We start from the raw sequence: 144,179 nt of genomic DNA, 5'->3' as shown, positions 1-144,179 counted from the left end.
TCTCCTCCTTGGCCTATGATCAAACCACTCCCAACCCAGTCTTGTGATTAGCCATCATTTGTATCCAATAGGAAATAAAAAAAATACATCTCAAGACTTAATTTATTGTGGCTCTGATGTTTGTCCTCTAGTTTGCATGAATTGGCATGTGTATTTTTACATTTTTTTTTTAAATACGAGATCAGGTGACCAGAGACTTGAAGTTCCTTCTCTCCCTAATTGTGCTAAACTACTAACAGTTGTTGCGTTAGTACAATTTGACCTGATCCATAATGCTTGTTGCTTTTGTAGTTGATGAACAGAATGCTGGTTTTCAATGAGGCTTTGCTGAGATCGTTTTGTCCCTTGCATAAGAATATTGCTATAATGTTACATACCAATTGTTTATTACTTGTTTGGTTTTATGATATGGGTGATAAACCCCTCTATATCCTGTTCTTGAATGATGCCCAACTATATATGAGACCATTACTTATCCATGGTTAAGAACATCTAGGCTCTTCTATTTTGTTCGTAAATTACCTGGTCTCTTATATCAGCACAAATCTTTGCTTTTTTAACCATCTGGTTTTAGCTCCAATTCACTTATTTTTACCAAATGTCACTTTAACTTCACAAGAAAAAACCTAGAGCGCTGTGGATATTTATTACTGCTCACTTATCTGTCATCTCTGGATCAAAATCTACAAGCTCAATAATGCGTTAAAAGATGGTTTTTGCTTTACAAAAAAGAGCATCACATGTATGTAAGAATTTAGTCATCTACACTTTTAAAGGCATCAATCTACTATTGTCTTTATGTCAAGGTATGAAGTCTAACAAACATGGCACATGGCACACAAGAACCTATTGTGAGTTTTTACCATACTGCTGCAGAATTCTAAATCAAACTGGTTAACCAGGGATGGACATAAACTGGCTCATAACTTCCAGTTTCTTAATATAGATGGATCCTACTCGAGTTTTCTAATATATTGCCTTTGGGTTGTTATGAAAAGTTCAAAGTGATGGGATGTGCTATCCATCTGAATTCATATGTTCAGTACTCCGAATGTGCCTTCTTTCTTTTCTATTGGGTTACTCTTTTTTCCATCTTCATAGCAAACGACAGATTAACAAGCCAAAACCGGTTCCACTTCATTAGATGGAAGCAATCTTTCAACAAGCTAAAGAAGAACAAAAGAAATCTGACCAAGCACTTGAAGAAGAAGAATGCATACAGAATCTCAACTCATACCTAGATTCTGGAAACAGTCTGAAATCTATAGCAAATGATAGAAAGTGCTTAATGTTGCCTAGAGGCAGCAACCCCGGGGGGGGGGGGGGTGGGGGCGGTTGGCGGGCGTGAATTGGATTGTTTAAAAATTTTAACCAAATTTATGTCTAAACAAATATGTGCTTTGATTTAAGATAATTATGTGATTGTGATGTGATCAGTATATACAGCAGCTGAAGTACATAATCAATTAAACCATGTAACTTATAATCTAATGAAAGGCAAGAATTAGAATCAAGTAAAGCAAGAAAATATAAGCAACAACACAAATACACAAAATTTATAGTGGTTCAGAGCAATCTGCTTCTACATCCATTCTCCCAGCTTTTCTTAAAAATTTCACTATAATTCTTCCTCGATTATAGTGTATTTATTTTTTCAGACTCACAAACAAAATCCAGTTAATTTTTTGGGATCACCAACCAAAACCTTACACCATTAGTTTTTCAGACTCACTAACAATCCAGTTCATTTTTTGAGCCAACCAACCAAAATCTTATACTCATCCAATTACGGGTTTGGACTGGCCTAATTCTTAAGTTTCTTTCCCCAAAGAAACTTGTAAGGAAATCAAAGTACAAGTATAAAAATTTCAGTACAAAACAAAAACAAGAAAAGAACTCTTTTGTGCCCAAAGAAGAGGTTGAATCATTGCTCTCTTAGAAGCTTAAACACTCTTCTTTAAATGCTGAGAGAAAGCTTGAGATGTTGTAGAATATTTCTCATGAATGCTCTCTAAATTTGAAGCTTGGTTCTTCTCTTTTTCTCTTTTTTTCTTGGATATTCAATGAAGCTAACAATTTTGAAAGATTCTCTCTTTTTGATCCACTTCTCTCCTTTTTCTTTTGATTCTCCACCTTTAAATAACCTTCACATTAGCTGGAGATGGAGATTGGACCATTGGAGGGCTTAAACTAGCCGTTGGAGTGGAAATCAGCCCGTTGGAGAAGTGTAGAAAATTAGCCGTTTGCAGCCTATCCCGAGCTTGGGGTCGACTTTTTTTTCCTTGGAGTCGACTCCAATTGCCTTCGAGTCGGCTCAAACTGATCTCGAGTCAGCACAACTACAAAGTCTGAAAAATTAGCTTTCTATTTCTTTGAGAGAGCCAGCTCGGATCTTCTTTGAGTCGACTTGGCTATATGCCAGTATTGTCCCAATATACCAGAGTCGATTTCAATCTTCCTGAGGTCAACTCCAATCCTCCTAAAACTTAAAATTGCTCATTTTGATGCCTATTTCAGTGAGGAGGTCGTCTCCTTTTACTCTGGGATCGACTCTACTAAGTCAGAAACTCAAAAATCCTTCTTAAACTTAGTGAATCATAAGGAGATCTTTTGCATAGATTATTTCTTCAATTTTAACATCTGAAAAGACCTACAAACATTCTTAAAATACATGACTAAATATATAATATACTCAACATTAGACAATCATCAAAATCAGTTGCGGGGTCAACAATCTCTCCCTTTTTTATAATGACAAAACTTTGAGTATATGTACAAAAAATAATAAAATTAATGTGTTTCAACTAATTGGCTAGTATAGATCAAGAGGTGAGAATGTACACAAATATAGATGCACATTTCATGAATGCTCCAACTAATCTTTTATTTCATTGCACATAATTCATATACTCATATCAAAATAATTTCTCAATTCAAATCAATGAGTATTTAGGTTTTAAGCATCAGATTGATAAGCATCTCAAGAATTAATTCATGAAGCATATACTTAACTTTCCTCTCCTCCTTTTTGACAACATCAAAAAGCTCATGGAAAGGAGCAAGAAAAATCATCAAAATCAATAAGAACATATCAAGATGAGAGATGTATCAATTTCAGAAAATCAATTCAAATAAATCATCAAGTTTCTGCACCGATACACTCTCTCTTGTTACCCGGTATGGGTACATAATCTAGCATATCAAATGAACAACCGTATATAAAAACTCCAAAACTTGTAAGTCCCTCTTTATAATAAATACACCTCGATTCCTATCTTGCTTACCTTCATGGAAAAGAAAAGTATTACGAAAGGATAGATGGCAGCCATCCATAAAATGCTTCCCGCATGTCATTCATTTTGCTTGTCAATTTCCCTTCATTAGTCATGCGTGGTTCCTTATCATGATGGAAATAAGATCAACTCGAACCACTTGCAGCTGTATACAATTGTGTATGATAAAACGAGAGAAATTGAGTTTCCTAGGAGAGTATTCATACCTGAAGCTCTAATTCCAAGAAACTAAGAATAACAGCTGGGATGATGCCTCTGATTCCTCCTCCATCGATGCTTAGAATAGTGATGAAATTACCAGAAGTCGAAGGTTTAATATGGTTATTTCTTGGTTTTGACTTATCCATGAGAGAAAAGTCTAGCAACAATTGGGTTCTTTTTAATTGTGAAGTTCCGATTCACATGCCTTTGCTTGAAGAGCGACGAGCCATTTATAGAGCCAAGAATCATGGAGGATAGGGTTATGGGCATCATCAATACTCGCTGCATCACATTGTTGATCCAAATGATCCTATACGGTAGGATATCCGCGAATCATACGAGGATGGTGATGCGATGAAGATATCGACGGTGCAAATCATACGAGGATGGTGATGCAATGTGTGTTTGTCATGACCTATATCCCACCATGTGGCCTATTTGGATGCTAGAATTTCTAAAAATTTAGGATAATACGATCTATATGCCTTTGCCTGAAGAGCGATGAGCCATTCATAGAGCCATGAATCACGAAGAATAGGGTTATAGGCATCATCAATACTCACTGTATCACATTGTTGATCCGAATGATCCTATATGGTAGGATATCCACGAATCATAGGAGGATGGTGATGGGATGAAGATATCGGCGGTGCGAATCATACGAGAATGGTGACACGATGAAAATACCGACGGCTATCGGATATGTGTTTGTCATGACCCATCTCCCATCATGTGGCCTGTTTGGATGCCAGAATTCCTAAAAATTTAAGATAATCCGATCTATATGCCTTTGCTTGAAGAGCGATGAGCCATTCATAGAGCCAAGAATCATGGAGAATAGGGTTATAGGCATCATCAATACTCGCTGCATCATATTATTGATCCGAATGATCCAATATGGTAGGATATCCATGAATCATACGAGGATGGTGATCCGATGAAGATAGCAGCTGACGACAGCCTTGCCCAGCTCGGCCCTCAGTGGCGGGTCCTTCGCATCTCCCAAGTCATCAGTCTTGGTCTGGAGATCGTCGAACACCATGTTCGCTCCCTTGCCATCAATTTTTTAGATCTTGATTTCTAGGTATCTTTATAATAAAAGAATAATTAGCTTAAGATGGGTAGCACCCTTTCTCCCTCTCTCTCTTCCTCTCTCAAAAAAGAGAGAAGAAATTCATCCAAACTCAATATAAGTATCACTAGTGGCTCATCTAAATTATTACGATAATTATTTTTTTTCTAAATTAAAAATGATGGAATGCAAAATGGTTCTGTGTCCAGCTATTGACAGAATTTTTAACACTTTATCAACAAACAAGGATCCACCATGGTCATCTGGGTCCTTTTAACTTTTGAAAAAAAAATATCATAAAGCTTTGAATTGTATTGCCATTGTATCCTTATATTCGATGGTGTCTTTGTAACCAATAATTATGTCTGCTGCACTTAGAACCTCATCATGCCTAAAAAAGTTTCCAAAACAACTACACTAAAAGCATTGACACCCGCTTCATTTGGATTGGTCTTGATGTTGTTATGCTTAGTTTGTTGGAAATTTGTAGTTGTGGTAATTTCCTCTAACTCAATTGATTAGCAACTTACTAACATGACCAAGAAATAGTACAAAAACTGCAAGTTCCACCCATTCTGTAACGTTCTAACGTGACCAAGAATTGCTGATCTTCATTTGGGCTCTCGTCCATGCAGGATACTGTTAACTAATTACTCAAGATGAATCTTTAGAAGTTTTGAAAAAGGGGTAATTATGCTTTTGGCCTTTCAATATTGGGTGGTTTTTTTAATAAACTCAACTTTAAAAAGCTCAAATTTGGTTCCTATTTTTGCAACTATTTTAATATCATCCTTCCTCCCCAATTTTAGTCATCTTCTCTCACCAAAAATTCCTATTGGCATAAACCAGTGATTACGTGGCTGATTACATAGTAGAAACTGCTTAGATAGATGATTATATGGCTGATTGATGATGACTTGGTATATGGGTGATGATACGGTAATGGATAATTATATGGCATCTAGATAATGATGTGGCATATGTTGTAGAATTTTCTATGCAAAAGTATCCAGTCGCTGAGTGCTACATGATCACTCATATATCATATCATCACCCATGTATCATAAATTATGTTTTTGGTCCTCTAAGTTTTACAAATATTTTTACATGATGCTGGTTTCAAAATATTATGCTTTGCAAGTATCGCTTGCAATTTTCAATGATGTAGACTTGTTGTAGGATGGTTAATACTTGTTTGTTGGTAACACAAGTGTAGTACATAATAGAGTGGTCTTAGATTCATCCCCATCATTCTGACATACATAGGGGGGAACATTATGCTCATGAAGGTATATTTTTGTCCAGGTTTATTATCCAACTGTGGAGGAGAAAAGGAAATTAAAGAATGGTTCTTACTCTGAAAAGTCAAAGCCCCTTTTTCCTGGTTGTCTTCCTGTATTGTATACTGAACAAGGAGATTCATCACTTTATTAGAGAATGTGATGGCATTGGAGGCTTTGTAGGATCCAAAGTTGGAAATACATGTGGCATCCATCCCTACCTAATATTTTTTTACCCAGTACAGTATTCATTTGACCATCAGCATACTCTATTTTATTTTATTTTTTTTTTAATTTGTAGGTTAAAGTAGGTTTTTTTCTAGTTTTTGGAATGGTGGTTGCATGTAGTAGCTATTGGCCAAGTGGCACTGTACCATAAGAAAGGCAGTATTATTCTAGAATACATTCATCAAATACAAGCCAAGAAGACTTATTTGCTTTCTTATACTTACAATATATTTAGATGTTGATCCTGCCCATCAATGACTGTTTGCATCATTTTTAAGTTGGCTTTTGCCACCTGTTATCTGAATTGTTTGCTTAACTATCTTTCAATCGAAGTGATAGATAAATAAGATTAGTTCTTTTTTCTTTTACTCCACAATGGTACTTCATTATCAAATACAATTCTTTCTGAGTTTTTTTATGCTTGCAGATGCATGTGCACGTGATTCGATAGATATTCAAAGTTTTCTAGTCACTATTAGTTATTAGGTTCATCTCCTGTAACCTACATTTTTTATTATTCACTTGCATTTTGCCTCCACAAAGAACATGGAACTGCCTTGATTTAATCATCTGTTGCAACATTCTCCTCCTTGGCCTATTATCAAACCACTCCCGACCCAGTCTTGTGATTAGCCATCATTTGTATCCAATAGGAAATAAAAAAATACATCTTAAGACTTAATTTATATGTGGCTTTGATGTTTGTCCTCTAGTTTGCATGAATTGGCATGTTTATTTTTACATTTTTTTTTTAAATACGAGATCAGGTGACAAGAGACTTGAAGTGCCTTCTCTCCCTAATTGTGCTAAACTACTAACAGTTGTTGTGTTAGTACAATTTGACCTGATCCATAATGCTTGTTGCTTTTGTAATTGATGAACAGAATGCTGGTTTCCAATGAGGCTTTGCTGAGATCGTTTTGTCCTTTGCATAAGAATATTGTTATAATGTTACGTACCGATTGTTTATTACTTGTTTGGTTTTATGATAGGGGTGATAAACCCCTCTATATCCTGTTCTTGAATGATGCCCAACTATGTATGAGACCACTACTTATCCATGGTTAAGAACATCTAGGCTCTTCTATTTTGTTCATAAATTACCTGGTCTCTTATATTAGCACAAATCTTTGCTTTTTTAACCATCTGGTCTCCAATTCACTTATTTTTACCAAATGTCACTTTAACTTCACAAGAAAAAACCTAGAGGGCTGTGAATATTTATTACTGCTCACTTATCTGTCATTCCTGGATCATAATCTACAAGCTCAATAATGCGTTAAAAGATGGTTTCTGCTTTACAAAAAAGAGCATCACAAGTATCTAAGAATTTAGTCATCTACACTTTTAAGGGCATCAATCTGCTATTGTCTTTATGTCAAGATATGAAGTCTGACAAACATGGCACATGGCACATAAGAACCTGTTGTGAGTTTTACCATACTACTGTAGAATTCTAAATCAAACTGGTTAACTAAGGATGGACATACATTGGCTCATAACTTCCAGTTTCTTAATATAGATGGATCCTACTCCAGTTTTCTAATATATTGCCTTTGGGTTGTTATGAAAAGTTCAAAGTGATGTGATGTGCTAGCCATCTGAATTCATATGTTCAGTACTCTGAATGTGCCATCTTTCTTTCGGGTTACTTTTTTTTTCCATCTTCACAGCAAACAACAGATTAACAAGCCAAAACCTGTTCCACTTCATGAGATGGAAGCAATCTTTCAACATGCTAAAGAAGAACAAAAGAAATCTGACCAAGCACTTGAAGAAGAAGAATGCATACAGAATCTCAACTCATACCTAGATTCTGGAAACAGTCTGAAATCTATAGCAAATAATAGAAAGTGCTTAATGTTGTCCAGAGGTAGCAACCCCCTCCTCTAAACAACTTTAATCAAATTTTAAAATTTTAATCAAATTTATTTCTAAACAAATATGTGCTTTGATTTAAGATAATTAAGTGATTGTGATGTGATCAACATATACAGCAGCTGAAGTATATAATCAATTAAACTATGCAACTTATAATCTAATGAAAGGCAAGAATTAGAATCAGGTAAAGCAAGAAAATGTAAGCAAGATAGCGTAACATAAATATACAAAATTTATAGTGGTTCGAAACAATTCGCTCCTATGTCCACTCCTCAAGCTTTTCTTGAAAATTTCACTATAATTCTTCATTGATTATAGTGTATTTATTTTTCTGAACTCACAAACAAAATTCAGTTGATTTTTCGGGATCACCAACCAAAATCTTACACCGTTAGTTTTTCGGACTCACTAACAATCTCGTTGGTTTTTCGGACCAAGCAATCAAAACCTTATACTCATCTAATTACGGGCTTGGACCGGCCTAATCTCTAAGTTTCTTTTCCTAAAGAAACTTGTAAAGAAATCAAAGTACAAGTATAAAAATTTCAGTATAAAACAAAAACAAGAGAAGCATTCTTTTGTGCCCGAAAAAGAGGTTGAATCGTTGCTTTCTTAGAAGCTTGAACACTCTTCTTTGAATGCTGAGAGGAAGCTTGAGATGTTGTGGAAGATTTCTCATAAATGCTCTCTAAATTTGAAGCTTGGTTTCTTTCTTTTTTCTCTTTTTTTTGGATATTCAATGAAGCTCACAATTTTGAAAGATTCTCTCTTTTTGATCCACTTCTCTCTTCTTTTTTTTTTGATTCTCTACCTTTAAATAACTTTCACACTGGCTGGAGATGGAGATTAGACTGTTGAAGGGCTTGAACTAGCCGTTGGAGTGAAAATCAACTTGTTGGAGAAATGCAGAAAACTAACCGTTTGCAGCCGGTCCCGAGCTTGGGGTCGACTCCTTTTTCCTTGAGATTGACTCCAATTGCCTTTGAGTCAGCTCAAACTGATCTTGAGTCAACTCGACCACAAGGTCTGAAAAATTAGCTTTCTATTTCTTTGAAAGAACCAGCTCGGATCTTCTTTGAGTTGGCTCGACTTCATGCCAGTATTGTTCCAACGTGCCAGAGTCAACTCTAATCTTCTTGGGGTCAACTCCAATCCTCCTAAAACTTAAAATTGCTCATTTTGATGCCTATTTCAGTGAAGGAGTTGGCTCTTTTTATCTGGGGTCGACTCCACTAAGTCAGAAACTCAAAAATCCTTCTTTAATTCCTTTGACTTAGTGAATCTTAAGGAGATCTTTTCCATAGATTATTTCTTCAATTTTAATATCTGAAAAGACCTACAAATATTCTTAAAATACATGATTAGATATATGATATACTCAAAGTTTGACGATCATCAAAATCAATTGCGGGGTCAACAATCTCTCCTTTTTTTATGATGGCAAAACTTTGAGTATATGCACAAAAAATAATAAAATTAATATGTTTCAACTAATTGATTAGTATAGATCATGAGGTGAGAATGTATACAAATATAAATGCACACTTCATGAATGCTCTAACTAATCTTTTGTTTCATTGTACATAATTCATATACTCATATCAAAATAATTTCTCAATTCAAATTAATGAGTATTTAAGTTTCAAGCATCAGATTGATAAGCAGCTTAAGAATTAATTGATGAAGTATATACTTAACATTCCTCTCCTCCTTTTTGACAACATCAAAAAACTTATGGGAAGGAACAAGAAAAATCATCAAAATCAATAAGAACGTATCAAGATGAGAGATGTATCAAATTCAGAAAATCAATTCAAATAAATCATCTCCTTTTTTGAAAGTTATCTTTTGATTCAAAATAAGTTTAAAATATTTCTTCTTTCTTAAAATTAGCTTGAATTTAGAATCCAAAATTACTCTCTCCCTTTTTGAATGAAGTTGATTCTATAATCAGATTTTCAATCAAATAAGTAATTGCTTTGAATTTATAAAGAAAATAGAGCTTTCCAAAATATTTGAGCAGTGAAATCAAGTATGGAATTTACCTCAAAATTCATTCTTTTCTTTTCTTAATAAAAATTTATTATTTAAATTCAAAAATGATATGTATCTGGAATGCATCGAACAAATTAGCAATGAAATCAAAGGTCCAGAATTAAGTTTCTAAATTCATTTCTTAAGCAAAAATCACCTTGATGAAGATTTTTCAAGGCACATCAAAAATTTTATGTTTTATTTAGGATTTCAAATATGTTTCAAAATTTGAAGCACGTATCAAAATCATTTCTTAGATTAAAAAGATGTTTCAAATTCAATTTAACTTCGATTGATTTTCAAGAATGATCATGCAAATCATGTTTCTAAGATTGGCACATAAAAAAATTCAGTATCATATTCAACTTTCTAAATAAATTTTAAAATTGAGAAGTATGTATCAAAATCAATTTGTTTGGAGTGAGAATATATTTCAAATTCACTTTAACTCCAATTAGTAGTCAAAAATGATTTGGCAATCAAATCAAATGGAATAAGCACATGAAAGCTCAAATGAAAATCAAGGCTCAACCAAGTACATGAAGGCTCAAATTATTTTAAATTTTCAATCAAAGCAAGATGAAGCATGAAAGGCATTTCTCCCCATTTCTCTTTCAAATTTTGCATACTTAAGCTTTACATTTATTACTCCCCCTTAGTTTTACAAATCATGGTATCTTCAGTTAAATATCCTTTTAAGATCACAGTTTTCATTTTCTCCCCCTTTATTTGATAAATAAAGCACATATATTTAATTTAAGAAAGATAATGAACTTCAAGGCTTACAAGCATATTTATGCCACTAGCATTGCATATTGATTTAGTTTAATTAAGCATTCATATCTCCTCCTTTATTTTGCAAACAAAGTAATTTTATTTTACCAATAGGGAAATTTAATATATTTTTAAATTTAGATCCTCATATACTTTTAGTTAACTAATCATTTCTTCTTTTAGTATTATTTTTTTTATTTTTTTATTTTTGCAAACAAGTCAAATTAAAAGTTAAACATAATACGAAAGTGTAACATTCAATTAAGTAAACTAAACATTAATCCAAGTATCAATCAAATTCATCCAAATAGGCACCAAATTTTCCAAAAGAAATTTTCTTTTCATTAACTTCCAAAGGATGTTTACATAAGATGTTTACCATGATAACAAAAACATCTAAAAGTCCAAAAAGTGTAGCTTGCACATGTAACAAAAATAGAATGCTAGGGGAAACTGGTTCTATAATGTAAGTCCTAGCATCTTAAAGATAGATAGGTCAGGTGGCTCTAAGAATTGGGTCCAGGCTGAGATGGGGATGGTGATCTAGTGGCTCCAAAAGGCTGGTCCCGGTTGTTAGCTCTCGCCACGGAGATCATTTGCACAATCCTGTCTCCCTCTTCTCTCAGATGAGTGATCAGTCGCTCAATCTTTGTACTGACAGCACTGATAACCCTAAAACTGATCCTCTCGACCAATGCATCCTCATTTCATCTGAAGGAAGGTCTGTCTAATACCTCTAGACGATCAACCTCAGTCAGCTTTGTCTGATCCACATGTGCTTCTGGTGCTGCTGGCTCCTCCAACTAAATGTCTACTGCAAGAACTGCCTTAGGAGCCTCATCCTCATCAGTATCATCTCCTCTCCAGATCCAACGTCGGCCAATCTTTTGAAATCTCATGTGATGCAGTGATTGAGCATTGTAGGTGTTAGTGTGCAACAACTCTTTCATGATCTCCCCCTCTAAATCTAACCCAAACTCCTGAAAGATGAGAGTGAAAACCGTGCCATCGAGTAGTGAAGCCTTCGATCTGCCTGCAACATCCTCTATGAATCTGATCATTAGGGTTGGCAGATTTAGGAGAGTCTCTCTAATCACATGGTACATGAAACAAATATCTTTACTAGAAACAAAATCATATCTGCCCATTTTTGGGAAGAACACTCGGTTTGTCATATGATGAAGGAGGCGCATCTCAGTACTCAGCTGGCTTGCTTTCACCTCCTCTATCTCATTTTCAGCTTCTCTTCCCAAAAGTAAGTGTAAGCCCAGTAGATTTTCTATCTAATTTGTCATCTTTAGATCCTTCAGTTCTCATTCTCAAAATTCTTGCCAGATACTTAGCATCGAAGCAAATTTGAACATTTTTCACTTTACTTCCAATTACTTCATGTGCAGATTTTAGATTGGAAAAAAATTTCCTAACTAGGTCGGGATATGTTAGAACCTTGAGAGAACATAGATATTCCCAATCCATTTTTTTAATTTTCAGCCCAAATCCAAATCCTTCTACCTCTAAAAATCTAAAATCAATATTTCTCCCTATGCACACAACTCGAGATGAAGAGGTGGAATGTGAAGGGGATACCGGTGAAGGAAAGGGAGCAGCCGAAGGTGGAGAAGGGGCAGAAGCTGACTAAGACAACTATCTAAGGTCGTTACGCTGCTTGCTCCAGCATTCATGGATGGGACAAGGGCTTGGAGAATAGCAAGGGCTCGGCGATTCCATGCGAGGATGCCTCAATCTTCGAGTGGTTCGCTTTATGGGAGCCATGGAGGTCCAAATCATAAGAAATCGATGGTGAATCAAGGGGAAAAGGCTTGGATTGCAAAGGAGAAGGGGTTTCGATTTGAAACAAAATGAACAGGATGGATAAATAGAGCCATGGGTCCCCCATTTAAAAATCTTATCCTAACACAGGGGTCGACTCCATTTAAAAATAAGTCGACTCCTATAGAGGGGTCAACTCCAATAAAGCTGGGGTCGACTCCTCGAAGCAGAGAACAGATCAAGGAGTTTCAAATCATGAAAATTTGATCAAATTTGAAGGATAAATCAACTGAAAATTGAATCAATGACTGAGAATGATATTTTGATCAATTTTGAAAAAATTAGAATCAATCAATTTGGGGTATAAAGCTCAATTCAAATAAAGTTAATTCAAGGGGGGAACTAGATAAAGACTCTACAAATTTTAGTTCATCTAGGGGATTTTGCAAGTCCTTAGGAGTTTAGCCTAGAATGCAATGCAAGATATTAAGCACATAATGTTTTATGAATAGATGACTTATTTTCAAAGTTCTTAGTTCATACAATTTTAGGAGATTTCAACAATTAGGCATTTTATGAGGAAATATCAAAACTTAGTTCAATTTATCATTTTAGCAAACAAATAGATTCATGGACAATCATGCTTATTTTAATTTAAATATTCAAGAAATAAAGTGATATAGAGAAGCTAAAAAATCATACTAAATTTGAAGATAATTTTAGCATACATCCACTAGACATGATCCATAGAAGAGAGCATGTAGAATTTGACTTTAGTATAAAATCAATAAGCTCAATCATTCGAATTACAAGCAATGAAGTATTCTTTTTTTTCAACAAATCTTTTTTTTTACTTAATAATTTGCTCTTTCTATCAGCCAAAAGAAGATTTGATTTCTTTAATTCTTTATTTTTTAGCCCTACCTTTCTGAATTCATCTATTAAGTCATTAAAGACTTTAAATAATTCATCAAATATAAATTGGAAAGAATTTTCAGAATTTACCTCATCCTCAATAGTCATGGAGCAAAGATTTATCGCTTCCACTTTCTCATCCAAACTTGATAAGTCACTATCTCTCCAAATTCCAGCCATTGCTCTTTTCTTGGTCTTTTTAGGGTGCTTCTTGAGCAAAGAACAATCCAGCTTATAGTGTCTCTTCTTGTTGCAATTGTAGTATGTGAAACTCTTTTTTTCTTTTTTTTGTTCATTTTCTTTCTTCTTCGTACTTCTCTCCATGAGAAATTTCTTGAATTTTCTTGTGAGTGATGCCATGTCCTTATCATCTTCACTCTCTTCTTCATCATCATGATCATCCGACACATTACTTCCTTCAAATTTGATGGTGGACTTGAAAGCAATGGTCTTTTTCTTCTTAGGCTCTTTTTTTTTCTTTTTGGTGCATGTTCAACTCATGTGTCATGAGTGAACTTATGAACTCTTCTATGGACAACTTTGAGAGATCTTTTTGCACGACTGTCACTTTTGCTTTCCAATCCTTTGGCAAACACCTCAAAACCTTACAAACAAGTTCATGATTAGTATAGATCTTGCTAAGACTATTTAAAGCATTTATTATATCCATAAATCTTGAGAATATATTAGAAATAGACTCATGTGATTCCATCTTGAACATTTCATATTTGTGAACAAGCAAATTAATTTTGGATTTCTTAACTTAGCTTGTTCTCTCATTAGTAATTTCTAAGTTATCCTAAATCTCTTTAACCGATGTGCAAGTTGATATTCTATTAAATTCATGCACATTTAATGAATAATAAAGTACACTGATGATTTTAGTATTTAATTAAGCCATCTTTTTATCATTTACATCTAAATCCCTTTTAGGCTTGGAAAGGAGCACTCCATTTATTTTAATTGTAGGTGTGTGTGTCCTTTAGTTATGATTCCCCACATATCATAATATAAAACTTGTATAAAGATTTTTATTCTAGCTTTTCAATATGTATAATTGGTGCCATTAAATAGCGGTGGTCTAGAGGTTGATTGTCCTTTGACAAATGAGGACCCAAATAGGGTTGCCATGATCTTTTACTCTAAGACCGTTAGGTCAACAACTAATAACAGAGCACCTACTCTAATACCACTTATTGTCCAGAGGTAGCAATCCAAAGGAGAGGTGAATTGGGTTCTTATAAAATTTTAACCAAATTAAGCTCTAAGATAATTATGTGCTTCTAGTTAAACCAATTTAAAAAGATGTGATGTGTATGATTCAAGTAGCAGTGGATTCAAAATATATATATGATGCTTTGCAAGGATTTAAAGTTAAGCTAAACAAGTAAAGCAAAAAGCAAAGCCACAACACAAATACATAAAAATTTATAGTGGTTCGGTGCAACCCGCACCTATATCCACTCTCCAAGCTTTCCTTGAAAATTCTACTATAATCTTCCTGATTACAGTATATTTATTTTTCTGAGCTTATAAATAAATTCAGTTGATTTTTCAAAATCACCAATCACAACCTTACATCGATAGTTTTCTAGTCTCACTATCAACCTAGTTGGTTTTTCAGGCACACCAACCAAAGCCAATATAATATCCAATTTCAAACTTGGATGAGCCTTAACCCCAATTTTCTTTCTCCCAAAAAAATTTATAAAAAAAATAAAAGAATAAGATAAGATTTTAGCATAAAATAAAAACTAAAATAGAACTCTTTAGAAATGTGGAGGAGCTGAATGATTGATCTTTTGAAGCTTTGTCTTCTCTTCTTTGAAGTTGGAGAGGATGTAGAAATGATGAAGATGAATGCTCTTAAAAGTCCACTGAAATCTGTGCTCAAATCCCTCTCTTTTCTTTTTCTTTTTGGATATTCAATATTTCTCACAAAAGTAAAAGATTCTCTCTTTAAATCCACTTAATCTTTTTTTTCAAATAATTTTCTAGCTTTTTATAACTTGAAAATGGCTGAAGAATGAGTTTTGACTGTTGGAGCTCTTGAAATAGCCGTTAGGAACAAAAATTAGCCATTAGAGAAGTGCAAAAAACTAGCCGTTATAGCTTGTCTCAAGCCATGAGTCAATTTATTTTTACTTTAAGTCGACTCATTTTTACTTCGAGTCAGCTCGTCTGTCCCACGAGTCAGCACATTCTTAAGCATGTAGGATTTAACTTTCTATTTTTTTGAGAGAGTCAACTCCTACTATTCACGAGTCGACTCGAGCTCTATGCCACTTGACACCAACATGCCGGAGTCAACTCAAAACCTCCCGAAGTCGAGTCAAAACCTTTTAACTTTATTCTTTTCATATTTTTGCCTCTTAAAATTAAATATCTCAACCCTTGTGCTTCCAAATGATATTTTCTTCTTTCAATTTTATTTTTTTCATAATGATCCATCCAAACTTATGAAAATTTGTTCTTTGAAGTGCTTTGACTTAGCATCTTAAGGAGATCTTTGCAATGGGATATTTCTTCAATTTGAACATCTGAAAAGACCTACATACAATTTTGAAATACATGATTAATATCATTTATACTCAATATTTTGAAATCATCAAAATCAATCTTGGGATCAACACAAATCTACTAAGGAAACATTAAATATGGATAGACTCCTCATAGAATAATTTTTCTTCAAGAAGCCATGAGTCGATCAAGGAGTTTCAAATCAAGAAAAGTTTGTTTAAATTAAAAAGAGACCAATAGGCAATAAAATCAAAGATCAAGGATGATATTTAAATCAATTAGGAGGATCCAAAATTAATCAATTGGGGGCTTTATAATCAATCAAATCAAATAAAATCAACTCAAGAAAAATCTAGATGAAAGCCCTAAGGATGAGGTTCATTAGGGGATTATCAAATCTTTAAGGATTAAACTAAGATGCAATCATGTAAAACATGCATATCAAGCACAAGACCTTTTATGCATAATTGTCTTATCTTGATGTTCTTAGGTCATGCAATTTTTTAGATATTTCAATTATTGAATAACTTATGAGAATGTCAAAGTTTACTTTGTAAGATACACATATGATTTCATATGGTTTGCATACTAATATTTTCTTATGTAGCTAAGTTTATTTTAATTTAGATTTCTTAAATGATAGCATGATATAAGGGTTTAAGGGAGCATGCTAAATTTAAAATGAAACTTATGCTTATAACAATTTAGATAGTACTTAGAATTAAGAGAGTACATTTATCAAAATATTCAAGCATTCAAGTCATAGAGTGAGATTACTGCAAGCATTGAAAAATTATCAAAATCAATCAATCAAGCAATGTAAATTCAGCTAGCAATGATGGTATGATGTGAGAAAGATCTAGCTCTTACTAAACATCATCATCTATCCACTTTAAGTCCTAAGCATCCATTTTCGAGTATTTGCTTCTTTTATTCCTTGGATGCTAGGTATACCTATAAAAAATTATTTCTTAATTTTTGATACCCAAGCCATCTTGGATCCATAGGAGTTAGTGCACATGGTTCTTTTTGGAATCCAAATTTATTTAATAAAAATATGACCATTTCTATTGACATTGCATTCAAAAATTTTATGACCTACTTTATTATATTTAAAACCAATAATAAGATGATTTTCATATAAAGATCTAGCAAATATATTTTTGATTAATTTTTATTTTCTCAAAGGATTAAAATCAATTTCAGTCTTGTTAAAAACAGCCTTTTGATTATTCAAGATCAATTAAAACTTTTGAGAACTAAATGTGAATTTTTTAACTATAGGCTTCAATATTTCAATCTCTTTTCTTAGTTTAGTATTTTCTTCCATAAGCTGTTTTTTAGATTTTGATAATTTTTCTTTTTTTTCAATCAAGGAGTTCTTGTATTTTAAAAGTTCATCTTTTTCTAATGAAACATTATTCTTTTCTTCAACTAAAAGAAGATTTGCTTTATTTAACTCTTTAATTTTCAGTCTTATCTTTTTAAATTCATCCATTAGACCATTAAAGACTTCAAATAATTCTTTAAAAGTAAATTCAGAAGAAGTTTCAATGTTTACCTCATCGTTGTGAGCCATGATGCAAGAATTTACTATACCTTCTTCCTCTTTCTTATTTTGCTTTTCTTTGCCTTGCTCCCCTTTAATCATTACTTTCTTCCTCTGTTTTTTCTTCTTTATCTTCTTTTCATCCTTATGAACCATGAGGCATATGTTTGGGATAACTTTCTTATCTTCTTAGGAGCTTGATTTTTCTTCTTGATTTGCTTTCTCATTAGTTGCTTCTAATTTATCCCATACATATTTAACTAAAATATATGAAGAAACTGTATTAAATTTATTTATACCTAATAAACAATAAAGTAAATTCATAGCCTTAGCATTCATTTGAATCACTTCTTTATCATGCATCAATGCATTAGGTGTGTAAGGGCCATTGATTATAATCTTTCATAAATTATAATCACGTACTTGTATAAATATTTTCATCCTAGCTTTCCAATAAGTATAATTTGATCCATTAAATAGTGAAGGATGATTTATAAAATATCCTTCATTAAACAAGAATTTCATTTGGATTGCCATGATCTTTGGTTCTAGACTGCTAGGTCAACAACTAATATTGGAGCACCTGCTCTGATACCATTTGTTGTCAGAAAGGTAGCAACCCAAGAGAGAAGATGAATTGGATTGCTTAAAAATTTTAACTAAGTCTGAAATCTAAAACAATTTATACTTCAAATTAACTTATCTAAAGTGCCTGTGAAGTATTCAATATATGTGGTAGTAGAATCAAGATATAAGAAAAGATATGCAAGTATTAAAATAATATAAAATAAAAATTAAAAGTAAGTAAATATAAAAGGACACAACACAAATACATGAAAATTTATAATGGTTCGGTGCAACCCTGCACCTACTTTCACTCCCCAAATTTTTCTTAAAAATTTTACTATAATCAATCCTGTTAGACAATATACCTCAAGATTCGGTTCACATTAAGCTTACAGCGAGGTCCAGGATGACGAATGGAGTCCAAACGATGAAGATACGTACGAAAGAGCTCGGAGCAGGTGGCATGGTGCACGAGACGACGGAGGCCGATGGTGGTGCGGTCGGGCCTGGTGAAGACACGTGCGTGCAGGCGTGCGTGGCCTAGCATGTGGGTGGGCCCAGTGCAGGCGCACGCGTGGGTCAGCCTAGTGCACGCGGGCACCTAAGCCTAGTGCCCTGCACGATCCACCGTGGACCGTGGGGTGCTGGGTGGTCCATGAAAGCTGTGTGGACTGAACACGCAGTCCACACACAGTCCAGGAGAGTTTTTACGCAATCCAACAGTTCAGATCACAGTCGATCATGATCAGATGGCTGAAGATGATTCTTGATTTGATCAGATGATTGGTGGCCCTGATATGCATGATCGGACGACTTTGGTGTTAGCCGATCATGATCAGACGGCCACGGATGATTCTAAGCTTGATTGAAACTCTGTATTCCTACTGAAATAGTATTTTTAAGATTTTAGAGCTTATATAGCTCCGATTGACGAGCCGTTTATTGCGTTGGAAAGCTGGTGACGTTTTAGAGGTGCAAAAATTCAAGAAAGATTTTAGAAAGCTTTTGTGAGGGTTTTGAAGCTTCTTATTGAGAGATTCTTATACAAGGATTGAGTGGTGAGTTCCTCTTGTATTGATTTTGTTTTATTCTCTCATAGTGAAGCTTGCTCACTCCGTGGAGGTGGACTTGAGGCCGATCCATGTACTTATATTGTGTTTCTTATTTTTGTTTCTTCTTTCTTCCTGCTGCACTATGTGGTACCGAATCCTGCGCAACAATCGATATCAGAGCAAGGTGGTACTAGAGCATAGATTGCGGCAGTGGTGATCGAGATAGAAGATAGAGAAGACAAGCACAATTAAGATAAAGATCAATAGGCTTAATGGAAAGAGTAATTTCTCCTTGTGGCAGGCAAGGATGAAGGACGTGCTCATCCAGTAAGGGTTGATCGATGCTCTCTTATGCGAGAAGAAGCCGACTATCGTGGAGGTGCAAGATTGGAGGTGACTCTAGATGCAGGTGGTGAGTACGATCTGCTTATACCTGGCAAATGAGGTGGTGATCCATATGCTGGTGAGACTTTCGGACGATGATATGGTCGAAGCTCGAGGAATTGTACATGATGAAGTCTCTCACCAACACCCTCTTCCTTGGGAGGCAGTTCTACCAGCTGCGGATGAGTGAGGGACAAAGCGTGCAGGAGCATCTCAGCCATTTTCAGAGGATCTTCACCGACCTCCTCAGCATTGGTGAGAAAGTTGAGGAGAAGACCAGGGTGCTAATCTTACTAGCACCGTTTCTCCCTCGTATGAGTCCTTGGTGACTGCTCTTCCAGTGGAAAAGAGCACCATCAAGATGGATGAGGTCACTTCAACAATTCTTCAGAATAAGGTTCTCAGGAGGGAGAACCCAGCTTCGACCTCGATGCCGGCAGCTCAGCTTTGATAGTTTCTAGAGGAGCAAGAGGTCGTAGACATAGTGACAGGAGATTGCAACGAGGGTGGTTCAAGTCCAGGATGAGAGACTTGAGCAAGATCAGATGTTACCGGTGTGACGAGTTGTAGCATCTAGTCAGAGATTGCCCTCAACTCAGAAATTGGACGAGGGCTACAGCAGCAACGGTCATAGTGACTCAGAGGGTGATGCCCTGGAGATATCTGACAAGATATTTACTTCTTCTCAGTAGTGGATTTTAGATTCTGCATGCACTTATATGTATGTTGCAAAGAGGAGCAGTTTGACTTCGTAGAGAGCAATGAGAGCATTATTTATCTGTCGGATGGATCGAGCTGTGCAATCAGAGGTATCGAGACGGTCAGTTGGATGACATATGATGGTGTAGTGAAAAAATTAGGGGAGATCCGATATATATCCGATTTCAAGAGAAATCTTATCTTACTAAGCAGACTGGATTCAAGAGGCTACAGGACGATAGCTGGTAGAGGAATCTTGAAAGTCTTACGTGGTGAGAGGATTATTCTAAAGGAGAAGAAGAGAATGAGAGGATATTACTACCTGATAGAAGCCCAATGCAAGGTGGAGCTTCAGAAGCCAGGAGGTGCCCAAAATGAGATGGAGCTCCAGGTGGAGATAGATTGGGCACTAGACAGGAGACTCGAAAGGACGAGAGGCAACATCATAGGGTGAGATTCCTATTGCCATAGGATGATACTTCGAGCAGATCTTTGGTTAAAGTGGATACAGCCTATGATAGAGATAGGATCGAGCGGCCTGGTTTGACTCCAACGTTTGCCCATCCATGAGACAGCAGGTATTCCCCAGGGCATGGGGGTGAGATGGATCACAGGTTCTCAAAGATAGATGGAGGCCGAATATCGAGTCGATGTAGAGATTGTTAGAAAATATGCCTCAAGATTCGATCCACATTGAGCTCACAGCGAGGTTCAGGACAACAAACGGAGTCCAACATGCCCAAGAACAGTCCAAATGGAGTCCAAATGGTGAAGATATGCACAAAAGAAGCTCGGAGCATGCGGCATGGCACATGAGGCGGCGGAGGCCACGATGGTGCGGTCGGGCCCGACGGAGATGCGTGCGCGCAAGCACGTGTGGCCCAGCAGACGGGCGGGCCCAATGCGGGCATGTGCGGGCCGACCCAGCATGCGTAGGTGCCCAGGCCCAGTGCCCTACGCAGTCCATCGTGGACCACAGGGTGTTGGGCGGTCCATGGAAGCCGCATGGATCAAACACGTAGTCCACGCACGGTCCAGGGGAGTTTTTGCAAGATCCGATGATTTAAATCACAATCGATCGTGATCGAACAGTTGAGGATGATTCTGAATTTGATCAGCTGATCGGTGGCCCTGATATGCACGATCGGATGGCTCTGGTGCAAGCCGATCACGATCGGATGGCCACAAATGATTTTAGGTTTGATTGAGACTTTGTATTCCTACTGAAACAGTATTTTTGAGATTCTGGAGCCTATATAGCTCTGATTGACGAGCCATTTATTACATTGAAAAGTTGGTGACATCCTGGAGGTGCAGAAAGGTTTTAAGAGAGATTTTAGAGAGCTTTTATGAGGATTTTGGGGCTTCTTGTTGAGAGACTCTTGTACAAGAGTTGAGTGGTGAGCTCCTCCTGTATTAGTTTTATTTTATTTTCTCATAATGAAGCTTGCATGCCCTGTGGAGGTAAGGTTGAGGCCGATCCACGTATTTATACTGTATTTTTTATTTTTGTTTCTTCTTTCTTTCTGCTGCACCGTGTGGTACTGGATCCTACGCAACAAATTCAATTATAGTGCATTTATTTTACCTAGAATCATAAACAAACTCAGTTAATTTTTCAGGATCACCAACTACAACCTATACATCGATTATTTTTTGGGCTCACAATCAATCCATTTTGTTTTATGGGTTCACTAATTAAAATCTAATAAGTCTAATTCTAGACTTGGATGGGTCTAATCCTCAAATTTTTTTCTCCAAAAAAATTTGTAAAAAAAATAAAATATAAAATATAATTTTCAGCATAAGTAAAATAAAATAAAATAAAAACTCTTTGAAGCTCGAAGAAGTAGATGTCAAATGGTTCTTTTGAAGCTTCACTTCTCTTCAATTGATGCTTGAGAGGATGTAGATGTTGATGGAGATGATCTCTCTTGAAAATCCTTTGAAATCTATATATAAATTCCTCTCTTTTCTCTCGCTTCAATGTTATTCAATGAACCTCACTTATTTAAAAATTTTTCTTTTTTTGATCCACTTGGCTAACTTTTCAATTGATTCTTTAGCCTTTAATATGCTTGAGAGTTATTGAAGAATGAGTTTTGGCCATTAGAATACTTAGAATAATCATTGGAATAAAAAACTAGCCATTAAAAATAATTTTGTATATTTCTAAAAATTCTACAGAGCTAGCCGTTAGACTTCGAGTTGACTCAGATGGGATTTGAGTTGACTCGAGCTATCTGTGAATCCATTCGAATCTTTTTTTTTTCAAAAATCTGACTATGTCTATTTCTGAGAACTTCAACTTGGATATTCGAGTCGACTTGAAGGTCCGCTCGAATTTCTGTAAGTCTACTCTAATTTTTTGATGTAGAAATCTTTCTTTTTGCTTTCCTTCCCTTGAGTCGACTTGGATAATACTGGAGTCGACTCGAGTGTGTACTGACTGAAACTTTAGCACGCCAAAATCTTCTTTTCTTCAATTTTTTTGCTTGAGTCGACTCAGATGATAGGCAATTGAAAAATTCAAAATAAATTTCTGCATGAGTAGCTTTTTCACTTCAACTTTTGAGAGTTTCTTTCATTTTGACTTTTATGATCTTTCACAGCATGCAAACTTCCAAAAACTTCTCATTTCTATTTTATTTAGGTATTTGGATCCATTCTTTTTCTTGATTTAGTTTCTTTTGAGGAGATTTTATTTATGAATAATTTTTTTTATTTTTAATATTTGAAAAATTTTATATTCACTCATGAACACATGATTAGTAACATAATCATCTAAAATTTTGGAATCATCAAAATCAATCATAGGATCAACATTAGGATATGGTTTTATACTTGATCTTATTATTTATTAATAAATGGATAGTTTATTTTCATTCATATTGTATGTGTGTCTATGAATCGTCCAAAAAATTAATAAGATGATGACACATATTTTCAAAAATTAAGAATTTGAGATATCTGTCATTGATGATTAATTTCTGAATTACTTTCGATCGACGGATCAATATGGGGATGATGATTAATCTAATAAAATTGGTACACAGATCACTTCTTTTTGGATAAATGAGTCTTGAGTCTACAATGTGAAGATACTGGAGCGAGAGTACAGGTAGTTGTTAGAGAACAAGGATACCGAGCGTGACCAATACGAGAAGTCATTTGGATGTTTATTCACTTGTCAGTGACTTTCTCGATGTTGTGGAGTGACTGATTCTTTGATCTATGATGCCTCGACTATTCATAATGAAGTTACTGTACTTGATGTATTTATTCTTTCTACGATATAGTTTTATACTTTATCTTATTATTTATTAATAAAATAGATAGTTTATTTTTATTCATGTTGTGTTTGTGTCTATAAATCATCCAAAAAATTAATAAGATGATGACACATGTTCTCAAGAATACAAAATTTAAGGTATATGTCATTAATGATTAATTTTTGAATTGCTTCCGATTGATGGATCATCACAAAGACAGTGATTGATCTATTAAGATTGATGCATGGATCACTTTCTTTTGGACAAATGAGTCTCAAGTCTGTAGTATAGGAATACTAGAGCGATAGTGCAGATGGTTGTTAGAGAATAAGAATATAGCCTATGATCAATACAAGAAGTCACTTAGATATCTACTCACTCATCAATAACTTTCTCAATACTGTAGTGGTATGACTGGTTCTTTGATCTAGATGTCTTGACTATTCACAATGAGATTATTGTAGTTTGACTATACATGTACTTGATCCCTAATTATTTGGATCCTTATGGTATAGATTAGTTGCAGTAGGTTCATTGTAGGAGTAGGATGTGTACCTAAATAAAATCTATCGATCTTAGTAGATAAGGAGAAGTCCTATGTGATTTATGAGATTAAGTTTTGAAGATCATGGCCATGGTAGTGTGAATAATGAAAAAGAGTTTTCATAAGATTTTATAGAGAGAACTCAAGTTGAATAGATCTTACATATGATAGATGATGAAATTTGATGAGTTTTTCATATATATATATATATATATATATATATATATATATATGTACATATACATATATATATATATATGTACATATACATATATATATATATATGTACATATACATATATATATATATATGTACATATATACATATATATATATATATATATTTATAGATATAGATACATACATACATACATATATAGATACATACATATACATATATACATACGTATATAGATACATACATACATACGTATATAGATACATACATGTATATGTATGTATGTATGCATATAATTGAATCTTTTGCCGATCATTAAAATTTATTAAAACCTACTGCTCTAAAATTCATTCAGAAATCAATGAATCAGATGTTTAAACAAAATACTTGATCAGCCACTCTAAAAATCTTGTAGACATCTTTAAAATGGTACTACATATATATATACGTATATATATGTGTATATATGTGTATATGCAAATGAAAACTATGTGTATATATGTGTATATATATATATATATGTATATATATATATGTATATATATATATATGTGTGTGTGTGTGTGTGTGTGTGTGTGTGTGTGTATTATTTCATTTGCTGTGAAAACTATGTAGAAATATAGTTTCATTAGTTTGAAATTCAAATTATTTTCTTTATTTTGAAACTTATACTTGAGTATTACCTGTATATTTTAAAATATTAAGAAACACATAACTTGAAACCCCACTAATATTTATTATGTTTTAAGTCATTATTGCTTTACTTTAGAAATTTTGGAAACCTCTATATTAAAGTATTTTGAGCACTTAATTGCTATCTTGCATTTATTGGGGTCAATTGCTCTCATTTAATATAATTACATTGTTTACTACTTATTCAAGAATATTGTTGTTAATATTTATTTATATGCTCCTTTAAATGGATGCTCTTTGTTACGTTTAAATTTTGAATTCCCTGTGCCCTATTACTGGAAGCCATCAATTAGATACTAAAACTAATTGGAACCAAAACGTTGTGAATCTTCGGTATACACAGAAGCACACTAATCAACTTATAAATTGCTGCTCTTGATGAATATAGTTCTATCAAGCCTAAAGCTCCTTTTTCCAAGAGATGTCAAAGCCAAATACAATACTAGCTGACCACTATTGGGTTGATTTCAACTATTGAATAATCTATTCCTATATTACCAAAAAAAAAAAAACTATTCCTACACCTTCATCTTTACCAAGTTCTCAAATGTCCATACCTGATTTCTAAGAAACTACTATATCTCGTTCTCAGCCTAGAACCCTTGGGAAGTAGACATTCATTATCGCAACAGGATTCTTAGTTGCTTATTTGATTTCTTTTATGATATTTTCCTTCCCATTATGATTGCTAAGAAACTATGAGATACCCTAGATGCTATGGGATGGATGATAGTGGCCTTGATTTATTCACCATATCCAAATTTTGAAAGTACACCATAATGGACTTGAAACCTATCACTGTTCAGATCCATGATTTCCATGACGTTCTTCACAAAGCCAAATTGATAGCCTGCAAATTTTTCAACAGATAAGGTTCAAGCCTCCATTGACTCTCTTCCTCCATCTTTATCAAACTTCTCACAATCATTAAGTTTGTTAGGATAGAAACAAAACACTGACTTAAGCTCAAGCACAAACAGAAGTTTGGCCTAAGATCAAATGATTGAATTGTGTCCTAGATCTTATAATCAAGGCTAGTTAAAACATAGAGAGAAGAAATTCAGAAAGAAGAGCTTCAAAAATCTGTCAAACCAAAATCCAACCTCCAAATCTCCACCAAGTCAAAATTGGCCAACTAAACCTGATCACTGGTACGTGCCTCCATATGTCGTGACCACTTCGAAGGGTTCAACTTCCAATTAGAAGAGAAAAGAGGAAGGAAGAAAAAAGAGATTTCTCTGTTGCTTAATTATCAAGAGCCAATGACTTATATTATATAGACTGATTTAGGCCCAATAATCCATCTATTACATTATACTTAATTTAGTGTAAATGCTAAATAAATATAATACCAAATAAGCCATATGATTTTAAATGATATCAGTACTAAAATAAGAGAAGCTAAAAAGAAAATCCCAATAGACAATGATATTAGTGCCAAAACAAGAGAGGCTAAGAAGAAAATCCCAATTGAAGAAAATCGTATATCATGTTTTTATTACTAAAATTGGGTTCTTATCACTCCACCACCCTTGGAAATAGCCTTATCCTCAAGGTTAAAATTTTGGAAAGCGCTCCTTAAGTTTATGCCAATCTTCCCATATGGCATCTTCAGAAGGCAAATGGGCCTATTAGACTAGCACCTTGATGATTGCATGATTACGATACTTTTGTAGATGATAATCAAGAGTTTTTATATACTAGATTTTAGGTATCCCATCCTCTAAATTGGGTAATTGAGAGATTACCATATCCACCAAGCCAATCTTCTTTTTCAAGCAAGAGATATAAAAAATCGGATGAATTTTAGATCCACTTGGCAGCTCAAGCGTATAAGCAACTAGTCTAAGTTTCTCAATGATTTTGTATGGTCCATAGAATCATGGAGATAGCTTGAGATTGCTTCAAACAATAATAGAAGTTTGTCGATATGATTGGAGCTGAAGATATACCATGTCATCAACCACAAACTCCCTTTTAGAATGATATTTGTCTACTTGTTGCTTCATTCTAGCATGGGCCACATGAAGATTTTTCTTCAATAGGCGAAGGATGCAATCTCGATCCTTTAATTCTTCCTCCAATTGATGGACATTAGTAGTTCCAAGGATATGGAAGAGTACTAGCTAGTGTTGTACCACCATTTAGCCCACGAAAGCCATCTAGTCCACTTCTTAGGCTATTGACTAGTGAAGCATCTAAGATAGGTCTCCAAGCATTGGTTGACTACTTCTATTTGACCATCAGATTGGGGATGATAAGCTGAACTCATACATAGTTTAGTACCTTGAAGACGGAACAACTCCTACCAAAAAATGCTAGTGAATAGTAGACTACGATCACAAATGATTGATGTAGGCATCCCATATAATTTGAAAATATGCTCTACAAATAATTGAGCAATCTGGGAAGTACTATATGGATGCGTCGCTGTAATAAAATGGGTAGCTTTAGAAAGATGGTTAACAACCACCATTATCATGCTCTTCCCTAGAGAGTTTGGCAGGCCATCAATGAAATCTATGGAAATGTAGTCCAAATGCATTGAGATATTTATAAGATCCGAAGAAGTTCTGATGGTGCAAGTATCTTTATTTTGTTTCTCTAACATACATCACAAGAAGCAATATGATTTTTTATATCTCTATTGATCCTCTTGCAATAAAAACTCTTGATAACCCTCTTACATGTCTCATGAAAGTCTCATAGAAAAGCTGAAGGATCTTCCCTCACCACTCAAAGTTGGCTCCTAGAACTATCCTATTTTTATATCAAAGAAATCCTCCGGTGTATGTATAGAGTGAAGGTTTATGAGGATTATTTTGAATCTCCTAAATAATTACCTATAAGAAATTATCATATTCTGTTTCTACTTGAACTTACTCTATCCAATTGGATAATGAATAAGAGATAGCACACAATCACCCTTCCATATTGTGTGATAAAGCATCCACAACTGAATTATTAACTCCACGCTTGTGTTTGATCTCATAGTCAAATCCCAAAAGCTTGACGACCACTTTTATTGTACCTTTAAAGAGACTTGCTATTTCATCAAACACTTGAGGCTATGGTGGTTGGTGTAAATTATGAAATGTCTTCCCATCAGGTATTGTTACCACTTGTTAACAGCATGTAATATGGCCATCATCTCTTTTTCATAAACAGGAAGACCCAGGTGCTTCTCTGATAGGGCATTGCTAGTGAAGGCAAGTGGTCATCCTGCTTGCATTAATATAGTACCAATCCCAATGCCCGATGCATCATATTCTATAACAAATGGTTTGGAGAAATTAAGAAGTGCTAGTACTGGAGTAGTTACCATAACTTGCTTGAGAACTTAAAAGGCTGACTCTACAGCACTATTCCATTGGAAGGAATCCTTCTTTAACAAGGTAGCTAATGGAGTACTGATCTTCCTATAGTCTTTGATAAATTTTCTGTAGTAACTAGTAAGCCCCAAGAATCCTTGCAATCCTATAGCATCTTTAGGTGTAGGCCACTCCAACATACAAGATATCTTTTGTGGATCGATAGCAACACCTTCTTTGAATATAATATACCCCAAATACTCCACCTTTCTTTGACCAAAGGAACACTTCGAACATTTGATAAATAATTTAATTTCTCAAAGGGTCCGAAATATTACCTCTAGATGAGCCAGGTGATTCTCCCATGATGAGATATAGATCAGGATGTCGTCAAAGAAAACTGACATAGAGGGCCACAAGAATGATCGGAAGACATCATTCATATGGCTTTGAAAAGTGGATGAAGCATTAGTTAACCCAAAGGGCATAACTAACAATTCATAATTATCTTCATGAGTTCTAAAAGCTATCTTTGGAATATCATCATCATGAACTCAAACTTGATGATAGCCTAATCTGAGGTCTAACTTAGAAAAATAAGTAGATCCATATAGCTCATCGAATAGCTCATTAATATTTGGGATTGAAAATTTATCTTTGATGGTGATATTATTCAGAGCTCTATAATCGATACACATGCACCAAGATCTATCCTGCTTTCATATCAGCAACATTGGTGATGAATAAGGACTGTTGCTTAGTCAAATAAGTCATTAGCATGCATCTCTCATGATCGGTACTCTATTTCATCCTTTTGATAATATGGATAATGATGGGGCTAAATATTTAGAGGACGACTACCAGGCAGAAGAGGTATCTGATGATCATGAGCTCGATTAGGAGGCAGTGTCGTAGGGGTCGAGAAGATGTTTTCATAAGCTTCTAACATGTTTGGCAACTCCAGAGGCAAGGATTGTTCTAGCTCTATTTTTTTTATAGTATATAGAGTCATACATATTGCAGTTCCTCCCTTTGCCAAGACCTTTTTAATTGAGTGGCTGCTCACAATCTGTGTGACTGAAGCTCTGAAACCTTTTAGTGAATATTATCATCCCTGAATTGTAAACTGCATAGACAATTTCGAGAAGTCCTAGATTATGGATCCAAAGGTGTGAAGCCAGTAGGCTCCAAGCACCATCTCACAACCCCCAAAACCCCTAAGAAAAAGCACATATAGATCAGTCTTAAATTGAAAATCTTGAACAGTAATTGGTAGGTTAGAGCATTTATCACTTGTTGCTGATTTGTCCCCATTAGCAACTATTATTTCAAAAGATTTTTCCTCCATGCATCTGTTGAGAAAATTTAGTGCAGAGGCAAAATGGTAATTTTAAATCTTTTTCAAAATTACTATTTTACAGCAAAATTATTAATTAATCTCATTAATTAATACTAATTAACCCTACACTAGGATCTAAATATGATACAACAGCATGCATTTAAATTTGAAATTCAAATTTGAATCAGTAAACCTTTTACAGTACTGTGTTCAGAACACATCATCTTTTGCGGGTAGTCGATCACTGCAATCTGATCACCGTCAGGGGGCTCTGATCGTCATGTCGCAGCCACACAAATGTCTGGCCTCTGCGGATCGTCCATACGAAGCTCCCGTCTGATCAGCTCCTCATGAATGCTAGTTCGTGATTTCACCCTTTTGATGGCAGATGTTGATCGAACTCCTTCGATCAATGTGTGCCGACTCTTCAGATACTCTGGATCATTTGCACGGTTGCTTGAGAGGCTGATGGATCTCTCCCTGAAATTTGGTGGACTCACGACACTCGTGGCACACCAATCTCACTTCCCAAACCCTAGGTAGAAACCCTAGGGTACACACTAGAAACCCTGCGCTCAATTTTCTTTCTTTTTTTTCTTTTTCTCTTAGAAGGTTTTGGACCTTCACCTTGTGCACAAACTTTTCTCATGCCCCAAAGTTTCTCTCCTAAAATTTCTACGCACGTCCCACCTTTTTCCTCCTTTTAAAACAACGTCGAACGTGTCTTATCCGCGTGAGAGGATAAAGATAAGTGGTTGCACATTTGAATTCAAATCAAATTTGAATTCAAACGAAAACCAACTTATCCCTATCCTTTTGGGCGTGAGAAGAGAAGGGGCGTGGCTCTTTGTGCGTGGAAAATATTTCACGAGAAACCTTTTCTCGTGTAAGTAATACGGCGCACAAAATGGATAAGGATGAAGGGGCAAGTGATAAGTTATCCATTCAAATTCAAACATGCTTTGAATTTGAATGGCTAACTAATTATTTTATCCATCCATATGGCACACAAATGAGGGTGTGGGGAAGGGTTTTGCGTGAGAAAAATTTCACGAGAAGTTTCTTCTCGTGAATTCAAATGGGTGCAAGGAAGTTGGGTGTCGCAGGGAATTTAAAACAAGGTGGTTTGATTCAAATTGAGCCAACCTAGTTTAAAATAGGTTAAGCACAATTAGACCAGATTAAACCCAACATAATTAGGCTTAATTAAGCTCAATAAAATCCTAATCAAATTAGAAATTAACTAAACCTAACCCCTGATCAAATCAGAGACTAAACCACCTTAGCGATTAGGTCAACATTTAACCTAATCGGGTCAATCCAAACTGAATCCAATTCAATTGGACTTGATCCAAAAATAATTACTCAATCAAATTGAGTTAATTAGCGATTAAATCACTAATTAAACCTCTCATAAATATTGAGTCCAAATCCGATGGGCAATCAGGCATCAGAGACCATCGATATGAAACCCTGATCAAAGAGTTCAAATTTCAAATTCAAAATTTGAAATTCAAAATTTTGACCCCGGTACCCAAAATGTGTGGAACTCATGATCAGAGAATCCTAATTCTCAATCATAGAGTCTCAGATAGATAAGACTCATAATCAGCCATCAGATCAGAAAAGAACCTCTAATGTGTGTGACCCCGCAGGATCGAACCTAAACCGGTAGCACAGGAACCAATTCCTGTACTAATCGAAGTGACCATCTAGCAATGGTACCCGACGACCGGATAGGTCGAATAATTGCAATCGCAACATTCAGAACCTACGCGAATATGGTTACCGTATAATTCATCCCTTTTGACCCCTGTGTTTAGGATGACTCAGGGTTAAACTGTCAACCCTGATGAGATCATCCGAATCGTGCTCAACTCAATTAGTTCTGTGACTCCTCACTAGGACTACCCTGGCCAAGATTTTGCTAAATTGAAACATGACTGTACACAGCTCCTAAACTGGAGTGGTCAATCCCATCTTGACACACGCACCGACAAGTCAAGTACTTGACTACACCCAGCAGCCTTCCGTCACTGAATTAGAAATTCAGGTAGTCCAGTGCCTAAGTGCAGTGAGTTGCTTGCAAGTCACCGTGGCGGTCTCAGGTCGGAGGGACATTTATACCCATATCCCATCGGAGCAAATCTTGACAGCAAAAATAGCTCCGGAGTTGGTCATGTTCAGTGCAGATGTACCATTACATCTCACCTGTATGCCATACCAGTGTCTCCACACTCTTTGGTTATGAGGACAACCAACCCATATGGCACACAACGACTTATGCTCGATAAACGTTGTTGTCCTTGGTAACAACGTATCATTTGGTCGCGAACATGTTTAAGGACTAAGCGACAAATCCTCCTTTGTCGAGTCTAAATAGTCCTAAGGACTTCACCACAACACAGGAGTTCATTAGAAGATGAAACATTTGTGATGAAAAAATATCAAAATAACTTTTATTTATTTATAATTCATATACTAATACAAAAGGAGCACAACCATCAACAGGCTGACGATTGGTTTTGGGACACTATTCCCAACAATCTCCCACTTGGCCTAAAGCCTATCGGTGCAGTATCTAATACCCATCTTCGACTTGTAGTCGTTGAACTCCTTCACCGCAATGGCTTTAGTGAATGGGTCGGCCAAGTTCTCTTTCCCGTCGATCTTCTGAAGGTCGACGTCACCTCGATCCACGATCTCCCGGATGAGATGGTAGCGGCGAGAATATGCTTCGTCCGCTGGTGTGCCTTTGGTTCCTTCGCCTGAGCAATGGCTCCAGAGCTATCGCAGTAGAGCAGAACTGGACCAACAAGGGAGGGTGCTACTCCGAGCTCGGTGATGAATTTCTTCAGCCACACCGCTTCTTTGGCAGCATCTGATGCAGCAATATACTCCGCCTCGCATACTGAATCAGCCACAGTGTGCTGCTTGGAACTCTTCCAGCAGACAGCCCCACCATTAAGGGTAAAAATAAATCCTGACACACTCTTGCTATCATCGCGATCAGACTGGAAACTAGAGTCTGTAAACCCTATAAGTCTCAAGTCCGATTCACCATATATAAGCCACTGGTCCTTAGTATTTCTTAAATACTTCAGGATGGTTTTAACAACCTTCCAGTGATTCTCTCCTGGATCAGATTGGTATCTACTCACTACCCCTAGTGAGTATGCCACATCTGGTCGTGTACATGTCATGGCGTACATGATAGATCCCACTGCCGAAGCATATGGAATCCTACCCATACGCTCTCTCTCTTGAGGTGTTGTCGGACAATCTCTCTTCGAGAGAGAAATTTCATGGCCTATCGGTAGATAGCCTTTCTTGGAATTTTTCATGCTGAACCTTTTCAGCATAGTATCAATGTACGTGGACTAGGATAAGCCAAGCAACTTTTTGGATCTATCCCTATAGATCCTCATCCCTAGGATGTAGGAAGCTTCTCCCAGATCCTTCATGGAGAACTGTGACGATAGCCAAATCTTTATTCCCTGTAATGTAGGGACATCATTTCCGATTAAGAGAATGTCATCCACATACAATACAAGAAATACTACTACTGGACCATTAGCCCACTTATAAATGCAGGGCTCTTCTCCGTTCTTAACGAAGCCATACGTTTTGATCGTCCTATCAAAACGTATGTTCCAACTCCGAGATGCCTGCTTAAGTCCATAAATGGACCTCTGTAGCTTGCACACCTTAGACTCATCTGTGGTTGTGAACCCTTCAGGTTGTATCATATACACCTCTTCGTCCAGCTCTCCATTTAGGAAAGCTGTCTTCACATCCATCTGCCAGATTTCATAGTCCAGATGGGCAGCTATCGCAAGCATAATCCGAATGGATTTGAGCATTGCCACAGGAGAAAACGTCTCGTCATAGTCTATACCATAACGTTGACGATATCCCTTGGCAACCAGACGGGCTTTATAGGTCTCCACCTTTCCGTCTGCTCCCCTCTTCCTTTTGAAGACCCACTTACACCCTATGGGTTTTACTCCTTCGGGTGGGTCAACCAATGTCCACACATCGTTGACCTTCATGGACTCCATTTCGGATTTCATGGCCGCAAGCCATTTCTCAGAGTCAGGTCTCTGCATTGCATCCATGTAGGTGATCGGATCCTCATCGTTTTTATCAAGTTCGACAGGATCACCATTCCGGACCAAGAAACTATAGTATCTGTCCGGTTGATGTGGTACTCTACCAGACCGCCTTAAGGGTGCATAATCAATGGGCTCCGGATCTGATCTAATCAAATCCGATTCAGGTTCAGTAACATGTGTCGGTTTTTTCACCTGTCGAACTTCGTCAAGTTCGACCTTAGAGGCAACAGTTTTTTCACTAAGGAACTCCTTTTCTAAAAAAATTGCCTTAAGGCTGACAAACACCTTTTGCTCATCAGCAAGGTAGAAATAATACCCTTTGGTCTCTTTTGGGTACCCTATAAAATTACACTTGTCAGACCTAGGTCCAAGCTTGTCTGTAATTAAACGTTTAACATAAGCCGGACACCCCCAAACCCTAAGGTGCGAGAGTACTGGCTTACGTCCTATCCATATCTCATATGGCGTTTTGGCTACAGACTTACTCGGAACTCTATTTAGAAGGTAACAAGTCGATTCGAGCGCATATCCCCAGAGGGAGATCGGCAGACCAGCAAACCCCATCATGGATCGAACCATGTCTAACAGGATCCGATTCCTCCTTTCAGACACACCATTATGCTGTGGTGTTCCAGGAGGAGTCCACTGAGAGAGAATCCCATTCTCCCCTAGATATGTCAGAAACTCATTGGAAAGGTATTCACCTCCTCGATCAGATCGAAGAGTTTTAATACACTTCCCAGTTTGTTTTTCTACCTCATTTCGGAATAGTTTGAACATTTCAAATGATTCCGACTTATGCTTCATTAAATAGACATACCCATACCTAGATAGGTCGTCTGTGAAGGTTATGAAGTAGAAAAATCCACCTCTTGCACTTGAGCTCATGGGTCCACATACATCAGAATGTACCAGACCTAAGAGCTCACTGGCTCGCTCACCTTTTTCAGTAAAAGGTGACTTGGTCATCTTCTCAAGAAGACATGACTCACAGGTTGGAAGTGATTCACAATCACTAACTTCAAGAATTCCTTCTTGAGCCAACCTGTTTATCCTGTTCTTATTGATATGACCTAGCCTACAGTGCCAAAGGTAGACTTCTGACACATTATCTATTCTAGAGCGTTTACCGAAGTTTTGAACCACATTAACAGGCTGTGATAGTAAGTAAATTCTATTATTTAATTATCCAACAAATATTGTAACACCATTCAAAATGATATTGTAAATATTTCTTTTTATTAAAAAATCATAACCGTACATGGCCAAAAGGCCTACAGAAATAATATTTAATAAAAAACTTGGACAATAGTGACATTCACTTAGAATTACATTACGAGAATTGATTACAAGACTCATGATTCCTAAAGCTAGAACTGGAACTTTGCTTCCATCTCCAATATTCAGGAACCTCTCGCCTTCATCAAATCTCCTACTGACCTGCAGATCCTGCATCGAATTACAAATATGATAAGGGCTTCCGGTATCCAATACCCAGGCAGTAGTATCACAAATCGAAAAGTTGCAAGGAGTTATCATATAATTACCTTGCTTCTTCTTTGGCCTGTTCGGATCCAGGGAGGCAATGTATTGAGGACAGTTCCTCTTCCAATGCCCCTGCTTCTTGCAAAAGAAGCACTCCGCCTAGCTCTGGTCGTGCTTGCGCTTCTTGGTCTGACTCTGTGCTACTGTCCCAGCATGAGATTGCACCTTCTTATTTTTCTTCTTCTTGTTCTTCTTCCCCTTCCCAAAGGGTTGACGACGAGAAGAAGACCCTCCCACTACATTCACCGACTCCTTATGGAGTTGGTGATCCTTCTCAAAGTTCTGCAGCAACCCCAACAATCCGTGGTAGTTTACTGCAGGCTTTGTCATTCGAAAATGAGTAAAGAATGGGAGGAAGGACTTGGGCAAGGAATTAAGGATCGCATCCTTACCGAGCTGCTCGTGCAGAGGAAAGCCCAATTTGCTTAGGCGCTCAATCATCTCGATCATGTACAGTACATGATCAGTGACTGAGGCCCCATCCCTCATCCGAGCATTAAAAATGGCACAACTAGTTTTGTGCCTTTCAACGTCGTCAGGCGTGCCAAAGGAGTCGTTCAACATTTGAAGCATCTCCTGTGGCTGGGCGTTCTCAAACCTTCGGCTGAACTCGTCATTCATTGCTGCCAGCATAATACATCGAACGGTGGTGCGGTCATTGAGCCACTTCAAGTAAGTGTCTCGGATCGCCTTACTAGCATTCGGAGCTGGCTCCTCAGGTGCTGGATCCATTACTACATAAAAGATCCGCTCATGCTCAAGGACAATTTTCAATTTTCGATACCAGCTATTGAAATTGGGTCCCATGAGCTTGTCATTATCTAATAATGACCGGAGCGACAGGGTAGTGGCCATAGCTGCATAAAGAAAAATGAGACCTCTATTAGTACATAAATTAATACTAAAGACTTGGACTTTAGTCTAAAGTTTTTTCTAATATTTTTACGAACTGATAGCCTCATCCTCCAATTCGAGGAATTACTTTAATTCCTTAATGGGTATTAGAATCCACACAGACTACACACGAGCCCAACTTTGGTTGGTCAACCCATGTGCATCTATGGGTAGGTTCTTAACCAGTTGTTTCTCTAAACAACTTCTAGTAATTGATTTTGCCCCAGAACCTAATCAGTAGGCTTTGGCCTCCACTGAAAAGATCTGGTTAGGTCCAACCATTAACATGACTTAATTTAGTGAATCGAACCAATAAATGATCAGGCCCGACTTTGGCCGGCCAACCTAACCACCATCAGAAAGACTCAATCAAATTATCATATTATGAATAATAATTCCATTAGCCAATGAGCACCAGGCCTTTGGGCCTCCAATGATCATTGAACTAATGGACTCATTATCATTCACTTAATGGGAGGCTATGACTTAGTTATCATTATAACTTAATCATTTTAGGGACCTAATAATTTTGAGGATTTTATTAAAGAATAGTAGAGAAGATATCATCCAGCCAATTTCAATCCTCCCACTGACTTCACCAAGTCAGATTAAAAAAGATTTAATTAAAGCTGGCATTAGGAGCTCCTAAATCAGTCACACTGATTTACCTAATGACATGGGTGAGCTCTAATCACCAAGTGATCTAATCAAAATCTAACTTACCAGATTGGCCAGGTAAGTGAGATCAGTGGTGGGGATTTGCCATTAACTCGTCAATGATCGAATCAATGTGAGTAGCTCCCACTTAAGAACCACTGGTCAAAACTGCCGAACTTACCTTAGACACCAATCGGTTCATTAGTTTTAATTTTGATCAACTTAGTAAATAGGGCTCCACCGCGTAGCCATGAATTAAGTCCATCTTGGTCTAGTTAAAGACATGGACCCATTCAACTACAACTATTGAAGTTGAGTCTAGAGTATCCTTGACCTAATCTAATTCAACTTTTGATTAGATTTGACCAATTACTCCATTTAGTCTATTTTTTAAGCTAACCTTAGGTCTAACCTAATTATGGACCTAATTCATCTAACCCACTGACCCACAAGTTTATGCAATTGTCTTAGGTCTTAATTCACAATTCTAGACCTACTAGACAACACTTAATTCTTTTAATTAAGTACTTGGGCTGATGGGTCAGGGTTTGGCATTTCGAAAATAAATTTTTAAATTTTGAAAGATTTTATTTTCTGTTCACCAAATGTGTTGACTCATTTCACAAACGGATCAGCACATTTCATAAACAGCAATCTCATTGCTCATTTCATAACAGAAAATAACTCAAAATAAATCATAAATTTTCTTTTAGATCTAATCTAACACATTCATGATAAATTTTATAATTAAGTCCTTTCGCTGCTTCATCGGCATGGGATATAATTGCATCGGCACCCCTACCGCCATAGGAGACCCCATCGAATGGGAAGAGAGGGCCTTTAAACCCTACTTTTCTCCTGTGACCGGACGGCCATGGCAACCAACCCAATTAGATTACTTGCTACTTGGATCAAGTATATCTAAATATACCAATTTCAAAATTTAAATTTTGAATTTCAAATTTCAAATTTTAAATTTCAAATTTGAGATTTCAACCAAATTTCAAATTTCGAATTTCCAATCTTTGAATTTTGAATTTTGAATTTCAAATTTCAAATTTCGAATTTCAAATTTCAAATTTCAAATTTGAGATTTCAACCAAATTTCAAATTTCAAATTTTGAATTTCAAATTTGAAACTTCTAACAAATTTCAAATTTCAAATTTCAAATTTTTTTGAATTTTTAATTTTAAATTTTGAATTTTAAATTTAAACTTATAGATTACACCTTAATCTACGCATGCATATGTATAGCATATTCTAGAACCTTGCTCTGATAGCATTTGTTGAGAAAATTTAGTGCAGGGGCAAAATGATAATTTTAAATCTTTTTCAAAATTACTATTTTACAGTAAAATTATTAATTAATCTCATTAATTAATACTAATTAACCCTACACTAGGATCTAAATATGATACAACAGCATGCATTTAAATTTAAAATTCAAATTTGAATCAGTAAACCTTTTACAGTACTGTGTTCAGAACACATCACCTTTTGCGGGTAGTCGATCACCATAATCTGATCACCGTCAGGGGGCTCTGATCGTCATGTCGCAGCCACACAAATGTCTGACCTCTGTGGATCATCCACACGAAGCTCCCGTCTGATCAGCTCCTCACGAATGCTAGTTCGTGATTTCACCCTTTTGATGGCAGATGTTGATCGAACTCCTTCGATCAATGTGTGCCGACTCCTCGGATGCTCTGGATCGTTTGTACGGTTGCTTGAGAGGCTGATGGATCTCTCCCTAAAATTTGGTGGACTCACGACACTCGTGGCACACCAATCTCACTTCCCAAACCCTAGGTAGAAACCCTAGGGTACACACTAGAAACCCTGCGCTCAATTTTCTTTCTTTTCTTTCTTTTTCTCTCGGAAGGTTTTAGACCTTCACCTTGCGCACAAACTTTCCTCACACCCCAAAGTTTCTCTCCTAAAATTTCTACGCACGTCCCACCTTTCTCCTCCTTTTAAAACAACGTCGAACGTGTCTTATCCGCGTGAGAGGATAAAGATAAGTGGTTGCACATTTGAATTCAAATCAAATTTGAATTCAAACGAAAACCAACTTATCCCTATCCTTTTGGGTGTGAGAAGAGAAGGGGCGTGGCTCTTTGTGCGTGGAAAATATTTCACGAGAAACCTTTTCTCGTGTAAGTAATGTGGCGCACAAAATGGATAAGGATGAAGGGGCAAGTGATAAGTTATCCATTCAAATTCAAACATGCTTTGAATTTGAATGGCTAACTAATTATTTTATCCATCCATATGGCGCACAAATGAGGGCGTGGGGAAGGATTTTGTGTGAGAAAAATTTCACGAGAAGTTTCTTCTCGTGAATTCAAATGGGTGCAAGGAAGTTGGGTGTCGCATGGAATTTAAAACAAGGTGGTTTGATTCAAATTGAGCCAACCTAGTTTAAAATAGGTTAAGCACAATTAGACCAGATTAAACCCAATATAATTAGGCTTAATTAGGCTCAATAAAATCTTAATCAAATCAGGAATTAACTAAACCTAACCCCTGATCAAATCAGGGACTAAACCACCTTAGTAATTAGGTCAACATTTAACCTAATCGGGTCAATCCAAACTGAATCCAATTTAATTGGACTTGATCCAAAAATAATTACTCAATCAAATTGAGTTAATTAGTGATTAAATCACTAATTAAACCTCTCATAAATATTGAGTCCAAATCCGATGGGCAATCAGGCATCAGAGACCATCGATATGAAACCCCGATCAAAGAGTTCAAATTTCAAATTCAAAATTTGAAATTCAAAATTTTGACCCCGGTACCCAAAATGTGTGGAACTCATGATCAGAGAATCTTAATTCTCAATCATAGAGTCTCAGATAGATAAGACTCATATCAGCCATCAGATCAGAAAAGAACCTCTAATGTGTGTGACCCCGCAGGTTCGAACCTAAGCCAGTAGCACAGGAACCAATTCCTGTACTAATCGAAGTGATCATCTAGCAATGGTACCCGACGACCGGATAGATCGAATAATCGCAATCGCAACATTCAGAACCTACGTGAATATGGTTACCGTATAATTCATCCTTTTTGACCCCTATGTTTAGGACGACTCAGGGTTAAACTGTCAATCCTGATGAGATCATCCGAATCGTGCTCAACTCAATTAGTCCTGTGACTCCTCACTAGGACTACCTTGGCCAAGGTTTTGCTAAATTGAAATACGACTGTACACAGCTCCTAAACTGAAGTGGTCAATCCCATCTTGACACACGCACCGACAAGTCAAGTACTTGACTACACCCAGCAGCCTTCCGTCACTGAATTAGAAATTCAGGTAGTCCAGTGCCTAAGTGCAGTGAGTTGCTTGCAAGTCACCGTGGCGGTCTCAGGTCGGAGGGACATTTATACCCATATCCCATCGGAGCAAATCTTGACAGCAGAAATAGCTCCGGAGTTGGTCACGTTCAGTGCAGATGTACCATTACATCTCACCTGTATGCCATACCAGTGTCTCCACACTCTTTGGTTATGAGGACAACCAATTCATATGGCACACAACGACCTATGCTCGATAAACGTTGTCGTCCTTGGTAACAACGTATCATTTGGTCGCGAACATGTTTAAGGACTAAGCGACAAATCCTCCTTTGTCGAGTCTAAATAGTCCTAAGGACTTCACCACAACACAGGAGTTCATTAGAAGATGAAACATTTGTGATGAAAAAATATCAAAATATTTTTTATTTATTTATAATTCATGTACTAATACAAAAGGAGCACAACCGTCAACAGGCTGACGATTGGCTTTGGGACACTATTCCCAACAGCATCGGCATTGAATTCATTTAGCAAGAGTCGGGTCGATAAAGTTATAGGTGCTTCCAAAGTTGATGAGAATAGAGATTGGTTGATGCTTGATTAGCCCCTTAACCCACATCGTTTGAGGGGATAAGGATCCCAAAATAGCATGCATAGAGTTTTCAGGTGCCATCTCCTCCATAGCCTCTTCATCTATCTCCTTCAGAATTTCCTCGATCCCATCATCAGAGTCACCGTCAATCAAAAATAGCTGCTTTGATCTACATCGATGGTCAGGACTAAATTTTTCATCACAGTTGTAACAAAGATCCTTGTCTCTTCATATTTTTGCTTCAGCAAACCTTAGGCGCTTAATAGGAGGAAGTGACTCCTTAGGTGCAATTGTTATAGAAATCGCAGGCTGAATAAGGGATGGCTTCGATGTGCAATGTTGGGCAATTTGCTTTTCTTATTGTAGGCGAGCAAGACCAATCACCACAGACATGGAAGTAAGATGAAAAATCCATACATCATGTGTCAAATCTTCTCTTAGTCTCCTAATAAAGTAGCTAATAAAGAACTCCTCAATTAGCCCAATTATGCGATCTGCGAGTGTCTCAAATTATGCTTGATAATCGCAAACCAATTGAGTAAAACCCTGATGCAACTTCGTTAGTTATCCCATATAATCCTCACATATGGTTGGGCCAAAATAAGTATAAAGAGCTTCAACAAACTCTGCTCAAGATATGATTCTACGGTTCTTTTCAAACCATTGAACCATTGTAGAGCCTCTTTCTCTAGATAATAGGATGCAAGTGGTACCTTTTAGATTTCAAGTATTTGATTGAATTTGAAGAATTGCTCTATCCAATAGATCCATCCAGTAGGATCATCACCATCGAAGCAAAGGAACTCCAATCAAGTGACTCATGGCTGCACCATAATCACAGTCTCCGTAAGAAAAAGATGTAATCTTTTCCTTATAGGCATGGAAAGAAGTAGACAGTTTGTATTGAAACTTAGTACTAACACCTCCTCCATTGAAGTAGATGGCCAAAAGTCAATCTTCATGTCCATAGCAACGATCAAATTTTTGAGATCATTGATGGCTTTGGTGACATTCTATACCTCAGTCTCAAGCATAGTAACCCGCACGTCGGTGGACTCTCTTTCTACTAACTCTGCATCCATCTTCTTCCTTTGAGAATGAGTATGCACCATCGATCATGAAAACTTTGGATCGAATTAAAGCCGTAAAATGGGATCGTTGGCTCTGATACCAGATGATACATGCCTCCACATATCATGACCACTTTGAGGGGTCAATCTTCAATTAGAAGAGAAATGAAGAAGAAGAAAGAGATTTAGAGGAAGAAAGAGATTTCTTTATTGTTTGATTGTCAAAAAACAATGACTTAGATTATATAGACTAATTCAGCCCCAATATTCTATCTATTATATTATACTTAATTTAGCACAAATAATAAATAAATATAATATCAAATAGGCCATATAATTCTAAATGATATCATACCAAAACAAGGGAAGCTAAAAAGAAAATCCCAATAGATGATGGCATTAGTACCAAAACAAGAGAGGCTAAGAAGGAAATCCCAATTGTAGGAAATCCCATATCATTTTTTTATTGCCAAAATTGGGTTCCTGTCGGTCACCATATTCCAGTTAGAGGTTGAATAATCAAAAGAAGCCCTTCTATTTTGTGTGCAGGTGAACAAACCACATGGTAAAGGACTATTAACATAATCTGTACCAAAAAAAAAAAAAAAATTATTAGGAAAAGAAGATTGGAGTGCTAACGAAAGGTGCCAATACATCCAAACATCAACTGAATATGGTCAAAAGTAGTGTTGGACCTTTTTCTAGCTTAGATACACTCATTTTTATAGTATGCAGCATCTATTCATCTTGTGATTGGTGGCTTGATTCTGGATCTAATATTTATGTTTATTTTAATCATTTCTGATTATCAAATAAATGCAAAGTTTGTAAGAAAAGCCTTTGTATCTGAGGTTTTGTTCACATTAAGTATACTTTCCAAAAATGCAAATAAAGGTCCATCTATGGTATCTGGCTTGATAAACTTGATGATGTCAACTTGGATCGAATCCATCACTAGAGAACTTAAATCTCATTCTCAAAGTAATTTTAATAAAAAGTTGAAATGTAAGATCTGCATGCAGACCAAGAATAATATGAAAACCTTTTATGTTTGTATATTGAAGTGCAAATCTTCTTGATTTTATTCATAGTGGTGTATAGCTCTACCAAATCATCTAGTCAAGGAACAACCGTTACTTTGTAACATTTATAGATATTTCTCATTTTACTTGCATAATTTAGTACGCAAATTATTCATTTGCATGATATTTTTCAAATTATTTCAGTTTATCAATTTTAGCAAGCATGTTTTTCATAATTTTTGGAATAGTTTCGTACACAAATGAAAACAAGCACTAGAAAAACCTAACAATTACTTGAAACTTAGACATGATATTCAACTTGAGATGCTTTATGCCATTTGCATGACGTGTCTCGACTCTCAGCTACCCATGTCTCCTTTGGGCATCTCAGCCTTCGTAAAGATCTGGCATGGCCCATTAACAGCAGCCACTAGTATTTAGACAGAGGAGAGCAAGCAGATGCAGGTGCTATTGGAGAGGGTGTGGTTGATAGAGTGAGCCTCATAGGAGCAAGCACTGTGGCAGCCATGTTGATGATCTGCCAACTACACTAGCCAGCAAATCAATAGCTAGTTCACCGATGAGGTGTGGAGAATTGAGCTCGACATGGTCTTGTGTTGCAACAGTTGTGTCGATAGGATAGTGAGGGAGGTAAAGGAAAGGCAGTGTTGAAGAGTTGAGGTCAGCTAGTGAGATGGTAGAGAAGAGACTTGAACTTCCCCTCGACTTCTACCATGATGTCCGAGGATTGGGATATCAACATGCAATGAAGGCCCTCAGCTACAAGTGCACCAGGTTAGGTCCTTGAACCTAGGCTACTTCCATGACGAGTGATAGGTCGCTTGATTGCACCGTGCCAACACCCCCCTCAATGGCAGGCTCAAAAAACTCACCAAGAATTGCCGGGATCAAGCCAATGCTAGCCTCACCACCATTGTCAAAGACTATCCAAGATCAATATTTATGAAACAATAAGGTCATGGAGATGGAGATCAAGAGTTGGCAAGCACGCTTCAGTTCACCCGTGTGGATGTGAGGATCCCAATTGGGCAAGAATCCGTTGATCATTTAGGGTAGGTGGGCAAAGGCAATAAAGAGAAAGGGAAACAACAACACATTATTTGTTGCACATATTCGAATGCTTTGATTGGAATACCTCTTGGTAGTTCCACTCCAAATCAAGGAGAGCTTAAAAAGAATAAAAATAAAAATTATAGCAGAGCAACAAACGATGTCAAAGTAATGTGGGCATATTTGGCATATTTGTTAGCTTTGTAATATTGTTTCTCCACAAACTAGTGAAATACCAAAAGAAGATTAATATTGAAGGTAGTATGTGCACAAAACCGCTGCTATCCCTTGCTATTATTTTTACTATTTGAAAGCAAAAAATCTTTCCAACCAAAAGCTTTAACGAGTTTACAAACAATTTCAAAACAAAAGGGTTTCATCATACATATTGTTTTCTCTAGTTTATTTTCTTCTTAGCTTGTTTAAAATAATAACAGAACAACAAAAGCCATGCCAAACAGACTTTTAAAATATTCAAAATCATATAACACAAAATAGAAGCAAAATGGAAACACGAATGGCCTTCTATGAAGCAAATGAAACATATGTAGGGGCAACAACCTTTTTAGTTTGTTAAATCTAAAACTTGAGATACTAAGACAAAAGTTTCACCTATCACAATATAAACCAGGTAACTAACTAATACGTGCCTTTTGAAAATTTGCACGATTTGCAAACAAATTTATGTTTATTGATGCAAGAATCATTACAAATATATATATATAATGCTCTCCAATCACAATACATAAATCTTCAGTGGATTTGTCCAGATCATCTGGATCATTTTCCACCCACAAGCACCGACTCACTCTCGGGGCTATTTCACTCTGCACCAGGTCGAAAAATAGCTTTTGACTCCACGAAAGAAGACACGGGATATGACATTCTGAAACTCTATCTTCTTAAAATGGCAATAAAATTCAAGTAGAACACAAGTTCTGACCCATGATTATACTATAGGAGTACCTATCAACTCGTCCTAGGTATCGCTGCTTGACCTCATCCCAAGGGCACAACCAGCAACTCTCCATGGTCGATTGCAAACCTGTCAGGAGCTTTTAACCAAGAAGCCGGGGATACTCATTTTCTATGGGATGGTTGCTCATGCTTCGACAGGATTTTCAACCTGGTAGAGACCTAGGACGACAGCAAGAATCATTATATATATATATATTGCAATTTATATTGCAACAAATTTGTATTTATCTGCAGCCGTCACTTGCAATCAATGTTTTCCTTCAGGACAGAAGAAGAGGAGCAATGAAAGTCAAAGTATGACCTAAGTGTCATTTCAGATTTTAGTAAGAATGAAGAGGAAAAATGAAAGCCAAAGTATAACCTAAGTGCCATTCCAGATTTTGGTAAGAATGCATAAACTTCTCTAAGATGCAAACATAAATCAGTAGTCATAACGTTCAAAACTACAAAGTATTGCACAAGGGTGTTCCTGCCTAAAAACAAATAAAATAAAGGGTGCATTGAGGTTTTCAATCATCCAACAAGTCACCGGTTTGGATGCCGATACTGAATTATCAATAAGAGGTTCCTTTAATTTTTTCACCATAATTTCTGAATCTGATGCATAGTTTTGCTCAATCTATTCTGACAATAATGCAATTCATCAAATTTTAATCCCAACTTGTGATAACATTTCCATATCATCTTCCCTAAAATTTCAAATACTCAATTTCCTTAAAGATCACAAGGCCAAACAAGAAAAAAGCAACCCAATGCATCTGGCTGGCTCTCTGTGGGGCTTATTATGACGGATCAGATATAAACAATCTTATCCTCCGTGTAGATAGGCTATTTCCATATTCCAAACCTATAACACGGATCACAATAGAGCAACTTAAATGGCACATCAAATTACAAAACTACAAGTTTACTGACATTAGTCCCCTAGTTATGCCAGTATTTAACACATAATAGGTAAAGTACTAGTACCTTCAACATAGATACATGAAGAGGCTTTGCCATAAGCACGTTTTTCAGATCCCATACCGTATGAGTACCACATCTTTCTCTTCTTATGCAGCAACACCTGAATAAAAATTACGAGGCTCCAACCATATCAGTATCCCCGCTCCCTGTTCCCACCAAAAGCAGCATTGTCATACCCTAACAACACCAGCATGTCAACTTTCTTTCTCTCAAATGCCAAACCCACCTTGCCCAAGAACGTGCAACCATTAAAGTGCAAGGTTAGATCCAGCATAAGTCTTATTTCAGAGAAGAAAGCCTGGATAGTCTTCATCAAAATCACTGATGTCATAGTAATCATCGAACATATCATCATAAATCAAATCAGTCTCGGAAGTTCCAGAGGGGTAATCATCAACAAAGTCTTCAATATCAGCACAGAACTCGTAGTCATTAGTAGGGTCATTTGGGAGCCTGAGGGTTTTGATCCTCGCACACTTTGCTCGCAGAGTTCCATCCATGTTAATGTGGAAACACTGGCGTATGTCAAGGGACTCAAGGTGGGGGCAGTTATCAAGGATGGCCTGCAGTCCAACATTAGTAAGCCTGTTTGCAAAGAGTTGAAGGTGGTGCAGCTCATGCATGTTCTTGGCTATTGCAACTGCCTCATTGTCATCATGTTCCATGTGAGGAAGGTTCCACCACCTATTGTTCAGTCGCAAACGTTTCAGCTGGGACCACGCTTCACCAATAGATTCAAATAGTTTTTCAGAGAATTGGGAACAATGTGACAGCTCCAGCTCCTCTAGCTGGGGAAATCTCTTGGCCATCTCAATCAACCCTTCATCTGAGATATCATAGCATGATATCAGACGAAGGCACTTCAAATGACTGGTTCTGGGGGAAGTATGAAAGGTCAAGTTAGAAAAGACGGATGGTTTTCCAGATAGTAATTGGAACTTGCACTGTTGATATTTCAAAATTATATGAAGAAAGAGTTATTGACCAATTACAATGTTAGATACCAATAGCATATAACAGGTAATAATCAACATAAAACTATGCTGAGCAGATCAAAGAAAGCAACAGGCTTTTAAGTCAAAGAAAAAAGAGTTAAAACAATATATGATATACCTTTTTCCTCAATCTCACCAGTTCTGGACAAAGCGAAGTCCTACCAATATGAGACCAAAGATAAAAAACAATTAAACAAAAGAGGCTCAATACAGCCTGAACACATTGGGTGTGGAGACGGAGGGTAGTGAGTATGTGTGTGCATGTGCGTGCATGAGTGTGTGAGAGAGAGAAAGAGGGGGGGTGGCACCTGCCCTAGCTTTGAGAACCCAATTGTTCCTGGAGAATTTCCAGCCAACTTATCAACTCACTCAAATATTACCCCATCCTAGCCAGCTGACAACTGCCTCATGTTCTGTTAGCTTCCTGTGAGGATCACTCACCTGTGGAGGGGAGCCAGTCAGTGTGCTGATTTGACTCTGCAAAAAAGAAGACAGACTAGAACCCAGGAAGACTATCATGGATGCCCACCCTCAACTACGTATTCAATTGCATAGCTTGCCTCCCTCGCCTGATTATCTTCCCACGGTTCATCAGCTTTATGTAAAATGAGCATAGGCTTAATTATCCCATATCTATACCCATAGTGAATTCCTCCGTTATGTAATTGAAGTTATATGTACTACATATTAGATGTATGTCCTAAAAATCAATATGGCTGACATATTATAATATAGCTAGGACACAATTTTGTACTTTACACATTGATTTGATCAATAAAAGAACAAGTTTATTTTTCATTGTGATATGTCCTTGAATCGTCCATGAAATTAACTTTTCAATACATATTCTCAAAGTGTTGAGAATTAGAGACATGTATTTAATTCGTAAATGCTCCCGATCATAGTATCATCATGAGGACGGTGATCGATCCGGATAGACCGGCACACAGATCGCTTCCTTCGGATAGATGAGTCTCTGGTCTACAGTATAGAGACACTGAGTGACGAGTGCGGGTAGTTGTTAGAGAACTAGTACTGAGCGTGACCATACGAGAGATCACTTGGATTTCTACTAAATCGTCAGTGATTGTCTCAATGCTGTAGCTGTGTGAATGGTCCTTTGATCTGAAATGGTACGACTGCTCGTAGTAAGGCTGCTGGAGTTTGACTGACACATAAACATGATCTCAAAGAGCCCTTGTAGTGGATGTTGGCGACAGTTGATTCACTGTAAGAGTAGGGTGCGCATCAAGATGGGATCTATCTATCTTGATAGAGAGTAATCCTATGGGATTTGAGAGACCAAGTTCCAGAGTCTGTGGCTATAGCAGTGTGATTGATGGAAAAGAGTTTCCGTAAAAATCACAATTGGACTTGAGCTGATCGAATCTATCATATGATTGATGTTGAGATTTGATGATTTATCCATGACCTGCCATCTAGTCGGAATTCACGATAGAGGAACTGAATTACACGTTAACTACATCTTGAGGTTCTTTTCGGTTCTACTGGATTGCCACTACATACTGTTAGGTGTCACTGGTGAATTGTGAGAGCTTACTAGGATTCTGAATCGACAATCCTTGATAAGTTAGAGTGAAATTGTTCCAATCCATTGAAAAGAATTTCAATAATACTGTGATAGAGATCATTATATATCTCACTATCAGATAGAATTGAGATCATTGTATATCTCACTACCAGATAAAATTGAACCTATGAGGTCACACAATAAAGGGATTAGATCTGAAATAAGCAATTGAGCTAATGAAGTGTCAATTGGGTTTAAAAAAATTCTGTTTGGATTCAAGGTAATCTTGCTAGCACATGGTTGGACCCAATTTTCTCTTTATGTTTGAATTTTTTATTTGATAAGATTAATTCAAACTAAATTACCTACTAATAACTTAAATGAATTAAATTCATTGGGCTCTAATTGTTGGGTGCCTAAGGTTTTGGATCAAATGAATTAAGGATGCAAGTCCTTAATTTATTTCCTTGATAGTTTTGATGGGGCGTCACTTGATTTGATCAAGTTGGGCATATCCCACCTTTAGAGGGCTTGTGGATCCTTAATGGGGCATCCCTTGGGTGCAAAACGGGAAGTGATTTTATGGGTGCAAGGGCTTCAATTGTTGGTGCCTAATAGGTTTCCTAAAGAAAATTGAATAACTTAAATTATTAGAAAACCTAACGCAAATAAGACTTATATTAAGTGCTTATTTGATTTTGAATCGGATTCAAACCTTATGCCTATTTAAAGGGACATCCCCTAAGATCCCTAGGCACTCAAACCAGTAACCCCACGCCCATCAAGGAGAGCCCCACGCCTTCTCTTCCTCTTTCCCTCTCTTCTCCCTTGGACGTCCAAACGCCCCACCCCTTTGGGCATCCCTTCTTCCTCCACGTCCCAAGGCTTTGGGCGTCCCCTCGTGTACTGGTTTCTAATCCATGATTGCAGCACAATCAAAGAAAAAAAAGCAAGAGAAGAAGAAAGGAAGAAGATCAAGAAAAAAATCAAAGAGTTGATCGCGATCCAAGCTTTGTTCAGATTTACAGGCTGATTTTTCTTGGAGAAAAAAAATCAATTTTAAGATGACTGTTCTAAGCTGATCCTGAGTGGATACCCGTAGAAGTCGGACACTTACGTGGCTAAAAGAAAGTCTCTTCTCTTTCAGATTCAAATTTGAAGAAAAAAATTACGAAATGGTATGTGATTCGATCACATGTTAAATTTCAGCATATGAAGTAGATCCTTGTGGTTTATGTTTTATGCATGCATAATATAGATTAAAAGGAGTTTTAATCTTCTATTCCACTGCGATGTTTAAAAAATAAAATTTTTGAAACATACATGCATGCCCCGACATAGAAATTCCAACCGTGGTATCAGAGCCACGGGTTTCATATGCATGAAATGGACATACATATTTTGAAAAGAGTTTCAAAATCTGATTTTTTTTTGATACATGAGATGTATAGATGAATATTTTGAATCCTAAATTTTATTTTAGGTTTGATTTTAGAACATATAGCTGATATGTTAAAGCATGCATAGATCTGAATTTTGATCTAGAACGACTTCTAGTTTATGTTCATGTTATATGTAGATGCATGTATATTTCTGAAATTTTATTTGATCTAATTCATGATTCATATATGAGATATATGATTGCATGTTTATGTCACAAAATTCTTTTCAATCTGATTCATGATTTGTATATGAGATATATAATATCATGTGTTGATCTGAATTTTACTTAGATCTGAATTTTACATACATATACGAGATATATGTTTGTATGTTAAATCTGAAAATTATTTCATGATTTAAAACTTACCTTTCATGCAAAGAATTTAGATCTGAAATTTAATTTTGAAATCTGAAATTTGTGTTTGTGCATGAGGATTTTGATTATGGGAAAATCAAAAGTTAGGTCATGTAATTGGATTGCATCTAAAGTTTATGATTTGAACATTATGGATCTAATTCGATTAAGTAATTGATCAAACCAAATCAAGTATTGATAAGGGTTAGATCAATTAAGTTAAATGATCATGCAATTATTGTTGATCAAATCGATTGAATCCCATATATAGAATCGATTAACCTAAAGACTTAATTTGGCTCGATGGTTTGAGCTTGATTCACTTGAGTTAACCTATTTGGACCAATTGACCTATTGGTGTCTAAGGCAAGTAATTGAGACGTGATTATTTAATTGATTCTGTTAGCTGACCTGACTAATTTATTGGTGTCTAAGGAAAGCAACGAGGGGACCCCCACCGATCTCTACTTACCTGGCCAATTTGGAAGATTGAGTCTTCAATTAGGTTGCTTGGCATTTTTGGTTTAGCCCATGCCAATTAAATCGATCATATGATGATTGATTAGATGAGATCTAAACCTAAATCTTCTCATAAATATTAAATCCATAGATCTTCTACCATTGTACATGTGCGAGCGTGCCACTGGTGTTGATTATTCTCGACTGGATACAATGGTTCAGTTGCACCGGGAACACATAATCACTTTATTAGCAAAGATTTGCTCAAGGGTAAGGATGGGGTTGGGTCCAATAACTATTAGATGAGGGACCCAATGACGGCCTTGGACCTACTTGTGAATGGTGAGTCGAGCTTAACTAAGGAGTGTAGTCAATAACTGTTAGGTGAGCCCATATGACTTAGAGACCAAATCGCTGCAACATGCTTAGAGAAGCATCTGGGCAAAGAGTTATCTATGCATCGGTGTGCATGTTACCAATAACTGTTAGGTGAGGTGCATGGAATCGGTGGGACTGCAGCACCCATTAGGAATCCTTTTGTCATGTTAGGATTTTCGTTTTCCACTCGAGTGGAAGGATCCGAAAAATTAGTGGGAGTCATTGTTTGCATCTTAAAATCCTTAGAAGCAAATATAACATTAAAGTACAAAAGTTTAATTTGAATCTCTATTCTCGCAATTAAACAATGTCAGCCTCAAACCCTCTAGCCCGCATCCTTGAAACCAATCGTTTGACCGAAACTAATTACAAAGACTGACTCAGAAACCTCAGGATTGTCCTGACCTCAGAAAAATTAGATCATGTACTCGATCAGGAACCTATAGTGTTACCAAACCATCCTTCTGCTGAGCAAAGAGCTGCTTTTGAAAAATAGACGGATGAAGACAGTAGGATCAAGTGCTATGTGCTGACATCTATGTCAAACGAGTTGCAAAGCCAGCATGAGCATATGCCCACTGCCAGAGCTATGATAACTCACCTGCAAGAGTTGTATGGTGAGCAGAGCCATACTGCACGCTTCGAATTGTCCAAGAGACTCTTCAATTTGAAGATGCACGAAGGGCAGTCAGTCTATGAGCACTATATGACAGTGATCAAGGATATTGAGCTAGAAAAACTCGAGCTTGATATGCAAAAAGAATTGCAGATGAATTTGATCCTTCAATCCCTTACGAGTTCATATAGTCAATTTATTATAAATTTTCATATGAACAAATTCAATTGCACTATACCTGAACTGGTCAATAGGTTGGTCACTACGGAAGGAACCTTGAAGAGTTCAAGAGGTACTGTTCTCGCTGTGGAGCGGACTTCTTCCAAGAGAAAATCTACTGGGAAGAAGAAGACTAAATCCACTAAAAAGCAGAAAAAAGAGAGCAAGCCAAAGAAAGATGTTTCTAAGAAGGCCGAAGCAAAGGGAAAGTACTTCCATTGTGATGCTGAAAGCCATTGGAGGAAGAACTGTCCACTCTACTTGGAAAGCCTAAAGATCAAAAAAGATGATAAACTTTCGAAAGGTATGCTCGTAATTGAATCTAACCTTACGATTTCTTCTACTTCTAGTTGAATATTAGACTCTGGTTCGAGTACTCATATATGTACCTCAATGCAGGATCTAATAGAAAGTAGGAGGTTGAGAAAAGGTGACATGATCCTTCGGATAGGCAATGGAGCAAAAATTGCTGCAAAAGCCGTTGACACTTATCCTCTTCGATTACCGTCTGGTTTTAGATTAGATTTAAAGGACTGCTATTTTATTCTTTTAGCTAGTCGGAATTTGATTTTCATGTCTGTGCTAGCACAGAAAGGTTTTGAAATTAATTTCAATAAAGACTGTTGTTCCATTTATTTATGAAATAAATTGGTTGCACGAAGTCTTTTATTTAACAGTCTATATCACTTGCATGTTGATGCGAATGTGAATTTAAACATGCAAATAGTTAGTGTCGTAGATCAAAAGATATCCAAAGAAGAAATTAACCAATACTTGTGGCATCATAGACTAGGCCATATTAGAGAGGACAGGATAAACAAACTGAAAATGAATGGAATCTTTGGTTCTCTTAACCCAGAGTCGCATCCAGGTTGCGAATCTTATCTTCGAAGAAAAATGACCAAGTTACCTTTTGTAGGACATGAGAAAAGAGCCACTGAGTTACTTGTCCTGGTACATATTGATGTATGTGGGCTATTTGATGTGCAGGCTAGGAGTAGTTACAGCTACTTCATTACCTTTACCGATGATCTATCTAGATATGGATATATGTATCTGATGAAACACAAGTCTGACGTCTTTGAAAGGTTCAAAGAATTCAGAAATGAAGTAGAAAAACAAACAAGCAAGCCCATTAAGGTTCTTCGATCTGAACGAAGAGATGAATACCTTAGTCGAAAATTTTTAAGATATCTTAAGGACAACGGTATAGTCTCTCAATGGATTCTTCTCAGAACACCTCAGCTCAACGAGGTATCCGAAAAGAGGAATAGGACCCTATTAGATATGATCAGGTCCATGATGAGCTTCACTGATCTACCCATATATCTTTGGAGACATGCCTTATTAACCACCATTCACCTGTTGAATAAAGTTTCATCAAAATCTATTCCTACCACACCGTATGAGATATAGTACGGTAAGAAGTCGAGTCTAAACTATCTTAAGACTTGGAGATGTCCGGTCTATGTCAAGAGACAGATGACTGATAAACTAGAGGATAGATCTATAATAGCTCGTTTTATAGGGTACCCAAAAGAATCTATGGGATACTACTACTTTTCACAAAATCACAATGTGATTGTGAGTCGGAATGCCATATTCCTAGAAAAACAGTATCCAGGATGGTGACAATGGGAGGTTAGTTGAGCTCGAACAGAAGATCTTTGAAGAGCTATAGATCCTCAGAAACTCATTATTCATGAGCCAGTAGTTGACATTCTTCTACCACCTCGTAGATCTAGCAAGATCTTCCGACCTCTTGAAAGGTACATGGGTATGCTTACGAAGGAAGTAAAGAAAATGTTCCTTATGGGAGATAGAGGTCATGGTGATGATCCTAATATCTTTGACGAGGTGATGTCTAACATCGATTCCAAAAAATAGTTAGATACAATAAAGTCAGAAATTGATTCGATACACTTGAACTAAGTATAGACCTTAGTGGATCCACTTGAGGGTATTATACCCATTGGATGTAAATGGATCTACAAAAGAAAAATAGGTGCCGATGGTAAGGTAAAGACCTATAAAGCTAAACTTGTGGCAAAAGATTATAGCCAGCGTGAAGACATTGACTATCAAGAAACTTTCTCGCCTGTAGCCATGCTAAAATCCATTCGCACTCTGCTTACTGTTGCAGCTTATTATGATTATGAAATCTGACAAATGGATGTGAAAACTGCTTTTCTGAATGGATATCTTGAGGAAGATATCTATATGAAGCGGCCTTTGGGTTTCACATCTGGTGATGGTGATCACAGTCTGCAAGCTGTAAAAATCCATATACAGATTAAAGCAAGCTTCTTGAAGTTGGAATCATCATTTTGATGAAGCGATCAAATTGTTTGATTTCATCAAAAATGAAAAAGAACCTTGTGTACAAAAAGATCAGTGGGAGCGCAATAACATTTCTCGTATTGTATGTGGATGATATTCTCCTCATTGGAAATGATATTCCCATGTTGACTACGGTCAAAAGATGGTTGTCCAAAAAAATTTTCATGAAAAACTTAGGAAAAGCATCCTATATTTTTGGAATAAAGATCTATAGGGATAGATCTAAAAGGATGCTAGGCATGTCACAAAAGTTGTACATAGAGAAGGTGCTGAAGAGGTTCAACATGAAAAACTCTAAAAGAGAACTTTTACCTCTTAGGTATGGTATTAATCTTTCTAAGACGATGTGTCCAACCACATCTGAAGAAGTTCAGTGCATGAGTAAGATTCCTTATGCCTCAACCGTAAGGAGCCTCATGTATGCGATGCTATATACTCGACCTGATATTGTCTTTACTGTGAGTGTCACAAACAAGTATCAGTCGAATTCAGACGAGGAGCACTGGATAGCTGTGAAGAACATCCTTAAGTACTTGAGAAGGACTAAGGATTTATGCTTGATCTTTGGAGGAGATTATGAGTTACAAGCCGAGGGGTATACTAATTCAGACTTCATGTCTGAACTTGATGATAGAAAGTCTACGTCAGGATGTGTTCATTTGCAATAGTGACACAATTAGCTGAAAGAGTTCCAAACAACCCATCATAGCGGATTCAACCACAGAGGCTGAGTATCTCGCTGCTTCGGATGCTGCAAAGGAAGGTTTCTGGTTCAAGAAGTTTGTCGCAAAACTTGAGTTATGACATCGGATGCCATACCACTTTACTGTGACAACAATAAAACCATAACACTTGCTAAAGAGCCAAAATCTCATCAGAAATCAAAGCACATCGAGCGACGGTATCATATCATACGCAACTACCTCGAAAAGAAAAATATTGAGGTGCGAAAAGTAGATTCCTCGAATAATGTGGCAGATCCACTGACAAAGCAATTGAACCAACCTAAAATAGAAGTCCACCTTGAGAAGATGAGACTTAGATTAGTGGCCAATTGACTTTAATCCAAGTAGAAGATTGTTAGATGTATGTCCTAGAAGCCAAAATGACAGACACATTGTAATATAGCTAGAACACAATTTTGTACTTTATACATTGATTTGATCAATAAAAGAGCAAATTTATTTTTCATTCAAGTATGATGTGTCCTTGAATCGTCAATGGAATTAACTTTTCGATACATATTCTCAAAATGTTGAGAATTAGAGACATGTATTTAATTCCTAAATGCTTCCGATCATAGTATCATCATGAGGACGATGATCGATCTGGATAGACCGACGCACAGATCACTTTTTTCAGGATAGATAAGTTTCTGATCTACAGTGTAGAGACACTGAGCAACGAGTGCAGATAGTTGTTAGAGAACAACTAGTACTGAACGTGACCATACGAGAGATCACTTGAATTTCTACTTAATCGTCAATGATTGTCTCGATATTGTAGTTGTGTGAATGATCTTTTGATATAAGATGGTATGACTGTTCACAGTAAAACTGCTGAAGTTTGACTGACACAAACATGATCTCAATGAGCCCTTGTAGTGGATATTGACGACAATTGATCCACTATAGGAGTAGAATGCACATCAAGATAAAATCTATCGATCTTAATAGAGAGTAGTCCTACGAGATTTTAGAAGCTAAGTCTCAGAGTCTGTAGCCACAGCAGTATGATTGATGAAAAAAATTTTCATAAGAATCACAATTGAATTTGAGCTGATCGAATCTACCATATCATTGATGTTGAGATTTGACGATTTATCTATGACCTGCCATCTAATCATGACTCACGATAGAGAGACTGAATCACACGTTAACTATACCTTGAGGTTCTTTTCGGTTCTACTGGGTTGCCACTACATACTGTTAGCTGTCACTGATGGATTGTGAAAGCTCACTATGATTGTTCTGGATCGACAATCCTTGATGAGTTAAGAGTAAAATTGTTCCGATCCATTGAAAAGAATTTCAATAACATTATGATAGAGATCATTATATATCATACTAACAGATAAAATTGAATTTATAGGATCACACAACAAAGAGATTAAACCTGAAATAAGCAATTAAACTTATGAAGTGTCAATTGGATTTAGAAAAACCCTGCTAGATTCAAGGTAATCTTGCTAGCACATGGTTGGATCCAATTTTCTCTTTATGTTTAAATTTCTTATTTGATAAGATTAATTCAAACTAAATTATCTGCTAATAACCTAAATAAATTAGATTCATTGGGCTCCAAGTGCCTAAAGTTTTGAACCAAATGAATTAAGGATGCAAGTCCTTAATTTATTTTCTTGATAGTTTTGACAGGGCGCCACTTGATTTGATCAAGTTGGGCATGTCCCACCTTTAGAGGGCTTGTGGATCCTTGATGGGGCGTCCCTTAGGTGCAAAAGAGGGTGTGATTTTGTGGGTGCAAGGGCTCCAATTGTTGGCACCTAATAGATTTCCTAAAGGAAGTTGAATAACTTAAGTTATTAGAAAACCTAATGCAAGTAGAACTTGTATTAAGTGCTTATTTGGTTTTGAATAGGATTCAACCCTTATACCTATTTAAAGGGACCTCCCCTAAGATCCCTAGGCACTCAAACCAACAGTCCCATGCCCACCAAGGAGAGCCCCACGCCCTCTCTTCCTCTCTCCCTCTCTTCTCCTTTGGACGTCCAAACGCCCCACCCTTTTGGGCGTCCCTTCTTCCTCCATGTCCCAAGGCTTTGGGCGTCCCTTTGTGTACTGGTTTCTGGTCCATGATTGCAGCATAATCAAGGGAAGAAAAGTAAGAGAAGAAGAGAAGAAGAAGATCAAAGAAAGAATCAAAGAGTTGATCGCGATCCAAGCTTCGTTCAGATTCGCAGGCTGATTTTTCTTGAAGAAGAAAAATCAATTTTAAGAGGACTGTTCCAGACTGATTCTGAGTGGATACCCATAGAGGCTGGACACTTGCACAGCTAAGAGAAAGCCTCTTCTCTTTAAGATCCAGATTTGAAGAAAGAAATTGCGAAACAGATATGTGATTCGATCACATGTTAAATTTCAGCATATGTTCAATTTCAACATATGAAGTAGATCCTTATGCTTTATGTTTTATGCATAGATGATATAGATTAAAAAGAGTTTTAATTTTCTATTCCACTGCGATGTTTAGAAAATAAAATTTTTGAAACATACATGCATGTCTCAACATAGAAATTCCAACACTACATAGTTTCAAAAATCAATTCGCACAAGCAATCAGTGCTACAACAATAACTAAAATCCCTTCAAAGTACGATCAATTTCTCTCCACTGGAAGAGGTATATCTCAAGGACAATGTTACCTAAATGTGACAGTGTTGTGTCAAGTGTTCAGGTGTTTCAAAGAGTCTGACACAGAATCTTTTGGAAAATTAGATACAGGGACATGTTGATCTTGCATAAATACATTTACAAATATGTACAAATATATGTATACAATGAATAACTTATTTAACCAAACCCTTTTGTAATTTTATAGAGTTTTTAAAACTTAACTAATTAAGATGTTAGTCTCAGAAACTACTAGGCATGCACACCAAAAGTTGTGTTACAAGCATGATGATTAATGGTTGATTGATTTTAAGTGACAAGGCACTGCCAAATTGTTTGGACATGATAAGGAAAAAAAAACCCAAATTTCAAGATTTCCAGGTAACATTGGTTAAGAATCTTAATGGCCCCAGACGCAAGGTGCATTTGATACAGACAACAAGTTTGTTGCGGTATGAATAAATTACTAAGCTAGTACAATAATGCTTAAATTATAACCATTAAAGAGGGCTTTGCATCCTTACCAAGTTTTAAAACTTCTATTTTGGTTTTGGTCCTCTAGGTAGAGTTTTGGTTTCAGCTTTAAAGCTTTGGTCACAAAAGTCAGAAAATTCAAAAATTAAAAATTAAAAAAGAAAAGTTATTTTATATCATGTTCTTACATTTTAGGTTATTTAAGATCATAATTTGTGTACTTCAATAGTTTCACAACAAAGATAAATTATTTTAAATAAGGTTTCCTATAACGATGAGTACCATACCATACCAGTTAGTACAATACCATACTATACCAGTTGGTATTATATCATACCGAACCAGTACAATCTCATATCATACTGACACTTGATATATCTCATCATCCCGTACGGTGCTGCACACAAATACCATAATAGGATGGTCCTGCTATGGTCCACTACCGAGACGGCGAATCTTGATTTTAAAGCTTAATGCACGAATATAATTAATTTTTCTTCAATTTTTATAACTTCCCTGTACCCTTTTTTTTCCTAATTTCCCATGTTCGCTCTAACATTTTACACTTAACTTTTATCTAAGCATATATAATTCCATTTCATTTCAAAAAACGATCTGAGGAAAAAATTGTCCTAAGCATATGCCATTCTATTTCATTGAACACCTCATCTAAGCAAAAATTCATTTGAGCATACTTCATGGAAAATCCATTTTAATAATCCAAGCAAGAGTTAACCCATTTAAGCATCCTTCTTTTAACCCATATAAGCACACTTCTTTCTATTTTTGTTGAATAACCTATCTAAGCAAGAAAAGATCCATCTAAATAAAAGCCTTTATGATTTTACAAATGTTTTAATATATCATTTTACAAAGAAAAAACCCAATTTAAAAAAAAAAAAAGAATAACTATTAGAACATGTAACTTTTTCTAATTAGTAAATGCATGCATAAAGATTGCATCTTGCCAACTTTAATAACAAAGGATAGCCAAAAATAATATAAATTAGATCATTAGACCCTAATAACATAAATTAGATCATTAGACACTAATAACATAAATTAGATCATTAGAGTTAGATCATTAGAGCCATATAAATGGGACATTCAATAATATTAACAAATTTTAGAAATTACTAAAAACGAACATATTATACACATGCTTGTTGGACAAGAAAAAAGATCAGTTTTAGTCAATTTTGCCCAAACTACCACCACCAGGCCAATCTAACCAAACATGGCAGAAACTAATCGAAACTAACATCTGTTCTCGACTGGCCTCTACCGAAACCATTCTCCTTCCGCCAAAACATCAAAAAATTGATCCTTACAGACTTCAGTTACATTCTTGCTAGTTTTACCTGAATGTTAGCATCGGAATTTATTCATGCTTGTTTTACTAAATTGTTGGCATCAGAATCAAAAACCTTGATACATGAGAGTAACCTATTGCTAGTTATTTGAATGGTACCATCATAGTGCTGGCTGAAACATCAAACCTTGATCCTTAGAGACTTGGGCTCTGTTTAGCATTGCTTTTGGAGGGCTGAAAAGCACCTTTTCAAAGGGCTAGAAGCTATTTTGGGCAACTTTGAGGTGTTCGGTAAAACTGTTGAAACAGCTTTCTAGCTTCTCTAAAATCTGAAAATGGTCAATTAGGGAAAAGCTCTATTTTGAAGCTTTTGGACGAAAGCTCTATTAGTGATGGGTTGGGAAGCTATTTGTTTTTTAGGGCTCACCCAAGAAACCCAGGTTCAAGTCCCAGCAACTTTTTCTAAAGATTAATTTAAAATACTATTTAGTGCCTTAATCATTTAAGTTGGTATCTTTTTATTGTAATTATCGTGCAATTAAGGATTTTGAGTTTCAACATTATGACGACGAGGACCTACTCCTGATTGTTTAAAGATTGATAAACAACAGCAATAAAGGAGTATAGAACAAATTCAAACATTTATGTAGCTATTAGAATCAAGAACTATCCAATTTGTTACATGATAATCATCCACCAAAAATAACTATTTTATTTAGACTAAAATAAAAAATAATATATAAATTAGCTATACTTTCTAATAATAATTTTTGACAGTAGAAATGTTAGACAATTGAAAGTACCATATAGTGTCTTTTATTATCATCTCCTAACCTTTATTATCGCTTCTGATACTATAAGCTCCCTTAGTTTGGTTACCAAATACATGCTAAAGTTCTCCAGCACTTCAAAAATTAGTTATCAAACACCAAACAGCTTTTTATTAAGAGCTCTCCTAGCAAAAGCTCTATTGTCCAAACCTTTACAGACAAAACCTCTACCACCTATAGCAATGCCAAATGGGACCTTAAGCTATATTCTTGCGAGTTTTAATTGAATGTTAGCATCAAAATCAAAAGGCTTGACACATGACAGTAACCTATTTATGACAATAGTTTTGTTCTCTGTCTTTGCAATAGAAAAATTGGTTTAAGCATTATTAGTAGCGCATAGGAAAATATCAAGTTCACTTTAGATTGGACCCCAATAACATCTACTTAGGAGATATGAATGGATTTCATAATAGACTTCAAAAGTGCCACATTTTCAAGTCCACAAATGAAACTTCTAGCCAGCATTTTGTGCCTATCTATGACACGAAGCATCTTGATGAGAGAAGTAATTATCATAGTAATACACATATACTTCATTCTAGAATTAAACACCCACTGTAGGGGTCTCTATTAATGTTACAGATCAATTGCATTATCTTCATATATTAAATGAGTACACAAATGTTGATTTCCTTAATCTTTTCTTTTTGAAGCTTGACAAGTCAACGAAGTGGCAAAGCAAGTGAATCATGGACTTATAATAGCTCCACAAAGAAGATAATGGATTATGTCATGCAAAATATGCTGAATGGTCAGATGAAATAACCAAAGAGTTGCTTTCATAGTTTTCATTCTACAAAGTTCTCAAAAAAAAAAAAAGTTGTAAACTTTTGGAATCTTGAAAGAGATGTGACATAAATTACAGAAATTCAAATGAAAAGAAAGTACCTTATTAGTTGTTAATGCTCTAGGTCTCAGAAAAATCCTCTTTTCTCTAAGGTTGCATTTGCTAACTAGCAGTCTATCCAGATTACCGACAATTTAAAGTGGGCCCACTGGATTGCTGCGTTTGATATGCTTTTTGGATGGCAATCCAAATTGTCTTGGCAATCTACATTGCCTCCCATGAGACAATCTAGATAGCCTTGGAGAGGGGTGGTTATCCAGATTATCACTTCTTTGGCAATATTGCAATAAAAATATTGAACAAAATTATCCCTCGAAAAAATCATGCAAAACCCATCGCCCAACCCTCCCCCCTCTCCCGACGCCACCCATGGCTCCTCTGCGTGCGCCCCCCACCTGCGGCTCCTCCATCTCCCTCCACTGACCTGCAGCTCCATCCCCCCTCTGCCTGCAACTCCTCCATGTCCCCCCATGACCAGCGGCTCCTCCGCCCTCATCCCCCAGCACCCCCATGCGATGCCCCCTACCTGCGGCTCCTCCATCTCCCTCCGCCTACCCACGGCTCCTCCGCCGCCCGCCTGTCCATGGCTCCTCCATCTCCCCACCACCCACGGCTCCACACCCCCCCCCGTCTGCCCACGACTCTTCCACCCCCCTGCGGCTCCTCACGCTTGTCCCCACAACCCCCACAACTCTGCGTGCACCTGTCCCCACCGCCCCCTCACCGATTCGCAACTCCTTCGCCCCTCCCCCCGCCTACTCGCGGCTCCTCTACCCTCGTCCCTCACCCCCCCTAGCTCTTCCGCACTCATTTCCACCACCCCCACAGCTCCTCCATGCATGCCCGCCCCTCCCTCCCATGCCCGTGGTGCCCCACACCCCTCGGTCCGCCACTTCTCTACACCACCATCACATGCACACCACTCCCGTCGCTTCTCACTAAAGAGAAAGAAAAGCATCAGGGCAAAATTATTGAGGATATTTGAAAATTTGATTTCACATTATCAGTAATCTGATTGTCATACCAAACATGTCAATCAAGATTTTCAGTAATTTTACTGCAACATTATCTGCATGTACCAAACACAGTAATCAACATTACTGGCAATTTAATGGTGGTAATTTATTTTGAAGGCAATCCACATTATCTTCTAAGATTGCCTGATGATGCATCAAACACTGACAATTTAATGGTGGCAATCTATCTTGAAGGCAATCCACATTATCTTCCAAGATTGCCTGATGATGCATCAAACACAATCTAACTTGTTAACACTTAAACTCTGTATGCTAAACTCTCAATCTAAAGAGGGAAGAGAACTCATCGATTTGGTGTTAATAAATTTTTGCATAGAAGAGAAGGATTTCAAGCAATTAATGCTTTAAATCCCAAAAGACAACCTAAAATACTCACCCAACAATCATTGCAAGTAGGCTTGAGGAAGAAGCTTGCCTTATGGTTATCCTTTTAGGTGATGGAAAAGTCTCCCAAAGATAGCAGCCAACACTCCTTTCTCACCCACGATCTTCGATTTTTATTCCCCACAATTTGGTTAGGTGGACAGTCCAATAGAATTAGCTGTCCTTCCTTTAAAAGTGTCAATCCAAGACCTTCCCAAAAAACCAAAGACCTCACCCAAAAAGGCTAGACTACGGAGTTATTTGGATTCCTTGGCCATGTACAAGCACCCAAGATCTACACAATGTGTAGCCCATGTGGGACTAAACACTCAGCATAGGTCCTCACATACTCTCCAATTTAAACCCTACTGTTCTCATCAGGCTAAAGGTTCGAATATGTTCAAATCTAATCACAAGTATCACAAGTATCACAAATCCAATTATAAAAACTAAGTTCATGATGTCTATCCAAATAAGCCTATGCCGCAATATCCTATAGTCCACAAAGGCTATGTGCTGGATCATCTTTGATACCATTGGTAACAACCTAAGACCTCTCCTAAAAAGGCTAGCCAAGAAGATATTATTTTGGTTCCTTGGCCCTATATAAGTAGCCACAATCTACCAAATGCATAGCCAATGCAAGACTAAACACATGCACGCGTAGGTCCTCACAATGAAATAATGGGAAAGAAGGCAAGGAGGGGTCATACACGAGGATAGAAAGAGACCATACATGAGAGCAAGAGGCGGCCATGCCATGCCACACATGGGATTGCACTGAAGTTTCTAGACCAAAGGGGGACTTTGGTCCCCTAGCTTTTACCTAGCTCTGCCCCTATTTCCTGGTGAAATATTTTCTTGAGCATTGATTGTCAAGACTTATAAAAGATGTACCACTAACACGTTTGCCATGCCACACAAGGGATTGCACTGAAGTTTCTAGACCAAAGGGGGACTTTGGCCCCTAGCTTTTACCTAGCTCTGCCCCTATTTCCTGGTGAAATATTTTCTTGAGCATTGATTGTCAAGACTTATAAAAGATGTACCACTAACACATTTTACACCTGGTCTAACAAGCAAAAATATAATCGAAGTGTGCGCCTCATCAAAACAGTAGGTGTAAGAAAATTTGCGTGTAACTTTCATGTGTGATCAATAAGTTCATAAAGCTCCTACCCTTCTTATATGTCGAAGCATGAAAGACAATAGAGTGATCTTTTATTTTCTTTTTCCTTTTCATCCATATAACTTTGTGCCTTGTATTTTATTCTCCACTTCCTGATTTAGTAAAGTCTCATCAAAAACAGAGAATCTATCCCACTTGCAATATTTTACGGACTTCTTGACTAACATTAAAGAACTTCAAAATGGTTCTACAAAAGAAAAAGGAAAAAGGAAAAAGGGAACTTGAAAATCAAACAGAATGCCATGACAGGTAAATATATTCAAGTGATCACATTGATTCATTCATTCACCTTCTTTGGCATTCACAACTTTGAACATTGACTATTTAATTCTCTCTCTCTCTCTCTCTCTCTCTCTCTCTCTCTGAATTTAAAATCTGCAGTAGAATGCTCCATTGGCCCTGTAACTTAAGGCATCTTACTTCCTATTATAAAAATATCATTCGTCTTCTACCTCTCTAGAACTGTTTACCTCAACCAAATTCCTTCTCTCCCTTTTTTCTTGCAAAATCCCTCGTACCATCCTCTGCTCTCTTTCCTTAGATTATCTAAAATTTATAGGATACTTGCAACATCATTTACTATTCTAGAATGTTATAAAAATGGTGCTTGAATTAATTAATTCAATGGACTAGAAGGTGCCTAAGTAAACTGCATTTCATAGTATTGGGATATTTTGCATCTAGGAGAAACCTAAAATGTCAACATGGGTCTTTTAAGTTCAGTTCTGCACTAGATGATAGGAAATGGAAGATGATGTAGCCTCAAACACTCCAAATATAGAATCGCTAAAGGGTTCAACTACAAAAAACAATATATGTAATGATCTATGATTAGGAAATGTGTAAAAATAAACACGAATGTGTGGCATTTAAATATTGATCATCGTGCTAAGTATTGCTTGGTGTCGTTTTATATGAGATGCTTTGAAGACCAGAAATATTGACTTTTCTTACAGAACCTTTGGGTTTAAGTAGTGTCTCAGTATAATAAAATTTATGAAATCTTAAGATTTGAGAAATACCTTACGTCTAAAAGATGATATTTTGATGAATGCCAAAAATCTATAATCTACACTGAAGTAGGGAAATCAACATTTTATTCCTCAAGAATTTCAATTTTTAAATATTTTTATTGAATTCAAATAGGAGGTACTTCTTTATTTATATGTACACATTTACTTAGATGATATTCAGGTAAATATGTAAATATCTTGCAGTGTGCCTATCTGCCTTTTGCTACTCCATCTATTAAGTCAGTAGCTTAACCTACCTGACCTATCAATTGATTTAGCTTAAATGACCTACTTAGGAGATCTAACCTAATATAGGAGCCATTCTAGCGAGCTCCACCTTCTAGACCACTTTTCTCCAAATATAAATAGGGGCATGGGGTAAGATAAGGGGAGGAAAGGAAAGGGTGATGATGATGACGATATGAAGCTTGGATAAAAAGTCATCATTTCATGTACTGTAACTTTCTCCATGCCACTAGATCTAAGTTTTTATTTTTTTAGCCTTTCTTTTGAGCTGAAGGTAGGCCTTTGCATAATGATAATGTTGCTCCAATATGACCCAGGTCTCATGGCTTCTAATACAGAGACAACCACCCCACATGCAGGGTTAAAGCTAAATACATTTAACCCTCTGCATACCCCACAACAGCAGGAACCTCATGCATTAAGATGCATTATAATGTTTCTTTTGAATCTCATAATTAGTTTTGAGCTCATGCATGGTATTGAAATTCTAAATTGCATGGTCCTTTTTAAAATTATGACTTTTCTTGTATTATGTTTTTAAACTCTTAAATCAATCCCAAGACTACATATTTTTGATACTAAACCATAGCCTTTCAGAAAATCATGGATCCCCTTATAAGTCAGTCTCCATGCTTTTAGACATTACGATTTTAAGATTTGTTTACCATATCTAAATCCTTCACTTTCACTTTCAAGTTTGTGTTTCAAATTCCAAAACTATCCTCTTGAAACTTGATGATTTACTTTGCAAATGATTCTTCCATGTGCTTCAGGACTATGGTCCAATTGTGCTCATGAAACATCTCATTGTAAAATTCTAAATATTATGGTTGTTGCTGGGTTTTCAATCATTGAATTTTCGACTTGTTACTTGGCTTCAATTTCAAGGTCAAGGAAAAAGCTGTCTATTCCTATTTGAAAAATATAGACTTAACTTATGTTTTTTAAATTGCTTTTAGTTTCTACAAAAAAACTTCAGAATTATGTGAGTTTTGAACCATAATTTGCACTCCCACAATCCTCTAGCTTATAACATGGTCTTCACCAAAACAATATTGAAATGAAATGCCTATGCTTATTGGAGATTTTAACATTTTCTTTGGAATTAGTGTATTTTAATCCATCTAAAAAAATAATGATATAATTCCCAACTACAATTGGACCCCTAGGCAAGTGGTATATGAGTAGTCTCACTCGAATTTCAAAGACAAACCTCTATCTGGCTAGCAATTTTGGCCTCATCTACAATAGTAATGATGATCTACGTGAACAATGGTATTGAGTAGCCTCACTTGATATAGATGAGGAACCTTTGACTAGGTGGTATTTGTCGACCCTTGACCAAGTGGTATGAGCGGACATCAAGGATACCATGGCTTCATTTGTCCTAGCAATGAGGATAATGAGTGGCCTCATCTACATGATAGGTGAGGATATTAGGGGCCTTGCTTGCATGTGCAATGAGGATATGAGTAGTCTTGAGGGTATATGCGAAACATTATAAGATAATGTGAAACAAATCGAAATACCAGAATTTGATATAAAATGTATTCTGACCTTTCATCATTTCTTCCTTATTAGTGGATTTTAATTTTTGGAATTTCCATCATCCAAGTGATTAAATGAACCTTTGCCTGAACTTTCGAAGAATATATAACACGCGATCTAATGTGAATTATATAACTCATCTCAAACATCATGTATTTTGACTCTTTTGCCACCAGTTTTCTTATTGAAACCTTTAATTTCACTCTTTTTCAGCAAATCATACTTGGAGTTTTAGTGATAATCTGACTTGTATTATGATTTAAGAGTCATTTTTCTCAGTGAAAACCTAAATCCTTGAACAGGGTAGAAGTTCACTTACTGGACTTTGTAGCTCACCATCCTTTATACATTTTTTCCCAGAGCATTTAGTGAGAGCCCTAGTTTATTTGTTTGAAGAAGGGAATTCTTTTGGAAGTTGACATTATTATCTACCAATCATGAAATGATGTCAGTGATGTCCTAGTTCATACCTTTCAAGGTATCACACTACATGTACGATAAGTTATGTTTAAAGTTGTAAATGGATTTTTAATACAGCCATCATCGATCATAGTAAATTTTTGGTCATACTTTGTGTGATCAGGTGGGTAATATAAAGGATGTTAAATATTTATGATAATTTGACCAACTTTTATTAAGGATGATTAAGTTTGAAATTTTAGCTTTTTGTCTGATTTTGGTGGTCATACCTCATGGTTCAAGGAACTTGGGATCTCAGGGCATGGCAACATAGACAATTAAACTATATAAAAACAAACTTTTATTGTTTGAAGTTCACTTACTAAACTTTGTAGCCCACCTTATCTTTATACATTTTGTCCAGAGCATTTAGTGACAGCCCTAGTTTATCTGTTTGAAGAAATGGATTTTTAACATTATTATCCACTGATCATGAAATGATGTCAGTGATGTCCCAGTTCATACCTTTGAAGGCATGATACTATGTATGATAAGTCACGTTTAAGGTTGTAAATGGATTTCTAGGACAGACATCATTGATCATAGTATATTTTTAGTCATACTTTGTTTGATCAGGGTGGGTATTATAAAGGATGTCACATATATATAGTATTTTGATCAACTTTTATGGAGGATGATTAAGTTTGAATTTTTAGTTTGTCTGATTTTGGTGGTCATACCTCGTGGTTCAAGTAACTTGTGATCTCAAGGCATGGCAACATAGACAATTCAACTATATAAAAATGAAAAGTAAAAGCCAACAAGAGAATTACATAATCCCATCAACGTTAACATCCAAGTTTTCTTTTTCAACTTGTTCTTTTCACTCATACCTCCTCTATGCACTCCTTTCTTTTCTTCATTGTTCCATTATTTTTTCCCATTTCTTTTCACTATTCCCTTTTTCCTTAAAAGAGGTATAGCAGTTCTATTGCTGCTTAAGAGCTTTGCTGCAGCTCCTCTCCTCTTCTTTATTTGCAGCACTGTCCATCATTGGATTTGTGTCCATCAAAAATCTCACTCTCTTTTATTCTCAGTCAGTTTTTTATCTAATTCTTAGGTTGCATGAACAAATCACATGCATATAAGTTTAACATAGTATGAAAGTGGACGAAAAGTACAAAAATGGACCCCTCGATTGGTGAAGGAGAACTAACCACCACAAAAATGGAGCCATATTTTGTATATTCATTTAACCTAGGTATCTATAAGCAGCTAAATTCCAGGCACAAGCTTATCAAAAGAAAACATGGTTCAAAATTTAGGCTCAACGTTTTTCATCACATTTACAATTTCCTAAGAAACAGAATAAAGTGAATCCTTAAAAATTTAAATAGTTAGTTTTGGAGAATAATTTTAGTCAATTTGTAAGTTGACCAAATTGAAAGGACACAGTCTTGAATGGAAAAGTTGAGCTTCATCCAGCAACCTTAGTTCTACCATTTCCCAATGCTTTCATGAGACTTGGAAGGAAAAGTGGCAACTGACGCTAAGTCTATGTAGTTGCTTGTTCTTGTCCAATAACTCAGTAGATCGAAGCGGATTCACACCAAATCAACCTTGATTTATCCAGGTCCTTTCAAGGTGCGGTTAATTTCTTATTTTATTCACCATATCTATCTATCTTATCTATATTAGAAATGCATGATTCATATACCTTGCATGCCAAAATTTTGAGAATAACCAATTTTCTTACAACTTTTAAGGATAAGATTGAAAAAATTGCATGCATCGAGGTCCAATTGTAGTTAGTCAAGTATCAGCCAACATTACCAATTAAAAGCAAAATGACTTTACACTTCATCTCTCTTTGATGATGTAAATGCCATGCATTATATACTTACAATCATCAAGCCATTGCAGGTGATAACAACAGTAATGATTATATACAGCAAAGTTACTATGTAGAAAAATGTTGAACAGTAATCTTAGAGTATCATTAGGTAGCTTATCACATTGATAAACTATATCAAGTATGGTTCATATTACAATTGACTAGTTATGAGCATTATTAAGTCATTCTCATACATCTAAATTTCCAGTATCATGTAACTCAAAAGGTTTTATCCTCTTAAAGGTGAATTATAAAGACTAGGAAGTATAACACCTGCACATCTATATATCATCAAGATCACTAAATTTCAACTACCTTCGGACTTTAATGATATTTCAATTTTTATTCTTAAATAGTTTTATAACTTGTTAGGATTACAGAAAGCTTCAGCTGAAGTATTGAAAACAATTATGATTTTGGATCAAAACTTATGATTTACAAATTGTGAAACAATGTCCAAAGAGATTGAGATTTAATCAAAAATGAATTGATCATTGACCAATACTTGGAGCATGTCATTGGTACAAGTCGATAGAGTTAAAAAATCTCAAATTGGAGCATACTTAGTAATACAGGAAGGATATATTGGCTTGGAGATAACAATTCAAAGTAAATAATTTTTACATGGTTTACATTTCACTGTTTTCTATACAACTAGAAATGAAAATTAAAAGAAAAAAGTATGAATGCTGTTGACTTTGGAGGCAAATGGTACAGCATTGGGCATGCAAGAAATTTGTCAAGCCTTCTACAAAGTTACGAGGACAAAGGAGATATATACCTAAATGAGAAGAAATTAACCTTTTTGCTAGCAAAAACGAAACTTGAGTTCAAAGTAATTTAAGAAAGGGTATCCAACAAAGGATACTTAATTGGGAATTTGTAAATTTGCTGCCTTGAGACACAATGTCTGTAACTTCCAAAACTACAATGATGAGAAAACCTTGCCTCAAGAAGAGGTATCTGACCTTAATTTCCAAGAGAACTTTTATACTTCTGACTTGAATTATAAAAATCTAGAATTTCCAGCCTGGATTATGTGAGATTAAAAAATCATTCCATGTGAAGGAATTAGATAATTGGATCATCAAATCATTGAATCAGATAGAAGACCTCATCCTCGTGAGGTTGACTAATTAAAGGAGCCATAAAAAAAGAAAAAGAAAAAAAATGATCAAACAGATCACTGGTTTCAGCTTATCAATTAACCTTCCAATCAGGATTGGACATCTCAATGATCTAATCTTAAGTTGATTAGCGGCCAAAAGAACAAATAGACAGATAGCAGGTGTTCTGGTTGAAAGTTTGAATATCTGACAGTTTATGAGGGTGTAACTTAAATATAGAAGGTGACCAGGGAAAAAGTTGGTGGTCATTTAGACCACAGACTTATCCAGACAGGAAATTGAGAAAAGGGATGTAATAAGAATCTCGCTCTTAGAATTAGGAAACTTGAAGTATCCACTTTTGGAAACTTCTAGAAACTTGCTAGAACCTTGAAATTCACTAGAATCTTAAACATTTTCTTACTTCAAGTGTTTCTTAAATATCTACTTTCCTAGACATGCAGCCACACTAGGGGTGGCAATCGGCCGGGTCAGGTCAGATATCGGTCGGGTCGGATCAGATATCGGTCGGGTCGGATCAGATATAGGTCGGGTCAAAAATTTGCCAAACCAAACCCAACCTATTTATTAAAGGTCTGTTTGGATGTCTAGGACTTATAAACTTAGGATAAAATTCATGATAGAATGTAGGATTTGATCCTATAGGATTACACATAAAATCCTATTGCAAGAAAAATCCCATGTAAACTAATTCTATCTTATTTTGGATGATAAATTAGGATTTTCTCTCCTCCCTTCTTCCTCTTCCCCTCCTCTCTCTACCCATTCTTTTACCAAAATAATAAACTTATCATTATCAAAATATCATATTAATCATTATAACTATAAAATAATTCATATCAAGAAAAGCTAACATATCTTCATATATCTTTAGATTTAAAATTAAAACTCATTCAGGATTGGGACGGACTTGAAAAAATTGCCCCTATGGATTTGGAATTTGCCCCTTGAGTACCCGCTAGTCAAATCCAATTATATATATATATATATATACACATATGTGTATATATACACATATGTGTATACACACACACACACACATATATATATATATATTATAAATTTTATAAAAATTGTGACTATGGATGCGATCCGATCCAACCCTTCTTATCTAGCCGACCTAACCTGACCCGATCTGACCTGACCCTACCTGATCTGACCTGAAGTGGGCACTGGGTGGGTAATATGAAATTTTTAATTGCAAGATAGGTAAAGATATTGGCCGACCCAACCCATAATCGATTGCCATCCCTAACTCATTTAGCAGTACCTTATAGGATTTGGGAAGAGTTTGGAATTTAAAATTAAAATTCGTTCAGGTTTAGGATTTGCCCCTCAAATATCTACTACCCAAACGTAATTTTATAACTATATATATTATAATTTTTTATAAAAAAATAAATAATAGGAGAATATGAGGATTTGAATCCCAAATTTTTAGATGACCTAACCACTACCTTAACCAATAAGCCATGATTATCTAATTCTAAATTGATTGATAATATATTTATACCGGTTAAACTCTTATATATAAACACCCACACAAAACCCTAGCCATCGTCTAAGCTTCCCTATTCGGTCGCTCCAAGCCACCCACCCGAATGAGACTCCTAAGAATGGAAAAACAAATAAAAAATAGGGGAAAAACATTGGAAAAATCAATGAAAACAAAGAAAAGATGGAAAAACTTGAAAGGTAAGACCTTTTCCCACATAGATTGATCATTTTTTTCTTTTCACTTCTTTTTCTTTTCATGTCATATTGAATCTATTATTGGCAAGCGAAGAAAAAGCTCCGGTTTGCCACCGCGACTGCTGCCGCACCTACTGCCACCACCATCGGGACAGTCTCCTTCGAGGTCGCCAACACCATGTCTCAGGCTGTCAACCTCTATCGCTCCCTCTCCAACTCCGAGATCACACGCCTCCAGTCCCAGACCATCGCCTCCCACGCCGTCCGCCTCCTTGTTTACACCAACGAGTCATACCTCCTCTTCCTGCCTCTCGCCGAGAAGCTCAACGACCTCAACCACATCGCCGCTGCTACTCCCAACCCACTCTCCTCGGCTTCAAGCACCTTTTCTCCAATCTCCGCGAGCCAGATTGATGCAGCCGGCCTCTACTTCCTCTCCAAAGACATGGACAGCACTATCCACCTCATACTTCAAGAGTCCATCGTACCTCAAGAGGGGCTGATAGCCCAAAAAACCATGGGATATAAAAAATGACATATTGAGAACATTATTTTTATCTGATGGGATAACTATATTCCTATAAGACAACCATCCTAAGGATTAATCATCGAAATATTTAATCCTAATCTCTATTGGATTTTTATCCTTGGGATTGTTAAACCCTATAGGATTGACCTAAATCCTATTCTGTCCAAATAGGCCCGAAATGGGTGAAAAATCTATATCTGAACCCGACCTATTTACTAAATAGGTAACTTGACCCAACCCACATAACCCATTTATTAAACATGCCAAATCAAGTTAAATGGATCAAATAAGCTAAATGGATTAGACAGGTTAAATAGATTAGAAACAGATTAAGCATGTTTTAAACAGATTAATGGATCGAGTTATGACTCGATCCAATTATTAAATGGATCAAAATAGGTTAAATGGGTCAGAGGTTTAAATCTGAACCCAACCCATTAAATAAACAGGTCTAGATGGATTGGTCCTTAAATTATAGGCTGGTTGGCCGTGCCCATACCCATCCTATATCCATCTCGACTCGAGTCAAGAAGCGGTGCAGATCGGATAGATAAGAGAGATGGCATCAGATCAGGTTGGATCGGATAAGGACTTTTAATGTAAACATTGTAAAATAATTATAATTTTGAAAGAGGGACTAAGATTAAGATTATATCGGTCGATTTTAGGACAGGGCACATCGTTACCATACCCGATCCGAATCCATTTTGGATTTTTTTTTCTAACACCCATATCCACCCTGGATTCTAATTGGATTGGCTAAAGCCTACTTCGAGTTATAATCGATCGGATAAAATCCACCCCATTCAGGTCAGATCAAGTCAGATATCCGGTGAATGAGCTAAAATTGCCATCTCTAATGATAAAGGAGTGAATTTGTGATGTGATCAAATCTTGATGAACAAATGGAATACTTGTTTTCCTCTTAAAGAAAAAACTTTTGAACTCATAGATTGGTAGGCTTAAACATGAATGATTCGATACTTCTTTCATCCATTCATTGAGTGTCCTATTCTATACACAAATTTATAACCAGATGAAGACTACAGATAACACCAGTATTGCTTTTAGAATTTCCAACCATATTTTAGAATTAGATGATTCCTCCAAGAATATGTGACATACGATGAGAGAGAATGATGAAGACTGATTTGTTTCTCTTTAATGTCTAATGTCCAAAAGGTATTGAACACCAACAAGCATATATTGAGATGTCATTGTGGAATTGTTGGAATTCGGAGTTTGGTGCATACATATGTATTTCAAAACTTTTATTTTCTAAACACTGCAGCGGAGAATAAGATTGAAACACTTTTAATCTGAATTTTGCATGCATAACAATATAAAACTACATAGATCTATTTCATATGCTGAAATTGATATATGCTGAAATTTAAATTTTGATCAAATTACATACCTGTTTCGCAATCCCTTTCTTCAAATCTGGATCTGAAAGAGGCGAGGCTCTCTATTAGCTGCACAAGTGTCCGGCCTTTACGAGTATCCACTCGGGATCAGCCTAGAACAGTCCTCTTTAATCTGAATTTTGGTTCTCCAAAATTCAGCCTGCTGAATCTGAACGAAGCTTGGATCGCAATCAACACTTGATTTTTCTCCTTGATCTTCTTCTTCTCTTCTTCTCTAGAGTTTCTTCTTGCTATGTGCTGCTATCATATATTAGAAACCAACAAGAAAGAGACACCCAAACTCCTTTGGACATGGAACTCTTTGGGACGCGCGTCCCAAGGAAGGAGTGTATAGAACACCCAAGAGAAGAGAAAGGGAGAGGAAGAGAGGGCATAGGGAGAGCCTTTGGGTGTGAGAGGCTACTAGTTTTAATGCTCTAGGGACTTTAGGGGAGGTCCCTTTAAATAGGCATAAGAATTGAATCATATTCTATCTCATAATATAAATTCTACTTGCATTAGGATTTCTATTAACTTAAGTTATCCAACTTACATTAGGAAGCCCATTAGGCGCCAACTATTGGAGCCCTTGCACCTATAATTAGACACCCCAAAACACACCCAAGAGATGCCCTATATGAAAACAAAAGGCCTTCTAATTAATGGACACGCCCAAATTGATCAAATCAAGGTGGCGCCCCATAATAACTATCAAGGAGATTCATAAAGGACTTGCACCCTTAATTTATATGATCCATAACCTTAGACACCTAACAATTGGAGTCTCATGAATCTTATTCATATAGATTATTAGCAGGTAATTAAGTCAGAATTAACTTATCAAATAAGTAATCCCAACGAAAAGAAAAATTGGGTCCAACCATGTGCTAGCAAGGTTACCATAAACCCAATGAATTTCTCTAAACCCAATTAACACTTCATAAGCTCAATTACTTATTCCAGACATAATCCATTTGTTGTGTGATCTTATAGGTTCAATTCTATCTGATAATGAGACATACAATGATCTCTATCATCGTATCATTGAAATTCTTTTCAATGGATCGGAATAATTTCACTCTAACTCAACAAGGATTGTCGATCTAGAATAACCCTAGTGAGCTCTCACAATCCACTAGTGACACCTAGCAGTATGTAGTCGCAATCCAGTAGAACTGAAATGAACCTCTAGGTGTAGTTAACGTGTGATTCAGTCCCTGTATCGTGAGTTCTGACTAGATGGCAGATCATGGATAAATCATCAGACCTTAACATCGGTCATATGATAGATTCAATCAGCTTAAGTCCATATATGATTCTATGGAAACTCTTTTCATCAATTACACTGCTATGACCATAGACTTAAGGACTCAGCCTCTTAAATCTTATAGGACTACTCCCTTCTGTTAGGATCGATAGATCCCATCTTGATGCACACCCTACTCCTACAGTGGACCAACTGTCGCCAACATTCACTACAAGGGCTCTTCGAGATCCATGTTGATGTGTCAGTCAAATTCCAGCAGCCTCACTGCGAGCAGTAGTGTCATCTCAGGTCAAAGGACCAGTCATACAACTGCAACATCGAGAAAGTCACTAACGAGTGAGCAGACATCCATGTAACTTCTCGTATTGGTCACGCTCAGTGCTAGTTGTTCTCTAACAACCACCTGCACTCTCGCTCCAGTGTCTCTACACTACAGACTCGAGATCCATCTATCCGAAGGAAGCGATTCGTGTACTGATCTATCCGGATCAATCACCATCTCCATGATGATCCTATGATCAGGAGCAATTTAAGAATTAACCATCAATACCACGTGTCTCAAATTTTCAACTGTTTGAGAATATGTGTCATCATCTTGTTAATTCCTTGGATGATTCATGGACACAGATATGAATGGTAATATAACTGTCCAATAAGTACAAAATCATGTCCTAGAAATATGAAATATGTCAGCCAAGTTTGACTTCCAAGATATACATCCAACAATCTCCCACTTGCACTAAAGTCAACCTGCCATGTACCAAGCTCTGTCTTCACAAGACAAGCTATAGTATTAGGCTAGCTAAGTGACTTACCAGTGGATCATCCACATCACATGTGGAGTTTGCTTTTTGCACCTTTATGTATTTTTACTTGAGGTGGTCGCGTGTTCTACTGCTCTATGTGCTTGGATATCTGGTGAGACCTAGACTTCTTAGCAAAAGCTATGGTGCTATTGTCTTTGCAGTATAGTGTCACGGCATCTGATGGCACGACAACCAATTCTACAACTAACATTAAAATCAGAATGCATCCTACACATCTACAGCGTACTCAACTTTCATTGATCGATTATTTGAAATCTTTCCAAAATATCGACATAGGAATACTCCCATGATATAGACATTCTACCATCAACATCAAACATAAAATCTGAATTGATGTATCCTCCCACTCCTAGCTTTGATCCTTCTTCAAATTAAGAACATATCCTTAGTTCTTCTCAAAAACTTAAGGTCATTTTCACAGCAATCCAGCACTCTCAGTCTGGATACAACTGATATCTACTTGTGACATTCACAGTATAATCAGTTCAAGCACTACATGGCATACAACTATGCCCGAAAGGGTAGCAGACCCCTCTCCGAGATTTCTATGCTAAACTCTTTCAGCATCTACTCTCTGTACTTTATCTGTGAAAATATAAACATCCAATTGCATCTATCACTATAGATCTTTAAGATACTTGCTTTATGTCTTTTATAGAGAAATTTATATTCAACCATATTTTGACTGATATCAGTTTTGGACACTCTCAATGACCCTTTTTAAATCCATAATTTCTCATATCTGATCAAACAATTTGACTATTCCAACTCCAAGATTTCTTATAGACTTTGTGATCTCCTATCACAAGAAGTGAAATCCATAAGCTATTCCATAGAGAAATCTTCAGAAGATTTCTACTCAGGAAAGCTATTTCACATCTCTTTCTAAGAGTCGATGTCATGCATCGCCTCGTTGTAGGTTCTAGGATCATCTCTATGCTCTCCATCTCCCATGAGAAATAACTTTCTATACATTCTCTGCTAAGCTACCCGAGTATCTTTCGAGAGGATTGGAGATCCTACTATATGTACGAGGTGGAGGAGGAATATACTTCTACTGGCTCATAGGTTCTTAAGGTCCCAAGGCTCGCTGCTCTTCAAAGACACTCTCTTTGAGCTTAAATTTCTTCCCACTGCTTCATCTTGATTAAATAAGTTTCTGAGAAGATAGCAATGGATCACAATCACATTATGATCTTTTCAGAAAGTAGTATCCCAAAATCTTTTAAGATGAGCTTTATAGACCTATCCTTTAACATATCCACCTACTGTGCTAAACACAGACTGGACATCTCTGAATCTCAGAATAATCAAGATTCAGTTCTCACCATGTCATATCTTATATGGTGTGCTAGGAACAGGTTTAGAGAGAACCCAATTTCATAGAAATAAAGCATGTCCCTAAAAAAATATAAATAAATCAGTGAATTTCATTATGGACCAGATCATATCTCATATAGTCCCATGACTCTTCTTATCTCATTGAGCTGAAATTTACTAAAAGAGATCCAATATGAAACAATACCATTTTATGAGATAATCGAGAAATTTCTTTCAATAGTATTGCATTCTCGATCCGATCGAAGTACCTTCAGAAATTTTTCAATCTATTTCTCTACTTACATCTGAATTTTTTGAACCTTTCAAAAATTTCAGATTTGTATCTCATATACAAAATAAAGACAACTCCTTGGTTAGCACATCACATGGGCTACACACATCAAATGTGTACAAGGATAAGTATCTCAGTGATCCTTTTCCTCTTGTCCCATAAGAGTAACTTGATCATATTTTCTCAAAGAGATGATGCACAAACTAGATTTGACTCAACGATCTATGAGCTCAAGCCCATATTTTTTCAGTTTGTTAATCATTTCTTCTCTAATATGACTTAGCTATAGGTTCCTCATATATTTTAAATTTTATCTCAATTTTAGATCTCTCAGATCCAATAGCATTCACTGATTGCTCAATTAAGTTCACATATGCATCAACATGCAAATGATAGAGATTGTCTCTAAGAACTAAATCCAAACGATAATCGTAAAAGACAGATACCCATGACCGCAGCAGCAACTGTTGTCCTATAGCCAATTCAAGGGTTACTTCCTCAGCCCTCTACCTATCAATCGACTCTATACTAGAGTCTGTAGCTCAACTAAGAGAAGAAGAAATTGTAAGGACAGTATTGAGCAATTTTGACATACCTACTCTAGGTGTGTCTTTGTTTCTTTAGGCTCTTCAGGTATTTACCTCTGAACTCTTTCAAGATTTCTTTGTTATCAACACTTTGATCAATTCAGATAAAGTGCCATGATGGTCTTTCATATAGTAGTTTACTATAAACTATCCATATAAACTAATCAGGGATCGCAGGATCAAATTCATAAGCAATTCCTTATGCATGATCATGTCGAGCCTTTTAAACTCTTTAATATCTCCGATCATTATCAAATAACGATCATAGACTGACTGTCCATCATGCATCACATGCGCTGTGCGACTCTGATCATCTCACAATACTTGTGGATGAATCAACATGTCATTGACAGTGTACATGTACTCATACATAGCACCTATCTTTATTGTCATTGTTTATCCACTCGTCAAGTATAGCTCGTTGACTATGGATTAGATGGGTTGTTAACATTAAAATAACCTGATAGAGAACATTGCTTAATTTTTTCAAATTAAAAATAATTCTTAAGTTTGTAAGCCAGTCTATGTATTCGATTTTGGTTAATTGGTTGATATCTAGGATTCAAGCTAGAGGGTTGGAAGCTGACACAATGAACAGCAGAGAGCAAAGATTCTAATTGGGTGTTTGTATTTATTTTATAATTTTGCTCTAGAGACTTTTAGATGTAAAAAGAAACTTCCACTATTTTATCAAAACTCCTACACTCTCCGGGTGGAGAAACAAAAATCCTAACGCGATAATTATATTTCTAGTAGGTGCTGCGATCTCACCGATATCGTGCACCTCACCTAACAATTATTGGTAACACAAATAAACATCAACGTGTGGACAACTCTTTGCCCAGATGCTTTTCTAAGCATATTGCAGCCACTTGGTTTCTAAGTCATGTGGGCTCACCTAACAGTTATTGTCCGTACTTCTTAGTTAAGTCAGACCAACCGTTCACAAACAGATGTAAAGCCGTCATTGGATCCCTCACCTAACAGTTATTGGGTTCAACCCCATCTTTATCCCGCAGCAACTCTTTGCTAATAGAGTGGTTGCATGTTCTTGATGCAACTGAACCACTATAACCAGTCAAGAACAATCAACACCGATAGCACGCCCGCACATCTACAACGTGGAAGACCTTGGAATTAATATTTTGTGGAGAGATTTGGATTTATATCTCATCTAATCAGTCATCACATAACTGATGTAATTGGCATGGGCTAAATCAAACCACCAAGCAACTATATTTGTGACTCAATCTTTCAAAATGACCAGGTAAGTGGAGATTAGTGGGGGTCCCCCGTTGCTTTCTTTAGACACTAATAAATTGACCAGATAAGCGAACGGAACCAATTAAATAACCACCTTTCAATTACTTGCCTTAGACACCAATTGGACAATTGATCAGAATTGGTTAGCTCAAGTGAATCAGGCTCAAATCAACAAGCCAAATTAGGTCTTTAGGTTAATCGATTCTACATATGAGACTCAATCGATTTGATCAACAACAATTATATGATCATTAACTTAATTGATCTAACTCAATTCAACACTTGACTCGATTTAACCAATTACTTAATCGAATTAGACCCACATGTCCCAAATCAAAAACCTTAGATGTAATCCTATTACATAATCTAATTTTTTATTTTTTCATGACCAAAACCCTCATACATAAACACAAATTTCAAATTCTAAAATCATGTTTCAGATCTAAATACTTTGCATGAAAGTAAGTATTAAAACATGAAAACAATTTTCAAATTCTAACATACAAATATATATCATATATATGCATATAAAATCAGATCTTAAACAAAATTTCAGATCTAAACATGATATCATATATCTCATATACTAATCATAGATCAGATTAAAGCCAAATTTATGATCTAAATATGCAATCATATATCATACATATGAATCAAAATTCAGATCATAAAAAAAATTCAGATTTCATGCATGTATCTATTTCACATGAACTAGAACTCTTTCTAGATCAATTTTCAAATCTATGCATGCATCAACATATCAACTATATATTCTAGAATTAAATCTAAAATCAAATTTCAGATTTGAAGATCCATCCATACATCTCATGTATCAAAAAAAAATTAATTTTAAAATATTTTCAAAAATATGTATATTAAAATTCAGCATACGAAAACTCGTGACTCTGATACCACTGTTGAAATTTGGAGTTTGGTGTATGCATATGTGTTTCAAAATTTTTATTTTTTAAACACCGCAGTGGAGAATAAAATTGAAACACTTTTAATCTGAATTTTGTATGCATAAAAATATAAAACCACATGGATCTATTTCATATACTGAAATTGATATATGCTAAAATTTAGATTATGATCAAATCACATACTTGTTTCTCAATCCCTTTCTTCAAATCTAGATCAGAAAGAGGCGAGACTCTTTATTAGCCGCACAAGTGTCCGGCCTCTACGAGTATCCACTCGGGATCAACCGGAAATAATCCTCTTTAATCTGAATTTTGGTTCTCCAAAATTCAACCTGCTGAATCTGAACGAAGCCTGGATCGCGATCAACACTTGATCTTTCTCCTTGATCTTCTTCTTCTCTTCTCTAGAGTTTTTTCTTGCTATGTGCTGCTATCAGATGTTAGCAACCAACAAAAAAGAGGCACCCAAACTCCATTGGATATGAAACTCCTTGGGACGCGCGTCCCAAGGAAGGGGTGTATAGAACACCCAAGAGAAAAGAAAGAAAAAGGAAGAGAGGGCATAGAGAGAGCCTTTAGGTGTAAGGGACTGCTGGTTTTAATGCTCTAGGGACCTTAGGAGAGGTCCCTTTAAATAGGCATAAGAATTGAATTCTATTCAATCTCATAATACAAGTCCTACTTGCATTAGAATTTCTATTAACTTAAGTTATTCAACTTACATTAGGAAGCCCATTAGGTGCCAACTATTGGAGCCCTCGCATCCATAATTAGACACCCCAAAACACATCCAAGAAATGCCCCATATGAAAACAAAAGGCCCTCTAATCAATGGACATGCCTAAATTGATCAAATCAAGATGACGCCCCATAATAACTATCAAGGAGATTTATAAGAAACTTGCACCCTTAATTTATGTGATCCATAATCTTAGATACCCAACAATTAGAGTCTCATAAATTTTATTCATGTAGATTATTAGCAAGTAATTAAGTTAGAATTAACTTATCAAATAAGTAATCCCAACGGAAAGAGAAATTGGGTCCAACCATATGCTAGCAAGGTTACCATGAACCCAATGGATTTCTCTAAACTCAATTGACACTTCATAAACTCAATTACTTATTCCAAGCCTAATTCCTTTGTTGTGTGACCTCACAAGTTCAATTCTATCTGGTAGTGAGACATACAATGATCTCTATCATCGTATCATTGAAACTCTTTTCAATGGATCGAAATAATTCCACTCTAACTCAACAAGGATTGTCTATCCAGAACAATCCTAGTGAACTCTCACAATCCACTAGTGACATCTAGCAGTATGTAGTAGCAATCTAGTAGAACTGAAATAAACCTTTAGGTACAGTTAATGTGTGATTCAGTCACTCTATCGTGAGTTCCGACTAGATGGCAGATCATAGATAAATCGTCAAACTTCAACATCGGTCATATGATAAATTCAATCAGTTTAAGTCCATATATGATTTATGGAAACTCTTTTAATCAATCACACTGCTATGGTCATAGACTTAAGGACTTAGCCTCTTAAATCCCATAGGACTACTCCCTTCTGCTAGGGTTGATAAATCTCATCTTGATGTACACCCCACTCCTATAATGGACTAACTGTCGCCAACATCCACTACAAAAACTCCTTGAGATCCATGTTGATGTGTCAGTCAAACTCCAGCAGCCTCACTGCGAGCAGTAGTGTCATCTCAGGTTAAAGGACCAATCATACAACTACAGCATCGAGAAAGTCACTAACGAGTGAGCAGACATCCATGTGACTTCTCATGTTGGTTACACTCAGTGCTAGTTGTTCTCTAACAACCATCTGTACTCTCGCTCCAGTGTCTCTACACTGCAGACTCGAAACCCATCTGTCCAAAAGAAGTGATCCGTGTACTAATCTATCCGAATCAATCACCATCCCCATGATGATCCTATGACTAAGAGCAATTTAGAAATTAACCATCAATGATACATGTCTCAAATTCTCAACTCTTTGAGAATATGTGTTATCATCTTGTTAATCCCTTGGATGATTCATGGACACATAGATATGAATGATAATATAACTGCCCAATAAGTACAAAATCATATCCTAGAAATATGAAATGTGCCAGTCAAGATTGACTTTTAGGGCATACATCCAATAGGAATATGGCTTACAATGAGACAGAGAAGCAAGAACTAGCACTTGTTGTTTTTGCTGCATGTGAATTTATTGATAAGCATATTTCCACTCTTTTTTATTTTATTTAATCTGTTGATATTGAGTTGAGGTGAGCCTCACTCTATGGAGAAAATTTTGATAAAAATATTGATTAAAATACCTCACAATCAAAATAGCTAGTAGTATTTTATCAAGAATAAGAATAGACATTTCAGATATTGCAGGTGTAGATCAAATCTGTGCATTGAAAAATTTATTGGTGATTACTTCATCATTATCTGGATAGATATCCCTTCACCCCCCCCCCCTCTCTGTGTGTGTGTGTGTGTGTGTGTGTTTGTATGTGCATGTACACATGCAAATTTCAGCAATAAAACAGGCTTCATTGCTTATCAACCACATTATCATGTTCATCCCTTAAGTAACAAGTAGCGGTCATAAATCCCACTTAACAGTTAACTTCTACCTACCAATCAATAATATAATCATAATTAATAAGCAGCAGAAGATCACCATTTTCATCCTAGGACATCAGATTCTCCAATGCAAATGTTGTGTTAAACCCTCAAAAAAGAAACAACTACAAAGAAAAATATCACTAAAACAGCCATGCCAGTCAATTACTCTTTTCACGCACTTATTCACTATATTGCACGCTTGAAGAGGCCTAAAAAGGACACTGCAAATGACTCCAATGACATGATTACTAGATCCTAAGAAATTTGAAATAGGACGAAGAACCAAAAAGCTAACTTTTAACTCTTGGTTCTAAGAAAGTTATTATTTACCAACAGTATTGAATTCACATATATTAAAGACTGTTGGATATAAAATACCCACAACCGAAGTCCTCAGCAGAATCGGCTCCTACAGGAGCCGGGCTTCGCCCTCAACTCCAACGGCTGCAGACAGACTTCGTCCGGACTCCTACGGGAGCCGGACTCCGCCGACAACTCCGACCGCAAGCAGACTCCGCCCGGACTCCTACGGGAGCCGGGCTCCGTCCTCAACGTCAACTGCTGGTAAACCCCATCCGGACTCCTACGGGAGCCGGGCTTCACCTTTAACTTTGATTGTAGGAAAACTTCGTCCGGACTCCTACGGGAGCCGGACTTCGCCCTCAACTCCAACGGCTGCAGACAGACTTCGTCCGGACTCCTACGGGAGCCGGACTCCGCCGACAACTCCGACCGCAAGCAGACTCCGCCCGGACTCCTACGGGAGCCGGGCTCCGTCCTCAACGTCAACTGCAGGTAAACCCCGTCCGGACTCCTACGGGAGCCGGGCTTCACCTTTAACTTTGATTGCAGGAAGACTCCGCCCGGACTCCTACAGAGGCCGGACTCCGACCGCTGCCGAGCTTCAGCCGATGGATCTGCGCCCCCTGGCGGCCCTGCTCCACTTCCTACAACGGATTCCGCACAGCTCCATCACCCCTGACAGGCCGCAGTAACGGTCGCAGCCCTGCTCCACTCCCTGCGGCGGACCCTGCGCGACCCCATTACTCTCTGACAGGCTGTATCAACGGCCATGATTCTGCTCCGCTCCCTGCGGCAGGTGCTGAGTGGCTCCACTACTCCCTGACAACTAGCGGCAACGGACGCCGCTCCACTACCCGCAACAGGCTCTACGTGGCAGGCCATAGCGATAGCCACGGGTCTACTCCACTACTCTTCGCAGCAAACTCCGTCTGACCCTGAGCAGCCCACTGCCAGACGGTTACAGATATCGCCATCAATCCGTTACCTCCCCCGCCTATAAAAAGGGGGACCCAGATACGTTATTCCATAAGCTCATTCCTCATCTCAAAACTCTGCTAAATTCTCCGTTCGAGCACTCCATTCTTGTTGAGGCAGAGAACTGACTTGAGCGTCGGAGGGTTTTGCCGGAGCAACCCCACCTCCGGTTTAGACTTTCTTTGCAGGTCCCGGCGGCGACCGCGGCTTCCCCGACTCCAGCTTCTCCGGCGCAAGCGGATTTTTGCACCAACAGGATTGGCGCTAGAGGAAGGGCGCGTGTCTTCGCAATACCCTTGTTCTTAAAGGAGCGCTCAACGGATCCGCTTCCGGCCATCTTTTCTGGCATCCACTCCTTCCCCCATCTGATGCCTTCTCACGAGGCCTTTGCACAACTGCCTCCGGCTATGGTCGCCGATAAGGAGTGGCCGGATGACTGGCCCCTGCCGGATTCCGTCAATGCCATCTCGGGAGAATCCCGGCGGGAGACAACCAACATACCAGCTGCATCCCCCAAGCGGCAAAAAGTTGAAGAACCCATAACTTTTACCGAAGAAGACACCCAGGGAGTCCAATTCCCTCATAATGACGCGGTCGTAGTTTCCCTGAATATAGCGAATTACGACGTCCGTCGCATTCTCATCGACAACGGAAGTTCGGCCGACATCTTGTTCTACGACGCCTTTTCAAGGATGTCCGCTCTTGGCGGTCATCTGAGACCGATTTGCTCCCCCTTGATAGGGTTTACCGGTGACGCCGTTCCGACGGAGGGAATGATAGCTCTAACTGTGGCCGCGGGTCAGTATCCAAAGCAGTCCAGGGCTCTGGTGAATTTCTTGGTGGTAAAGGCGCCATCCGCCTACAATGCAATCCTTGGCCGACCCGGCCTCAATGCTCTCAGAGCTGTCGTTTCAACCTACCATTTGAAATTGAAGTTCCCCACCAACCAGGGGATCGGAGAGGTCCGGGGAGACCAAGCCCTGGCCAGACATTGCTACAACATCGCCTTGCAAAGAAGCGACCGGGCTGACCCCTATCCCGTCGATGGATTGGATGCTCGCGACGACCTCACCGAAGAAAGGGGCGGCCCAATCGAAGATCTGGTACCAGTTCCCCTGAATGATGGGAACGCGGAGCATGTGGTGTTAATTGGCTCCAGCCTGGGGGAGGAGGTGCGGACGCATCTTATTGATTTCCTCCGAAGGAACGCAGACGTTTTCGCTTGGGTTCCGGCGGACATGTCAGGGATTGACACGGAAGTCATGGAGCATCGTCTAGCGGTCGATCCTAAGCATCGACCGACAAAAGAAAAAATCCGGAATCATGCCCCGAAGAGGCAGAAGGCGATAGCTGAGGAAGTGGATAAGCTTCTCAGGATCGGATTCATTAAGGAAGTCAATTATCCTGATTGGATTTCCAATGTTGTTTTGGTCAAGAAAGCAAACGGCAAGTGGAGGATGTGTATAGACTTCAAAAAGCTGAATAAGGCTTGTCCAAAGGACAGCTACCCCCTGCCCAGAATCGACCAACTGGTTGACGCTACCTCAGGCCATGAACTCCTCACTTTTATGGACGCGTTCTCCGGCTATAATCAAATTAGAATGGCATCGGAAGATGAAGAAAAGACAGCTTTCATCACTAATCGCGGCCTTTACTGCTACAGGGTCATGCCATTCGGCCTCAAGAATGCGGGCGCAACCTACCAACGGCTGGTGAACAAAATTTTCAAAGAGCAGATCGGCCGAAACATGGAGGTCTACGTGGACGATATGCTTGTAAAAAGCAAGTCCTCCAGAGATCATGTCGCCGACCTCGAGGAAACCTTTGGCGCTCTTCGAAAGTACAGAATGAAGCTGAACCCAACTAAATGCGCTTTTGGGGTAACCTCAGGGAAGTTCCTGGGCTTCATGGTATCAGGGCGCGGGATTGAGACCAATCCAGAGAAAATTCACGCTATCCAAGAGATGACCGCCCCAAAGTCGATCAAGGAGGTTCAGCGCCTCACAGGGAGGATAGCGGCTCTTAATCGCTTCGTCGCGAGGTCGGCCGAACGATGTTTGCCCTTCTTTCAAACCCTCAAGCAGCCGAAGAACTTCTGTTGGACCTCTGAATGCCAACAGGCGTTCGAAGAATTAAAAAACTACCTCAGCTCACCCCCGCTGCTGGCAAAGCCTGAACCTGGGGAGGAACTATTTTTATACCTGGCGGTCTCTCCCATGGCCCTTGCGGCCGTCCTTGTCAAAGAAGAAACGAAAGTCCAGCGACCAGTCTACTACATTAGCCGCGTGCTAAGGGACGCCGAGAGCAGGTACACCAAATTAGAAAAACTGACCTACGTCTTGTTGGTTGCAGCTCGGAGGCTCCGACCCTACTTTCAAGGGCACACCATGACGCTACTCACCGATCAGCCGATCAAGGCGGTTTTGCACCGGGCTGACGCCTCCGGAAGAATGGCAAAATGGGCGATCGAGCTCACGGAATTCGACATCAACTACAGACCTAGACCAGCAGTAAAGGCCCAAATATTGGCAGATTCATAGTAGAGTGCACCATCCCAAAGGAGGCCGAACCTGAGCAAAGCAAGGGTGACGACCTAAAGTCTCAACCGAACTCCCCCAACGAAGAAGCCAATCCCTCCGATTGCTTTTGGACCCTCTATGTGGACGGATCTTCCAACACGGCGGGTGCGGGTGCAGGCCTGATTTTGGTCAGCCAGGAGGGAGTCATCGCAGAGTACGCTCTGCGTTTCGAGTTTCCCGCAACAAACAATGGAGCGGAATATGAAGCTCTGATCGCAGGATTAAGGATCGCCAAAGAGCTGGAAATAGGTCAACTCCGGGTACACAGCGACTCCCAACTAGTGGTGGGACAAGTCAGCGGGAGTTATGAAGCGCGGGAGGACAGTATGGCCAAATATCTTGAGAAAGTAAAGGAGCTTACCCCCGCCTTTAGCAGTTTCGACATTAGGCAGATTCCAAGGCTGGAGAATACCAGAGCCGATCTTCTCTCCAAGCTGGCGACATCGGCTCCGGCCGAATTGCCCAAAGGCGTCCTCTTTGAAGTTCTGAAACATCCGAGTACAGAAGAATCGCGGCCCGTAATGGAGATCGACCACGAGCCCAGCTGGGTCGACCCGCTGATAACCTATCTTAGAGATGGAGTTCTCCCCCAGGACGCGAAAGAGGTTCGGAAGCTCCGAAATCAAGCCTCCCGGTACATCCTTTGTGAGGGCAAATTGTACAAAAGATCATACTCCTTGCCCCTCTTAAGATGCCTCCAGCCCTCGGAAGCCGACTACGCTTTATGGGAAGTGCACGAGGGAGCTTGCGGAAACCATTTGGGAGCCAGATCTTTATCCCACAAGCTACTCCGCCAAGGATATTACTGGCCAACGATGCATCATGATTCGATTGAATATGTCAAAAAGTACGACCGATGCCAGAGATACGCCAACGTCCAGAGACAGCCCGCCACCGAGCTCACATCCTTGAGTGCCCCATGGCCTTTTGCACAGTGGGGGATGGACATCCTTGGCCCCTTTCCCATGGCGTCCGGACAAAGGAAGTTTCTCCTTGTAGCGATCGACTACTTCACCAAATGGGTTGAAGCCGAACCACTAGCAAAAATCACAGAAATGAAAGTACAAGATTTCGTCTGGAAGTCAATTGTGTGCAGGTTCGGTCTGCCTAGAACCCTAATTACTGATAATGGGCGGCAATTCGCGGGAGCAAAATTCGCCGAATTCTGTGAAGATCTAAACATCTCCCACAACATCACTTCAGTAGCCCATCCTCAGGCGAACGGCGAAGCGGAGGTGACTAACAGAACCCTTTTGCAGGGGATTAAGACAAGGCTTGAAAAAGCAAAAGGAACTTGGGCGGACGAGCTTTATCATGTGCTATGGGCGTATCGAACTACCCAGAGGTTACCCACGGGGGAGACCCCCTTTGCTTTAGCCTTCGGAACGGAAGCCGTCATCCCGATCGAGCTTAAACTCCCGTCGGCACGGGTCGTGGCATTCGACGAAGACCAAAATTCACAAAGTCTTAGAGCCAACCTCGACCTGCTGGAAGAAAGACGGGAGATCGCTCAGGTTCGAATGGCAGCCTACAGACAGAAAGTTGCTCGATATTACAACGCCCGGGTCAAGAACAAAGCCTTTAAAGTGGGAGATCTAGTGCTTCGACTAGCTGCTGTCTCGCAACCTCAGGACCGGGGGAAGCTCGCCCCAAACTGGGAGGGACCTTATGAGGTCAAAGAAGTAGTCCGGCCCGGAACTTATTATCTTAAGGAGCTCGGAGGAGCCGAACTCCCGCGACCATGGAGCTCAGAAAACTTGCGGATGTACTACCAGTAACTTCGTTTTAATCAATGATCGCATACCCGTACGTCTTTAGACAATTCAAACAAACTGTATCAAAAACAAAAGGGCAACCTCATAAAGTCGAAGGCCCGGTTCCATTTAGACCGGATGGGGGGAGAGGCCTTACGGCGCCCATATGTGCCCCCACAGCCCTGTTAGGGACAGGAGGAGAACCTCGTCCTAACTTGAGCAAAGTCGAAGGCCCGATTCCATTTAGACCGGATGGGGGGAGAGGCCTTACAACGCCCATATGTGCCCCCACAGCCCTGTTAGGGACAGGAGGAGAACCTCGCCCTAACTTGAGCAAAGTCGAAGGCCCGGTTCCATTTAGACCGGATGGGGGGAGAGGCCTTACAACGCCCATATGTGCCCCCACAGTCCTGTTAGGGACAGGAGGAGAACCTCGCCCTAACTTGAGCAAAGTCAAAGGCCCGGTTCCATTTAGACCGGATGGGGGGAGAGGCCCTACAACGCCCATATGTGCCCCCGCAGCCATGTCAGGAACAGGAGGAGGACCTCGTCCTGACATGAACAAAGTTAAAGGTCCGGCTCTTTTAGACCGGATGGGGGGAGAGGCCCTGCAACGCCCATATGCGCCCCCCCCAGGAGGAGAACCTCGCCCTAACTTGAGCAAAGTCGAAGGCCCGGTTCCATTTAGACCGGATGGGGGGAGAGGCCTTACAGCGCCCATATGTGCCCCCACAGCCCTGTTAGGGATAGGAGGAGAACCTCGCCCTAACTTGAGCAAAGTCGAAGGCCCGGTTCCATTTAGACCGGATGGGGGGAGAGGCCTTACAACGCCCATATGTGCCCCCACAGTCCTGTTAGGGACAGGAGGAGAACCTCGCCCTAACTTGAGCAAAGTCGAAGGCCCGGTTCCATTTAGACCGGATGGGGGGAGAGGCCTTACAACGCCCATATGTGCCCCCACAGCCCTGTTAGGGACAGGAGGAGAACCTCGCCCTAACTTGAGCAAAGTCAAAGGCCCGGTTCCATTTAGACCAGATGGGGGGAGAGGCCCTACAATGCCCATATGTGCCCCCGCAGCCATGTCAGAAACAGGAGGAGGACCTCGTCCTGACATGAACAAAGTTAAAGGCCCGGCTCTTTTAGACCGGATGGGGGGAGAGACCCTGCAACGCCCATATGCGCCCCCCCAAGAGGAAAACCTTGCCCTAGCTTAAGCAACTTCGACCGGTGGTAAGCCCAGCCTGGACTCCTACGGGAGCCGGGCTTCGTCACCAACTTTGACCACGTGACAGCTCCGCCCGGACTCCTACGGGAGCCAGGCTCCATCACCGACAGCTCAGCCCGGACTCCTACGGGAGCCGGGCTCCATCACCGACATCGACTACAGGACGACTTCGTCCGGACTCCTACGGGAGCCGGACTCCGCCGACAACAGCGACTGCCGGTAAGTCTTGTCCGGACTCCTACGGGAGCCGGACTTCACCTATGACTTTGATTGCAGGAAGACTTCGCCCTGACTCCTACGGGAGCCGGGCTCTGTCCACGACGCCGAGGAAGGCTCCGCCCGGACTTCTACGGGAGCCGGGCTCCGCCCACAACTCCAACTTCGAGAGGGATTCTCCGTTCGGACTCCCACAGGAGCCGAACTTCGCCTCGGCTTTAGCGGAGAAAGACTCCAAGCGAAAAAGGAAGGCAATGGATTGCAACAGTGACGATTGGAAAACAAACAGCGCCCGAGGGTGACAGAGGCTCGGATCCTCGAATTCAAGCCTTGGGAGGGACCCCGGACCCGAATGACCCCAAGCGAACCTGCGGCCATTGACAGAACGACAACCGGGTATCTTCGAACGGCGTAAAAGTCGAAAAGGAGCTTGGCAAATAACAACCCCACACGAATAAAAGAGGTCGTCGATGACCTTAGGACGACGTGAAAAAAACAAAAAGAAAATGAAGAAGTTCGACAGACAACTATTCGATGCAAGGTACAGACAAGGTAACAAAATTTCCTTTTCATTTAATAAGATATACGTTACAAGATCCGGTGGGTCGAGAAAAAAAAATATACATCATTGCAAGCCTCGCGAATACGGCTTGGAAAGGATATACCGGAGGCCGCTCCAAGCTACGAATTCCTCTTCCCGTCTCTGTCCTTCTCAGTCGCGTTCTCCAGTGCGTGTAACGGACCTATAGGCTCTCGTCCCGTCTCACTTCACTCCATCTCCGAAGTCCCAACCCTAGGAGGAAAAGGGTGGGATAGATTCCCGGGGGCGGTAAAGGCAGCGGCAGCAATGACGAAGACCTGTTTCAAGAAGAGCCGGAGTCACCTTGGAGGCAGCGGTGATGTCAAAGATATACTCCACCTCCGAATGTACCGCGACAGCCGCCACCCAAAATGTTCCGGCAAGGTCGGCATGCGCTACTTCCACCGTCCCCGCAACAAGTTCCACTGCCCCACCGTCGACGCCGACCGCTTCTGGTCCCTCGGCCCCGACGGCATCAAGGATCCCGCCACAGCTTGTGACGACAGCTCTGCCCTCTTGACCGGTATCACCTCGCCTTGCTACTCCGAAATTCTCGGGCAGAATAACTTTACCGGCGGCCCCCGTTATTAAACCCCTGTGGCTGAAGGAATTCTTCCTTGAGCCTCCTTTGAAACGACGGGGATCCTCACCGGCCGCTGTTCTCCTCCTCGCCTTCCTCCAAGCCCTAGACATCCCTTCAAGGATGGCCTCCGGGGTAGAAGACATGGCGTGAGAACCCCTTAGAGAAGAATTGGGGGGCTGAAGACGGCAAGGACTGATACGGGGGAAGTAGCGGAGTGGCTAGGCTCTCAGATGAAAGAAGGGTGCCGTCTTCTCGGCAGAATGAAACCCCGAAGGAAGAGCAAGGGGTTTAAATAGACAGCGAATCTGAGCGCAATTATGGCAGCGGGCGTATCTGGGCCAACTGATACATGCCACGTGTCCGGCATGTCCCCCTCATCGCTATCGAGGGTTGACCGTTCGCAGATTTCCGAAGCGCGACGCTTGGGATCGCGTTTCGGCGGGAGTTTCGAAAAGACTCTTCGGGTCACCTTAACCAGGAAAAGAACTCCGATATGCACACATTTAATGCCAAAATATCTGGGGGCGGCGGTGCGCAGAGCTCGAGGGGACGGTTTCGGCTGTGCCCATCTCTCTATACTTCCTTCGTTCGAAATTCGAACTCGGAAGTAGGGAGACTGGTGTTGGATATAAAATACCCACAGCCGAAGTCCTCAGCAGAATCGGCTCCTACGGGAGCCGGACTCCGCCGACAACTCCGACCGCAAGCAGACTCCGCCCGGACTCCTACGGGAGCCGGGCTCTGTCCTCAACGTCAACTGCTGGTAAACCCCGTTCGGACTCCTACGGGAGCCGGGCTTCACCTTTAACTTTGATTGCAGGAAAACTTCGTCCGGACTCCTACGGGAGCCGGACTTCGCCCTCAACTCCAACGGCTGCAGACAGACTTCGTCCGGACTCCTACGGGAGCCGGACTCCGCCGACAACTCCGACCGCAAGCAGACTCCGCCCGGACTCCTACGGGAGCCGGGCTCCGTCCTCAACGTCAACTGCAGGTAAACCCCATCCGGACTCCTACGGGAGCCGGGCTTCACCTTTAACTTTGATTGCAGGAAGACTCCGCCCGGACTCCTACAGAGGCCGGACTCCGACCGCTGCCGAGCTTCAGCCGATGGATCTGCGCCCCCTGGCGGCCCTGCTCCACTTCCTACAACGGATTCCGCACAGCTCCATCACCCCTGACAGGCCGCAGTAACGGTCGCAGCCCTGCTCCACTCCCTGCGGCGGACCCTGCGCGACCCCATTACTCTCTGACAGGCTGTATCAACGGCCATGATTCTGCTCCGCTCCCTGCGGCAGGTGCTGAGTGGCTCCACTACTCCCTGACAACTAGCGGCAACGGACGCCGCTCCACTACCTGCAACAGGCTCTACGTGGCAGGCCATAGCGATAGCCACGGATCTACTCCACTACTCTTCGCAGTAAACTCCACCTGACCCTGAGCAGCCCACTGCCAGACGGTTACAGATATCGCCATCAATCCGTTACCTCCCCCGCCTATAAAAAGGGGGACCCAGATACGTTATTCCATAAGCTCATTCCTCATCTCAAAACTCTGCTAAATTCTCCGTTCGAGCACTCCATTCTTGTTGAGGCAGAGAACTGACTTGAGCGTCGGAGGGTCTTGCCGGAGCAACCCCACCTCCAGTTTAGACTTTCTTTGCAGGTCCCGGCGGCGACCGCGGCTTCCCCGACTCCAGCTTCTCCGGCGCAAGCGGATTTTTGCACCAACAGGGGCTTGCAGCTGCTGGAGTTGAGGACGGAGCCCGACTCCCGTAGGAGTCCGGGCGGAGTCCGCTTGCGGTTGACGTTGTTGGCGGAGTCCGGCTCCCGTAGGAGTCCGGACGGAGTCGGCTTGCAGCTGCTGGAGTTGAGAACGGAGCCCGGCTCCCGTAGGAGTCCGGGCGGAGTCCGTTTGCGGTTGACGTTGTTGGCGGAGTCCGGCTCCCGTAGGAGTCCGGACGGAGTCGGCTTGCAGCTGCTGGAGTTGAGGACGGAGCCCAGCTCCCGTAGGAGTCCGGACGGAGTCCGCTTGCGGTTGACGTTGTTGGCGGAGTCCGGCTCCCGTAGGAGTCCGGACGGAGTCGGCTTGCAGCTGCTGGAGTTGAGGACGGAGCCCGGCTCCCGTAGGAGTCCGGGCGGAGTCCGCTTGCGGTTGACGTTGAGGACGGAGTCCGGCTCCCGTAGGAGTCCGGGCGGGCCTTCCGGAGCCGATTCCGCTGAGGACTTCGGCTGTGGGTATTTTATACCCAACACCAGTCCCCCTACTTCCGCTCCGTCCTCAACGTCAACCAAAAAGCTAACTTTTAACTCTTGGTTCTAAGAAAGTTATTATTTACCAACAGTATTGAATTCACATATATTAAAGACAATAACTGGGGTAGTGACAACAGGTTCTTCAGAACCAATGAAATTGTCAACTGAAAGGAGCAATTTCAAAATGTTAGAAAACTATTTGATTTATTTAGTACCACATATAAGAATAAGTTTAAATTTGTTGCCCGCACCAATAATCTAATAAGATCAGGGTTAATCGATTGGAAGAACAACACGATTTGACTTCTTGATAAAACCCAACAAATCATCATCAAATGTATTCAATCAGAACATATGATGCATTCGACCAGAGCATATATAGCAGGATAAGATAAATGAAATATACAATAATTGAACGCAACATAATAAACAATCCAATCATAGAAAAGAGATTCAATCGAGATGTATATCAAATGGCAAATGGTCCGAGATAAACCTGTCAGCAATGTATCGCAAGAGTGCATCACTCCCAAAGTACTCGCCGTAGAATTCCTCAACCTGCCCGTTGCTCCGATCCACGGCTTCCCTCGCCATCGACTCCATGTCGATCTGATTGAACAAGTCGGCATGGTACAGCATGTCGATGCACCGCCACAGCTGAGGCTCGTGGGAGAGCTGCCTCCACGGCCGGCACACCCACTGGGCAGCCATGAGGATCTCGATCGCCCCGATTTTCTGGAAGATCAGCAACAGCACATCGCGGGGCAGCTCCGCCCAGTTCCGCTCCTCCGCCGGCTTCGGCGGCTCCTGCGGCGGTGGCGTTTCCTGGCTCACGGCCGGCTCTTGGTTTAAAGGGTCCATGGCCTCCAGAGGTCTAGGGGTCTCTTCTCGGCGAACGATCGAACGTTTATCGGGAAACCTAGGGTTTGGGGGAGGTTCGGTTAGCGTGAGATTGGGATTGCTAGGGCGTGGTTAGGGTTTGCAGAGGATTGGATTTTGGAAATGGCGGACGACGGAGGTGCATCTTTACGGGAATTTTTTAGGGAAATCTGGGCCTCGTTCTCCAGACGAGTCGCATCTTTGGCGGGAATGTTTCGAGAGTGGGAGAAACAGTCATCGCAAAAAGAGCGGCAGACGGAGGGAGGGTCACCGACCACTAGGACGGTGGCTTCTAAAACGGGATACTGGCACGCTGTATTCACGTAAGATATAAAATGGAGGGCAAGATTCCACCGTCTGATTAAAGTTATTTTTTATAATTATTATTTTTAATAAAAAAATAAATTATTGAAATATCTTCGATTTTAATTCAATTTTACTTATATCTCTCCGTATGGGTGAAAGTGGTATAAATAATATCCATTCGAATCCATTTTTATAGCCGGATCCATACGAATATGGACAAAAATTTGATGATCTAATTAACATCCGTATACGTTTCCATATCCATAAAAAAAAAATAGATATAGATAGACAACTATCCGATTCATATCCGAATATCCGAATCTACCTGTAATCCTATATAATTTTATATAGTACTTATTAATTTTTAAAAGAAAGATATCATCATATAAATATGCTATTAACTTGATTTATCATCTATTTAGTAATATCTTTGATTTTGTGATCATAAAATTTAATTATCTAACTTATATCCATAATAATATCCATATTTTCAATATCCGAATTATATCCGTATCCGCATCTGAATAATCTCTGTATCCATATTCGTATTCATTAAATAAAATAAACATGGATATAGATATGTTGATATTCGATCTATGTCCGATCTGATTCCAACCCTACCTCCTCGACTTTAAAATATGTCAAAATATTCCTTCAAATTTTCAAGATGTTTCAATATAATCATATCGTCTATTTCTATGATATCATTATTTTATAAAATGATCAAACTATCTTCATCATCATCTCGTTCATCTCTGATTGCTTCTCTTCTCCACCTCTAGTAACGATGTCTCTTTTCCCTCCTCTATTCTCTTCATTCATTTCTTCTCCTCATTGTCCTCCTCCTTCAAGTCCGTCCACGAGTCTTTTTCATCAATGGTGATGTCCTTTAGCTCCATCCATTCCTCACCAGCGATCCCTCATTTTTTTTCTTTTTTATCCCTATCTACTTCTCCTCCTCCTCCAAATCTGCTTATGAACCCTCTCGCTTAATAGTGGCTCCCTCCACCTTCGCCCATCTCGCCGGCGAATCTTTTTTTTCCTCCTCCCTTTTATGTTCTTCTACTTCTTTGCCTCCTCTAAGCCTACCCATGCCCCTCTCCGCAGCGGCTCCTACCACCTCCACTCCTTCCTCATGATGACCTTTCTTGCTCTTCTTCTCCTTCCTCCTCATCCATATTTTCTCCTCTTCCTCCTTTAAGCTCATCCATGACTCCTCCTTCCCCCTCTTCTTTCTCTTTACCCACTTTTCCTCCTCTTCCTCCAAGCCTACTCATTGTCCCTTCTCCTTTATGATAGCTTTCTCCACCTCTATCCTTCTTTGCCAATAGACCCTCTTTCTCCCCTATTTCTTTTCTTCCCTCTCACTTTTCCTTATCATGTTCCTCTTCCACTAAGCCTACCCATGAATGCTCTCCCTTTTTTTTCCTCCCCGTCTTCCTAATATCTTCTCCTCCTCCTCCAATCCCATTTATGAGACCTTTGATGCCATCCTTCTCTTCCATATTGACCTCCACGATCTCATCCCCCCTCCATGGCAACTCCTTCTACCTCTATCCCTTTTTTATCGATGATCCATCCAATATGAGAAAAAGGTATTTTCGTCTGTCAAAATAGAAAACAAACACCATTTATTAGTAGGTGAAGACTATATTGGAATATTTTGAAAACTTGAAGAATTAATTTGATATATTTTAAAATTGAGAAAATATAAGTAAAATTAGATTAAAATTATGAAAATAATCCTAAAATTTATTCTTAATATAAAAGAGAGATTTTATTCTCAAAATTTTTATTTTTTTTATTTTTTCATTATTGAGATGATGACACAATTCATAGCATCAGCATGAAGAACATCTTGAGGTGGGAGGATCCAAGTGATTTGCCATATAAGAGGCCATTCAGTCAAATGTCATGGTTGCCTCTCTATAGAAGAGGAGAGTCCCAAAATATCTCAGAGTAGAGATAACCCTCATCCTTGAGAATAAGATGAGAGGACCGAGTCAAATGGCACTCTGATCAACCACTTAATGGCAGTTTTTGAGTCCCCCTCTAGTATAATATTAAGGCCTTTCAAGACTATAACTGCATGCGCAAAGCCCTCCCATCGCCAACAGAACTATAAAATTATAAACATGAGCTCCTCTAGCTGCCACCGGGGAAGACCTTTGATTATGAATCGCATGCCTGGCTCCTGCATACACGCCTCTTCTTCAAACACTACCAGCACAGTAGGGGCTCCCAGATAAAAGGCATCTCCTAGAGGATGCACAAACTACGGGGTGGGAGTCCCAGGTTTCCCCTGCTCTCTCAATCCTTTGAATGGTATTGGAGTAGATGTGTTCAGCTTTCGGCACCTGATCTTTCGTAACAACGGCGAGACGGCCCTGATTCACGTTCTCAAATATGCATGCCTTTCTGGCCAGCCAAATATTATAAATGATACAACAAATATTGATCACCATGCTAGACAGCTGATTATTACAGCTCTCCACACTAAGGTACTCCAGGAGCCCATCCAAAGATTTCTAGGGGCAATGGCAAGACCCCCATGCAAGGCAATTTGCCGCGCTCTACGCGTTCTCATATGATCGAGATAGGCATGGCTAGTTGTGTCCTCAACCTCCAGGCACCAGCGGCAATAGGGGGTTATGTGCATACAACAAGAAACGACATAGGATACGGCCCCATGCTACTTCCATAACAGTAGGGCAACCCTTGGATGAATGTTGATACTCCATATCTAATCCACATCCTTGATCACTTGAGGAGGAGGACCCAACACCATTCACAGATCTATGGAGTACAGCATGTTCGTGATGGCTTATGAGATGCCTTTTGTTAATTATAATTTGATCCCTTAACTTGTCTGAGCAGCCCTATCTGAAAGAATCAGATCTGGAGTTTCAGGATTAGATCTTGAAACTTTTTCAAGATCAGACAGTGGAAGACTAAAATAAATCAAAATTGTTGGGTATAAAATACCCTCGACCGAAGTTCTTGACGGAATTGACCCTCGCAAGTCTCTTCCGACTTTCGACTGCCGTTGGTGAACCCCCATCACTCCGCCCGGACTCCTACGGGAGCCGGGCTCCGTCCTCGACTCCAACGGCTGCAGACGGATTTCGTCCGGACTCCTACGGGAGCCGGACTCCGCCCACGACTTCGACTGCAAGTAGACTCCGCCCGGACTCCTGCGGGAGCCGGGCTCTGTCCTCAACTTCAACTGCTAGTAAGCCTTGTCTGGACTCCTACGGAAACCGAACTCCGCCTTTGATTTTAATTGCAGGAAGACTCCGTCCGGACTCCTACGGGAGCCGGGCTCCGTCCTCGACTCCAACGGCTGCAGACGGACTTCGTCCGGACTCCTACGGGAGTCGGACTCCGCCCACGACTTCGACTGCAAGTAGACTCCGTTCGGACTCCTACGGGAGCCGGGCTCCGTCCTCAACTTCAACTGCTAGTAAGTCTTGTCCGGACTCCTACGGGAACCGGACTCCGCCTTTGATTTTAATTGCAGGAAGACTCCGCCCGGACTCCTACGGGAGCCGGGCTCCGTCCTCGACTCCAATGGCTGCAGACGGACTCCGTCCGGACTCCTACAGGAGCCGGACTTCGCCCACGACTTCGACTGTAAGTAGACTCCGCCCGGACTCCTACGGGAGCCGGGCTCCATCCTTAACTTCAACTGCTAGTAAGCCTTGTCCGGACTCCTACAGGAACCGAACTCCGCCTTTGATTTTAATTGCAGGAAGACTCCGCCCAGACTCCTACGGGAGCCGGGCTCCGTCCTCGACTTCAACGGCTGCAGACGGACTTCGTCCGGACTCCTACGGGAGCCAGACTCCGCCCACGACTTCGACTACAAGTAGACTCCGCTTGGACTCCTACGGGAGCCGGGCTCCGTCCTCAACTTCAACTGCTAGTAAGCCTTGTCCGGATTCCTACGGGAACCGGACTCCGCCTTTGATTTTAATTGCAGGAAGACTCCGCCCAGACTCCTACGGGAGCCGGGCTCCGTCCTCGACTCCAACGGCTGCAGACGGACTCCGTCCGGACTCCTACGGGAGCCGGACTCCGCCCACGACTTCGACTGCAAGTAGACTCCGCCCGGACTCCTACGGGAGCCGGGCTCCGTCCTCAACTTCAACTGCTAGTAAGCCTTATCCGGACTCCTACGGAAATCGGACTCCGCCTTTGATTTTAATTGCAGGAAAACTCCGTCCGGACTCCTACGGGAGCCAGGCTCCATCCTCAACTCCAACGGCTGCAGACGGACTTCGTCCGGACTCCTACGGGAGCCGGACTCCGCCCACGACCCCAACTGCAAGTAGACTTCGTCCAGACTCCTACGGAAGCCAGACTCCGTCTTCTATTCCGACTGTGGGAAGACCTCGCCCAAACTCCTACGGGTACCGGACCTCGCTACCGACTCCAACCGAACTTCGGCCGACAAGTCTGGACCCCCTGGCGGGCCACAGTAACGGTCACAACACTGCTTCACTCCCTGCGGCAGACCCTACGCAGCTCCATCACTCCCTGACAGGCCGTATTAATGGCCACGATTTTACTCCACTCCCTGCGGCGGATCCTGTGCGATTCCACCACTCCCTGACGAGTCACGATAGCGGACGCCGCTCCACTCCCCGTAACTGATTCCACGTGGCGAGCCACAGCGATAGCCACGATCCCACTCCACTACCCTCCGTAATAAATTTCTCCTGATTCTGGACGGCCCACTACTAGACGGTTACAGGCGTCGCTATCAATTTGTTGCCCCGTCCGTCTATAAAAGGGGAACCCCAGATACGTTATTCTATAAGCTCTCGTTTTTACCTAAAAACTCTGCTAAAATTTTCGTTCGAACACTCCATTCTTGTTGAGGCAGAGAACTGACTTGAGCGTCGGAGGGTCTTGCCGGAGCAACCTCACCTCCGGTTTAGACTTCTTTTGCAGGTTCCGACGGCGACCGCGACTCCCTCGACTCCAGCTTCTCCGACGCAAGTGGATTTTTGTACCAACAGGATTGGTGCTAGAGGAAGGGTCTGTGTCTTCGCAGCATCCTTGTTCTTAAAGGAGCGCTCAACGGGGCCACCTCCGGTCATCTTCTCCGGCACCCACTCCTCCTTTCCCCCACTGGATCCTCGCCTGATGCCTTCTCGCGAAGCATCCGCGCAGCTACCCATGGCCTCCGCAGACATATCTTGGACCCCGATCTCACCTCTGGTTTCCCAGGCCTCGCGCCCTCCGGCTATGGTCGCCGGCATGGAGTGGCCGGGCGATCGGCCCCCGACGGATTCCGCCAACACCATCTCGGGAGGATCCCGGCAAAGAACGACCAACATACCGGCTGTATCCCCCAAGCGGCAAAAGACTGAAGAGCCCATAACCTTTACCGAAGAAGACACTCAGGGAGTCCAATTCTCTCATAACGATGCGGTCGTAGTTTCCTTGAATATAGCAAATTACGACGTCCGTCGCATTCTCGTCAACAGTGAAAGTTCGGCCGATATCTTGTTCTACGACGCCTTTTCAAGAATGTCCACCCTTGACAGCCATCTGAGGCCGATTAGCTCCCCTTTGGTAGGGTTTACCGGCGACGCCGTTCCGACGGAAGGAATAATAACTTTGACCGTGGCCGCAGGTCAATACCCAAGACAATCTAGGGCCCTAGTGAATTTCTTGGTGGTGAAGGCACCATCAGCCTACAATGCAATTCTCGACCGACCTGGCCTCAACGCTCTCCGAGCCATCGTATCGACCTACCATTTGAAGTTGAAGTTTTCCACCAACCAGGGGATCGGAGAGGTCCGGAGAGACCAAGCTCTGGCCAGACACTGCTACAATATAGCCTTGCAAAGAAGCGATCAATACGACCCCTGTCCCATCGATGGACTGGATGCTCGCGATGATCTCGCCGAAGAAAGGGGCGCCCCAATCGAAGATCTGGTTCCAATCCCTTTGAATGATGGGAACGCAGAGCATGTAGCAATGATCGGCTCCAACCTAGGGGAGGAGGTGCGGACGCATCTCATTGATTTTCTACGAAGGAATGTGGACGTTTTCGCTTGGGTTCCAGCAGACATGCCAGAAATTGACACGGAGGTCATGAAGCATCATCTGGCCGTCGATCCAAAGCATCGACCGATGAAAGAAAAAATCCGGAGTCACGCTCCGGAGAGGCAGAAGGCGATCGCCGAGGAAGTGGATAAGCTCCTTAAAGTCGGATTCATTAAGGAAGTCAATTATCCCGATTGGATTTCCAACGTTGTCCTGATCAAAAAAGCAAACGGCAAGTGGAGGATGTGCATAGACTTCAAAAAGCTGAATAAGGCTTATCTGAAGGATAGCTACCCCCTTCCCAGAATTGATCAACTGGTGGACGCGACCTCGGGCCACGAGCTCCTCACCTTCATGGACGCATTCTCCGGCTATAATCAAATTAGAATGGCACCGGAAGACGAAGAAAAGACAGCCTTCATCACTAATCGTGGCCTTTACTGTTACAGGGTCATGCCTTTCAGCCTCAAGAATGCGGGAGCAACCTACCAACGGTTGGTGAACAAAATCTTCAAGGAGCAGATCGGCTGCAACATGGAGGTCTACGTGGACGATATGCTAGTAAAAAGCAAATCTTCCAGAGATATGTCGCCGACCTCGAGGAGACCTTCGACGCTCTCCGAAAATATAGAATGAAGCTGAACCCAACTAAATGCACTTTCGGAGTAACCTCAGGAAAGTTCCTGGGCTTCATGGTATCAGGGCGCGGGATCGAGACCAATCCAGAGAAAATTCACGCCATCCAGGAGATGGCCGCCCCAAAGTCGATAAAAGAGGTTCAACGCCTCACGGGAAGAATAGCGGTCCTTAATCGCTTCGTCGCAAGGTCGGTCGAATAGTGCTTGCCCTTCTTTCAAACCCTCAAGCAACCGAAGAACTTCTGTTGGACCTCCGAGTGCCAACAGACGTTCGAAGAATTGAGGAGCTACCTTGGCTCACCCCCGCTGTTAGCAAAGTCTGAGCCTGGGGAGGAGCTATTTTTATACCTGGCGGTCTCTCCCATGGCCCTCACGGCCGTTCTTGTCAAAGAGGAAGCGAAAGTCCAGCGGCCAATCTACTACGTTAGCCGCGCATTGAGGGACGCCGAGACCAGGTACATCAAATTAAAAAAACTGACTTACGCCTTATTGATTGCAGCCCGGAGGCTCCGACCCTACTTTCAAGGGCATACCGTGACGCTACTCACCAACCAACCAATCAAGGTGGTTTTACACCAAGCGGACACCTCCGGGAGGATGGCAAAATGGGCGATCGAGCTCATGGAATTCAACATCAACTATCGACCCAGGCCAGCGGTGAAGGCCCAAATACTGGCAGATTTCATAGTAGAGTGTACCATCCCAGAGGAAGCTGAACCTGAGCAAAGCAAAGTTGACGACCTGAAGTCTCAACCGAACTCCCCCGAAGAAGAGGCCGATCCCTCTGATCACTTTTGGGCCCTCTATGTGGACGAATCTTCCAACATGTCGGGCGCAGGTGCAGGCCTGATCTTGATCAGTCCGGAGGGAGTCATTGCAGAATACGCTCTGCGTTTCGAGTTCTCCGCGACAAACAATGGAGCGGAATATGAAGCTCTGATCGCAGGACTAAGGATCGCCAAAGAGCTGGGAATAGGTCAGCTCCGGGTGCACAGCGACTCTCAACTAGTGGTGGGACAAGTCAGTGGGAGTTACGAAGCGCGGGAGGATAATATGGCCAAATACCTTGAGAAGGTAAAGGAGCTCACTCCCGCCTTTAGCAGCTTCAACATTAGACAGATTCCAAGGTTGGAAAATACCAGGGCTGACCTTCTCTCCAAGCTGGCGACGTCGGCTCCGGCCGAATTGCCCCAAGGCGTTCTCTTTGAAGTCCTAAAGCACCCGAGTACAGAAGAATCGCGGCCCATGATGGAGATTGACCACGAGCCCAGCTGGGTCGACCCACTGATAATCTATCTCAGAGATGGAGTTCTCCCCCAGGATGCGAAAGAAGCTCAGAAGCTCCGAAATCAGGCCTCCCGGTACATCCTTTATGAGGGCAAGTTGTACAAGAGATCATACTCCTTGCCCCTCTTAAAATATCTCCGACCCTCAAAAGCTGACTACGCATTGTGGGAAGTACATGAAGGAATTTGCAAAAACCATTTGGGGGCTAGATCTTTATCTCACAAGTTGCTCCGCCAGGGATATTACTGGCCAACAATGCATCATGATTCGATTGAATATGTCAAAAAGTATGATCGATGTCAGAGATACGCCAACGTCCAGAGACAGCCCGCCACCGAGCTCACACCCTTGAGTGCCCCATGGCCTTTTGCACAATGGGGGATGGACATTCTCGGCCCCTTTCCCCTGGCATCTGGGCAAAGGAAGTTTCTCCTTGTAGCGATCGACTACTTCACCAAATGGGTTGAAGCCGAGCCACTAGCGAAAATCACAGAAGCAAAAGTGCAAGATTTCATCTGAAAGTCGATCGTGTGTAGGTTCGGTCTGCCTAGAACCCTAATCACTGATAATGGACGGTAATTCGCGGGAGCAAAATTCGTCGAATTCTGTGAAGATCTGAACATCTCCCACAACTTCACATCAGTAGCCCATCCCCAAGCGAATGGTGAAGCTGAGGTGACTAATCGAACCCTTTTGCAGGGGATTAAGACAAGGCTCGAAAAAACGAATGGAACTTGGGCGGACGAACTTTATCATGTGTTGTGGGCATATCGAACTACCCAGAGGCTACCTACGGGGGAGACCCCCTTTGCTTTAGCCTTCGGTACGGAAGTCGTCATCCCAATCGAGCTTAAACTCCCGTCGGCACGAGTCATGGCATTCGACGAACATCAAAATTCGCAAAGTCTTAGAGCCAATCTCGACTTACTGGAAGAAAGACGGGAGATAGCTCAAGTTCGAATGGCAGCCTACAGATAGAAAGTCGCTCGATATTACAACACCCGGGTCAAGAACAAAACCTTTAGAGCAGGAGATCTAGTGCTTCGACGAGCCACTGTCTCGCAACCTCAGGATTGGGAGAAACTCGCCCCAAACTGGGAAGGACCGTATGAAGTCAAAGAAGTAGTCCGGCCCGGTGCTTATTATCTTAAGGAACTCGGAGGAGCCGACCTCCCACGACCATGGAGCTCGAAAAACTTACAGATGTACTACCAATAACTTCATTTTAATCGAAAGTTGCATACCTGTATGTCTTTGGACAATTCAAACAAACTGTATCAGAAACTAAAGAGAAACCTCGTCCCGACAAAGTCGAAGGCCTGGTTCCATTTAGATCGGATGGGGGGAGAGGCCCTGCAACACCCATATGCGTCCCCACAGTCTTGTTAGGGACAGGAGGAAAACCTCGTCCTAACTTGAGCAAAGTCGAAGGCCCGGTTTCATTTAGATCGGATGGGGGGAGAGGCCCTGCAACGCCCATATGCGCCCCCATAGCCCTGTTAGGGACAGGAGGAAAACCTCATCCTAACTTGAGCAAAGTCGAAGGCCCGGTTTCATTTAGACCAGATGGGGGGAGAGGCCCTGCAACGCCCATATGCGCCCCCACAGCCCTGTTAGGGACAGGAGGAAAACCTCACCCTAATTGGAGCAAAGTCGAAGGCCTGGTTCCATTTAGACCGGATGGGGGGGAGGCCCTGCAACGCCCACATGCGCCCCCACAGTCCTGTTAGGGACAGGAGGAAAACCTCGCCCTAACTTGAGCAAAATTGAAGGCCCAGACTCCTACGGGAGCTGGACTCCGTCCGCGACTTCTGCCGCAAGGAGGACTCCGCCCGGACTCCCACGGGAGCCGGGCTCCGTCACCAACTTCAATCGATGGTAAGTTCCGCCCGGACTCCTACGAGAGTCGGGCTCCATCGCCAACTTCGACTAATGATAAACCCCATCCGGACTCCTACGGGAGCCGGACTTCGCACCTTACTTTAATTGCAGGAAGACGCCACCCAGACTCCTATGGGAGCCGAGCTCCATCCGCAACTCCAATCATAGGGAGGACTCCACTCCGCCCAGACCCCTATGGGAGTCGGGCTCCGTCACCAACTTCAACGGCTGGTAATCTTCGTCCAGACTCCCACGGGAGCCGAACTTCATCCCGACTTCGCCTACGGGAACTGAACTCCCGTAGCCTCGCTGAGAGCGGAGGAAAAATTTCAGGTGAAAAAGAAAAAAAAGGAAGGCGATGGGCCACATCAGCGACGATTGAAAAACAAACAGCGTCCAAGGTGCGGAGAACCCCATCGCGGCAAGGATTGGGGCCCTCATCAGGAATCCCAGCTTTCAAGAAAGCTTTCTACGTAAATCCAAGGTAGGACAACTTCCTCGGGGTGACAGAAGCTCAGACCTCCGAGCTCAAGCCCTGAGGGGGAACACCGAGCCCGAATGGCCCCCAAGCGAGTCTGCGGCCACTAGCGGAAAGGATGGGTCGATATGATGGCAACCGAGTATCTTCAAGCGATGCAAAAACCTAAAAGGAGCTCGGCAAACGACAATTCAACACAAATAAAAGAGCCACCGACGACCTAAGGATGACGTCGAAAAAAAAAAAAAAAGAAAAGAAAAGAGAAGAAAAGGGGAGAAGAAAGAGGAAGAAAAGATGCGAAAGGGAAGGAAGTTCGGCAGACGACAATTCACGAGGTAACAAAATCTCCTTCTCAATTTTCAACTAACAAGATGTACGTTACAAGACCTGGAGGGCCAGAAAAGAATACATTATTACAAGGCTCGAAACACGGCTTGGAAAGGATACACCGGAGGCCGCTTCAAGCTGCAAACTTCTCTTCCCGTTCCTGTCCTTCCCAGCTGCGTTTTCTAGCGCGTGTGGCAGACCTATCGGCTCTCGCCCCGCCTTATTTCGCTCCACCTCCGAAATCCCAACCCCAGAGGGAAAAGGATGGGATAGATTCCAGGGGGCAGTCAGGGCAACGGCAGTGGCGACGAAGACCTGTTTCAAGAAGAATCGGAGTCACCCCGGAGGCAGCGGCGGTGCCAGAGATATGCGCTATCACCAAATGCTCCGCGACAACCACCGTCCAAAGTGTTCCGGCAAGGTCGGCATGCGCTACTTCCACCGTCCCCACAACAAGTTTTACTACCCCATCATCGACGCCGACCGCTTTTGGTCCCTCGGCCTCGACGACATCAAGGATCCCGCCACAGCTTACGACGACGGCTCTGCCCTCCTGACCGTTGTCACCCCGTCTTGCTACTCCAAAATTCTCAGGCAGAATGCCTTTATCGGCGGTCTCCGTCATTAAACCCCTGTTGTTGAAGGAATTCTTCCTCAAACCCCCTTTGAAGCGACGGGGACCTTCAGCGACCGCTCGATGACCGGAGAACTCGCAGACCGCTGTTCTCCTTCTTGCCTTCCTCCAAGCCCTTGGCATCCTCTTGAGGATGGCCTCTGGGGTGGAGGACCTGACGGGGAAGCCCCTTAAAGAGGAATCGGGGGGCTAAGGATGGTAGAGAGGCGGCAAAGACCGATGCGGAGGACGCTCGGAGTTGACAGGGGCACCAAGGGAGTGGCTGAGTAGCTAGGCTCTCAGACGAAAGAAAGGTGCCGTCTTTTAGGCGGAGTAAAGCCCCGAAGGAAGGGTAGGGGGTTTAAATAGGCAGCGGATCTTAGTGCAATTATGGTGGCGGGTATCCCTAGACCAATCGGTGCTTCCCACGTGTCCCGCGTGTCCCACTCGCCGCTATCGAGGATTGACTGTTCGCAAATTTCCACGGCGCGACGCTTGGGATTGCATCTCGATGGGAGTTCCGAAAAGACTCTTCGGATCACCCTAATCGAAAAAAGGGCTCTGGCATGCGCGCATTAAATGCCGACATATCCGAGGGCGGTTGCACCGAGACGTCAGGGAGGGAACTTCGGCTGCGATAACCTCTCTAAACTTCCTTCATTCGAAATTCAAACTCGGAAGTGAGGGGACTGGTGTTGGGTATAAAATACCCTCGACCAAAGTTCTTGGCGGAATTGACCCTCGCAAGTCTCTTCCGACTTTCGACTACCGTTGGTGAACCCCCATCACTTCGCCCGAACTCCTACGGGAGCCAGGCTCCGTCTTCGACTCCAACGGCTGCAGACGGACTTCGTCCGGACTCCTACGGGAGCCGGACTCCGCCCACGACTTCGACTGCAAGTAGACTCCACCCGGACTCCTACGGAAGCCGGGCTCCGTCCTCAACTTCAACTGCTAGTAAGTCTTGTCCGGACTCCTATGGAAACCGGACTCCGCCTTTGATTTTAATTGTAGGAAGACTCCACCCGGACTCCTATGGGAGCCGGGCTCCATCCTCGACTCCAACGGCTGCAGACGGACTTCGTCCGGACTCTTACGGGAGCCGGACTCCGCCCACGACTTCGACTGCAAGTAGACTCCGCCCAGACTCCTACAGAAACCGGGCTCCGTCCTCAATTTCAACTGCTAGTAAGCCTTGTCCGGACTCCTACGGGAACCGGACTCCGTCTTTGATTTTAATTGCAGGAAGACTCCGCCCGGACTCCTACGGGAGTCGGGCTCCATCCTCGACTCCAACGGCTGCAGTCGGACTCCGTCCGGACTCTTATAGGAGCCGGACTCTGCCCACGACTTTGACTGCAATTAGACTCCGTCCGGACTCCTACGGGAGCCAGGCTCCGTCCTCAACTTCAACTGCTAGTAAGCCTTGTCCGGACTCCTACGGGAACCGGACTCCGCCTTTGATTTTAATTGCAGGAAGACTCCGCCCGGACTCCTACGGGAGCCGGGCTCCGTCCTCGACTCCAACGGCTGCAGACGGACTTCGTCCGGACTCCTACGGGAGCCGGACTCCACCCACGACTTCGACTGCAAGTAGACTCCGCCCGGACTCCTACGGGAGCCGGGCTCCGTCCTCAACTTCAACTGCTAGTAAGCCTTGTCCGGACTCCTACGGGAACCAGACTCCACCTTTGATTTTAATTGCAGGAAGACTCTGCCCGGACTCCTACGGGAGCCGGGCTCCATCCTCGACTCCAACGACTGCAGACGGACTCCGTCCGGACTCCTACGGGAGCCGTACTCTGCCCACGACTTCGACTGCAAGTAGACTCCGCTCGGACTCCTACGGGAGCCGAGCTCCATCCTCAACTTCAACTGCTAGTAAGCCTTATCTGGACTCCTACGAGAACCAGACTCCGCCTTTGATTTTAATTGCAGGAAGACTCCGCCCGGACTCCTATGGGAGCCGGGCTCCGTCCTCGACTCCAACGGCTGCAGACGGACTTCGTCCGGACTCCTATGGGAGCCGGACTCCGCCCATGATCCCAACTGCAAGTAGACTTCATCCAGACTCCTACGGAAGCCAGACTCCATCTTCTATTTCGACTGCGGGAAGACCTCGCCCAAACTCCTACGGGTACCGGACCTCGCTACCGACTCCAACCGAACTTCGACCGACAAGTCTGGACCCCCTGGCGGGCCACAGTAACGGTCACAACACTGCTTCACTCCCTGCGACAGACCCTACGCAGCTCCATCACTCCCTGACAGACCGTATTAATGGCCACGATTTTACTCCACTCCCTGCGGCTGATCCTGTGCGATTCCACCACTCCCTGATGAGTCACGACAGTGGACGCCGCTCCACTCCCCATAACTGATTCCACGTGGCGAGCCACGGCGATAGCCACGATCCCACTCCACTACCCTCCGCAATAAATTTCTCCTGACTCTGGGTGGCCCACTACTAGACGGTTACAGGCATCGCTATCAATTTGTTGCCCCCTCCGTCTATAAAAGGGGAACCCCAGATACGTTATTCTATAAGCTCTCATTTTTACCTAAAAACTCTGCTAAAATTTTTGTTCGAGCACTCCATTCTTGTTGAGGCAGAGAACTGACTTGAGCATCGAAGGGTCTTGCCGGAGCAACCCCACCTCCGGTTTAGACTTCTTTTGCAGGTCCCGGCGGCGACCGCGACTCCCTCGACTCCAGCTTCTCCGACGCAAGCAAATTTTTGCACCAACAAAAATATATCTTATAAAACCAGAGAATCCCTAGATCTAAGATCCTATTACATGATTATTATATGGTATTAAATCAGAAATTAAAATATAAAGAGCAAAAACTACGTGTTGATCATATCAATATATTTCTATATAACATCTAATGTATGTAAAATATAATAGATCAGATCTATTACCTTGCAAATTAGACGTTCTAATTTTGCTGATCCAGACTTGAGGATGATGTTGTGAGCCGCATACACATCCGGCCTCTAGGAGTCATCCACATGAGCCCACGAATCACGATTAGAAGTCCTGGTCTAGGAAATCAGCACAGTATGCTAGTACTATGCTGATCCTTCTTCGATGGTCGATCAGATGCCTCTTTCTTGATTTAGACTCTTCCAAAGATGAAAAATAGGAAAAGAAGTTTTAGATATGATACACTCTCAGAAAACTCACAGATAGAGGAAGGGAAGAGGTGAACTCAGCAACCCCAGAAGAATACCCTCTTCTTCTTCTCTTTGCTCTAACCCAGACACATAGTTTTGTGTCTATTATATCTCTATGCCCCAACACTCTTTCTCCCTAATTTTCACATGCTCCAAAGGTCTCTTAATGCTCTATAATCCATGAAAATATCAAGAAGAAATTTGTCTTAAATAAAGAGATATGAAGAATCCTTGTCTAAGTCAAATACCTAGTCAAGGAAAATTCAAACAGGGCAAGACAAGTGGTGCCCAACTCTTGGGCGTCTCTTCCTTCTTTTTCTGCCATAGACCACCAGCAAAGGGCACACGATATGTGCCATAAAGACCACAAAAATCTCAGAAGAAATCTGGATAAAATCAGTGCTATAGGGAAAGAGTTTTGGTTTCCTAAAATTTTATCTCATAGAATTTGAAATCCAAACTAATTCCTACTTTGACTTGATCCACAACCACATTCCATGTAAGAAAGAAAGAGAGAAAAGCATTGGGCATGCGTGAAGGTTTGGGAGAGAAGGTTTTATCACACAAAATAAGAGACAATGGGAGTGGGGGGCTAAGGTGGCGCAAGGTGGAATCCTAATCTTACTAGGATTCAATCTATGACTTGTTTAAATTTGGTTTCTCAAACCAAATCAAACCAAAACCAAATTAACTCAATTAAAATAGATCTTAATTCAATTAAGAACCTAATTTAATCAGATTAAATTAGATTTAAATCTGATTTAATTTTTTAATCGAATTAGAAATTAGGTTGACCTAAGTCCTAATTGAACTAGGATTAGTTTTTTCTTGCACTTGGCTTATCCAATAAACCAATTGGACTTGATCCAATCAAGCCCAAACTAAATCTAATTAAATCATATTTAATTAGACTTAATTTTAATCTATTGGCTTAATCAAATTAAGCCAATTAGCAATCAAATTGCTCATCGATCCTCCTGCAATATTTGTATTAGGTTAAATATCAATCATATTGATCGTTTAATCCTAGAATGATTCTTAATCATTGATCAACCATCTGATTGGATCGTGAACTCTAATGTGTGTGACCTCATAGGTCCGAACCTAAGCCGATAGTACAGAAATAAATTTCTATACCAATCGAAGTGACCATCTAGCAATGGTACCCGACGGTCGGATAGGTCGAATATGTAGAACAACATCTTTAGAACCCATGCGGATATAGTTTCTATATAATTCATTCCCTTGACCAAAATACTCATAGGATACCTCAGAGTTCAATTGTCAACTCTGATCAGATTGTCCACATTGTATTTCAAAATATCAAATCCATCTGATGGATTATCCTGGCCAAGGTTTTGCTAAATTGAAATACAACGACTCATTCTTCTCCAACTCTTGGAGTGGTCAATCCCATCTCGATCACACTCTGACTTCGCAAGTACTTGACTATGCCCAAAAGCCTTCCGTCATCAAATTAAAAATTCAGTTAGTCTAGTACCAAAGCACAGTGAGTTACTTGCAAGTCACTGAGGCGATCTCAGGTCTAAAAAATACTTATACCTATATCCCATCAGAGATATTCTTGACAGCAGAATGCTCTGGAGTTGGTCACGTTCAATGATGATGTACCCTTATATCTCACTTGTATGCCATACCAGTGTCTCCATACTCCTTGGTTAAGAGGACAACCAACCCATATGGCCTACAGCGACCTATGCTTGATAGAAGCTGTCGTCCTTATTAACAACCCATCATTTGGTTGTGAACAGTTTTAAAAACTAATCGATAAATCCTCTCTTTATCGAACCTAAATAGTCCTAAGAACTTCATCACAACAACGGAGTTCATTAGAAGATGAAAATTTATGATGAAAATGTCAAAAAATATATTTTATTTATTAACAAATCAATTACAATACAAAGTTGCTCAACCATCAACAAGTTGACGATTGGCTTTTGGGATATATTTTCCAACAACTCTCACTTGTCCTAAAGCCACTCGGCATAGTATCTAATACCCATCTTCGACTTATTGTTGTCGAACTCCTTTATCGCCAAGACTTTAGTGAAGGGGTCGGTCAAGTTCTTCTTCTCATCGATCTTCTGAAGGTCAACATCACCTCGATCCACGATCTCCCGGACCAGATGGAAGCGGCACAAAATATGCTTCGTCCGCTAGTATGCTTTGGGTTCTTTCGCCTGAGCAATGGCACCAGTGCTGTCACAGTAGAGCAGGATCGGACCACCGATGGAGAGTGCTACTCCGAGTTCGGTGATGAATTTTCTCAGCCACACAGCTTCCTTCGCGACATCCGATGCTGCGATGTACTCCGCCTCACAAACAGAGTCTGTCACAGTATGCTGCTCGGAACTCTTCCAGCAGATGGCTCCACTATTCAGAGTAAAGATATAACCCGACATGCTTCTGCTGTCATCATGGTCAGATTGAAAGCTGGAGTCTGTGAATCCCATAAGTTTCAGATCTGACTCGCCATAAACCAACCATTGATCTTTAGTATTTTTCAAATACTTAAAGATTGCTTTAATCACTTTTCAATAATTTTCTCCAGAATCAGATTGGTATCTACTCACTACTCCTAGTGAGTATATCACATCTGGTCTTGTACATGTCATGACGTACATGATAAATCCCACGATTGAAGTATATGGGACTCTACTCATGCACTCTCTCTCTTCAGGAGTTGTCGAACAATCCTTCTTAGAGAGAAAAATTTCATGGCCTATCGGTAGAAAGCCCTTCTTGGAATTCTCCATGCTGAACCTCTTCAGCACAGTGTCTATGTACGTGGACTGGGATAACCCAAGCATCTTTTTAGATCTATCCCTATAGATCTTCATCTCTAGGATGTAGGATACTTCACCCAAGTCTTTCATGGAGAACTGCGATGACAATCAAATTTTTATTCTCTGTAGTATGGGGATGTCATTCTCGATTAAGAGAATATCATCCACATACAAGATAAAGAATACCACAACTGGACCATTTGCCCATTTATAGATGCAGGGCTCTTCTCCATTCTTAATGAAGCCATACATTTTGATCACCTTATCAAAATGTATGTTCCAACTCCGAGAAGCTTGCTTCAATCCATAAATGGATCTCTGAAGCTTGCACACCTGGGACTCATCTTTAGATGTAAACCTCTCAGGTTGTATCATACACACCTCTTTGGTCAGCTCTCCATTCAGGGAAGCTATCTTTACGTCTATCTGCCAGATCTCATAATTCAGATGGGCAGCTATTGCAAGTATTATCCGAATGGATTTAAGTATTGCTATAGGAGAGAACATCTCGTTATAGTCAATACCATAATATTGACGACACCCTTTGGCAACCAGATGGACTTTATAGATCTCCACCTTTTCGTCTGCACCCCTCTTCCTTTTGAAGACCCATTTACACCCAATGGGTTTAATTCCTTCTGGTGGGTCAACCAATGTCCATACATCATTGATCTTCATGGAGTCCATTTCGAATTTCATGGCTTCAAGCCATTTCTTGAAATCAGATCTTTGCATTGCATCCATATAGGTAATCGGATCCTCATCGTTCTCATTGAGTTCGATGGGATCACCGTCCTGGACTAAAAAACTGTAGTATCTGTCTGACTGACGCATTACTCTATCGGATCATCTTAATGGTGCAGGTCATTGGGCTTTGAATTTGATCTAATCAAATCTGACTCAAGTTCAGCTATTGGTGTCGGTCCTTTTACCTGTTGAACTTCATCAAGTTCAACCTTAGAGGCAACAATTCCTTCACCAAAGAACTCTTTTTCTAAAATGGTTGCCTTAAGGCTGATGAACACCTTTTGTTCATCAACATGGTAGAAAAAATATCCTTTGATCTCTTTGGGGTATCCTATGAATGTGCATTTATCAGACCTAGGTCCAAATTTATCTGTAACTAATTGTTTGACATAGGCCAGGCACCTCCAGACCCTAAGGTGTGAAAGTGCTGGCTTACGCCCTGCCATATCTCATATGGAGTCTTAATTACAGACTTACTTGAAATCCTATTTAACAGATAACAGGCCGATTCGAGTGCATATCCCTAGAAGGATATCGACAAGCTGGCAAAATCCATCATGGATCGGACCATGTCTAACAGAGTCCGATTTCTTCTTTCAGACACAATATTATGCTGTGGTGTTCCTGGAGGAGTCTATTGGGAGAGAATCCCATTCTCTCCTAGATATGTGAGAAACTCACTAGAAAGGTATTTTCCTCCTCGATCAGACTGAAGAGTTTTAATGCTCTTCCCAGTTTGTTTTTCTACTTCACTTCGGAATCGTTTGAACATTTCAAATAAATCTGACTTATGTTTCATCAGATAGACATATCCATATCTGGATAAATCATCCATGAAAGTGATGAAGTAGAAATATCCACCTCTAGCACTTATGCTCATGGGCCCGCATACATCAGTATGTACTAGGCCCAAGAGCTCAGTAGCTCTCTCACCTTTTTCAGTAAAAGGTGACTTGATCATTTTACCAAGAAGACAGAACTCATAGGTTGAAAGTGATTCACAATCACTGACTTTGAGGATTCTCTCTTGAGTCAACCTATTTATCCTGTTCTTATTTATATGACCCAGCCTATAGTGCCATAAATAGATATCTGATACACTATCTAATCTAGGGTGCTTGCCTGTAGAATAGACTACGTCAACAGGTTGTGATAACATATACACACCATTATTCAAATGTCCATAAAAAATAGTAACACCATTTACAATGATATTACAAACTTATTTCTTTATTAAAATTTCATAATCATTTTTGGCCAGAAGGCTTACAGAAATAATATTTAAAAAGAAACTGGAACAGAAATGACAATCATTAAGAACAATGGTATGGGACTCAAATACAAGTTTCAAGATTTTTAATACTAGAACTGAAACTGATATTCCATCTCCAACGTTCAGGAACCTCTCACCTTGCTCGAATCTCCTACTGACCTGCAACCCCTGCAATGAATTGCAAATATGGTAAGGGCTACCGGTATCCAATATCCAATCAGTTATATCACAAATAGAGAAATTGCAAGGAGTTATCATATAAATACCTTGCCTAGCAACGGCTTGCTTCTTTCTCTGCCTGTTCGAATCCAGGGAGGTAATGTACTGAGGACAGTTCCTCTTCCAGTGCCTCCCGCTTCTTGCAAAAGAAGCATTCAACTTGACTCTTATCGGGCTTGATCTTTTTGGTCTGGCCCTATGCTGATGTTCCAGCCTGAACTTGCATCTTCTTTACTTTCTTCTTCTTGTTCTTCTTCCCTTTCTCAAAAGGTCGAGAACCAGAAGACGAACCTCCTACTAAGTTCACCGACTCCTTGTGGAGTTGGTGATCCTTCTCAAAGTTCTGAAGCAATCCCAGTAACCCGTGATAGTTTACTTCAGGCTTTGTCATTCTATAATGAGTGAGGAATGAGAGATAAGACTTGGACAGCGAGTTCAGTATTGTATCTTTCCCAAACTGCTCATGCCAAAGAAAGTCGAGCTTGCTCAAATGCTCCAACTCGATCATGTACAATACATGATCAGTGATAGAGGCACCATCCCGCATTTTGGCGTTGAAGATGGCACAACTAGTCTTGTGCCTCTCCACATCATCGAGTGTGCCATAGGCATCCTCCAATACTTGAAGCATGTCCTTTGGCTGAGCCGTCTCAAATCTGCGATTGAACTCGTCACTCATGGCAGCCAGCATGATGCAGCGCATCGTAATCCGATCAATGAGCCACTTCTGGTAAGTGTCTCTGACTGTTCTACGTGCATTGGCAGCTGGCTCCTCAGGTGCAGGATCCGTTATCACATATAGGATCAGTTCATGCTCCAGGACTATCTTCAACTTTCGATACCAGCTATCGAAGTTGGATCCCACCAACTTATCATTATCCAACAATGATCGGAACGATAGGGAAGTGGCCATATCTGCACAAAGGAAAACTATAACCTAATTAGTAATTGATTCATTAAAACTAAAGATTTGGACTTTAATCAAAAAGTTTCTCTTACTATTTTATTCGAATTGGTAGCCTCTACCTCTAATTCAAAGAATTACGCTAATTTTTTAGTGGGTACTAGAATCCACTTAGACTGCACACAAACCCAACTTTGGTTGGCCAACCCATGTACATCTAAGGATAGGTTCATAACCAATTATTCTTTTAAATAATTTTTAGTAATTTTAATTTTGCCCCAATTCCTAATCAGTAGGCTTTGGCCTCCACTGAAAAGGTCTGGTTAGATCCAACCATTAACATGACCATACTTGGCCCATCTAGCCAATGAATGATTAGACCCAACTTTGGTTGGCTAACCTAATCACTATTCAGAAAGATGCAGTCAAGAAATCATATTATGAATGACAATTCCATCAGTCGATAAGCACCATGCCTTTGGGCCTCCAATGATTATCTAATTGATGGACCCATTATCATCCACTTAATAAGAGGCTATGATCTAGTTATCACCATAACTATTTCATTTTAAAGATCTAATAATTTTAGAGGATTTAATTGATTTAGAGGAGGAGGTCAGATGAACCGCTTATCATGATCCTCCCACTGGCTTCACCAAGTCAGCTTAAGGGAGACCATTAAAAGGGCTGGTCTAGGAGTACCTAAATCAGTCACACTAATTTACCTAGCTGACATGGGTCAGCTCGAATAGTCAAGTGATTCGATCAAAATATAATTTCACCAAGAGACCAGGTAAGTTCGATCGGTGGGAGGGTCTGCCAAAACTTGTCTTAGACACCATAAAAAATGGCCAAGTAAGCGGGCTGCCAATTAAAAATCACCGGTTTGGTTTACCTTAGATACCAACTGGTTTAATTAGTTTCGATTAGATCAACCTAACAATTCATGCTAGATCGCTTAGCTAAGAATCAAGTCTATTTGGTTCTCATTAAAGATATGGACTTGACCAACTATAACTATTGTAATTAGTCTAGAGAATCCTTGACCTAATCTAAGACAACAATTGATTATATTTAGTCAATTCTCTAATTAAGTCTATCTTTAATCTAACCTTAGGTCTAACCCAATTAATGGACCTAATTCCTACTAACCCATTAACCCAATGTGTTATGCTTTGTATCTTAGGTTCTTCAATTTACAATTCTAGAACCTAATCAAACAACTTCTTAATTCTCAATTAAGTTTTGGACTGAGGATTGAGGTTCGGCTTTTCGAAAATAATTTTCATATTTATAAAATATTTTTATAATATGATTTTTACCAACCAAGTTGCATGTTTGATTCATAATTAAAATGCAAGTGAAATAAACATGAAACTACTTTAGATCTAATCTAAATAGGTTCATATAATTGAAACAATTTCAACTTTAAACTGCGCAAATTTGTCAGACAAATATATGATGGTTCTTTACACAAAAATTATTAACAAAGAGATTTTATTTTAGATTTAAATATCTTTTAAATCTAATAAATTATAAATTTAATCTAGATCACATCTAACAAATTTATGATTAAAGATAGATCTACACGAACTAGGACAACCTTTGCACTGTAAGGGGTAAACCTTACAGTAGGACAACCTACAGTTCGTGATTGATCTAAAAATTTTAATTTCAGATTTAACAATCAGATTATAAATTAGATCTAATTTAAAAAATAATCTAAGCATGTATAAATAATCATGTAATAAATAACCTAGGCTCTGATACCAATTGAAGGAACCAGATCTAGGGTTTCAGGGTTAGATCTTGAAACTTTTTCAAGATCAGACAGCGGAAGACTAAAATAAATCAAAATTTATCTTATAAAATCAGAAAATCTTTAGATCTAAGATCTTATTATATGATTATTATATGGTATTAAATCAAAAATTAAAATATAAAGAGCAAGAACTACATGTTGATCATATCAACATGTTTCTATACTACATCTAATGTATGTAAAATATAATAGATCAGATCTATGACCTTGCAAGTTAGACATTCTAACTTTTCTGATAAGAACTTGAGGATGATGTTATGAGCTGCACATGCGTCCGACCTTTAGGAGTCATCCACACGAGCCCACGAATCACGATCAGAAGTCCTGGTCCAGAAAATGAGCACAATATGCTAGTACTGTGCTGATCCTTCTTCGATGGTCGATCAGATGCCTTCTTCTTCTTGATTTAGACTCTTCCAAAGATGAGAAGTAGGAGAAAGAGTTTTAAATATGAGACACTCTCAGAAAACTCACAGATGGAGGAAGGAAAATGGTGAACTCAGCAACCCTAGAAGAAGACCCTCTTCCTCTTCTCTTTGCTCTAACCCAGACATATAGTTTTGTGTCTATTATATCTCCATGCCCCAACATTTTTTCTCCCTGATTTTCATATGCCCCAAAGGTCTCTCAATGTTCTATAATCCATAAAAATCTCAAGAAGAAATTCATCTTAAATAAAGAGATATGAAGAATCCTTATCTAGGTCAAATACCTAGTCAAGGAAAATTTAAACAGGGCAAGACAAGTGGTGCCCAACTCTTGGGCACCTCCTCCTTCTTTTTTTATTATGGACCACTAGCAAAGGGCGCACAATATGTGCCATAAAAGCCACAAAAATCTTAGAAAAAATTTAGATAAAATCAGCACCATAAGGAAAGAGTTTTGGTTTCCTAAAATTCTATCTCATAGAATTTGAAATCCAAACTAATTCCTACTTTGACTTGATCCACAACCACATTCCATGTAAGAGAAAAAGAGAGGAAAGCTTTGGCATGTGTGAAGGCCTAGGAGAAAAGGTTTTATCGCACAAAATAAGAGAGAGTGGGCGGGGGGGGGGGGCTAAGGTGGCGCAAGATGGAATCCTAGTCTTACTAGGATTCAATCTATGACTTATTCAAATTTAGTTTCTCAAATCAAATCAAACCAAAATCAAATCAACCTAATTAAAATAGATCTTAACCTAATTAAGAACTTAATTTAATCAAATTAAATCAAATTTAAATCAGATTTAATTTTTGAATCAAATTAAAAATTAGGTTGACCCAAGTCCTAATTGAACTAGGACTAGTTTTTTCTTGCACTTGGCTTATCCAATAAACCAATTAGACTTGATCCAATCAAGCCCAAACTAAATCTAATTAAATCATATTCAATTAGACTTAATCTTAGCCCATTGACTTAATCAAATTAAGTCAATTAGTAATCGAATTGCTAATCGATTCTCCTGCAACACTTGCACTAGGTTAAATGTCAATCGTATTGATCGTTTAACCCTAGAATGATTCTTAATCATTGATCAACCATTCGATTGGATCGTGAACTCTAATGTATGTGACCTCATAGGTCTGAACTTAAGCCGGTAGCATAGAAATAAATTTCTGTATCAATCGAAGTGACCATCTAGCAATGGTACTCGACGGTCGGATAGGTCAAATGTGTAGAACAACATCCTTAGAACCCATGCGGATGTAGTTTCCATATAATTCATCTCCTTAACCAAAATACTCATAGGACACCTCAGAATTCAACTGTCAACTCTAATCAAGTTGTCTACATTGTATTTCAAAATATCAAATCCATCTGATGGATTATCCTGGCCAAGATTTTACTAAATTGAAATACAGCGACTCATTCTTCTCCAACTCTTGGAGTGGTCAATCCCATCTCGATCACACTCCGACTTCGCAAGTACTTGACTATGCCCAGAAGTCTTCCGCCATTGATTTAGAAATTCAGTTAGTCTAGTACCAAAGCACAGTGAGTTGATTGCAAGTCACTGAGGCGATCTCAGGTCTAAGAGACACTTATACCTATATCCCATCAGAGACATTCTCGACAGCAGAATGCTATGGAGTTGGTCACGTTCAATGACGATGTATCCTTACTCTCACCTGTATGCCATATCAGTGTCTCCACACTCTTTGGTTAAGAGGACAACCAACCCATATGGCCTACAGCGACCTATGCTCGATAGAAGCTGTCGTCTTTATTAACAGCCCATCATTTGGTCGTGAACAGTTTTAAGGACTAATCGATAAATCCTCTCTTTATCGAACCTAAATAGTCCTAAGGACTTCATCACAACAACGGAGTTCATTAGAAGATGAAAACTTATGATGAAAATGCCAAAAAATATATTTTATTTATTAACAAATCAATTACAATACAATATTGCTCAACCGTCAACAGATTGACGATTGGCTTTTGGGATATATTTCTCAACACTATCAAGTTTCGAAATCTTTGAATGGATTTTGAAATTCCACTTCAAATGAATTTGGTTCGTCAGATTATCTCTATTAACCGAATGTTAAGGATAACCCATAAAACAAGATAGTTCTAATGTGTACATATAATATATATGTAAAAAGATATTTATAATAGATTAAATATTACATACAAATAACATTGCAGATACAATAATTTGCCCATCATAGGGTTGTAAATTCTATTCGTTCTACTGGGCATGCAGATCTTCATGCACTTGTTAGCAGAAACAATGGCTCTTATCAGTGAGTCCAACCGTTCTCACTGAAGTTAACATTTGCACCAATGATGGATGACCATATTGACTTCATGATGGAAAATAGTTCACCCTAACTACTTCATAGCTTACTTAACAATGAAAGCAAATTAGATATTATTTCCGCTGAAATTCAGCTCTTGGTCGGAGTGATTGGAGTTGAGGAACAGGCGCGTTCTTCAAGGAAGATGACTTGCAAAATAAGTTTTGACTGGAGTTGACTCCGATGGAGATCCTCCAACATTCAAGTCAAATCTCAGAGAATAAAAAGAAAAAGTATGTGAGAGAGATAGTATATGGTGAATAGAGAGTCCCTTTAAGGCCTCTATTCATAGATAGAGGCAAGAACTGTTTAGGTGCAGAATTTTTGATCTGTCCCGATCGATTCGGACATGGCATGGCGAGATTTGAGACCGAGAGTTCCGAAATGCGGCAGTTATACCGTCTTATTAGCTTCGGAGCCAGTTGGGCCGCTTTGAATTTGAAAAGAGATGTGGAACCCTCAGATGGGATCTATCATGGCCGTTAAGTTTTTGATCGGTAAGTGGCATGGCAAGTAGAGATGAGGGCCGCTCCGATGCTAATGGCTAAGATATGTGATTGAAACAGAAATCGATAGATAGTCTCAATTGGCTTTCGAAGTTGGGATCGGTCGAAGTTAGGATTGGTGACTGAAGTCAGGACCAACAGGATTTTTCATCAGAAAGCTTCATCCGAATGGATCGATTGGCGAGCAAAGATCGGTTAAATCTGAAGTTACCAAGATCTTCTGTTGCCTCATTATGTACCGAATGATCTCTTTCGATATAGCTTTACGACCTCGCTTCGAAGTTTCACAATTCTAGGATGATGTATATACCACTGGGATTATGCTCATTCATCTCCGATAGTACTGTAGTGACAATTCAATATACTTCATCGATTTATATCTTCAGCTTAGATGACATACTACCCTCAACAGAAATAAAATATGAAAAATCATTTTAGAATTTAAATAAAGGCTCAGACTATGAAAGTAACATCATCATAGGGTTCACATAGGAATGCAAGCCATGCCAGGTACCAACAAATGAACCACGGCAATGCTGGTTGCATGCAGTGCGTCAGGCCAAACATTGACCAGTAGATCAAGGTAATACCGAGGTAATATCAGATGCACGGCAAACCTATTTAAGAAAACAAAAAAATATAAAGATGTCCGATGTAAGCAAAACTAAAAGCAAAATCAAGACTTGTACCATTGCAGTGTCCTCATAAACATGCAATCAAGCATTTCTGGGCATAGGAAGGCTTTATGCCCTCTGACGGTATATATATAGCCGCTGAGAACACTCTGCCCGTGAAATATACGAGCCGGCCAACTGTTGACACAAAACACGCAAAAATCGTGTTGCTAAGCAAAAAAATAGAAATGCAAACGTTGCTTAACATCCATGCAACTTCCGTCAAAAACCATATAAAGTCTCCATTCAGCATGTTGTGCGAACAGGAGAGAATCATCCTCCAATCAAGAAATGAAGCCCCTAATCTTGATTAGATGGCCAATTAGGAAAACGAACCATCCTAGATTGGATAACCGGAGGTAGGGGTGAGCGTGGCCCGATTTGGACCGGTTTCAGGCTCAAATCTAAGCCGAAGCAGTCCTAAATGGTTTGGCATTTCTAAAAATTAAGTCGGATCAATAGAAGATTGAAACCAAACCAATCCAACAAGATTTAAATGGTTAGATTTGGTTTGGTTTACCAATTTATAGTATTATTATGTTTTTTTTATGATTCATGAAGACTTGTTTTTTTCATATAAGAGTACCATCAAAAGAATTTATCAAATAAAATAATTTAAATTAACATAAAATATTGTCATTCAACAAAATAAAATTTTTAAAAAATATTATAATTAAAGATTAAGATAAAGATCTCCAATACATTATAAAAAAATAATCAATCTAATAAGTAAGTCACTCAGAGTTTAAGGTTAATCAACACAAAACTAAATTGATAAACAACACCATAAATCCAAAATTATTTTTTAATATATTAATACTCTAACATAAATAATACCCTAATCAAAATGACGTTGTTTTATTAAAGTTGGTCCGATTTGGTTTGAAAATAATTTTATTTACTTACAAATTGAACTAATCCAAATCTGTTTTTTATGGATTCGTTTAGTTGACGAGAAGTGGAGGGGGAAGAGGCACTTTCTGAGAAGTGTTGAAAGAGTCTCTTGTTTGTTTGAAGTTTTAAGAGGAGAGAATGAAAAAAGTACTTCTCATGGGAAGTTACTTCTCACATTTCATGGGAAGTAAAAATTCATAGGGCAAGTGAGTTTTAGTACTTCTCGTGACATGAGAAGTGGTGGTACTTTTTTCTTTCCTAAAATATCCTTTTAAGATCCATAGCTGAAATTTAGTAAAATATCAATGGATAGTTAGGATGAAATACTGAATAGTAATATAATATTATATTAATATTATCCTAATATTTATATAAATATAATATTAATATTTATTATATTTTAATATTTATATTAATATAATATTTTTATTAATATTAATATAATATTATATTTATATCTATATTAATAAATTTATTATATTAAAATATTCATAATATATTAATATAATATTAATATATTAATATTATATTAACATAATAAATTATTATGGTCTAATATTATATTATAATATATTAATATTATATTTATATTAATATAAATATAATATTAATATTTATATAAAATTTATGAGTAAAAATATATGGTTTTATATCTACTAAGGGTATGATAGGTATTTTACACAATTTTTCTAGAAAAATATGTGTTCATCCAAATATAAGCTACTTTATAATAAGTCATCTTCCCATAATCAACCACACATACCAAAATTCTATTTTCAAAAAATAACTTCCTGAAAAGTTACTTTTCAAGAAGCTATTTTTTAGGAAGAAAAATTCTTTCCGTGAATCAAACGAATGTATTACCGATAACTTTGCCTTAAATAAAAGTTCCATATTCGCATATTTTTTCTTTTGGCATGAGCTTATAACGACAGGGAGTAGCTCCTTCAGACAATCGAAACTAAGCGTGTTAGGAACAGGAGGAGAACCTAGTCCTAACATGAGCAAAGTCGAAGGTCCGGTTATTAAGAGACCGGATGGGGGGAGAGGCCCTCACAACGGTCCTTATGCGCCCCCACAGCCATGTTAGGAACAGGAAGAGAACCTCGTCCTAACATGAGCAAAGTCGAAGGCCCAATTATTAAGAGATCGGATGGGGAGAGTGGTCCTCGCAACGGTCCTTATGCGCCCCCACAGCCATGTTAGGAACAGGAGGAGAACCTCATCCTAACATGAGCAAAGTCGAAGGTCCGGTTATTAAGAGACCGGATGGGGGGAGAGGCCCTCGCAACGGCCCTTATGCGCCCCCACAGCCATGTTAAGAACAGGAGGAGAACCTCGTCCTAACATGAGCAAAGTCGAAGGCCCGATTATTAAGAGACCGAATGGGGGGAGAGGCCCTCGCAACGGTCCTTATACACCCCCACAGCCATGTTAAGAATAGGAGGAGAACCTCATTCTAACATGAGCAAAGTCAAAGGCCCGGTTATTAAGAGACCGGATGGGGAGAGAGGCCCTCGCAACGGCCCTTATACGCCCCCACAGCCATGTTAGGAACAAGAGGAGAACCTCGTCCTAACATGAGCAAAGTCGAAGGTTCGATTATTAAGAGACCGGATGGAGGGAGAGGCCCTCGCAACGGCCTTTATGCACCCCCACAGTCATGTTAGGAACAGAAGGAGAACCTCATCCTAACATGAGCAAAGTCGAAGGCCCGATTATTAAGAGATTAGATGGGAGGAGAGGCCCTCGCAATAGCTCTTATGCACCTCCACAATCATGTTAGGAACAGGAGGAGAACATCATCCTAACATGAGCAAAGTCGAAGGCCCGGTTATTAAGAGATCGGATTGGGGGAGAGGCTCTCGCAACGATCCTTATGCACCCCCACAGCCATGTTGGGAACAGGAGAAAAATCTCATCCTAATATGAGTTGAAATTGACTGTGTCGAAAATAGGAAGAGAACCTCATCCTGACACAAACGAAGACCTGGTCGTTTAAGACCGGATGAGGAGAAAAATCTCCTCAACGGCTCCTCTACACCCCTACAACCTCATTAGGAGCAGAGGGAAAACCCTCGCCCAAATATAAAAAAAAGAGAGGAGAGAGAAGGAGAAAGCGACGAGCTATGCCAGAGATAAGGGAAAAATGAACTACATCTAAGACATAAGGGACCTCGTCTCAACAGGGAAGAACTCTCAAAAATTCTCAGTCTCTAAGGGGGAACCCTACACTAGTAGGAGAAAATAGACTTCCTCAAAGTAATGAGAAGTTCGGATCCCGAGCTCGAACACCGAGAGAAAGTATCGAATTCGAATGGCCTCGAAAAGACCTTCGATCATGATCAAAAAGGGTGAATCAATGCAGCGATGATCAGGAACCTTCAAACAACATCGACATCGAATAAGACAAAAGACAAGAGAAGTTCGATAAACGACAACTCAGAGCAAGAATAGACAAGGTAATGAGAAAATTTATTTTCATTTCATTAGTAAAGAGAGCATTACAAAGGCCTTTGAAGGCCAAGAAAAAAAAAGAAAGAAAAACAACAAGAAAAGAAAAGAATACATGGAACAAAAGGTTAAAGAAGCTCAAAAGAAGCTCGACTTCTTCTGACTTCGAACTCTCAGTTTCAGTCATTATCAGGGATTGCTTTAAATTCTCAACTTTTTCTTCCAGTTCCTTCTTCCTTAACAGCATCTCCCGATACATTTGGTAAAACCGCCGGCTTTTGCCCTTCGATTTTTGAAGCCTCTTCCTCAGAACTTTGGACTCCACTTCCGCATCCTTGACTGTCTGCTACTCATAGGCCAGCTGAATTTTCAGCCACTGCAGTTCGGCCTTCTCTTTCCTAAGGGCTACGGACAATTCTTCCATGGTTCCCCTCAAGGATCGGAGCTCGTCGGAGCCTTGCACCAAAACGGCCTGGGCTTTTTCGGACAACTGCTTCTGAAGGCGGGCAACCTCGTCGGTCGCCGTCTTGAGCCTCCTTCTATAGTTGTCTATTTGCCCACTCCAGCCGACTCAGTGAGTGTTGTAATTTGTCTCAGTGTCCTGTAGCTGCTTCTGAAGGTCGGAGAATTTCTTCGACCAGTCTCAGCTGTGATCGGCCTGAATTATAAGCCAGGATGAGCTCGAGCTCCCTTCCAATTGGCTGATCTTCTCCCGTGTGGCCACCAACTCGACCTCGAGGGAGCTGATCTTGGAGGCCTGAGTCCAAGATCGGTCGCTGGCATATTTCTGGAGTTCCTCAAGCTCCTTCACGAAGTTGGCCATCTTCCGAGTGTAGTCCATGAAGCCCTTTTTGTGGAGGTTCCGAAGGCGAGTAACCTCCACGGTGGCTTCTGAATGGCTCTTCCTCAGCCTGTGAAGTTCGTCGTCCATCTTCTTTGATTTTTTCATTAGGTGACGAACTTTCCTTCTCAGATCCCGAATCATGGACTTCAAAGGGATCCCCTGCAGTAGGGGAAGAGCTTCGGCATGGCACTGTTGTTGGAAAACAAGAGCATCACAATGCAAATCATTGCAAAAAAAAAAAAAGAAGAAAAAGAAAGTAGAAGAAGGAAGAGGAGCTCTCTGTAAAGAAAAATCTGATTTCATTGATTGAATAATTCTTAAGTACAAGAGAAAAAAAAAGAGAGTGGTAACAAAGAAAAATTACAAAGTTAGAGGTCTCGGACCTCTGGAGCAGAAGTGGAGGAGCTCAACACCCCCGGACGGTCGGTCACGGTGGTTGCGGTAGTTGAAGAGGTCCCAGCTGGAGGGAGACTGACAGCAGCTTCGGAAGGTCCGGCTTCATCGTCGGATGCTTCATCCAGGAAGTTGAGGTCGAGTTCGAAAAATTTTCTGACCACCTTCTCCTGGCAAAGCTCGAAGCCTTTGATGAAGGCATCCTGGCCGAACTTGACGTTCAGATCCCTCATCTCGAAGGAGGTCTTGAACTCCTCCACTGCTTGGGCCCTTGCTTCTGAGACTAGGGTCAGGATCTGCTCCTTCAGCTTGGAGACCTCAGCCTCTGCCTTCCTTCTTTGCTCCTCTAAGGCAGCCTTCATATCCATCGAAGTTTGTTCCTCCTTCAGGAGCGCCTCTTGGAGACTCACGACTTCGACGACCTTCTCCTTAAGACGGGCAGCCTCAGCCTGGTGACCTTCCTCCGCCTGGGCTGCTTCCTTCTTGGCATTGTTCATCACCTCGATGTTGGCAATGAGCTGGTGTCCAATCTGCAAGAGCGGCCAGGAAGTCAATATGAAAGCTAAGGAATGCACTAAGCGAAGAAGCGAAAGAAAGAAAAAAGTAAATCGGCCTATCTCAAGAAAGGATCCCAGAGAGTCCCAAACCCGCTGTTCAGGATCGGCATGGACGATCTTGTGGGTGACCTCGGGCAAAATGCACCCGTCGACCAACTTTTTTATTAAATTCCTATTGTTGAAGGGATTCTCCCCCGGATCCTCTTCAGAGCCGTTGGACCCCTCGATGGCAGCCTTGCTGCTGCGGATCTTGCGGGCCAACGTCTTCTTCCTTCTCCTCCTTTCGGCCCCCGGTGCCTCCTCGGGACGAGACTCTGGAGTGGGAACCTCGGTCAGAGGGCTTCTTGAAGAAGCTCGGAGGACTGTGGGCTCGACGTTGGAGGGGGCATCAATGGCAATGGCCGCTTGGGCAGGCACGGCTGAGCTTGTCTCTTCTACCCTCGCCTTCTTCGCCGACCCAGAAGTGGCGGCGCCTTTCCTCTTGTGGGCCTTGAGACCCTTGGCTAGTATCCGAGCTGCATCTGCATCCATATCTGTGATGAAAAAAAGATCGGCACAGCTTAGAAACGGAATAAGAGAAAGAGGAAGCAGTGAATGACTTGAGAAAGAAAAAATACCGACAGGGTTGAGAGGGCTCAGGCTGACATTGAATAAAAGTTACTCTTTCAGAAGGTCGGAGAGGAGAGGAGCTGGATAAGTCTTAAGTTTATTAGAGGCTTCTAGGTCATCCTTTCTCAGACTAGAAGCCCGACAGACGGAGTCCCTCAGGGAGCCCCAGGGGGCAACCCCAGCCTTAGGGTCGGGCATCGGACGTAGAAGTACCTCTCCTTCCAGTTGTGGATAGAAGAGGGGGCACCTTTCAGCAACCCCTTTCTACCGAACTGAGGAGAGAAGTACCACCAGTCCTTTGTCGAGGGGTGACGCTTAAAGGTATAGAAATTTCTAAACAAGAAAAGAGTTGGCCGGACTTCAGCTAAATGACAGAGGAAAAGAAATCCTATCAGAAACCTAAAGGAGTTCGGCACTACAGAAACTAGAGAAATGTTCAAAAAGCGAAAAAGAGCAATAACAAAAGGTGGAAGTGAAAGTCCGATGCGGAAGGCTTCTTGGTATAAGCAAAAGTGGCCAGGGGGAGGAGCGCTAGCCCGGTCAGTTGGCCTAGAAAGCTCAAGCTCATACTCCGAAGGAACCCCATACTGAATCCTAATCAGCGAGAGTTCGTCCGAGGTCAAAGAGCTGGGAATGGTGTCTGGTACAAAGATCGGACGAGATTCGATCCTAAGTGCGGATTTATCTACAGTACCAGGATTTTGGGGGGCTGGAACAAACGAACTCCTAGAACTGCTAGAGGAGGAAGTGTTGGAGGACATTTTGAATCAAATAAAAGTTTTGAAAAAATTAAAAAAAATAAAAAATAAGGTGCTTGTGGAGAAACTGAACGGGCGAAATATGGAGGAAGAAAAACGAAAGAACAGTAAGAAAAAGAAGGGTTCTGGAACTAACTTAGGCTGGTCCAAGAGGTGCAGGAGGGCAGCGATGGCGATGGAGGTTGACCTGAAGGGCGTCTAAGACTGCGAGGGATGCTGGAGGAGGATGAAGCTCTCAGAGAAGAAGAGGAGATCGAAGAAAAATCTCAAACAAGGTGAAACCCCTGAAGGAGGAGGATGGGTTTAAATAGACCTCAAGATCTGGTGCAATAATGATTGCAGATCTCCTTTGGCCGATCTACAACCGCCGCGTGTCCCACTCATCATGGCAGATGGCTGACGACTGACAGAATCATTATTGCATCGTACCTGGAGCAATGCTCCAGTGGAAATTCTGAAAAAATCTTTTTGGATCGCCTCGATTTGAAAAGGCTCCAGCACCGACGCGCCAAATGCCAAAATATCTAAAAACAATCGAGTACGAAAATCAAGGGGGGGCAACTTCGACTGTGAAAATTTTTCTGTACTTCCTTCATTCGAAACCCAAACTCGAAAGTAGGAGAACTGGTGTTGGGTATAAAATAACTCCAACCAAAGTTCGTAAGAGGCCAACCCTCTCAGGACTCTTCCGGCTTTCGACCTTGTGCGGCATCTTTCTGAACTTCCTCAGCCGTCCGAGCTTCCACAGTACCATCCGGACTCCTCCAGCAGTCGACCTTCCATGGGATCCTCCAGACTCCTCCAATGGACGAACTCCTATCGTACCCTCCAAATTTTTCCAATAATGAGCTCCTTCAATCGTCTATCGGACTGCTCCAAATGCTCTCTGGGCTTCACTATCAGCCGATTTTCTACAGTGATCGACTACTCTCCGAATCTTTTTCAGACTTTCTCCTATCACGATCTACTTTACTCCGAGCTTCTTTCGAACTTTGTCAATGTCTGGACTTCTCCAGCAGTAGGACTTCTACAGTAACCAGACTCCATCCATGTTTCTACAGTGGTCAACCACCTTTCGAATTTCATCCGAGCTTCTACAGTAAGCAAATTCCGTCCGAACTTCTATTGCAAGCAGACTTCAGCCGAGTTTTTGCAATAAGCGATCTTCACCCAGGCTTCCACGGTAACCGATCTCCATTTGAGCTTCTACAGTAAGCGGTCTCCTTCCAGACTTCTGTAAGAACCGGACTCCATCCAAACTTCTACAGCAGATGGATTCCAGACGAACTTCTATAACAGACATGCTCCAGCAGTCGGATTTCTATAGTGACCGACTGTCTCTGGTGTCTTTCATACCTCTCCAGCCATCAACCTTCAACAGCACCAACCAGACTTCAACAGTGCCAACTAGACCCCTCCAACGAACAAATTCCCTCCGAACTCCTCCAACAGACGAACTTCCACAATGCCTTCCGAATTTTGCTGTCGGTCGACCTTCTGTCGGATCTCTCATGAAAGGGATCTCTCCAGTGGACAGTCTTCAGACAAGCTTCTACATCAGACAAATTTCAAACGGACTTCTTTAGCAATCGGACTCCAACCGGATTTCTCCAACAGAAAGTTTCCGTCCGGACTTCTATAGCAGATGACTTCCGTCTGCGGTATCAATGCCTAAGGCACCCAACAACAGTTAACCCATCAACAATCTCGGAAATATCCGTGCTTCTCTTAGATTGCTGAGACAGAAAGCTATTATGCTCCACTAGACGTCCCAACCGAGCTTCAGCCGTCCGGCCCGAACTCCCCGATAAGTTACGACAACGGACACCACTCCACTCTCCGTAACAAACTCCACGTGGCTCCATCACTCTCCGATAAGTCACGACAATGGATACCACTCCATTCCCTGTAACAAACTCCATGTGGCCCCACCACTCTCTAGCAAGTCACGACAACGGACACCACTACTCTCCGTAACAAACTCCATGTGGCCCTGAACGGCCCACTACTAGGCAGTTATGGATGTCACTGTCAATCGGTTACGCTCTCCCGTCTATAAAAGAGACCCCCCAGATATGTTCTCCTCTAGGCTCTAAGTACTATCTCTAAACTCTGTTAAAAATCCCAATCGAGTGCTCCATTTTTGTTGAAGCAAAGTACTGACTTGAGCGTCGGAGGGTCTTGCCGGAGTATCCCTAACTCCGGTTTAGACTTTCCTTGCAGGTCCCGATGACGGCCGTGATCCCCTCGACTCTAGCTTCTCCGGCATCAGCGGAATTTTGCACCAACACAAATTATATAAATAAAGTTTTCAATATAAAATTATAAATCATGCTGATTTTATAAATAAAATCATAGAGCATCGATCATTTTATCACATCATAATTCTTAATTCTCTTAGACTAAATGCTAAAATCACTATATATCCATGACAAGACCAAATCACTATCATGCTCACTACTATAACCTGCTGGTGAGGACTGTATGTCGAGCTATTATAACTTATTGGGGAAGGCCGTATGCCAACTAATATAATCTACTAGCAAGACTACATGCCAATTACTATGACTTGCTGGCAGGACCGTATATAACTATCTAAGAGTTTATGATTATATTTTTTAAATCATATTTTTTGAAAATATATATTATTATATCATAAATAAATAAGTTGAAAGATATTTAACAAAAGTGAAATATTTATAAAATTAGTGTTTTCATATCAACTGTAATACCCTAAATTTTAAAATGAAATCGACTTAAAATAATAATAATAATAATAAAATTTGAACCAGCACGTGCAATGCACATGCTGGAAATTAGCATGCAAAGAGGGGAATGCACGCGAGTTCTTTTCTTCTTCAGATTGAGAGTTCTAAAATTCATGGGAAATTGAGATGAATTAGAACTCTAAAACTTTCCTATTTAAGATCTATTTAAAGGCCTAAATCCTCACTTTTTTCTCACTAAAAAATCTCCAAAACAATAGCTGTTTTCTTCTCTCTTTTCTTTTAGTTTTTCTAGCATGTATGCTTTTAATTTGGCCATCAAAAAATCAGCTCAAAATTTCATCTAAATCAGGTAAATCTCTTCCCTCTTATTCCCTCAATCCTTTCTGATTTCAATCTTAAAATTTTCTGAGTTTTTCTATTGAAAATTCCTTGAAAATCATTGTTTTTCCCAAATTTTTGTTTTGTCTTTCGTGTTTGATTTTCTGGTGCCTGAGCTGCCATTGGTCACCGAACTAGGTCGATTGTCGCCGTCCGAAATTCCTTCTCCAGCCTTAAGGGTCATCAATGGGAGAAGTTGCCATCCTAGCTCAGGAACAAGGAGAGCAAGAGCTCCCCTATTTCGTGAAAGAAGAAGGGGAAGAGGATGCGTGGGTCCTCTATTTTTGTGAGAAAAAAAAAGAGAAGAAAAAGAAAAAAAAGAAAAAAAAGGAGAGAGAAAGAGTTTCTTTCTCTTCTATCTTCTTGCTCTGAATATGAACTCCACCTTTCTCTCTTTAGAATTTTTTCTCTCTAGATTGATTCTCTCTCTTGATAGATTTCTCTTTTTAAAAGTCATCTCTCTTACATTAGTCCATTGAAGGATTCTCTTTCGACGATTTTGATCGAGCTTAGTGGAGGGTTCGATCTTAAGTGGATTTTGATTTGAGATTTGTTTGGATCTAGTTTGGAATTAAAATTAATGTAGGAGCATAATTTTAAATAATAGGTTATGAAGGTTTTTTTAAGATTAATCAATCTGTTCATTTAGTATTCTGCAAAAGATTAGTAATTAACCATCTTCTCAAGATATTTCATAATTTATTTTAAAAATAAATAAATATTCTTTGAGTTATGCATGATTTATGAAATTATATTTTGAATGGCAAGTGATTTGAAAAAAAAATAATTTTTGAAATATCCTGATTTATTGATTTATTATGGAATATGCATATATTCAGTAGAAATTATAGTACCTATATGTTATGTTACAAAAATATTTTGATACGGATCGAATTTGTGCTGTCAGTCTATCTATCAATGGGCCCCACCAATGGGGATGATACGTTGGTACTTAGTGGACCGCATTAGTGGGAGTTGTGTGATGGTATTTAGTAAATTCTGTCAGTAAAAATTATACACTGGTATTCAGTGGATCCCACCAATAGGGGTTAAACGTTGGTTATAGTCGAGGTTGTTGAGTTATGAGTGTTTTGATTCCAATTAGATTTATGATTATATTGTATATGAATATTTAAAAAGATTGAATTTGTATTGAATTAGTCTAAAATATTTTCTTATATTTATTCATGGCATTATTTTTGAAAATATGGTATCAAAGCATAAATGGATAAATTATGACACATAGAATCAGATATATGATGAGTATAGGTGGATAGACATCAGAAATATTGGGATATTAAAGTATGAGTATCATAACAAACCCATCATAACAGGTAGATAAATGAATTTAATAAGGATTTACTACTACAGAGGTTATTATGCCTCCCATCGAATGGCAAAAACTATTCAAGGGGCTGTAAGAGAGGCATTGCAACTGCGAGGTGATAGCACTCTCTATTCGATTAGTGACACCCCTCAGGAGAAGGGATTCGTGGATCCTATTGGAACTACTTTGAGAGCACGTCAGGAATCGAACATGGCTCAGTTAATGCAGACCCTAGTTGGGATGATATAGATGCAACAATAAATACAGCAACAAATGCTTGAATAATAGCAGATATAATGAGATGCATAACAACATTAGTATCCACCACAATAACAAGGAGAGCAGCCAGTGCAACGGAATAATATTACAGAATTTAAAAAGCTAGCTCCTCCAGCCTTCAAGGAGAGTATTGAACCTTTGGAGATTGATAATTAGATAATAGAGATGGAGAAAGCCTTCGCTATCTAGGAGTGCCATGATGAAGAAAAGATTCGATATGCAGCTTATTTATTACAAGGAGAAGCGTATAACTGGTACTAGTGACTACAGTGAAAGTATGAACAAGATGGAGAAATACTTACTTAGGAAAGATTTTGGATTGCATTCTATGATTAGTATTTTTCTCAAAATATAAAGATCTAAAAAAATAAGAGTTTATTTATCTAAAGTAAAGAGGTATGAGTGCGACTGAATGTGAAAAAATTTTTACAAAGTTAGCTAAATTTGCTCCAACATTAGTGGATGGTGAGCAATTAAGAATGAGTTCATAAATTTGAGATGGAGCTAAGAACTGAAATTCAAACACAAGTGGTTCCGTATGAATTGACTACTCATGCAGATGTGATAAACAAAGTACTGATAATTAAAAGAGAAGTCGATGAAGAACGGACAGAAAGAGAAAGGAAGCAAATAAAGAGAGTAAGATAAAATGATACACAAGAGCAGAATAATAAAAATATCAAAAGTTCGACTAAAAGAGCAATAGATAATAAGAATCAACAGACTGATGGTGAGCGATGCTCCAGATGTGGCAGAAATCCTGCTGATAAGGATTGCCGTTGGAATATAGGTGCTTATTTAAAATGTGGTTAGATGGATCATAAACTTGCTAACTGCCTGTTAAAGATTGAAAATTAATTTGGCCAAAGAATTTATGATAGACAAAACAAAGATGGAGATCAAAAAATTAAAATTCAGGAAAGAGTTTATGCACTTACTCAACAGGATGCATAGGCTTCTAATGCAGTGGTGACAGGTAAGAAATTTCGAGGATAAAATTTATTTTTAGGGAGGTAGAATATAATACCCAATATTTTAAAATAAAATCTACTTAAATAATAATAATAATAATAATAATAATAAGTTTGAATCAGCACGTGCAATGCATATGTTGAGATTTAGCATGCAAAGAAGGGAACGTGCGTGAGTTCTTTTCTTCTCCAGATTGGAAGTCCTAAAATCCATGGAAAATTGAGATGAATTAGAACTCTAAAATCTCCCTATTTGAAGTCTATTTAAAGGCCTAAATCCTCACTTTTTCCTCACCAAAAAATCTCCAAAACAATCACTGTTTTCTTCCCTCTTTTCTTTCCATTTTTTCAGTAGGTTTGCTTTTAATTTGGCCATCAAAAAATTAGCTCAAAATTCCATCTAAATTAGGTAAATCTCTTCCCTCTTGTTCCTTCAATCCTTCCTAGTTTTAATCTTAAAATTTTTTGAGTTTTTCTATTGAAAATCCCTTAAAAATTATTATTTTTCCCAAATTTTTTATTTTGTCTTTTGTGTTTGATTTTTCGATGCCTGAGCTACCGTCGGTCACCGACTAGGCTGGTTGTCACCGTCCAAGATTCTTTCTCTGATCTCAAGGGCCGTCGATGGGAGTAGTTGCCGTCTTAGCCTAGGAACAAGGGGAGCAAGAGCTCCCTTGTTTTGTGAAGGAAGAAGGGGAAGAGGATGCACGGGTCCTTTATTTTTGTGAGAAAAAAAAGAGAAGAAAAAGAAAAAAAAAGAGAAAAAAGAAAGAAAAGAGAAAGAGTTTCTCTCTCTTCTCTCTCCTTGCCCTGAATATGAACTTCACCTCTCTCTCTAAAATTATTTTTCTAGACTGATTCTCTCTCTTGATAGATTTCTCTATCTATTAGCCAGCTAGTGAAGGACTCTCTTTTGACGATTTTGTTCGAGCTTAGTGAAGGGTTTGATTTTAAGTGAGATTTTGATTTGAGATTTATTTAGATCTAGTTTGAAATTAAAATTAATATAAAAGTATAATTTTGAATAATAGGTTCTGAAGGATCTCTTCAAGATTAATCGATCTATTTGTTCAGTGTTCTGCAAAAGATAAGTAATGAACTCTTTTTTCAAGATATTTCATAATTTATTTTAAAAGCAAATAAATATTCTTTGAATTATGCATGATTTATGAAATTATATTTTGAATGACAAGTGATTCGAAAAAAGATGATTTTTGAAATATTTTGATTTATTAATTTATTATGGAATGTGAATATATTCAGTAAAAATTATGGTACCTATATATTATGTTACAAAAATATTTTGATACGGATCAAATTTGTGCTCTCAGCCTAACTATGTATCAGTGGGCCTCGCTAATAGAGATTGTACATTAGTACTTGGTTGATCCTGTTAGTAGAGATTGTGCACTGGTATTTAGTGGATCCTACCAGTAGGGGTTGTGCATTGATATTTAGTGGACCTCGTCAATAGGGGTTAAAAGTTGGTCATAGTCGAGGCTGTTGAGTTATGAGTATTTTGATTCGAATCAGATTTATAACTATATTGTATATGAATATTCGAAAAGATTAGATTTGCATTGAATCAGTATAAAATATATTCTTATATTTATTCACGATATTATTTTTGAAAATATGATATCAGAATATAAGTGGATAAATTATGACACATAGAATCAGACATATGATAAGTGTAGGTGGGTAGACATCCGAAATATTAAGACGTTAAAGTATGAGTATCATAACAAACCTATCATAACAAGTAGATAAATAAATTTAATAAGGATTTACTACTACAGAGGTTACTATGCCTCCCCATCAAATGGTAAGAACTACTCAAGGGAATACAAGAGAGGCATTTCAACCGCAGGGTGGTAGCACTCCCCATCCGATTAGTGGCACCCCTCAGGAGGAGGGTGGATCCTATTGGAACTACTTCAAGAGCACGTTAGGAACTGGACATGGCTCAATTAATGCAGACTCTAGTTGGAATGATGCAAATGCAACAACAAATACAGCAACAAATGTTTGAACAACAGTAGATATAATGAGATGCACAACAACATCAGCATCCACTACAACAACAAGAAGAGCAGCCAGTGCAATGGAACAACATTGCAGAATTTAAAAAGCTAGCTCTGTTAGATGTATGTCCTAGAAGCCAATATGGCTGACACATTGCAATATATCTAGGGTATGATTTTGTACTTAATATATCGATATGATCAATAAAAGGGGCAAGTTCTTTTTCATTCAAGTGTAATGTGCCCTTGAATCGTTCATAAAATTAATTTTGATACATATTCTCAAAGTATTGAGAATTAGAGATATGTATTTAATTCCTAAAGACTTCCAATCATAGGATCATCATGAGGGTGATGATAGATTTGAAAGAACCAGATTTAGGATTTTAGGGTTAGATCTTGAAATTTTTTCAAGATCATGCAGCGGAAGATTAAAATAAATCAAAATTTATTTTATAAAATTAGAGAATTCCTAGATCTAAGATTCTATTATATTATTATTACATGGCATTAAATCAAAAATTAAAACACATAGAGAATGAACTACATGTTGATCATATCAACATGTTTTTATGCTACATCTAATGTATGTAATAAACAACAGATCATATCTTTACCTTACAAGTTAGACGTTCTAACCTTACTGATCCGGGCTTGAGGATAATATTGCAAGCTGCACACACATCCGACTTCTAGGTGTCGTCTACACGAGCCCACGAATCTCGATCAAAAGTTCTGCTCTAGAAAATCAACACAGTATGCTAGTACTGCACTGATCCTTCTTCGATGGTTGATCAGGTGTCTCCTTTTTATTGATTTGGATTCTTTCAAAGATGAGAAGTAGGAGGAGGAGTTTTAGATCTGAGATACTCTTAGAAAACTCAAGATGGAGGAAGGAAAGAGATGAACACAACAACCCTAGAAGAAGACCCTCTTCTTCTTCTCTTTTTTTTTCTCTAGACACCCTATCTTGTGTCTATTATATCTCCATGCCCTAACCTTCTTTCTCTTTGATTTTTGGACACCCAAAAGGTCTCTCTTTGATCTATTTTTTACAAAAATTTTATTAAAAAATTTATTTTATATAGAGAGATATGATAGAGTCCTTGTCTAGGTTAAATACCTAGTCAAGGTTTATCCAAACATGGCAAGATAAAAAGTGCCCAACTCTTGGATGCCCCCTCCTTCTTTTTATGTGTGGACTAACAACAAAGGATGCCTTCAAGTGTCATAAAAGCCACAAAAATCTCAGAAAAAATTTAGATAAAATCGATGCAAAAAGGAAAGAGTTTTGGATTTCTAAAACTCTATCTCATAGAATTTGAAATCCAAACTTATTCCTACTTTGATTTGATCCACAACCATCTTCCATGTAAGAAAGAAGAGAGAAAACCTTTTGGGCATGGTGAATACTTAGGAGAGGATTTTTGTCACACAAAATAAGAGGGAATTGGCATGGAATAAGAGAGAGGGCATGGGGCTTTTATGTGGCGTAAGGTAGAATCCTAGTCTTACTAGGATTCTATCTTATGACTTGTTTTAATTTGGTTTCTCAAACTAAATCAAACTAAAATTAGATCAACTCAATTAAAATAGATCTTAACCCAATTAAAAACTTAATTTAATCAGATTAAATTAGATTTAAATCTATTTTAATTTTTTAATTAAATTAGAAATTAGGTTGACCCAAGTCCTAATTGAACTAGGACTAGTTTTTTCTTGCACTTGGCTTATCCAATAAATCAATTGGAATTAATCCAATTAAGTTCAAACTAAATCTAATTAAATTATATTTAATTAGACTTAATCTCAACCCATTAACTTAATTAAATTAAGTCAATTAGCAATTGAATTGCTAATTGATCCTCCTACAACACTTGCACTAGGTTGAATGTCAATCGTATTGATCGTTTAACCCTAGAACGATTCTTAATCATTGATCAACCATCCGATCGGATCATGAACTCTAATGTGTGTGACCTCATAGGTCCAAACTTAAGTTGATAGTATAGAAATAAATTTTTATACCAATCGAAGTGACCATCTAGCAATGATATCCGACGGCTGGATAGGTCGAATGTGTAGAACAATATCCTTAGAACCCATGTGGATATAGTTTCCATATAATTTATTTCCTTGACCAAAATAATCATAGGATACCTCAGAGTTCAACTGTCAACTCTGATCAGATTGTCCACATTGTATTTCAAAATATCAAATCCATCTAATGAATTATCCTAGCTAAGGTTTTGCTAAATTGAAATACAGCGACTCGTTCTTCTCCAACTCTTGGAGTGGTAAATTCCATCTCGATCACACTCTGACTTCGCAAGTACTTGACTGTGCCTAGAAGTCTTCCGTCACTGAATTAAAAATTCAGTTAGTCCAGTATCAAAGCACAGTGAGTTACTTGCAAGTTACTGAGGGGTCTCAGGTCTAAGGGACACTTATACCTATATCCTATCAGAGACATTCTCGACAGCAGAATGCTCTGGAGTTGGTCATGTTCAATGATGATGTACCCTTACATCTCATCTGTATGCCATACCAGTGTCTCCACACTCTTTAGTTAAGAGGACAATCAACTCATATGGCCTACAGCGACCTATTTTCGATAGAAGCTATCGTCCTTATTAACAGTCTATCATTTGATCGTAAATAATTTTAAGGACTAATCGATAAATCCTCTCTTTATTGAACCTAAATAGTCCTAAGGACTTCATCACAACAACGGAGTTCATTAGAAGATGAAAACTTGTATTGAAAATACCAAAAAATATATTTTATTTATTAACAAATCAATTACAATACTTGGTTGCTCAACCATCAACAGCTTGATGATTGGCTTTTGGGATATATTTCCTATCAACTCCCACTTGTCCTAAAGTCACTCGGCACAGTACCCAATATCCATCTTCGACATGTGGTTGTCGAACTCTTTTATCGCCAGGGCTTTAGTGAAGGGGTCGACCAGGTTCTCCTTTCCATTGATCTTCTAAAGGTCTACGTCACCTCGATCCATGATCTCCCAGACCAGATGGAAGCGACACAAAATGTGCTTCATCCACTGGTGTGCTTTGGGTTCCTTCGCCTGAGCTATGGGACCAGTGTTATCATAGTAGAGCAGGATCGGATCATCGAGGGAGGGTGCTACTCCGAGCTCAGTGATGATTTTTTTCAGCCACACAGCTTCCTTCGTGGCATCCGATGCTGCGATGTACTCTGCCTCACAAACAGAGTCTGCCACAGTATACTTCTTAGAACTCTTCCAGCTGATGGCTCCACCATTCAAAGTAAAGATATAATTCGACACGCTTCTGCTGTCGTCATGGTCAGATTGAAAGTTGGAGTCTGTGAACCCCACATGTTTGAGATCTGACTTGTCATAAACCAACCATTGGTCCTTAGTATTTCTCAAATACTTAAAGATGGCTTTACCCACTTTTCAATAATTTTCTTCAGGATCAGATTGGTATCTACTCATTACTCCTAGTGAGTATGCCACATCTGGCCTTGTACATGTCATGGCATACATGATAGATCCCACGGTTGAAGCATATGGGACTCTACTCATACGCTCTCTCTCTTCAGGAGTTGTCGGATAATCCTTCTTGGAGAGAGAAATTCCATGGCCTATCGGTAGATAGCCCTTCTTGAAATTTTCCATACTGAACCTCTTTAGCATAGTATCTATGTACGTGGACTGGGATAATCCAAGCATCTTTTTAGATCTATCCCTATAGATCTTCATCCCTAGGATGTAGAATGCTTCACTCAAGTCCTTTATGGAGAACTGCGATGACAGCCAAATTTTTATTCCCTATAGCGTGGGGATGTCATTCTCGATTAAGAGAATGTCATCCACGTACAAGATAAGGAATACTACAACTGGACCATTTGCCCATTTATAGATGCAGGGCTCTTCTCCGTTCTTAATGAAGCCATACATTTTGAACGCATGTTCCAACTTCGAGAAGCTTGCTTCAATCCATAAATGGATCTTTGAAGCTTGCACACCTTGGACTCATCTGTGGATGTAAACCCCTTAGGTTGTATCATATACACCTCTTCGGTCAGCTTTTCATTCAAGAAAGCTGTCTTTACATCCATCTGCCAGATCTCATAATCCAGATGGACAGCTATTTCAAGCATTATCCGAATGGATTTGAGCATTGCCATAGAAAAAAATATCTCATCATAGTCAATACCATAACGTTGACGATACCCCTTGGCAACCAGACGGGCTTTATGGATCTCCATCTTTTCATCTGTGCCCCTCTTGTTGGGAATAGTATCCCAAAGCCAATCATCAGTCTGTTGACGGTTATGCTCATTTTTGTATATGTACATGAATTATGAATTAATAAAAATTATTTTGATATTTTTCATCACAAAATATTTCATCTTCTAATGAACTCCTATGTTGTGGTGAAGTCCTTAGGACTATTTAGACTCGACAAAGGAGGATTTGTTGTTTAGTCCTTAAATCTGTTCGCGATCAAATGATATATTGTTATCAAGGACGATAACGTTTATCAAGCATAGATCTTTGTGTGCCATATAGGTTGGTTGTCCTCTTAACCAATGAGTGTGGAGACACTGGTATGGCATACAGGTGAGATGTAAGGGTACATCTGCACTGAACGTGATCGACTCCGGAGCTATTTCTGCTGTCAAAATTTGTTCCGATGGAATATGGGTATAAATGTCCCTCCGACCTGAGACTGCCACGGTGACTTGCAAGCAACTCACTGCACTTAGGTACTGGACTACCTGAATTTCTAATTCAGTGACGGAAGGCTGCTAGGTGTAGTCAAGTACTTGACTTGTCGGTGCGTGTGTCAAGATGAGATTGACCACTCTAATTTAGGAGCTGTGTACAGTCACATTTCAATTTAGCAAAATCTTGGCCAGGATAGTCTTTGTGAGGAGTCACAGGACTGTTTGAGTTGAGCATGATTCAGATGATCTAATCAGGGTTGACAGTTTAACCCTGAGTCATCCTAAACACAGAGGTCAAAAGGATGAATTATACAGTAACCATATTCACGTAGGTTCTAAATATTATGATTGTGACTATTCGACCTATTCGATCATCGGGTACCATTGCTAGATGGTCACTTCGATTAGTACAGAAATTGGTTCCTGTGCTACCGGTTTAGGTTCGAACCTGCGGGGTCACACACATTAGAGGTTCCTATCTGATCTGATGGCTGATGAAGAGTCCTAATGCTCATGGATTATGAATCCTACATATCTGAGACTCTATGATTGAGAATCAGGATTTTTTGATCACGAGTCCCACACATTTTGGGTATCGGGGTCAAGAGTCCCACTGATTTGGGACTCTTCGATCAGGGTTACATATCGATGAATTCTGATGCCCGATTATCCATCGGATTTGGACTCAATATTTATGAGAAATTTAATTAGTGATTTGATAGCTAATTAACTCAATTTGATGGAGTAATTATTTTTGGATCAAGTCCAATTGAATTGGATTCAGTTGGATTTGACCCGATTAGGTTAAGAGTTGACCTAATCGTCGAGATGGTTTGGTCCCTGATATGATCAGGGGTTGGACTTAATCAATTCTTGATTTGATTAAGATTTTATTGAGCCTAATTAAGCCTAATTAAGTTGGATTTAAATTAGTCTAATTGGGCCTAACTTATTTAGTTCAATTAGGTTGGTTTAAATAATGAAACCACCTTGACCCATTCTCCCTGCGCCACCTCACTTCCACTGTGCCCATTTGAATTCACGAGAAGGAAGTTCTCATAAATTTTTCCTCATGCAAAACCCTCCTCACACCCTACTTTAATATGCCATATGAGTGGATAAGGATGATTGGTTGGCCATTCAAATTCAAAACAAAGTTTGAATTTGAATGAGCAACCAATCTTAGCGCCTTGACCTTATCCTCTTTTAACGCCCCATTTATTGCACGAAAAAATGTTTCTCATGAAATCACTCACGCACAAATTAAGCCATGCCCTCTTCTTCTCACACCCTTAGTGGATAGGGATAAATTAGTTTTCATTTGAATTCAAAATTTGATTTGAATTCAAATGTGCAATTACTCATCTTTATCCTCTTACGTGGATAAGATGTTTGACATTATTTTAAAAGGAGGAGAAGAGTGGGGCGTGTGAAAAAAAAATTTTGGAGAGAAAATCTGGGCGTGAGGAATCCTTGTGTGCAAGGTGAAGGTCAATATCCTTCCGAGAGAAAAAAAAAGAAAAGAAAGAAAAAGTGTGCGCAAGGTTTCAGTGAGTTCTTCAGGGTTTTAGCCTGGAGTTCGGGAAGTGAGAAGGTGAGCTACGAGTGTCGTGAGCCCACTAAATTTTAGAAAGATTTTTAACATCCTCTCAAACACATCTGCTGATGATCTGGAGCATCCAAAAAATCGACAGACATCGATCGAAGGAGTTCGATCAGCATCGGCCGTCGAAAGGGCTCTACTACGAGCTAGCACTTGTGAGGAGTCGATCAGACCGGAAGCTTCATGTAGATGATCCACAGAGGCCAGATAAGCTGTGTGACTGCATCACGATAATCAAACTCTCTCAACGGTGATCAGATTGCGGCGATCTACTATCCGCACAAAGGTATTGTGTTCTGAACACATTACAGTAAAGTGTTTACTGTTCAAATTTGAATTTCAAATTTAAATGCATGCATGCTATATATATCATATTTAGATTCTAGTGTAGGATAAATTTTTATTAATTAATTAAATTAATTAATAATTTTTGTTATAAAATAGTGATTTTGAAAAATTTTAAAATTACCATTTTACCCCTGCACTGAATTTTTTCCACAAATGGTATCAGAGCGGATTCTTAGATATGATATATATATTTGCATGCATAGATTAAGTTGTAATCTAAAAGTTTATAATTTAAAATTTAAAATTCAAAATTTAAAATTTAAATTTTGAAAGTTGTTCAAAATTCAAAATTCAAAAATTTGAAATTCAAAATTTGAAATTTAAATTTTCTAATTTGAAATTTAAAATTTAAAATTTAAAAATTTGAAATTTAAAATTTAAAATTTGAAATTTGGTTGAAATTTTAAATTTGAAATTCAAAATTTAAAATTCAAAATTTGAAATTCAAAATTTGAAATTCAAAAATTTGAAATTTGAAATTTGAAATTTATTTGAAATTTAAAATTCAAAATTTAAAATTTAAAATTTAAAATTTAAAATTTAAATTTTGAAATTGGTATATTTAGATATACTTGATCCAAGTAGCAAGTAATCGAATTGGGTTGGTTGCCATGGCCATTCGATCATAGGAGAAAAGTAGGGTTTAAAGGCCCTCTCCTCCCATTCGATGGGGTCTCCTATGACGGTAGGGGTGCCACTGCAATTATATCCCATGTAGATGAAGCAGGGAAAGAAATTAATTGTAAAGGTTCAATTGTGAAATTTATCATGAATGTGTTAGATTAGATCTAAAGGAATATTCATGATTTTTTTTTTGATTAAGTTATTTTCTATTATGTAATTAGCAATAGGATTGCTATTTATGAAATGTGCTGATCTATTTATGAAATGAGTCAACATATTTGGTGAACAGAAAATAAAACCTTTCAAATTTGAAAATTATTTTCGAAATGCCAAATCCTGACCCATCAGCCCAAATACTTAATTAATTTGTCTAGTAGGTCTAGAATTATGAATTAAGACCTAAGACAATTGCATAAATTTATGGGTCAATGGGCTAGATGGATTAGGTCCATAATTGGGTTAGACCTAAGGTTAGCTTAAAGAAATGGACTAAATTAGAGTAATTGGTCAAATCTAATCAAAAGTTGAATTAGATTAGGTCAAGGATACTCTAGACTCAACTCCAATAGTTGTAGTTGAATGGGTCCATGTCTTTAACTAGACCAAGATGAACTTAATTCATGGCTATGCGGTGGAACCCTATTTACTAAGTTGATCAAATTAAAACTAATGAACCGGTTGGTGTCTAAAGTAAGTTTGGCAGTTTGACCAGTGGTTTTTAAGCGGGAGCTACTCGCAGTGATTCGATCTCTGACGAGTTAATGGCTTATCCCCACCACTGATCTCACTTACCTGGCCAACCTGGTGAATTAGATTTTGATTAGATCACTTGGTGATTAGGACTCACCCATGTCATTAGGTAAATCAGTGTGACTGACTTAGGTGCTCCTAATACCAGCTTTAAGTAAATCCTTTTTAATTTGACTTGGTGAAGTCAGTGGGAGGATTGAAATTGGCTGGATATTTTCTTCTTGTTGCCCAGCTATGCAACCCAAGAGGGGGGGTGAATTGGGTTTTTAAAAATTTTAAGCTCAACTGATTACTTATGAAAAGTATTTGTTAAAAGCTTGATGAATGAGAAGAAGGAATTTTAAATCAAGATTAAATTACCTAAAGCAACGATGCAAGTATATAATAAAGAAATAAAGCGAAACAATAAAGCACACCACAAACACAAGGATTTATAGTGGTTCGGTGCTAACCTTGCACCTACATCCACTCCCCAAGCTCCTACTTGAGAATTCTAATCCACTATACTTGTATTCAACCCGAATACAAACGTCGAAAACTCCGACACTAGCTACCCCAAGCTAGTCCACTTGTTTTTCGGGTACAAGCCAACCCAAAATACTCCGATTTCAGGTTCGGATCAACCTTCCCTTATTTTGGAAATCCTCCAAAAACAAGAACAATTACTCACAAGGAGTAAGACAGTTTAGAGCACAAATAAGTACAAGAATAGCTCCTTAAATGAGCGAATATAACAATAAAAATACTTTACTCAAATGAAGAGTCCCCTTTTGGATTTTCTCAAGGTGGATGAATGCTTGAGGAGAAGATGAACTTGATTGAAGACTTCTTGAAGGCTTTGAAAGAGCTCTTGATCAAGGTTGAAAAATAGACTTGAAAAATCCTCTCTTTGAATGCTCTTGAATTTCTCTTTCACAATCTCTCGTGTATATTGTGGATCTCTTGTCTCTCTCGTGTGGATTGTGGATCCCCTCTCTTTTTCTTTTTTGTGTATTTCGTTGATCTCCTCTTGTATATTTTGGATCTTCTCTTCTCTTGTATTATGTCCTGTATTTTCACCTTTTGAAACCTTTTATAGCATTAAGAAACAAGAGAAAACATATTAGGCAGAAAAAGAGCCGTTAGAGCATTTTTAGGAAGCATAAAAGGCAATTAAAACGGGCAAAAAACTAGCCGTTGCGGACAATTTCAGTCGCAGGGGTCGACTCATGAGTCGACTCATGCTTCAGGGGTCGACTCATGGTCGACCTCTGTTGCAAAAACCAGAGATGTTCATTTCTGGATTTTCTTGGCCCAAACATGCAGAAGTCGACTCATGAGTCGACCCATGCCTTGTGGGTCGACTCATGAGTCGACTCACAGGTCGTGCCAAGCCAAAAATCCAGCGTGCCAAGGGAATTTTTAGCGTGCCAATCAGCTCATTGTGCCATGAGTTGACTCATGAGTCGACTCATGCACTTCAAACCTTCATAACTTCAAAAATATAAGTCCAAAAATAATGAAATTTTCACCAATAGATTACAAATCATTAGTTCTACCAAATGATACTATCAAATCAGAGTTTTAGTAAAATTAC

General features: G+C 39.7%; 1 protein-coding gene and 1 pseudogene across 2 annotated transcripts; one reads left to right on the top strand and one right to left on the bottom strand.

The window, feature by feature from the left end:
• Positions 1 to 1,348, top strand: part of LOC140857996 (uncharacterized) — a 3,905-nt pseudogene extending 2,557 nt beyond the window's left edge.
• Positions 1,349 to 44,622: 43,274 nt separating this feature from the next.
• LOC105034400 (F-box protein SKIP19) lies at positions 44,623 to 94,130 on the bottom strand. Of its 2 annotated transcripts, XR_012141518.1 has the most exons (3): positions 93,451 to 94,130; positions 45,776 to 46,648; positions 44,623 to 44,965 (listed from the first exon to the last, which is right to left on the bottom strand). XR_012141518.1 is itself a non-coding variant. In XM_010909545.4 (2 exons), exons 1-2 carry the CDS (start codon positions 93,813 to 93,815, stop codon positions 46,057 to 46,059), a joined length of 957 nt encoding a protein of 318 aa, XP_010907847.1. In that variant the 5' UTR covers positions 93,816 to 94,130; the 3' UTR covers positions 45,674 to 46,056. The 2 variants fall into 2 exon arrangements, 1 of the variants encoding a protein (XP_010907847.1); XM_010909545.4 differs by lacking the exon at positions 44,623 to 44,965 and having other exon boundaries at positions 45,674 to 46,648.
• Positions 94,131 to 144,179: the final 50,049 nt, after the last annotated feature.

This window comes from Elaeis guineensis, chromosome 5, assembly GCF_000442705.2.
Source record: "Elaeis guineensis isolate ETL-2024a chromosome 5, EG11, whole genome shotgun sequence".
NCBI lineage: Eukaryota > Viridiplantae > Streptophyta > Magnoliopsida > Arecales > Arecaceae > Elaeis > Elaeis guineensis.
Note: the sequence above shows the minus strand (reverse complement) of the source record. Positions and strands in the feature narration are given on the sequence as shown.

Excerpts from the sequence above, each read along its gene's own strand:
- LOC105034400 (XM_010909545.4), bottom strand. The coding sequence starts at position 93,815 with ATGGACCCTTTAAACCAAGAGCCGGCCGTGAGCCAGGAAACGCCACCG. Across the intron at positions 46,649-93,450 it reads TTGCGATACATTGCTGACAG|AACCAGTCATTTGAAGTGCC; the intron begins GTTTATCTCGGA and ends TACTTCCCCCAG.